Below are 144,179 nucleotides of genomic sequence, written 5' to 3'. Positions count from 1 at the left end.
TAATCAGTTCTTCCAACAGCTGCACTTGAGAGCCATCTGCCCTCCGAACCCCTCTTCTCTTCCACTGAGACAGACATGCATGCACTATTGTCATGACATATGCTGAGTCTGAGTAGATGGTGACACACTGCCCTTGAGAGGCTCTCAATGCCTCAATGAGAGCGACAAGTTCCACTGCCTAAGCAGAATAATACATAGGTAATTTTCTCATGATCAAAACTTCATGATCCCCCACTTTACCGCGCACCACTGCCACCCCCGTGTGTCTCCGTCCCGTCTCCTGGTCAATTGTTGATGACCCATCAACATATAGTTTCTCTCCTTCTGTCAATGCACTTTCATTAGCTTTAGATTTGCCCTCCTCTTCACCCTTGTATGTAGCACAGTCATGCATTTTAGGTCATCATCAGTGGATGCCTCTGTCAAAAATGTGGTGGGATTCACCATCCTACACCTGACTATATGAATATGAGGTTTGGATATTATAATCTCATATGCAGAGGATCTCTGAGTTGTCAAGGTCAATTTAGATCTTTCCGAAATGGTGAATAGTGAATGTTCCACAGACAAAGTAACAGAGCATCCCATGACAATTGTGGAACTTTTCTCTATTGCAAATACAGCCGCAACAAGTTATTGTTTGAACGCAAACTGTCCCTGCATGTCTGAGTCGAGGGTCCCACTATAATAAGCCAATGGCTTGTGGCCTATTGTGCTCTATTGGGTCAATACTGCTGTCACGAGCCGTCCATCAGAGTGGGAAAATAAATAAAACTCCAGTGTATAATCTGGAGTTGTTAAAACAGGGGCTCTGCAAGTAGCTTCTTTCAAGCCCTCAAATTGTCTAGTCATGTCTTCAATCCATTCCAATTTATAATTTTTTGTCTTCTGTCCTTCTCTGGGACTTTGTAACAACGGTGTTGTGTGGGCTGCGTAGTCTAGGATCCATGCCCTACAATAATTACATAAGCCCAAAAATTGCTGCATTTCCTTGACAGTACTTGGCCTAGGGGTGGCGCGTACTGCCGCCGCCCTATCTGGCAATACTTTTTTCCTGTTTGCAGAAATAAGTTGGCCCAAGTATAGTACCTCTTGTTGGCAGTATTGTAGCTTCTTTTTATCTGCCTTGTACCCTTTGTGAGCCAGCAATTTCAGTAATGCAACAGAATCCCTCCTGCACTGTTGCTCATTTTCACTATATACCAGCAGATCATCCACATACTGGATGATTGTGCTAGTTCCCTGAATATTTCCCAAGTCGGCATGCAGTACTCTATTGAACATACTTAGACTTTCACAGTACCCTTGAGGCAATCTTGTGTGCTCAAATTGCCGTTGACCATGCATAAACGCAGTGAGTTACCATGAATCAGGGTGAAGTGGGATAGAGAAGAATGCATTAGTCAGATCCACCACTGTGAAGTATGTCGCTGTCTTGGGAATGCTACATAGGATTGTTGCCGGATTTGGAATTACTGGAAACTCCTTCTGCACCACATCATTAAAAGGACGTAGATCCTGGATCATCCTCCAACTACACCCTGTTGCTTTCTTGACTAGTTATATGGCTGTATTACACAGGGATGTGGATGGCACAATGATCCCTTGCTCTAATAGAGCCTGAATAGTGCCTTTTATCCCTTCCTCTGCTTCCCTTGACAACGGGTACTGCCGCACCCTCAGGAGTACTGCTCCTGACTTCAACGTAATCTGTACTGGGGTCACATCCCTCAGTAACCCAACATCATGTGGATTAATAAAGATGGGGTCACCACTGCCATCAGGGGGGCACTGTACCTTCCTATACTGCACCATGATATCACAGGGGATGCAGATTTCCAAAATGATCTCCCCATTTTGCTCACTGCTCTCAAATAACTCATCAGTAATTTCCTTCAATTGTACTGTCGGGTTTACACATAGTACTGTGTGCCACATGCACCCATCCTGGTCTGTTCCAATCAGGACTACTCTTTTGTCTGGCACCACTAGTCCTTGCAAATCTAGTGACAATATTGTCCTTGCCACCATCTCGGGTGGCACCATGGGTCGAAAAATAAAATCTGTGGGCACTCGCCAACACTTGAGGCACTGCTTTTACCTTGATACCATGGACAAATATGTCCGGGACCACAGGAACCCCAGGGACTACTGACTCCCTTGCCATTGCTCGAGCTACACACATCCCTGGAGTAGAACACAATACCCCTTGATCTGTGAATGATATAGTTACATTTAGTTTACTACCTTCCCTCCCACTTTTATTTCCAGCTCCTCAGTGTATGGAACCGTAGAAACAGCCCCAGAGAATACCTGCATGTTAAGAGTTTTACCTAATAATGGAAAGTTCCCCTCCATAATGCATGATTTAGTTGCACCTGAATCTACCATAAAAATAAATTGCTTACTTCCTATTTCCGCCTCCACCAATGGCTCATCTTCAGGGTGTGCGGTTGTCAATAGGATTGGATACGCAAGTGCTATGTGTGAGCTGTCCTAATCAGAATATGTATTTGTCCCGGGGAATGAAAAAGCCTTCCCCGCCATTGTAACTCCTTGGAACGGGACACTTGTTCCCCCTGCCATCCTGTTGAACTGTGTTCCCTCACCCTGATGTGGTTGTTGCCCATGTTGCCCTTGCCTGTCAGCTCCATAAGGGAACTGATTTTGACCCCCTCGCCCAAACGGCTGTTGTCCCATTCCTGGAATCCCTGCCTTGGAGGTGATGCCCATAATTAAATCCCATCGCAGGCCTGTTCCTGCATGCCCTTGCGAAATGTCCCCATCTCCCGCAATACCAGCACTGTGATGTTCCCAATCCTCCTCTCTGGGGCCCTGTCCCCCCAAAGCCTCCTGCTCTTGCTCCTCAAAATTCTCCTCTTCCCCTTGGTGCTCCTTCATACTGCTACTGTGGGTTGGGGTACTGTCCCCCCACCCCATTGTCCCTACCTTCCTTCGCCCCATAGCGCCACAATTGTGGCATTCACAGTTTGTTGAGTGTCTCCTGTCCTTTCCCCCTGAACCGGTGCTGTCACTGGTGCTTGTACGACAACCCTATTTAGTTTCTTTTCCACTAGTTTTGCTTCATCCGTTTGCTGCTTCTGGGCTGTCTCCCTGTCCCGCTCCTTGATTCTCTTACAATCGTGGACTATTACACTTTGTAGCTCCACCCAGCCTTTGGCTTCAACTGCCACAATTGTATCTAGTGCCTTATGGACCTATTTTGGTAATCCCCTCTTTACGATAAAATAGAAAAATGGTACTGAATGACCCCATTGCCCTCCTGTCTCTACTCTCCACATTTCCTGTAACTTAAGAATAAACCTGACTGGGTCCTCATCATCAACCATTGTGCACTGCATTAAAGAATGTAAGTCAGGGGTATCTGGGTACATCCTTCGTAGGGCATCCAATACCCTTGCACTTACTTCCTTAAAGGCTGTTCCATCATGTTCATTATCTGCAAGACTTATCCCAGGGTACCCAGCCCTTGCACATATGTCCCCAGCTTGGTGCCCAACTATGGTGACCAGTAAACTCTTAAGTTCGCCTAGTGCTAAGGCTACCCCTGCTGTTTGTTTTTCTAATTCATAGATCCATTTACTGGCTCCGGCTGTAAGCTGGGGGAGAGCTTTCATCAAATTATATTTTGTCCATTTGAGGCCATGGCACATACTGCGTTATCCCTACTCTTTTATGTATAAGAGGCATCTGCATGTCTACTTTGTTTTCAACCCCTTATTTAGTATTCTGATCTTGCACTAACACCATTAAATCTGGTCTATTTCTTGGTCTATCCCTCCTCATTGCCTCCTTTGGCGGGGACGGGTTTCTCACCACCTCTTCTCCTTGATCTCCTTCTTGCCCTGCCTCTTCATTTTTTCTACCACCTTGATCTTCCCGTTCATTTGCCCTTGCTTGTTCTACTTCTTGTACCAGGACCGTCTATACCCTCTCCCCATCATCTTTTTCAACACAAACGTTTCTTATTGCCCCAGGATTGAATCTAACCAAAAAATATCCTGACTTCCAATCCCTTATTGTCTGCACTGGTACCTTTATTTCTGGTGATACTTCTTCAGGTTCTTGTAACCTTACTAACCTTTCCCGCAATGCTCTTAACTCATTGTTTATATCTGCTTGTGGATCCTCTGGGTACACTAAGGCTACGGGCATGTCAGCGCTTGTGGGTGGGTTATGTGGAGGTGGGGGTGCAAAAGCTCTTGAGTTCACTCCCTAGTTGCTAATCCTGACACTGTCTCTACCACTGGAGGCTTATAGACTGGATTGGTATACCCTCCTGCAGGTTTAGGTGTTTACGGGGTATATCCCCTTACATTGGATCTCTTTTTCATCTTCCTGATCTTCCATATCCTCAAATAATCGCCAGAGATCTAGAATCTCTTTTCTTTTTTGGAATTCTTTCCCTTTATATTTTGCTGCCAAAAAGATGGAAATGTTTTCTTGCATGTTTCTGTTATGGGAGTGATGCTCTGGCCAAGAGCAGGACATCACCCCTTCCTTTGTTTCCAATACTCATTGTTTGTGGTATTTATCCACCCTTTCACAATACAGTGGCATGACCTTATGCATGTATTTTATTGGGGTCTCTTCCTCCATAATGTTGCACACATTCCTAATGCTGCACTTAGACCTTCCCACTATGCTGCACAACCTGCTGCTTGTTACACAAAAATACAGATCAACCCATGTTTTCCCCCACCTTCTTTTATTCTTTTCCACTTTTATTTCACACACACAAACCACGACTCATCCACCTTCCTTCCTTTTTTACCACAAAAGACAGCCTGAGAAAATATACAAAAATAAGGGACTAAAATCTGGGCCCATTCCTTATACCAAGCCAATACTTTTTCTCCTTATATCCTTGTAATACCACCTTCCCAGCTTTTTTATTTATGCTGTGGATCCATTGCTTTTAACATCATAAAAGAATATTGCATGGTACTACCTTATCAACCTATTATGGCTGAGGATCCCTTACTTCCCAGTCCTTATACGCTGAGGCTCCCTTTTTCCATTGTAAAAAGTAGAAAAACAAAAATATGCGACAATTTCAATACATAACCCACCTCCTATCCAATCTACTCCTTAACATATCACCTGAAATCCTATTCAATGTATACCATAACACATCACCAACGGTACTATTCAATTTATTCCAATCACATCACCAAAAAGTCCTATTCAATCTATTCCTTGTACTTCATCCACATCACCATACTTTCATACATTCATACATACATATCCCCTTGTTGTTATCACTTGCAAGAGTATACTCACGTGTGTGCTCACTCGAGTTTCCTCCAGTACAAAGTCCCACTGCTGCCCTGTCTTTCTCTCTGGAGCCACATCCCGCTTTAGTGAGCATAGAGGATTTCTTTTAAAATGGCTCCTACTAAAACCGCTCAGGATACACATGTTTTTTGATTTAAGGGACTGGTCGCTATCGACGCGCGTGGCTCTTTCCTGGTGACTGGCCTGGGGCTTTGCAAAGTTTGGTGGCAAAGCAAAGTACGGGGGCAAAAAACTGAGATCACGTTGGGTCATCACCACTTTAAGGGTAGCCCTAATCACGCTCACACCAGAGTAGATGCACCCCTCTGGAGAAGTAAGGCCAAGAGTCTATCTTGCAAGGATAATGTTGGGAAGGAAATGGTCCTAGCCCACTCCACTCTCTGCAACCAAAGTAAATAAACTATGTGTATGCCAAGGGGGGAGGCACACCTACCCCCACGGTATGTTCACGCAAGGTATAACATAAAGAATTACAAAATATCATCGCCTATGTCCCTGTAGCAAGACACCATTTTGGACTAGGCCAGACGCCATGTTTTTACTAGGTCCGAAAAACCACCTCTCTATATATCATCTCTCTGTAAAATCACAGCTCTCCCATCCCCAGCCTCTCATACAGAGGGACCAAGCCACCCTCACCCCAGGCCAGCTCTGCACGAGCCTTGTTCCCACAGAAGTCCAGCCATTCAATGTTGCAAATCTTTAGTATCTTCTCCGAAAGAATGTGCTCTGCAGAGAGCATGAGACATAGACAGGCCTCAGCCCAAGTGCCCAATTCATCTCCACTAAACTGTCCGTGCATTCTCAACCCCAACCCTCCCAGGCTAGGGTCCACCAGCCCTGACCCCCAATCTCTTTCATGCTGATGCACATCTGACCCCCTAGCACTGACCATTCCAGAACACCCACCACAGATCTAATCCTGTGCAGCAGTATATTCTCTCAAAAGCAACACAAGTCTGTTCGTATCATGAGGCACCAGGGAGGGTAGACTGTAGATCAAACCCCCACGGGAAGACACCTGGGTGCGGGAACTGAGGTATCAAAGAAACCCTGAATGTGGAGGTCGGCATGCCAGTATATTATTCCCTCTTTTCTAAGTACCCCCATTCATGCAATGATCAGGTGTCCGCCATCATTTCTGAATTGACAGTTCCTGTTGTTTAGCTTAGATTAGTTAGGATTGTATCGCCTCTTCGCCCTGACCTTCACCCCGGAGATGAGCCCAGCTGACCCATGTGCACCATGATCGACTGAGAAGCAACAGCCAATGAAGTCCAGGCATCCCCTATGGAGCAGGGTTTAGTATATGTCTCCAGCCAATCAACCATGCTGAATGTGTTACCTATGTATTACATCACGAATGACGCTTGGTGCCTTTTTAATGTGCTGCCCGTGTAATTTTTAGAAGAGCGCTCTCGGGCAGCAGAGTTCTTTGCTGGCATTTTGAATTATTATATAAACTTTGTTTCCCCTGCAACCTATCGGTTGGTCTTATTCCCTGACAGGATTTAGAATTTTGTGGACACGGGTTGAAGACGTTGCCTTCATTTGGTGACCCCTTAGCGTGATTTTCTCGAGACCCCCGTAAAGGCCAGGCACTATAAGACCACTATGCTGGTGACGGGCACAGTATACATTTCAGATAACATTACATTTCGGCACAACTCAGGCTTTCCAATGGCTCCAGCCCCTTTTCACTGGGGATATATTTGTAGTGAAATAAAATTAGTTTCTTGATCCTATGACCCAAAACCTTGTTCTGATTATTACTCTCAGCATGGATTCACTGGTGTACTGAACTTTCCCCCACTAGATCAACTGAACAAGAAACCTACTGTTGTTAGATTACCTTTCACTGCAAAAGATCTTATCACTTACAGTAATCATGACACATTATGTATGGGTATAATCACCTGCAAATGTTCTCTGTCGTCTGAAAAGAAGTTAATAGTAATGGTGTACCTTTTTCTTTTAAAAACGGTTTCTCATTTTCTGAGTCAGGCAACCATGTTACCTATAATGGTACCGGTATTACTTAAGCAATATGACCAGAGCGGCAGGGGCATTATCGACTCAGGTAATGTCCCAGGCCCCATAGTTATAACGAGTCGGTAATGCCGCCGCCGCGAGGGTCATATTGCTATTAGTACCCTGGCCCGCATTATCTGCGTGACCGGGGCACTAAAAGCATTTTTTCTGTCCTGAAACGCTGCAGCGTTTTGGGACAGAAAAAAAAAATGACCAAGAAAATGGTCGCCGGGAAAGGGTAAACGGAGTCCGTTTTCCCTTTCCATGGCGGCCACCGAGAGCAGATGCGCTGGGAACACAAGTGTTCCCAGTGCATCCGCTCCCTTAAAAGGATCAAAACGGAGGTAAGTGGGGTTAGGAGGGCGGGAGTGGTAAGGTGAAAAAAGAAAAAAAAATGGAAAAAAAATATATATCCCTGCATCCCAGCGAGGGACGAGGTAAGCCTCCAGCTGTGTGGAGGCTCGGAACTGGGATGGCCCCGCTCCGAGTCTCCACACGGCAGGAGGCTGCCATCATCCCCCGCCGGGGACCAATGCATAGAAGGTAAGTGGGGTGGGTTGGGGAGGGCAGGGAGGTGGGAGGAGGGAGGAAAGGGGAGGGAAAAAAAAAGCCTCAGCTCTGTCCCCGGCAGGGGGCAAAGGTAGCCTCTCAGCCATGGGGAGGCTCGGAGCGGGTAGGGCCCTGCTTCGAGCATCCTCATTGGCTGAGGGGCTGCCATGCCCCCCCATCGAGGACAAAGGCCGTGGAATCCCGACAGAGGGATTCCTGGCCTGGTAATGACTCAGCCAGGGCCAATCAGAATGGCTCTTTCATTCTGATTGCGCCCTCGCCGAGGAATAATATAAAATATCGCAGACCATCACTGTGAAGCCGAAAATACCCATTTCACTCCATATATATGTGGGGGATGGGTTAAGTTAATGACAAATGTGGGGGGAATGAGGAAGGGAGACTGCAGGGGTCTCCCCTGTATATATATATATATATATATATATTTACAGAGAAATTAAATAAAAGAAAATAAATCGTCATTTTCGGCTTCGCAGTAAGGGATTCGATATTTTCACACAGATCTATGGCACTTGTTATATATGTAACTTCCGCTTACATACGGTTTCCAACAAAATAGATCGGAGGCTACTATATGGGATATGTGCTACCTGGTACTTCTCCCCCAGGACATAGACGAGAATTGGGTTGGGAGATGTTTGCTGAAGGCCTGGGTTATCAGATACATGGAGTAGGTATCAAACAGACTCTTGATAACATTCTTAAGTTGTGATTGTTGTTGGAGAAAGTAGCTAAGGACACATCAAATTAATTATCACTGACAACCCATTATCAAGTGGATTTCTGCAGTATGGTATTGAAAACCCATATGACCCAGGGCATAATGTTGGCTTCCAAGTAACCTAACTGATATTAGACCCAGGCCGAGGGATGCCACCAATGGGGTTGCTCAGATGGTGGCCTGAATCTACCAATCCAAGCCTGCATTCCAAGCAACCTTATGACTGCTTACCCAGCCCCGCCATCTTCCCTCACCCTCACTTACCTTCACATTTATCGTCCCTACAACCCTAATCCCACTTACCTGGTTACCTCAGCAGCAGCGACACAGCTGCCGCTCCGTGTTCCTGCTGGCCGCCATGGAAATGGAAAACGGGGCTCCAGCCCAGCCTTCCTGATCCATGGCAGCCATTTTAAGTAAGTATGTTGTTTCAATGAATGGGATGCCTTTCTGCGGCCCATTCATTGAAACAAAACACTTTGCTCTTAGCACCTAGTGTTCCAGATTGCAAACCTGCAGTGCTAATAGCAGTAATACCTGATCCGGTCTACCGGATTGGGTATTATTGCTAAATTATCCCAAATATTGGAATATATACTGCTACTTTGCAAGGAGAACTCATACACTAGATGGTCTCTTTGGTCCTGATTTACTGAGTATTTTGGATATTTAGAAGCTTTCATAAATCATGGAATTCTGCTCGTGTTTTATATATTGCTGGGAATGTATTTTTATATCTGATGGTCAAATCTGCTCTCAGTTGCCTCTGTATAAACACTGCAAACAAGTTCAGATTGATGATAAAGAGGATATCAGAGGACATTTTTGAGAATAGCAATGGTTACTTAGAATTGACTAGGCAGAAAACCTAAGGTGTTTATGGGAGGCTGATTGAAAATAGCCTCTAAAGGAGGAATTTTGTGGAGGAAAAATGCAAATTAAAACGTAGATGGGAATGTAATTTTAAGTCGACGTAATGTGATTATGCAAAATATTTTTCATTTGAATGACTAGGTTTGACTCAATTGAGAAGGGGAAACCATCTTGGCTGAAGTGTGCTTGAGAGAGAAAAAACGCAAGGAAATGAAAATAATGATGCATTTAATCACAAATTCGAATAAGCTGAGCTAGCATTATTATTTTAGAAGAACCCTTCTCATTGCCAAATGATATCATCAGTGTAGATAGGTTGCCTTCAGCTAATGTGGCTAAAATAGGTTTCAATGTTTCATTGTATTCATTGCTCACAGCTGCATGGTTACCTTTCCTAGACTAGGCTTCTGACTTGGTGGTGCCGAAGGCAGTCTGGCTTCAGTAGTAAAAGTTGCTCCATTAATTAACAAAGACCAGCCCTCCTCATTGCAATATAGTAACATTCTACTCTCCTGTATTTAGAATAATGGAGCACAAAAAGTATAAGGAAGGTTTGTTTCAAGAGAGGCTGGGGGCATGGTTCCAAATCATACAGGGATCTGGGTCTCGGTTTGGGGTTTTTACTTTTCTGTGTCTAGTGCAACTCTGTGAACTAAAGATTTCACAAACTAACCTCAACCCAAAACAATCCCTGCATTTGGTTTCACCAACACTATTAAGACATTGACATATCGAAAATGAAAAGGGGATTTGTGATCTCGATATGGAAACAGTTTTACTAGGTAGTTGTGTTGCTTATAGAGATCATTCCCGCTCCAGAATTGCACCACAGTGCTAGTTATAGCACAAAGGATTCAGACTAAAGATCTGTAGCCAATTAACCAGCAGACTTAACGTAGTTTAAAAGTAGATAAGTTTTGAGATGCATTCTGAAAGGCTGCCCACGTCATAACATTGCTCTCCTAACATTTAGAGTGGGGGTACAGTGGCTCAACCCAAATCTTGAGAGCAAAGCTATCTTAAAGGTTTGTAGAACAGAATCTTATTTGAGAAAACATTAGGCTCAGAAGATAGGGAAGGGCTACCTAAACTTACTATGCTTGAATACAGGAAACCAGTGGAACTGTCTCAATGCCTTGGAAAAGCTGGTTTTCCTGGAAGCTTTAGGTCTAATCTTGCTTTAAAAGCTGAATTCTGTTAAGCCACTGCATTGCACTTTTCTGGTAGACCATGATAAACATTTACAGTAATGTAACTTGACTGCTACAATCATCTAACATTCAGTACCAATAACTTTTGTTTTGTGTAAAAGGTCGTATAAAATCTCTCACACAACCGTTAGTTGGAAAAAACATGTATGAGAAATGTTGCTGAGTTAAGACGAAAAGTCAAGTTTATTGAGTTTTATTTATTTAGTATAAGATAGCTTATTAGGCTTTTAAAAAACAACATTTTAATTGAAAAGGAACAATAATTAACAACAACAAGAAAACAAGCACTATGTGTAATAAATAAAGCACAATTTAAAAGGTTAATAGTTCCAAAATGTGTTCAATGAGAATCCAAAATGTAGTCATATAAAATATTAACATTACATAATTTCCTCCATGGTAAGCCTTTCAAAACTCATCAGACGGTAGAGACACATTACCTAGCACCTTGCCACATGACAGTTAAAACTTTCTTCTTAAACTATCACATTCAATAAGCAAATGTTTTACAGATTCCAAAACCTCAATTTCACATTTCGTCAAACTATTTCTATCAAATGCAGCGCTGTAGTCAATGTAGGCTACATATGTAGTTTGATGGGGGCGTGGCTACGAGGCCATGTGAGGAGACATGTTCCATGAGGGGTTCCGCCAATCCTGCATTGATCCGTCCAGGAAAGTGCACACGTAGGTGCCTGGGATAGCTGAAAATGCATGTATAAGCATGTGAACGCATAGAGCGCACTCGCTGAGACTTTCATGCCCACAGAATGCGTGAGAGCAAAGTTCTGTACATAATGGGATCTCTATGGCCCGGGACACGTGACAAAACAAAATAGCGGCCTGAACATTAGGACAAAGGAACTCAACGAGACGAGCCGGCTCCACGACTACGGAGCAGCGAGGGCAGTGTTTGTGCCCAGCTGTCTTTCTCTCTGGAGCCACGTCCCACTTTAGTGAGCATAGAGGATTTCTTTTAAAATGGCTCCTACTAAAACCGCTCAGGATACACATGTTTTTTGATTTAAGGGACTGGTCGCTATCGACGCGCGTGGCTCTTTCCTGGTGACTGGCCTGGGGCTTTGCAAAGTTTGGTGGCAAAGCAAAGTACGGGGGCAAAAAACTGAGATCACGTTGGGTCATCACCACTTTAAGGGTAGCCCAATTTACAGGGGTATCCCCAAGTATAAGGGTACCCCTAATCACGCTCACACCAGAGTAGATGCACCCGTCTGGAGAAGTAAGGCCAAGAGTCTATCTTGCAAGGATAATGTTGGGAAGGAAATGGTCCTAGCCCACTCCACTCTCTGCAACCAAAGTAAATAAACTATGTGTATGCCAAGGGGGGAGGCACACCTACCCCCACGGTATGTTCACGCAAGGTATAACATAAAGAATTACAAAATATCATCGCCTATGTCCCTGTAGCAAGACACCATTTTGGACTAGGCCAGACGCCATGTTTTTACTAGGCCCGAAAAACCACGTCTCTATATATCATCTCTCTGTAAAATCACAGCTTTCCCATCCCCAGCCTCTCATACAGAGGGACCAAGCCACCCTCACCCCACGCCAGCTCTGCACGAGCCTTGTTCCCACAGAAGTCCAGCCATTCAATGTTGCAAATCTTTAGTATCTTCTCCGAAAGAATGTGCTCTGCAGAGAGCATGAGACATAGACAGGCCTCAGCCCAAGTGCCCAATTCATCTCCACTAAACTGTCCGTGCATTCTCAACCCCAACCCTCCCAGGCTAGGGTCCACCAGCCCTGACCCCCAATCTCTTTCATGCTGATGCACATCTGACCCCCTAGCACTGACCATTCCAGAACACCCACCACAGATCTAATCCTGTGCAGCAGTATATTCTCTCAAAAGCAACACAAGTCTGTTCGTATCATGAGGCACCAGGGAGGGTAGACTGTAGATCAAACCCCCACGGGAAGACACCTGGGTGCGGGAACTGAGGTATCAAAGAAACCCTGAATGTGGAGGTCGGCATGCCAGTATATTATTCCCTCTTTTCTAAGTACCCCCATTCATGCAATGATCAGGTGTCCGCCATCATTTCTGAATTGACAGTTCCTGTTGTTTAGCTTAGATTAGTTAGGATTGTATCGCCTCTTCGCCCTGACCTTCACCCCGGAGATGAGCCCAGCTGACCCATGTGCACCATGATCGACTGAGAAGCAACAGCCAATGAAGTCCAGGCATCCCCTATGGAGCAGGGTTTAGTATATGTCTCCAGCCAATCAACCATGCTGAATGTGTTACCTATGTATTACATCACGAATGACGCTTGGTGCCTTTTTAATGTGCTGCCCGTGTAATTTTTAGAAGAGCGCTCTCGGGCAGCAGAGTTCTTTGCTGGCATTTTGAATTATTATATAAACTTTGTTTCCCCTGCAACCTATCGGTTGGTCTTATTCCCTGACAGGATTTAGAATTTTGTGGACACGGGTTGAAGACGTTGCCTTCATTTGGTGACCCCTTAGCGTGATTTTCTCGAGACCCCCGTAAAGGCCAGGCACTATAAGACCACTATGCTGGTGACGGGCACAGTATACATTTCAGATAACATTACATTTCGGCACAACTCAGGCTTTCCAATGGCTCCAGCCCCTTTTCACTGGGGATATATTTGTAGTGAAATAAAATTAGTTTCTTGATCCTATGACCCAAAACCTTGTTCTGATTATTACTCTCAGCATGGATTCACTGGTGTACTGAACTTTCCCCCACTAGATCAACTGAACAAGAAACCTACTGTTGTTAGATTACCTTTCACTGCAAAAGATCTTATCACTTACAGTAATCATGACACATTATGTATGGGTATAATCACCTGCAAATGTTCTCTGTCGTCTGAAAAGAAGTTAATAGTAATGGTGTACCTTTTTCTTTTAAAAACGGTTTCTCATTTTCTGAGTCAGGCAACCATGTTACCTATAATGGTACCGGTATTACTTAAGCAATATGACCAGAGCGGCAGGGGCATTATCGACTCAGGTAATGTCCCAGGCCCCATAGTTATAACGAGTCGGTAATGCCGCCGCCGCGAGGGTCATATTGCTATTAGTACCCTGGCCCGCATTATCTGCGTGACCGGGGCACTAAAAGCATTTTTTCTGTCCTGAAACGCTGCAGCGTTTTGGGACAGAAAAAAAAAATGACCAAGAAAATGGTCGCCGGGAAAGGGTAAACGGAGTCCGTTTTCCCTTTCCATGGCGGCCACCGAGAGCAGATGCGCTGGGAACACAAGTGTTCCCAGTGCATCCGCTCCCTTAAAAGGATCAAAACGGAGGTAAGTGGGGTTAGGAGGGCGGGAGTGGTAAGGTGAAAAAAGAAAAAAAAATGGAAAAAAAATATATATCCCTGCATCCCAGCGAGGGACGAGGTAAGCCTCCAGCTGTGTGGAGGCTCGGAACTGGGATGGCCCCGCTCCGAGTCTCCACACGGCAGGAGGCTGCCATCATCCCCCGCCGGGGACCAATGCATAGAAGGTAAGTGGGGTGGGTTGGGGAGGGCAGGGAGGTGGGAGGAGGGAGGAAAGGGGAGGGAAAAAAAAAGCCTCAGCTCTGTCCCCGGCAGGGGGCAAAGGTAGCCTCTCAGCCATGGGGAGGCTCGGAGCGGGTAGGGCCCTGCTTCGAGCATCCTCATTGGCTGAGGGGCTGCCATGCCCCCCCCATCGAGGACAAAGGCCGTGGAATCCCGACAGAGGGATTCCTGGCCTGGTAATGACTCAGCCAGGGCCAATCAGAATGGCTCTTTCATTCTGATTGCGCCCTCGCCGAGGAATAATATAAAATATCGCAGACCATCACTGTGAAGCCGAAAATACCCATTTCACTCCATATATATGTGGGGGATGGGTTAAGTTAATGACAAATGTGGGGGGAATGAGGAAGGGAGACTGCAGGGGTCTCCCCTGTATATATATATATATATATATATATATATTTACAGAGAAATTAAATAAAAGAAAATAAATCGTCATTTTCGGCTTCGCAGTAAGGGATTCGATATTTTCACACAGATCTATGGCACTTGTTATATATGTAACTTCCGCTTACATACGGTTTCCAACAAAATAGATCGGAGGCTACTATATGGGATATGTGCTACCTGGTACTTCTCCCCCAGGACATAGACGAGAATTGGGTTGGGAGATGTTTGCTGAAGGCCTGGGTTATCAGATACATGGAGTAGGTATCAAACAGACTCTTGATAACATTCTTAAGTTGTGATTGTTGTTGGAGAAAGTAGCTAAGGACACATCAAATTAATTATCACTGACAACCCATTATCAAGTGGATTTCTGCAGTATGGTATTGAAAACCCATATGACCCAGGGCATAATGTTGGCTTCCAAGTAACCTAACTGATATTAGACCCAGGCCGAGGGATGCCACCAATGGGGTTGCTCAGATGGTGGCCTGAATCTACCAATCCAAGCCTGCATTCCAAGCAACCTTATGACTGCTTACCCAGCCCCGCCATCTTCCCTCACCCTCACTTACCTTCACATTTATCGTCCCTACAACCCTAATCCCACTTACCTGGTTACCTCAGCAGCAGCGACACAGCTGCCGCTCCGTGTTCCTGCTGGCCGCCATGGAAATGGAAAACGGGGCTCCAGCCCAGCCTTCCTGATCCATGGCAGCCATTTTAAGTAAGTATGTTGTTTCAATGAATGGGATGCCTTTCTGCGGCCCATTCATTGAAACAAAACACTTTGCTCTTAGCACCTAGTGTTCCAGATTGCAAACCTGCAGTGCTAATAGCAGTAATACCTGATCCGGTCTACCGGATTGGGTATTATTGCTAAATTATCCCAAATATTGGAATATATACTGCTACTTTGCAAGGAGAACTCATACACTAGATGGTCTCTTTGGTCCTGATTTACTGAGTATTTTGGATATTTAGAAGCTTTCATAAATCATGGAATTCTGCTCGTGTTTTATATATTGCTGGGAATGTATTTTTATATCTGATGGTCAAATCTGCTCTCAGTTGCCTCTGTATAAACACTGCAAACAAGTTCAGATTGATGATAAAGAGGATATCAGAGGACATTTTTGAGAATAGCAATGGTTACTTAGAATTGACTAGGCAGAAAACCTAAGGTGTTTATGGGAGGCTGATTGAAAATAGCCTCTAAAGGAGGAATTTTGTGGAGGAAAAATGCAAATTAAAACGTAGATGGGAATGTAATTTTAAGTCGACGTAATGTGATTATGCAAAATATTTTTCATTTGAATGACTAGGTTTGACTCAATTGAGAAGGGGAAACCATCTTGGCTGAAGTGTGCTTGAGAGAGAAAAAACGCAAGGAAATGAAAATAATGATGCATTTAATCACAAATTCGAATAAGCTGAGCTAGCATTATTATTTTAGAAGAACCCTTCTCATTGCCAAATGATATCATCAGTGTAGATAGGTTGCCTTCAGCTAATGTGGCTAAAATAGGTTTCAATGTTTCATTGTATTCATTGCTCACAGCTGCATGGTTACCTTTCCTAGACTAGGCTTCTGACTTGGTGGTGCCGAAGGCAGTCTGGCTTCAGTAGTAAAAGTTGCTCCATTAATTAACAAAGACCAGCCCTCCTCATTGCAATATAGTAACATTCTACTCTCCTGTATTTAGAATAATGGAGCACAAAAAGTATAAGGAAGGTTTGTTTCAAGAGAGGCTGGGGGCATGGTTCCAAATCATACAGGGATCTGGGTCTCGGTTTGGGGTTTTTACTTTTCTGTGTCTAGTGCAACTCTGTGAACTAAAGATTTCACAAACTAACCTCAACCCAAAACAATCCCTGCATTTGGTTTCACCAACACTATTAAGACATTGACATATCGAAAATGAAAAGGGGATTTGTGATCTCGATATGGAAACAGTTTTACTAGGTAGTTGTGTTGCTTATAGAGATCATTCCCGCTCCAGAATTGCACCACAGTGCTAGTTATAGCACAAAGGATTCAGACTAAAGATCTGTAGCCAATTAACCAGCAGACTTAACGTAGTTTAAAAGTAGATAAGTTTTGAGATGCATTCTGAAAGGCTGCCCACGTCATAACATTGCTCTCCTAACATTTAGAGTGGGGGTACAGTGGCTCAACCCAAATCTTGAGAGCAAAGCTATCTTAAAGGTTTGTAGAACAGAATCTTATTTGAGAAAACATTAGGCTCAGAAGATAGGGAAGGGCTACCTAAACTTACTATGCTTGAATACAGGAAACCAGTGGAACTGTCTCAATGCCTTGGAAAAGCTGGTTTTCCTGGAAGCTTTAGGTCTAATCTTGCTTTAAAAGCTGAATTCTGTTAAGCCACTGCATTGCACTTTTCTGGTAGACCATGATAAACATTTACAGTAATGTAACTTGACTGCTACAATCATCTAACATTCAGTACCAATAACTTTTGTTTTGTGTAAAAGGTCGTATAAAATCTCTCACACAACCGTTAGTTGGAAAAAACATGTATGAGAAATGTTGCTGAGTTAAGACGAAAAGTCAAGTTTATTGAGTTTTATTTATTTAGTATAAGATAGCTTATTAGGCTTTTAAAAAACAACATTTTAAATGAAAAGGAACAATAATTAACAACAACAAGAAAACAAGCACTATGTGTAATAAATAAAGCACAATTTAAAAGGTTAATAGTTCCAAAATGTGTTCAATGAGAATCCAAAATGTAGTCATATAAAATATTAACATTACATAATTTCCTCCATGGTAAGCCTTTCAAAACTCATCAGACGGTAGAGACACATTACCTAGCACCTTGCCACATGACAGTTAAAACTTTCTTCTTAAACTATCACATTCAATAAGCAAATGTTTTACAGATTCCAAAACCTCAATTTCACATTTCGTCAAACTATTTCTATCAAATGCAGCGCTGTAGTCAATGTAGGCTACATATGTAGTTTGATGGGGGCGTGGCTACGAGGCCATGTGAGGAGACATGTTCCATGAGGGGTTCCGCCAATCCTGCATTGATCCGTCCAGGAAAGTGCACACGTAGGTGCCTGGGATAGCTGAAAATGCATGTATAAGCATGTGAACGCATAGAGCGCACTCGCTGAGACTTTCATGCCCACAGAATGCGTGAGAGCAAAGTTCTGTACATAATGGGATCTCTATGGCCCGGGACACGTGACAAAACAAAATAGCGGCCTGAACATTAGGACAAAGGAACTCAACGAGACGAGCCGGCTCCACGACTACGGAGCAGCGAGGGCAGTGTTTGTGCCCAGCTGTCTTTCTCTCTGGAGCCACGTCCCACTTTAGTGAGCATAGAGGATTTCTTTTAAAATGGCTCCTACTAAAACCGCTCAGGATACACATGTTTTTTGATTTAAGGGACTGGTCGCTATCGACGCGCGTGGCTCTTTCCTGGTGACTGGCCTGGGGCTTTGCAAAGTTTGGTGGCAAAGCAAAGTACGGGGGCAAAAAACTGAGATCACGTTGGGTCATCACCACTTTAAGGGTAGCCCAATTTACAGGGGTATCCCCAATTATAAGGGTACCCCTAATCACGCTCACACCAGAGTAGATGCACCCGTCTGGAGAAGTAAGGCCAAGAGTCTATCTTGCAAGGATAATGTTGGGAAGGAAATGGTCCTAGCCCACTCCACTCTCTGCAACCAAAGTAAATAAACTATGTGTATGCCAAGGGGGGAGGCACACCTACCCCCACGGTATGTTCACGCAAGGTATAACATAAAGAATTACAAAATATCATCGCCTATGTCCCTGTAGCAAGACACCATTTTGGACTAGGCCAGACGCCATGTTTTTACTAGGCCCGAAAAACCACGTCTCTATATATCATCTCTCTGTAAAATCACAGCTTTCCCATCCCCAGCCTCTCATACAGAGGGACCAAGCCACCCTCACCCCACGCCAGCTCTGCACGAGCCTTGTTCCCACAGAAGTCCAGCCATTCAATGTTGCAAATCTTTAGTATCTTCTCCGAAAGAATGTGCTCTGCAGAGAGCATGAGACATAGACAGGCCTCAGCCCAAGTGCCCAATTCATCTCCACTAAACTGTCCGTGCATTCTCAACCCCAACCCTCCCAGGCTAGGGTCCACCAGCCCTGACCCCCAATCTCTTTCATGCTGATGCACATCTGACCCCCTAGCACTGACCATTCCAGAACACCCACCACAGATCTAATCCTGTGCAGCAGTATATTCTCTCAAAAGCAACACAAGTCTGTTCGTATCATGAGGCACCAGGGAGGGTAGACTGTAGATCAAACCCCCACGGGAAGACACCTGGGTGCGGGAACTGAGGTATCAAAGAAACCCTGAATGTGGAGGTCGGCATGCCAGTATATTATTCCCTCTTTTCTAAGTACCCCCATTCATGCAATGATCAGGTGTCCGCCATCATTTCTGAATTGACAGTTCCTGTTGTTTAGCTTAGATTAGTTAGGATTGTATCGCCTCTTCGCCCTGACCTTCACCGCGGAGATGAGCCCAGCTGACCCATGTGCACCATGATTGACTGAGAAGCAACAGCCAATGAAGTCCAAGCATCCCCTATGGAGCAGGGTTTAGTATATGTCTCCAGCCAATCAACCATGCTGAATGTGTTACCTATGTATTACATCACAAATGACGCTTGGTGCCTTTTTAATGTGCTGCCCGTGTAATTTTTAGAAGAGCGCTCTCGGGCAGCAGAGTTCTTTGCTGGCATTTTGAATTATTATATAAACTTTGTTTCCCCTGCAACCTATCGGTTGGTCTTATTCCCGGACGGGATTTAGAATTTTATGGACACTGGTTGAAGACGTTGCCTTCATTTGGTGACCCCTTAGCGTGATTTTCTCGAGACTCCCGTAAAGGCCAGGCACTATAAAACCACTATGCTGGTGACGGGCACAGTATACATTTCAGATAACATAACATTTCGGCACAACTCAGGCTTTCCAAAGGCTCCAGCCCCTTTTCACTGGGGATATATTTGTAGTGAAATAAAATTAGTTTCTTGATCCTATGACCCAAAACCTTGTTCTGGTTATTACTCTCAGCATGGATTCACTGGTGTACTGAACTTTCCCCCACTAGATCAACTGAACAAGAAACCTACTGTTGTTAGATTACCTTCCACTGCAAAAGATCTTATCAGTTACAGTAATCATGACACATTATGTATAGGTATAATCACCTGCAAATGTTCTCTGTCGTCTGAAAAGAAGTTAATAGTAATGGTGTACCTTTTTCTTTTAAAAACGGTTTCTCATTTTCTGAGTCAGGCAACCATGTTACCTATAATGGTATCGGTATTACTTAAGCAATATGACCCGAGCGGCAGGGGCATTATCGACTCAGGTAATGTCCCGAGCCCCATAGTTATAACGAGTCGGTAATGCCCCCGCCGCGAGGGTCATATTGCTATTAGTACCCTGGCCCGCATTATCTGCGTGACCGGGGCACTAAAAGCATTTTTTCTGTCCTGAAACGCTGCAGCGTTTTGGGACAGAAAAAAAAAATGACCAAGAAAATGGTCGCCGGGAAAGGGTAAACGGAGTCCGTTTTCCCTTTCCATGGCGGCCACCGGGAGCAGATGCGCTGGGAACACAAGTGTTCCCAGGGCATCCGCTCCCTTAAAAGGATCAAAACGGAGGTAAGTGGGGTTAGGAGGGCGGGAGTGGTAAGGTGAAAAAAGAAAAAAAAATGGAAAAAAAAATATATATCCCTGCATCCCGGCGGGGGACGAGGTAAGCCTCCAGCTGTGTGGAGGCTCGGAACTGGGATGGCCCCGCTCCGAGTCTCCACACGGCAGGAGGCTGCCATCGTCCCCCGCCGGGAACCAATGCATAGAAGGTAAGTGGGGTGGGGTGGGGAGGGCAGGGAGGTGGGAGGAGGGAGGAAAGGGGAGGGAAAAAAAAGCCTTAGCTCTGTCCCCGGCAGGGGGCAAAGGTAGCCTCTCAGCCACGGGGAGGCTCGGAGCGGGGAGGGCCCTGCTTCGAGCATCCTCATTGGCTGAGGGGCTGCCATGCCCCCCCATCGAGGACAAAAGCCGTGGAATCCCGACAGAGGGATTCCTGGCCTGGTAATGACTCAGCCAGGGCCAATCAGAATGGCTCTTTCATTCTGATTGCGCCCTCGCCTGGTATAATATAAAATATCGCAGACCATCACTGTGAAGCCGAAAATACCCATTTCACTCCATATATATGTGGGGGATGGCTTAATGTAATGACAAATGTGGGGGGAATGAGGAAGGGAGACTGCAGGGGTCTCCCCTGTATATATATATATATATATATATATATATATATATATATATATATATATTTGCAGAGAAATTAAATAAAAGAAAATAAATCGTCATTTTCGGCTTCGCAGTAAGGGATTCGATATTTTCACACAGATCTATGGCACTTGTTATATATGTAACTTCCGCTTACATACGGTTTCCAACAAAATAGATCAGAGACTACTGTATGGGATATGTGCTACCTGGTACTTCTCCCCCAGGACATAGACGAGAATTGGGTTGGGAGATGTTTGCTGAAGGCCTGGGTTATCAGATACATGGAGTAGGTATCAAACAGACTCTTGATAACATTCTTAAGTTGTGATTGTTGTTGGAGAAAGTAGCTAAGGACACATCAAATTAATTATCACTGACAACCCATTATCAAGTGGATTTCTGCAGTATGGTATTGAAAACCCATATGACCCTGGGCATAATGTTGGCTTCCAAGTAACCTAACTGATATTAGACCCAGGCCGAGGGATGCAACCAATGGGGTTGCTCAGATGGTGGCCTGAATCTACCAATCCAAGCCTGCATTCCAAGCAACCTTATGACTGCTTCCCCAGCCCCGCCATCTTCCCTCACCCTCACTTACCTTCACATTTACCGTCCCTACAACCCTAATCCCACTTACCTGGTTACCTCAGCAGCAGCGGCACAGCTGCCGCTCCGTGTTCCTGCTGGCCGCCATGGAAATGGAAAACGGGGCTCCAGCCCGGCCTTCCTGATCCATGGCAGCCATCTTAAGTAAGTATGTTGTTTCAATGAATGGGATGCCTTTCTGCGGCCCATTCATTGAAACAAAACACTTTGCTCTTAGCACCCAGTGTTTCCAGATTGCAAACCTGCAGTGCTAATAGCAGTAATACCTGATCCGGTCTACCGGATTGGGTATTATTGCTAAATTATCCCAAATATTGGAATATATACTGCTACTTTGCAAGGAGAACTCATTCACTAGATGGTCTCTTTGGTCCTGATTTACTGAGTATTTTGGATATTTAGAAGCTTTCATAAATCATGGAATTCTGCTAGTGTTTTATATATTGCTGGGAATGTATTTTTTATATCTGATGGTCAAATATGCTCTCAGTTGCCTCTGTATAAACACTGCAAACAAGTTCAGATTGATGATAAAGAGGATATCAGAGGACATTTTTGAGAATAGCAATGGTTACTTAGAATTGACTAGTCAGGAAACCTAAGGAGTTTATGGGAGGCTGATTGAAAATAGCCTCTAAAGGAGGAATTTTGTGGAGGAAAAATGCAAATTAAAACGTAGTTGGGAATGTAATTTTAAGTCAACGTAATGTGATTATGCAAAATATTTTTCATTTGAATGACTAGGTTTGACTCAATTGAGAAGGGGAAACCATCTTGGCTGAAGTGTGCTTGAGAGAGAAAAAACGCAAGGAAATGAAAATAATGATGCATTTAATCACAAATTCGAATAAGCTGAGCTAGCATTATTATTTTAGAAGAACCCTTCTCATTGCCAAATGATATCATCAGTGTAGATAGGTTGCCTTCAGCTAATGTGGCTAAAATAGGTTTCAATGTTTCATTGTATTCATTGCTCACAGCTGCATGGTTACCTTTCCTAGACTAGGCTTCTGACTTGGTGGTGCCGAAGGCAGTCTGGCTTCAGTAGTAAAAGTTGCTCCATTAATTAACAAAGACCAGCCCCCCTTATTGCAATATAGTAACATTCTACTCTCCTGTATTTAGAATAATGGAGAACAAAAAGTATAAGGAAGGTTTGTTTCAAGAGAGGCTGGGGGCATGGTTCCAAATCATACAGGGATCTGGGTCTCGGTTTGGGGTTTTTACTTTTCTGTGTCTAGTGCAACTCTGTGAACTAAGGATTTCACAAACTAGCCTCAACCCAAAACAATCCCTGCATTTGGTTTCACCAACACTATTAAGACATTGACATATCGAAAATGAAAAGGGGATTTGTGATCTCGATATGGAAACAGTTTTACTAGGTAGTTGTGTTGCTTATAGAGATCATTCCCGCTCCATAATGGCACCACAGTGCTAGTTATAGCACAAAGGATTCAGACTAAAGATCTGTAGCCAATTAACCAGCAGACTTAACGTAGTTTAAAAGTAAATGAGTTTTGAGATGCATTCTGAAAGGCAGCCCACGTCATAACATTGCTCTCCTAACATTTAGAGTGGGGGTACAGTGGCTCAACCCAAATCTTGAGAGCAAAGCTATCTTAAAGGTTTGTAGAACAGAATCTTATTTGAGAAAACATTAGGCTCAGAAGATAGGGAAGGGCTACCTAAACTTACTATGCTTGAATACAGAAAACCAGTGGAACTGTCTCAATGCCTTGGAAAAGCTGGTTTTCCTGGAAGCTTTAGGTCTAATCTTGCTTTAAAAGCTGAATTCTGTTAAGCCACTGCATTGCACTTTTCTGGTAGACCACGATAAACATTTACAGTAACGTAACTTGACTGCTACAATCATCTAACATTCAGTACCAATAACTTTTGTTTTGTGTAAAAGGTCGTATAAAATCTCTCACACAACCGTTAGTTGGAAAAAACATGTATGAGAAATGTTGCTGAGTTAAGACGAAAAGTCAAGTTTATTGAGTTTTATTTATTTAGTATAAGATAGCTTATTAGGCTTTTAAAAAACAACATTTTAAATGAAAAGGAACAATAATTAACAACAACAAGAAAACAAGCACTATGTGTAATAAATAAAGCACAATTTAAAAGGTTAATAGTTCCAAAATGTGTTCAATGAGAATCCAAAATGTAGTCATATAAAATATTAAGATTACATAATTTCCTCCATGGTAAGCCTTTCAAAACTCATCAGACGGTAGAGACACATTACCTAGCACCTTGCCACATGACAGTTAAAACTTTCTTCTTAAACTATCACATTCAATAAGCAAATGTTTTACAGATTCCAAAACCTCAATTTCACATTTCGTCAAACTATTTCTATCAAATGCAGCGCTGTAGTCAATGTAGGCTACATATGTAGTTTGATGGGGGCGTGGCTACGAGGCATTTGAGGAGACATGTTCCATGAGGGGTTCCGCCAATCCTGCATTGATCCGTCCAGGAAAGTGCACACGTAGGTGCCTGGGATAGCTGAAAATGCATGTATAAGCATGTGAACGCATAGAGCGCACTCGCTGAGACTTTCATGCCCACAGAATGCATGAGAGCAAAGTTATGTACATAATGGGATCTCTATGGCCCGGGACACGTGACGAAACAAAATAGCGGCCTGAACATTAGGACAAAGGAACCCAACGAGACGAGCCGGCTCCACGACTACAGAGCAACGAGGGCGGTGTTTGTGCCCAGCAATAAAGGGAAGCATATTGCCGTACCCCTATATGGTGATGGAAGCCGTCGGAACCCACAACGGAGTGGTGTGTGCGTGGTTCGCAGCACACGGAGGTGAGGCTCTGCAGAAGGACTGTCCCGAAGCCGTTCAAGGACGAATGTTTGTCATGGCAGCAGGAGACGTGCACGCGGGCGCTGTTGCCCTGTGAGAGGACTGAGCGTATGGCAACGACCCCGGCGTCTGTATAGCACCGGGGTCGATACATTGTGGCAAGCAGCCGCCCAATTCGGAGCAGGCCGGCGAGAACAGCTGCCTATTACGGCATTAGGAGGCAGGAGTGGCCTGAACACATGGCCACAGCCCTCGCGTCTGAAGAGCACTGGCGCTGACACTTTGTAGCGAGCGGCCGCTCGAATAATCAGGGCGGGGGCAGCAAGACTTCACAAGAGACTCAGTGTACTGCAGGATCAAGCTTGAGGAGACACGTTTGTAGCCCGAAACTGAAGAAGGGCTAAGCGCTTACACTACAAAAGCAGTCTCATCTTAGAAAGAGGGTGATACCACAGATGCACTTGGATGCAGGGGATGATTGACCACTGACAGTGGGCCTGGGTGGTACAGGCACGATCAGAGGGGCAGCTTGCAACAACATTTGAGTTGAGAAACACAGAGCCACGCCGTTGCGCAGGGCAAGATATTGCTGCATCACAGGGGGCCCCCATTCGCCACACACCTTGGCAATCAGGAGCAGGTAAGACACCTGTACACCCGCTGCTGGGACCTAGTGGAGTGTGCATGCTCAGGTGGAGTGTGGCCAAGCTCGGACTTCTTGTAACTGGCCAGCGCATACAGCAGTGAAGCTGCAAGGAGTGTCATCATACTTTAGGGTGGCCGGATCCCCATGCTGTCACAGGAGTCCCCAGCAACAGTCCCCGTGAGGTGACGGAGGAGTCGGACAGACTCAGCGGAGCGAACCGCGTCCAAGGGTGTTTGCGGGTGCCCACAGGAGCGACAGACAACCCACAGGGCACGCGGAAAGGAGCACTTGAGGAGCCTGTGGAGGCGTTGGCAGGACAAACCTCTCTCCAAGCATAGACTCAGCAGCAAACGCAAACCCCCATTCTAGCCCGCCAAGGCTCCATCTCAGACCGTGGAACGACCCGGAGGAGCCAAAGACCAAATGCCGGGGCGCCCGCATAAATACACACAGTAACACCAGGATGGCCAACAAACTGGCCAAAACTAAGGGCAAACAACCCACGCTTGAGGAATATGCCAGAACAACGCCTGTGGCAGAAGGGGCCAGGAGCAAGGAGAGGACCCCCATGGGAGGCACAGATGCCACGGACAAAGATCAGCAGATCCTGGAAGCAATTGCGGACCTGAAAGTAGCATGGGAAACCAAGCTGGAATCAGCGATGGTCGAACTGAAGGCGGCACTGGAGCTAAAAGTAGGGGCAGTACAGGAGGAGGTGAATCTCCTCCGGCAAGACGTCAGGGCACTAGCAGAACGTACAGACAACCTGGAGAGGGAAGTTGCCCCGAACACGGCTGCATGCGCATCCCACGAATCCGAGATCCATATCTTAGAACAACGCATGGGCAACGTGGAAAACAGGGCAGAGGAGGCGTAGAGACGCGCCCGGAGGAACAATATACGCATTGTAGGATTGCCGGAAGGGGCAGAAGGACCTAACCCCACAGAGTACATTGAAATAATGCTGCTGCAAGAGATAACCGGAGGGGCTCTGACTCAAGGATTTGCGGTGGAACGGGCGCACAGGGCCTTGACGAGGAGGCCACCACCAGGAGCCTCCCGAGGCCGATAATTGGCAAGACCCTGAACAAGGGCATCGGCAAACATTACGGCATACCCGGATTACACCCTGCAGGTAAAACGACGATGCATGAACTTCGGTGCAGTGAAAAGAAGATTGCGAGAAGCAGGCTGCAAGTACATGTTGATCTATCCTGCTAAATTGAAAGTGTTCCACAAAAACAGAGCACTGTTTTTCGATACACCGGAGGATGCCTTAGAATGGCTTGACACACAGAGCTGCTCCTCGGAATCGGTTATCCAGAAGGAAGATGGCGCAGATAAGTAATATGGAGACTGCGGTACCCAGGCTGTTGCAGTCTCAGACACTGGGACTAGAATATAAAACAGGGCAAAGACTGTCTGAGTAGGGCATCCAGAGTTGTATATATGTGATCCTTTGAGCACGGAACTTTATGGCCAGGTGTAGGAGCCTTATGGAACCAGCCCTCATGCCCCCACGTAAAGACCAGTTAGGTCACCGGCAGATCGGTGACACCCTGCTGGGTTCCTGATCTCTGCATTCCGAGGCAGGACCAAATGCGGGGGAGCCTGAGATCCAGGGATGGAGCTGGGCACCAGTTGGGGACGGTTAGGAAGGAGGGAGGAAAAGGGAGGTGTGCAGTGAACATAGTTGGGGAAGGAGGAGAGCGGGGTTAGTTGGGGAGTTTATGTTGAAGTTGGGAGGGGAACAAGCCCATATTCATGCCAAATTAGACTGGAGAGAAGAACCGGGGGGGGAGGAGAAGGGACAAACCATGCATGGCAATGGGAAGTGTGTTAGAATAGTAACCTGGAACGTGAGAGGCCTCAACAGCTACCTGAAGAGAAATAAGGTAATGATGTACTTGAGAAGACAGAAAGTGGGCGTAGCATTATTGCAGGAAACCCACCTCACTAAGGAGAAACTAGAAGTGGTTAGGAAAAAGTGGAGAGGGACCACCACGGGAGCGACATATTCTGCTTATGCAAGGGGGGTGGTCACGTGAGTGGTACCTCATGTACCGTTTCAGCTGCTTCAGACCACAGCAGACCCAGATAGAAGAATGATAGTGGTGCGGGGGATGCTGGAAAACAGAGAATTGAGCATCATAAACTCATATGCCCCTAACTATGACACAGCGACCTATTTCAGGGCCCTATACTGTCAAATTAGCCCCCTATTGGGCGGCACAATTTTATGGGGAGGGGATTTTAACTGTACGTTACACCCCAAACTGGACAAGTCAGACAGTAAATTAGATAGACCCACCCCGGCTGCGAAAGCATTACAGGCCCTGCTAAGAGATTTTGAACTAGAAGATATCTGGCGACAGCAACACCCGGATGACGGGCATTATTCACACTACACAGCCCCACACAATCTGTACACTTGATTGGATTATATGTTTGTTGCCTCGGAACTTTTAGGGGAAATAATAGGCTCGGAATACAAGGAAAGAACACTATCGGATCACTCCCCCCTGCTCTTGGAGTGGAGACACCAGCCCCGTAGAGAGAGAATCCCGACATTGAGGCTCAGTGCCGAGGCCCTGCAGGACTCGGTATTCCCGAGGATCTAAGCAGGCTAATGTAGAGTATTTCGATACCAACACAGGGAGCGTGCAGTCAGAAAGAACCTTATGGGAGGTGTTCAAAGTGGTGGTACGGGGTGCAGCCATATCCAAATCCCAGGGGCTAAAAGGGGGCATAGTGCGGGAGATACAGGAGACTGAGAAGGAACTGGAAGGAATAATGCAGAGGGGGAGCACCTCACAGGAGGACGCTGAATGGGTGAACTAGCAGGGAGCACTGGGATAGACTATGTAAACTGAACTATAAAAAATATATTGAAAGGCAACATGCAGGGGGAGACAAACCGGGAAGCCTGCTAGCATGGTTATACAAGAATCAGACACCAAGACCAGTGGTTAGAGAGTTAAAGGGGGAAGAAGGCCAGATCTGGGACACCCAAGAGGGAGTTAACGGGGGGTTCCTTAGATTCTACAAACGCCTCTACAAGGACTCAGTGGATGAGATGGGTTTGGAGATTCTGGAAACACTGGAAGACATATGATTACCCAAATTAAACGAGGAGAAACGGGTGGACCTAGACGCCCCAATCACAATAGAAGAATTAGAGATAGTGTCGGACGGGCTCCCCAGCAAATTTTATAAGACATATAAGCAGGAGGTGCTCCCCCCGCTGCTCGCCATGCTAAAAGAAGCGCTTGAACGAGGGCGGTTGGCAGAGTCTCTGAGGAAGGCAGTGATCATTCCACTCCTAAAACCTGGCAAGCCAAGCACGGATTGTGGGTCATATAGACCCCTATCCATACTCAACCAAGACAGTAAAATCCTCACGGCAACGCTGGCAAATAGGCTTAAACGAGTTATTGGCAAACTTATACACCCCGATCAAACAGGTTACGTTGCAGGCAGGAATATAACCGACAATCACAGGAGACTCCACCACATCACAGAGCAGATGGAGAAGGACCCCGGCGAAATGGTAATAGTCTCGTTAGATGCTGCTATAAAGGGCTTTAACTCTGTGAGGTGGCCGTGGTTGATGGCGGCCTTGAAAGAATACGGGATGGGGCTGGGGTACTTGAGGTGGGTCAGCATGGTATACAGCTCCCCAATTGCCAGGGTCAAAACGGGCACAATAATCTCGGACAAATGGCAACTTAGTAGAGGCACTAGAGAGGGCTGCCCCTGGTTGTCCATGTTGTACATCCTTGCCTTAGAACCATTGGCAATCTGCTTTAGGCAACAGTACAGGGAGATAGGGATCCTTACGAAAGGGGGACCGCACCTGATATTATTGTATGTCGATGACATCCTGCTATACTTGCGCTTCCCAGAAGAAAACCTACAATATGTCATGGAGGTGATGGAACGGTACGCCACCCTCTCGGGCATTGCGCTAAACCCCAAGAATTAAGCTTGTTCCCCCTGGGAAGATATAGGGGGGCCCCGCATGGAAACCTACCGGTTTTGGTGATACCCTGGCAGACCAGGACATTCCGATACTTGGGAATTGACATATACCACACGGCTGCAGAGGAAAACAAACACAACACAGAAAGGGCAGTGGAAGGCATCAAGAACAGTATGGGGTTCTGGTCCAAGCTCCCCCTGGCTATGGTGGGAAGGGCGTCTTTGATTAAGATGGTGGTCCTGCCGAGGTTGCTACACTTTTTCACGAACATCCCATACATGCTTCCCAAGCGCTTCTTCGTGAAACTCCACAGTTTATGCAGGGGCTTCATATGGCATAACTCCAGGAACAGGGTAGTCCTTTAGAAGTTGCAAAACTCATGTGACGGAGGGGCATAAACCTACCGAACTTTGAGATATACTCCCTGGCGGAACAGCTCCAGTATGTGGCTAGATGGTTGTCCGAAGAATAGACGGCTGAGGCCAGGCTATTGTGCAAGGATTCCGCCCCCTTTTTTCTTAGAGAAGTGGTGTGGTTGCCCAAATCAAAGATGCAAGGAAAAGCGAGATTGCTGGAACTGGGCTGGAAAATATGGAGCAAAGCATGCCAAATAGTGGGAAACCCGACCCCGTGCTCCCTGCAGGTGCCGCTAGTGGTGCTACGCAGGGAGGACTCGCAAATGCTAACAGGGATCCGTAGATACTGGGAACCGATGGGCCTCACCACCCTCAGAGACAAATGGCAAGAGGGGGAGATACTAGACTTACAGAGATTAACGGAGGACACCGGGGTACATAAAGGCCAATATATTACATATATAAGAATTGTCAAACGTGTGCGAGAAAGGTGGCCTGAGGCAGTGCTTGTGGAGCAACCGAATACGGTTATCGAGACGATGTACGATATTTCGGAGGGTGGGCACGAAATATCCCGTATTTATGAACTATTGATGACCAGGGTGGGCAAGGAGTTGCTTCAACTGAGGCGGGACTGGGAGGAGGAGGTGGGAGAACCTATGCAGGATTGACAATGGGATAGGGCTCAAAGATATCATAAGAAGTTGTCCCAAAATGTGAAGCTACAGCAGATCCAGTTATATGTCACTCACAGGGCATACATAACCCCTAGCAAGATTGCCAGGTTTTGAGGTTCTGTGGCACAGAAATACCCTAGATGCGGGGCGGTGGAAGCTGGAATGACACACATGTTTTGGGCATGTCCGGAGGTGGGTAGATTCTAGACAGAGGCTAAACTACGCCTGGCCCAAAAAGGGATCAGGCTGGAGGTGGAGTCAGTCTGATGCCGGGGGGTTTTGCCAGACCACGCAACCAGAAGCATATTAGTAAAATAAAAGACCTGGCCTACATCCTGACCAAACAGAGAATTGCAATGAGCTGGAAAGCAGCTCAGAGACCCAGAATAGTGACGTGGTTGGCTGACCTCCTGAAGCGTGGAGACCTCTCCTAGCGTTGAGACAACTGGTGGCCACGATGGTGGGACGCTCCCAGGCCGAACTCAGGGAAGACGATACGAGTGGTAACGATGAGGGAGACAAACCCGGAGGTACACAAGCAGTTGCATTGAAGTAGGGGCTCGAGTTAAGGGGGTGGGAGGGGGAAGGACTGTGACGCATTACATGTCAATACAATGATGTGAAACTGATATGTGAATGTCCTAAAAGTTTGTAAAGTATGGTGTGTTGTTAATAAAAATAATAAAAATTATTTTAAAAAAAAACATGTAGTTTGATTTCCTATGCACCAGGCATTTCAACTGTGGTGACTAATGTCAAGATATTAGACAGAGTGCCCGATCCCTTTTAGAATCCAGTCTATTTTTGGGAAATTATTTTATTCTCAGAGGCCCAGCTATTCTGTTCTAATAATAGGATTGTTGTATAAATCTATGCTGGAGCATCTTGCATAGCTAGAATTCTATCATTTTTAGAATCATTGTGTGTTCCTTTTTTTATGAATTGGAATGATGATGCGTTCCTGCCAAGAGGCAGGTACAACATTAGTGCAACAAATATCCTTGAATAAGATAAAGAGTTTTTGAGCCCACCATTTAGGATTCATCTTCATTAGGGTATTTCACACCACATCAGGGCCAGGAGTCCAGGAACCTTTTACGGAAACTATTGTGGAAACGAAATCGCTGATTTGTAATGTGAATTATGACTTTGTGTTGGATGAATCCAAAGAAGAATCAAGTAGGGGAAGCCATTTAATAGTGGCTGAGATTTTTAACTGCCATTCTTCTTTTGAGGCACCCCTATGGTGGGCCAAGGAGCATGGCCAGATCTAGAAAATTTCTAAACAAGCTCAGAATTGTTAGTTCTTTCAGCCATTATTAAAGATTGCGATTGGAAAGTTTTCAGCTCCTTTCAATAATTTTTAAGCCATCTGTGATATTCCTTTTTTATGACTCTAGTGGCATGAATGAACTCATTACTACTGATAGTTCCATCTCACCTTCCTTTTGGCTAAGTGGATCTTGTAATCAAACTGATGTTAGTGAGGAAGGTTTTTATATGCCTGATTTATGATGTTCATAGGCAATCTCTTAGGTGTAGTCTCCCTCACTATAGATTCAATGGCTTCAGCATATAGCATCAAGTTATGTGAGGCCAAGATGGTCTACTTGTATCCGGGGTCACTGGGCTCCACAATGCCCACTATTTACAGGGGAGGTTAAATTCCCTGTGTATTAGTGCATTTTCAATGATAATGAAGTTTCTGCAGCTAAACCTGTTTAAGACTTCAATCTCATTGTCAGCTAGTTTCTCGTTGACCTTCCTTAGATTCACACGGCTCCAGCTAATTCTATTTTTACCCATAATCAGTCCAAGGGTCCCTATCTTTTCATGTTTTGCGGGAGGTTCAGAAATTCCTAAAGTGGCCAGGAGAGGGAAATTATCACTTTCTTTACGTGATCTAATGCTCAAAGCGACCTCATGATAAAGTAAAGATTCTTATCCAAATATGTAGGCAATCGTTGAGGCACTAGTTGAGGTACCTCTAGCAGAATTCCCTGGAGAGTCACTGGGACAGTGACCATTTAGCATACAAAGGCTATAGGCCCTGAATAAGCTAGCCCAAGTAGTGCCTCATGAATCATGGGAGGACTGGTGACCAAGGGAGTAAGTAACACTGTGATACGTGCAGAGATGAGGAGGAATTTTGCCATTAAAATCACCCATTATCCATAATTGGTAGAGGTCATATAGTATAATTCACTTATGTTTCTAACAACTTTGACCAGGGAGTGATTGGCCTTTTACCAAGGGATCATATATGTTTATTAGTAATAAAGAATGTTGATGATTGATGGCAGAACTCCAAGTGGCAATACCTGCCAGTATGGAATCAGAAGGTTTGTTCAGATTAGTCAGGGGACATTTATTTTTAGCACTAAAATAAAGCCCCCCTTTAGGAAATCCCAGATTACCTTTCACAGCACCTCTCTGGATTGTGCATCTGTCATCTAAAAAATTGTCCTTTGTTAACCACATTTCTTAAAGCGGCAAATCTGATTGGATTATTCTGGGAAGAAAGCCATCTTTTTCAAAGAGATGGAAGAAGCCACAGGTATTCCAGGAGATGAGGCTTACACAATGTCAGGGTCTGCTTAAATTATTGCTAGGATGGAAAGCAGAGAGCCACTGCCAATTATTTGCCTGTGGTCCTCAATGGGAGAATCTTCATTTGCTAAGTACACCATTCTTATCCCTTGCCTATTCGTGGCTAAAAAGATGTTTTCTAGAGATTGAGCTGTACAATGCTCATCTCATGTGGCCCCCTTGAAGGTAACATGATTTTGTGTCATCCTATGAGTACCATACAAGGAAGGATACATGTGTTTAATATTGTCCCTGTGTCTGCTGTGAATGACGCTTGTACAAATATCACCAGGGAACAGTCGTACCCCAGACGACAAAAGGCGGATTCAAATGAAATGAGAAAGTCCACATTTGTTGCAGAATAAAAATGGAAAATAATAATTGCATGAAGGGTTTTTATCAAGAATTTCAACAAAGTTGTTGCTACTATGGAGATTGACCATACTGGGAATATTTGGTAACAAAAATGAAGAAAAGTAGATCAGTTTAAAACAGTCATTTTTAGAGCAAAAGAGGCTCTGTATTATAACGGCCTTCTTACTGTGCCTGTCTCTATGAGAGCATTTAACATTATAACCATAGCTATTTTTCATTCATAAGAGAGAGATTAAGCCTCCCTCAATAGACTTAGGGTTAAGCGCTGAATAATTGCAATTGGTCCCAGGGGGTCTCTGGTGAACATACACAGTAGGGATCGTAAGTGTTGAAGGAGGCAGTGTATATGAATCATTTAGGGAAGTACCAGGCCCACAAAAGGGCTGTGCAATATTGAGTGGAGGATCGTCTGAAGTAAGTAAACTCTCAATGCCATCCAGGATAAGAGACTCATTATGAAGTTCCGTATTAGCAGCAGACTGTCTGTCTTTTTCAGCCGCAAATGACTCCTTGAAATAGGCTACTAAATGGTGTGTCAGTAAATATGTACGAATATATCTGGTACGAGGATGGCTATTGCAATTTGTTCTTTGTGTTTTTTTTCTCTAATATATTCTGTCGATTATTAGCAGTGTTAGATGACTGTTGTATGTTTTCCTTTTTTTTCCTTTGTATTTTTGTCCTTCATCAACAATGTCATAGTTTCCATCCTCAATATTTTTTTTTAAATAAAAGAAAATGTTTTATTGTTATTTTTTTAAGCATGTGTATTGTGATTTAACAAGACTAGAGATTTCTTTTTCATCTTGGAATTATTTCGGCAATAGAGCCATCTGAATGTATAGAACTATCGTCATCAGTGGAGGAGCAAACTTTTACATAAGATTTAGAGCTGGCTATGGGGACTCTAGTGTTATATTCATCCACAATCGTGGGTGATGTATTTTCCCTAGTTACATTAGTAGCTTTTTCCGGCCACGATTATCGTTAGCAGATTCAATAGAATCGGAAATAACACAGGGTATGTTATTGAGGGACCTCATGGGTGCAGTCAATGATGGTAGTCAAGAGTTGACAATGTTAATTTGTGGTTTTATAAAGGTTTTCACAAAGTCTTACTAAAGATGCGAGAAGATAATCAAGAGCCTAGAATTGCACTTGAGTGATAGTAACAATGTTATCTGAAGAAGCAGCCAAATTGCTGTTTGTTGCAGACATAGCGGAGCAATTCTCTTTCAACAAGGAAGAGTTTAGAACCAATATCTGAGGTGTTGCAAGTGAACTGTTATTCAGATGAGGTCCTGTGTTCAGCTGATGGATAACAAGAGCATTAGTAAATAAAGTTTTAGTTTTGTGCTGAACGTCATCACTGCCTTTAGGACCAGAAAGGGTAATGGAAATTAGCCAAAATGACAGAAGCAATAAGTGAAATTACAGAACCAATGAGGGGTAAACAGGTTGTATTCACGACTGCCTCCATAACAATCAAGGGAGGCACGTCATCTTTACGACTAAGTACTAGGTCTGTTTGATTTCTGGGACTTAGGGGTGAGCATGGATAGAATTTCCTGAGTCAGTTTACTACCCAAAGAAGCTAAAGAAGAGGCCACGCTGTCGTTCAAGCTCACATTGGGGATAATTGTGGCTTCAGCAATTGGAGGTAAAAAAACGTATGATTTTAGAATATGACTGCCCAACATTAGATGAAATATTGTTAAGCCTAAAAGATCTAATTTGGCACAGCTCCAGGGCCGGAATGTTCAGCACCTTAGGCTTGGCGAGGCACTTACCAAATCCAAGGTGTTTATCAACAGCAGATGAGCTAGAAGTGAAGTCCACCTTAGTTTCCATGTTAGCAAAGAGGGCAGCCCAAGCCGAGTCATCCTCCGTTCTTCCGCCTGACAGCGAACAGCTTTGCGCGTGTCATTGCCATGACACTTGCCCGCCGCTTCAGCGCTGCGGCTTCCATTATGTAGATTGCAGAGATGGGCGGTTCAAAGGGCTTTCCAATGCCCAGCAGTCAGTCACTGCTTTAATTGTTTCCAGCCAGGTCCAGCAACTCGGGAACAGCAGGTAATGAAAAAAGATTAAAAGTCAAGTTTAGCACCCATACAAACCTCACGATTTTTCATATTTCCAGATGGAACACGTGGTGATGCCAGGGTGCTTTTGTGCTCATAGAAAATGGCTGCATAGGCGAGGGCTCCGCACTGGGAGGCACTCCCCTTTTTGAATCCTGCCGTAGTGCGTCGCTGAATCTGGCACAAACTTCGAGCGCCGACTCCTGGGAACCCGGCGAGGGTCCTGTCCGAGCCTCGTGTAATAACTTGGCCTCGTTCCGGAGTTACAGCCCACGGAAAACGTGCCCGGGAAGCTGCGCTGCTCCGACCCGCTTCCTCCTTCCACTGAGGTCTCCCTGCGAGCCCGAGGATCTGGGGCCTGCAGTGGGGGAGGGGCACTGTTCCCGTGCTGTGTCGGCCTCCTCTCCTCATCATCTGCTTTGTCCTGCGGGTGGCCGCTGGCCTCCGATCATACACCTACACCGGCATATGCTTTGGGGCTCGGTGACCCAGCCCGAATAGCGAGCAGACTGCTCCGCTGCCCGTCCTGGGTGGCGTTCTGTAGTCCGGACCTCGCTCTGGAACCAGACCCGTTGCGGCCTGAGCTCGCGGCTCATCCACGAGGCACACCCGCCTCCCGGCGGGTACGGTTAGTCCGCGAGACCTCTGGGGGCCCCATTTGATCTCCTGCAGCGACATACTCCTCTGCTTTGGCTGCCCCCCGACTCCGGGAGAACGGCCAGCTTCTACCGCCCTCTCCCCCCCGCAGACTGCCAGCTACTACTACTAATATCCTGGGATCCTCGAGATGTGTCTGTGGGGGCACGGGGCCCGGGGATGTGGGCCTAAATATTGAATGCGCTGTGTGAGGAGGCGCGGACACTTCAGCACAGCCCCACAATGAACATTGGGCGCCTCTACACTCTGGCGCCACCCTGGCCGGGCCCTGCACTCCAGATTCCCTGCAGATCCTTCCCAGGAGCACACCATTGCGGGAGGCAACCGCGTGGAGATCACTGCCGCTGGCCCAACGTGGCTGCAGAGTTGGCGCCCCATATGCATAGCCCAAACACCTGATTTACCTGACCCTGGTGCGGCTGCCTGCCTGTTGATAATCTTAGGACACTCTGCCTCGCCCTCAGCGCTCTACAACACCTGTACCGAGACACTCAAGCGCCACAGAACCCTGGGATATTACCTGCTCCTTCCCTGCTGCGGTCCATGGACCTACTAATCACAATCTCCACCCAGGTCTGCTGAGGCTGGGCTGCGGTCGGTGCTCGGGGCCCAGCGCCCTCTGGCTGGGCCTTCTGGGTCCCCCCATCTCGGGCGCACTTCTTGACCACGGGCGGCCCCCGAAGCACAACATCTAAACCCCTTGGGGTGCCCAGCTTGCCTCTGACCCATAGGGAGACTACAGGTGCATCCTACTGGCGCCCCAAGTACTCACCTCCCAACTGATGCACGGGGCACTGTCTGCTTACTCTCTGCCTCCTACTGGGACACCACTCTACTCTGCTCCTGGACATTATAAGCCTCTCTCCAGCCCCAATGAGGAGCCCCTGTTTCAACATCACATCGACTCACACGCTCTTCTGGCTACTCAAAACCTGGTCTTTTCAATCGTCAAGCAGGAACTTTAACAGCAGCCCTTCCCAGAGCATGAACTCGCCAAATACCTACTACATCTACTCAGCCACAGGCTTCGGATCACCCACCCAACTCCTGTTGGGGGACGCTCTTTTGAAGGCCCGTGGCCGCTCCGCCCTCCGGCGGACCGAACTTCTACGACAGTCAATTGCTGCGACACACCCTGGGTGCCGGCCCGACTCCTCGGCTCTCTACCTGTGGTCCTACTCTCTCCTGTACTGCCTCGGGCCCCCCTCTGTGATCCCAAGTCAGTGGGGTTTTCCCCTTCCGACACCATGACCAAGGGAGCGGGGAAAAAGCAGTGCTCAATCAACATGTTTGCAAAAACTCTGTCAAGGTCACCCGAGGGGGCACCAGAACAGAGGCCGACTAACCTGACGACCTCTGACCCGACCGACTCCCAGAGAATGATGGAATATATCCGCAAGGGCTTCACCACACTTCACTCCAAGCTCGATGATATGAACTGTACCATATCCTCCATCAAGGCCTACATCGAGAGGACCGATGGCCGGGTAGCGGAGATCGAGACGAGGGTGAGCGCCACCGAAGACAATCTGGGCTCTCTTCGCGCAGAGGTCTCTGCCCTCTCCAACCGTGTCCTCGAGGTCGAGAAGAAGAAGAATGAGGACCTTGAATCCCGTTCGAGACGGAATAATCTTCACATTATTGGAGAACCTGAAGACAGCATTAATGAGCCGATGGAGGATTACGTTGAGCGCACACTGCTGACACTCCTAGATTCTCCGAAACTTTCCCCTCAGTTCGCTATAGAGAAGGCCCACCGTGCCCTAACAGCTAAACCTAAACCGGACGCACCTCCACGACCTATCATAGCCAGGGTTCTGAATTTCCGTGATTGTGATGCCCTCCTCAGGGTGGCAAGAGCCAAGGGCGAACAGCTGTTAGGAGGCGCCAGGATTCATCTATACCCCGATTTCTCAGTGACTGTTCAGCTGGAGTGCAAGACCTTCTTGGCGGTAAAGAAGAGACTGAGAGACCTTGGAGTTAAATACTCCATGCTATACCCCACCAAGCTAAGAATTGAACACTCCAACCAGGTGTTTTTCTTCACAATCCCAGAGGAGGCCTCCAGGTTCATTGACGAGTGCTTCCCTGGTTAAACCCCTCTTTGCAGCACCTATTCACTATTGTTAAATCGCTCTGCTAAGGGGCTGCTAAATCCAGTTACCTTCCTGTTCCAGCCGCCTTGGAGACTACTCCTCCCAACCACGAACAAATTGTTTCACTATTGAGCGAACGTGCCGCGCCCATCCATACAAAGTCCTATCCAAGTTACGCACAACGTCATCGTTGGGCACCATGCTTATCCTTAAATTGCCCCCCGGTTCGGAGCATCGCCACCAGGCCAGTTCACAGGCCCCCCGGCGTTGATGCCATTGGTTTGGATTTGGTTATTCGGGTATGGGGTTATCATCCCTCTGTTTGGGGGAGGGATTTGGAAGGGGGTGGGTGGTGTTGGGTGTTATGTTATAAAAAGCTTGGCGGCCACGGAGGGGGTAGAGCATGAGGCAGTATTTGACCGATGGTATTGCAGTGCTGGCCGCTTGGTGCATTGGCCACAGGGGTCACCATTCCAACAAGTTCTGATTTCCAACGAAAACCTCTGCATTGTTGACTGAGGATAACCTAACTTTTATGAGTTGGAATGTGCGGGGACTGGGCAATTACAAGAAAATGAGACAATTGCAGCTTCAGGCTGAACGTCATGGGGTCAAAATCCTCTTTTTGCAAGAAACGCACGCCTGTACTGAACACTGTGAAAAGTTTGCTAGAATGTGGGGCCCTCAAAGATACTTTACTAATTACTCTACTTAAAGCCGTGGGGTTATGACCTTAATCCACAGGAGCCTTAAGTTGGATCCCATGTCTTCACAGATTGACCCCCAGGGCAGATATGTGTTAGTCCATGGTACCTTGCAGAATAAGGAGGTGGTTCTACTAAATATCTATGGCCCCAACATCGATGATCCAGAGTTTTACCTGCACCTCATGTCCCTCCTAGACAGCTTCCCTCTAATAACAATCCTCTGGGGAGGGGATTTTAATATGATATTCAATGTGGACCTGGATAGATCTGGCTCCAGACCTCGCCAACTCTCCTAAGCAGCATACACTACATTGTCATCGCTTCCCCGACTTGCACTAGTAGATGCATGGAGGCCTCTCTATCCCTACTCCCGCTCTTACTCCTTCTATTGTTCGGTACATGATTCCTATTCACGAATCGATAGATGGCTAGTGTCTGACATACTGATAAGGAATGTGGCTTGTCTAACGATCCTTCCCAGAACCCTTTCTGACCATTCACCAGTGACTATTACCCTATGCTGGGGCCCAGCCCGCGTCAGATTAGGCACTGGAGAATGAAACCTCACTCTCTCCTTGACCCTGTCTTCAGCTCCGAAATGGAGACTGCCATTGAGGAGTTCATTGAAATAAACACTGACTCAGTGTCTTTGCAGGCCATCCTCTGGGAATCTTTTAAAGCGTATATCAGGGGCATTGCCCTATCCAAGGAAAATGGTCTCCTGAGAACAATTCGAAGGGATATCGCTGAGAGTGAGGCCGCGCTGTCCATCCTGGAAGCCCAACTTCTCGTTACATCAAACCCCTGAAACCCTAGCATCCATAGGCACGGAACTCGACACATTCTGCTCTCTTGCGGACCGTGAGTTGAAGTTCTTGGATAACCCTGGCCTCGCTAGGAGATACAGTGAGGGTGAACATCCAGGCTGCTTTCTGGCTAGGCTTCTCCGTCGCGAACTCGGCGCCCTACACATTCCTGGAGTGGAGAGACCCGACGGCTCCCTAGCCACTTCACTGCAAGATATCAACGCTGAATTCCTGTCCTTTTACAAATCCCTATATGCTAACGCGGACAGTGTCCTGACACCGGAGATTGACTCCTACCTAGATAACCTTCCCCTCTCGATCCTCTCCCCCGAAACCAACGGCTCTCTCGAGAGTCCATTCACCCCCGAGGAATTTTCAGACGCCATAGACTCACTCACATTAGGGAAATCCCCAGGCTCAGATGGCATTCCCATTGAATTCTGCAAACGGTACAAATCGCTCCTACTTCCCCGCCTAATGGTCCTCTGGGAAGAATCAGTGGAGGCAGGCAGATTTCCCCCTTCTCTCTGTGAAGCCACAATAACTGTCTTACTTAAACCTGGCAAACCCCCTACCCAATGCAGCTCGTATCATCCACTCTCGCTTATTAATTCCGACATCAAAATCTACGCCAAACTATTAGCTCTATGCCTGGTCCCCTCCATGCAGCACATTATTCACCCTGACAGAGCAGGTTTTATCCCGGGACACTCTACCTCCCTGAACCTAAGGCGACTCTTCAACGTTATGAGTAGTATCAACCCAAATGTTCACGCAGTAGCCGCCACACTCGATATGCAAAAAGCATTCAACTCTGTATCGTGGAAGTACCTCTGGCAGGTTCTTGAAAAATGCAAATTCGCCCCCTGTTTTCTCTCTTGGGTTAGACTGTTATACTCCGACCCAGTTGCCAGAGTCCGCACTGAGGACCGTTACTCTCCTCTCTTCCGAATTGCTAGAGGGACGAGGCAGGGCTGCCCCTTCTCTCCCCTGGACTTTGCCATAGCAGATGGAACCGTTTGCGGACATGATGCGCCAATCCCATGCACACAGGGGCTTGCGAACTGCTGGCCAGTCGGATATAGTGTCCCTTTATGCTGATGATGTTCTTCTCTTCATCCGCTCCCCAGCTACTAATTTAGCTCCGATTCTGGAAGATGTTGTCCAATTTGGGCGCATCTCCGGACTCAAAGTGAACTGCTCTAAATCCACTTTATTCCCGCTCACCAACTGGACACGCCTGCCCCCTGATACTCTAGGTTTCGCTTGGGCTCAGTCAAAGTTCACCTATCGCGGCATAGAAGTAGATCACCAGTTTGAATTGGTCTTTGAATAAAATTATCAAAAATACCTTACGAACCTTGCAGCTAAGACACTAGGCTGGAGTAAATTCCTGATTTCCCTTGCAGGCAGGATAGGGATACTAAAGATGATAGTATTACCTCAGCTTCTGTATAGGTTCACCAACATCCCCCAGTGGCCAGGTGAAGGGTTCTTTCAAACGCTGACTCACACGATTAACACTTTCTTGTGGCATTCAGGCGCAGTTTGCCTTAAACTCAGGACCTTGGCCACCCCAATGGAGTGTGGTGGCTTCGGTGCTCCTGATTTCTTCAGATACTGGCTGGTAGCGTGAATCCAATTCACCTCGTATTGGTTCAACACATCGGATCCCCCTCCCCATATCAGGCTTGAAAGATTGACGGTCAGCGACCGTGATATCCGCTCCCCAGTTATCTAGCCCATGCTGACAGTCCTGGACTCACTTGACCCGGTAGCTTGCACGTCCTTTACCCTATCTAAGACATGGAAATTACTAAACATTGCCCACCCCGTCATTGGAAACCTCCCACTTTGGAACTTCCTCCCAGAGGTCCCGCCTGTACCACCGCTCATAGTGCGCCGATGGGCTGAGGCAGGATATGAGTTGCTTCGGGACATCTTCGAACAGGGCAACTTCATAGAATGGCCTGAACTCCCATTGTCCCTGAGACGGAATCCATCCGTATGGCTCCAGTACTCCTCCCCCCGGAAAACCCTTAAACGCAAATACCCCACTTTTCCAGCGATGCCTCCGGATGACCCAGTAGTCGCGGAGCTAGCTTCCCCCACGCCCACGAGGGGTAAAGTATCCAGACTCTATACCCTGGTTCAAGCTACCCCTGCATTCACTAAACTGAGACACACATGGGAGGACGACCTTGGGACGGAGATGACCGACGAACGATGGGCCCATATATGTGCACGCATTCACGGGGTATCCTTCAATTCCCGTTTCAAGCTGATTAAGTTTAAAGTGCTCCACAGATATCACTACACCCCGAACAGACTTCATCATATGTCTAATGACCTCTCCCCAAGATGTCCCAGGTGTGGCTTTGATAACGCTGACTATATTCACATGATCTGGTACTGCCCCCGTCTCGCACAGTTTTGGAGTTCAATATGCTCCACCATGTCAACTATTCTTGAACATCCTATCACTCCATCCCCAATGAGATGTCTCTTGCACGACTTTCCCGAACTTCGCCGGGACTCCAAAAAACTGTCCGGCCTATGCATGCTACTCGCAGTATGCTCCATTTTACTTTGCTGGCTTCCGCCCACACCACCTACTCATGCGCAGTGGCTCAGGGTGGTCACATGGGCCTCAAATACTGAAGAATCCTGGGCTGTGCTACAGCCAATTCACTCTAAACCCAGAGACATTTGGTCTAAGTTTCGGTCCTATATGTCCTCCATGGATACTGCTTCAGACACTGCATCTCCAGTTCCTTCCCCCCATCCTCCCCGTCCTCCCCCCTGAATTGCTGTCTCTCTAGCCTTGCACCAACTCTGTATGTATTCCCCTTGTGTACAATTGAGTTGCAAATTCGCTAAGTGTGCCTGTACTGCCTGCACTGCATCTGATTTGTACCTGCCTTGTATGTTGCTCGCCTGTTTTTGTGCTGCCAAGCTAAATAAAAAGTTCATCCACTGGCTAACAGCCAGCTTGCATTCAATACAATTAATGTGAATTGTTAAGAAGGTGGCATGACGGGCAACCAAGATCATCTTCATAATAACGCATACCATATCTACATAGAAACTTGGTCAACAGGTTAAGGGAAATATTGATTAAAATTAAGACATGGCCTTGTGGCACACAACAAGAGACAGGGGTGTTGCCAGAACAAAAAGTACCCAAAGAGACTCTACCCTTTAAGCAGCAGCCAGTGCAACTATAGGCAGTATGTGAAATGCCAAAAGCCTAAAGACAGCTTTGCAAAATGCTCAACTATGTCCAAGGCTTCCGACAAGTCAAGAAGGACCCAGGCCCCAGGCCCCTGATACACTAGAATCGCTCATTCAAAATACAAGTTGGAAATTGTCCAGCGAGCGAAAATCCTTAACATGGAATTGCCCAGTGACATTTGACTCTAGCATCTTCCCCAGGAAGGGAAGAAATGATGTGGGCCTAACATTTGTTGGATTGAAGAAGTAGGTCCAGGTTTCTTAAAAAGCGGAGGGACCAAAGCATGCTTAAAATCCAAATTTACCATGCCAGTGAGAAATTATTGCTTGATTGAGTCCCTGATGGGGTCTTTAAAAAAGGGACAAATAGTTGTTGCCTGTTTAGCTGGGAATGGATCTTTTGGAGAGCCAGAAGACTTGGTTTTTGTTGAAGCACTGCTCATCTCTTCATCTATGATAGGTTGAATGTTAATGACCTGCATCAGACAGTTGTTGGAATCCTAGCAAGAGTATAGAACATCAGGAGCTGAGATTTGTTTTTTCTATTTGTTGAGCACACTAACTCCACAGGTGGCTTCCTGGAGCTGACCCAATGTGCTGAGGAAACAAAAGGTAAAAGTCAAAGGCAGAAGCGCACAGCCAGGTTTTGAGGTTGCGATAGAACAGGGAAAGAGCTTAGGGATGGTTTGGAGTTCAGAGGGGGAAGAGTTCCAAAGACAATGACTGAGAAAGAAGACACCAGTGAGAGGAACAAAGAGTCCAAAGGTGTATAGTGTTTGATCCTGAAAGAAATAAGTGAGTGATCAACGTCATATATACTTCTTAGAACCAAGCAGGGGAATTTCAAAAGAATGCACTATTTGACCTGTAGCCAATAAAGCTTAATCAGAAATTGAGAAATATGAGTAGAGGAATGAAGACTGAAAGTAAGACAATCAGCAGTGTTTTCAAATATCTCAAGGCACTTGATCGCATACAAAGGAAGGACTACGTAGAGTGAACGAATGTAATCAAAGCGGGATTGGGTAAAGCAGGTGAGCAAGAGAAGAAAGGGAAGATCTGGCAGAAGAGGCAAAGATAGAAATGTCAAAAAGAAGACTTTAAAAAGAGATTCAGAAGCTGCAAACGATTCAGAATTAGATAGGTAGACTAGACCGAGACATATAAAAGTCTATTCATATTATTGTAATGGTGAACTCCACTGGGTCCGAGCGGAGACAAGGTTACAGTGACAACATCTGAGCACAATAACCAAGGGCTTACTGTTGGTACTTTTGTCTGGAATGCCCAAGTGGGTGGGACCAGACTGATATGCAAACGAATATTTCTCCTCTGTGGAAGACACAGTGAGCTAAAATGTGGTTGTAGACCCTCCCAGGTGGAAACCAGCCCAGAGAACAGGTTATTTGTCTGTGTTTGTTCTCAGTGGAGGGGCTCCTAGACCTGTTTTACACAGTAACCAAGGGCACTCAGGGAAAAGGCAGCCACAATACCTTTAAACAATAGCTGTGCTTTACACACCCACGCAAAACCTCAGACCTGCCACCTACAGATTCATAAAACCTAATATATTGAAGTGGAGAAAACATGAGTGCAAAACTGTAAACAAGCAGGGTACATTTCTATTGAATGCTGTTGCTGTAACCCCAGGTCCATGCCTTTCACTTATTCCAAGATCACTAGAGATTGATGTTCATGGAGGCCTTTATCTTCCTACACAGATCAATGTTGGGATCACAACCAATCCAGTGCCTTGGGGGCGTGGCTTAATAGCCATGTTGTAAGGAAGCCTTTCTGAAAAGCTCCTGATGATCTGGACTGATCATGGCCTGAAATAGTGGCCATAGCGTGTGCTCATCCTCCACAAAGCACCAATAGTTGTATGAATACAGTGGGCACGTAAAGGAGAAAAAACAGACGTCAGAGGTTTGCTGCTCGAGGAGTTATATGCAAAAGAAGAAAGTGTCCAGAACGATGAGGTGATGAAAAGATGGCAGTCGAGGGGACCTAGCCGAGACTTTGCAGAACAAAGCACGACGAGGTTGATGCGGACAGAGGCCGGTGCCCAGTGGGAGGCTGTGCGTGATCAGGACTGCAGAGTGACTCGATAGCCACAAGAAGTGCATAATGGGCGGATAGCAACTGGCTGTGAAGACGCTCAGCGAGGACTGCGTTCATAGACCTGAGAGCCGACTCGTGACAGTGGTGAGGAAGCAGCTGGCGAAGTGGCTGGAGCAGCTGCTTGCAGTATGGCCGTGGGACAGCAAAGTGTAATCCAGGAGGTGAGCGGCGGGGAAAGGGTGACGGGGCCAGATATACAGCGGTGTTGTTAAAGCCTGCATGGGCACCGCCAGTGCAGTGTGCTTGGGAAGTGGCCCGCCCCCCACCCACCCTCCAGCATTCAGAAGGTAGATAACAGCCAGATTACAGTACGGGGCATCCATCTAACTGTGCCCGAACGGAGTTGCCGAAACGAGGCAGTGAATAGCCCTAAGGCGCACACCCCTGGACACAATAAAGGGAGGCAGTGTGGATGAACGTACAATCCACATTCACAACAAATAGAGCCCAGAAGTGTGGATGAAACACTTGAGCACCGAAGCTCTGGAAACAATGTATCACTGCAGATGAACCCACGACACATACTGGATAATAGCAGGCGAAACTACTAGCCATGAAGAGCTCAGCAAGCAGTAACGTTGTAATTGATTTCCCACAGTAGGCCTGATACTGTAGAGTATAGGAGAGAGCGCACACCATCTGGACATAACGAAAGTAGGCACTGCAGATTGTGGAGCAGCCTACAGTCATACAGTGAGGGCACAGACGTGGGGAGGAAGTGCTGTAAACTCCAGAGCAATGGAACACTTTATTAATGTTTAACTGTCTTAGTCATATGTTTGACATTACGAGACAAGACTGCATCCCCCGAGGTGCACAGTGAGCAGCAAATTCGGGTTGGCTACCTCCCCGGAAGTGGTAATAAGTAGCTCTGGTGTGAGGGTATATAAGAGAGGGCGCACACCCGCTAAACGCAACGATTGACGGAGCTACTGACTGAGGTGCAATCTACATCCATACAAAGACAGCCCAGAAGAGGGGCGGAAGTGCCTGACACGCCTGAGCTTACAGAACACTGGCACAAGTAAGAACCCACGACCAACAAGTCACTGGGATATAATACTGTATGCCTCGAGGCACTAGGAAAGACACAGATCTGTATTGGCTGCCTCAACAATAACAGAGGGTAAATCAATACAGAAAAAGGAGGCCCAGGGAGGTGCAACATCCTCGGGAGGGTGTGAATATACACGTACAGGCGGCGGACACTGGCAATCCCAGGACAGCGACCAGAGGGGAACCAAAGGGGTTGCGGAAATAACAGACGGTCGACTATAATAGGATTGTTGGAAGTGAGCCTGACCACAAAAAGGGGTCCCGATGTTGCTACACACCTCACAAGGCACACGCATAGAGGACAGCACGCAAACATTGGTGATGCTGGAGGTGGCAAAATAAGACAGGCATCACTGCTGAGCACATATGCAGGGTGACTGACTACCCCCTGGAAGGCATAAGGTTGCAGGCATTGTGGAAATACAAGGACGCTACCTAGTAGCGGAGTCAGTTCGAAGCTAACCCGTAATTTTACAGTCAGTCCTCAGGTACCAACAACTGGCGCTGTGCAACAGGTTACAAGCAACCAAGTCGGTGGACAGGAGCGTATTTGCCGGTACAGTACAATTCATCTATGCCGTCCATGTCACATAAGAATAAGTCTAAGCACCTCCACGTTAGACACTTTCACCAAAGCCACAAACTTGGCAGACAACGCTGCATTGGAGGCCCTACCAACGCAAGTAGACTAAAATCCCACCAAGGGAGATAAACATGTCCTAGATGCCATAGCGGACCTGAAGATTGCTTTGCAATCTAAAAGGGACACTATTAGCCTGGACGTCAACCTGCTGAGGCAAGATGTTCGGATGCTCTCGGAATGCACTGGGACAGTGGAAAAGGAGGTAGCGGCGAATGCAGCTGGCCAGAAAGACACCTCCAGAGACGTATCTATATTGCAACAGCAATTGAGGAATCTTGGGTGAAGAGTTGAAGATGCAGAAGGCCGGGCCAGATGCAACAATGTGAGAATTATTTGACTTCCTGAAGGGGAAAAAGGCGCAAACCCCACCAACTATATTGGGGATATGCTACTACAAGAAATTGGTCCAGGCGCCCTCACCCAGGGCTTTACAGTGGAAAGAGCTCCCAGGTCCCTGACGAGGAGGCTGCCTCAAAGTGCCCCACCATGGCCTATAATAGCCAGGATACTCAATTATAAGGATAGAGAACAGATCCTTGAACATTTCCAGAAGGGCGGCACAATTCAACAAGCATCAGCAAACATAACCGCATACCCGGATTGTACCCTGCAGGTGCAGAAAAAAAGAATGCACTTTACCTCTGTCAAGAAAAGGATGCGAGGAGTGAGCCTTAAGTATATGTTACTGTACCCAGCAAGACTGAAGTTGTTCAATAAGGGCAGAGCCATCTTTTTTGGCAACCCGGAGGATGCTCACACATTGATGGACACCGAAAATTTGCCATCTGAAGAGGTCCAACGGATGACGGGCGAGGGAGACACATGCTGAAAAACCTGCGGAATGCCGCAGAGATGAAGCCGGCATGACCATCATATTGCAATAGACAAAGACCTTGTACACAGAACGCAGGCATCAATACCTAAGCGCAACAGGAGCCAGCAGTGCGTCCACCATCGGAAGCATGCTGCAGAGAAGCGTCATTCCCCTAAGTTGGATTTGTTTTTTGGATACTAGTTGCAGAGTATCCACCTGTCACTCCCCAGCCCCCAGGACAAGCGACAGGGGTAGGCAGAGACGCAGGGATGCGTGAGCAGAAGGTATTGAGCTGAGCAATTGTTGGGGAGGGGCTGCGTAAGGGAGTTGAGGTAGTTAGAAGGGGGTTGGTCTGTAGATCCATGCACAGGACATATGATAGCTGCATCGGACTGTTGAGAGATACGAAATTAGTTATACAGGATGGGGGACCTTAAAATAGCCACATGGAATGTTAGAAGGCTCAATAGCAATATTAAACGTAACAGAATATTGTCATGTTTGAGACGCCAGAAGATAGACATTTCACTCCTTCAAGAGACACACCTGCACAAACAACACCTTTCTGTAATATCTACTGAGAGTCTACCTTGCAGCACTAAATGAGAATGTATTCTCGCTAAGTTCCATCTCAGCCCTTCCATCACCCACAGTTTCCTTCTCCTTTACAGGCCTCCCGGCTATGACAGACATTTTGCTGACTCTCTCAGCGACTCTCTCTCAACCACGCTGATCCAGCACCCTCTGCTCACTTTTCTAGGAGATTTCAACATCAGGTTTGATGTTCCTAGCAACTCCATGACCCGCTCCCTCACCGGCAATCTGCAAGTTTCCGGCCTAACACAACAGATTTCCGACCAACATTGCAGGATACACCCATGAAGCACTATTCTGCACATCAGGCCTAGTGTTCCCACTCCCGCCTCGCCCCCTCATTTGGACTGATCACCCCGCTGAACCCTTCTCACTTCAACACCACTCCCCCTCCCCACCAATTCCAGAAAATATCTCCTGAACCACCCGGGCCCCCCTCCCTCTCTGGAACAAAATCATCATCACCCAGACCAGGCCAACTCACCTACTTCATACACTTCGCGATCACACTCGCAAGGATGAACACTCCTCCATTAATCTCTTCGACTAATGGCTCTCCAAAGATATGACCCCCCCACACCAACCCGTCCCACCTCCCAAAGATCAAGCCCACACCAAAAGTGGTACACCCCTTCCCTCAAACCTCCATCACCACAAAACTAGCTCTGATCCCCCCTCCACATCCTGGCCTCTCTCAAACTCAATCTTTTCCTTGAACACCCTACCAACTTTCTCTTGATTCACACCTATTTCCCAGGCCAATTTCTGCAACCTACTAGCACCTAGCCGACCCTCTGGCTCACCTGGAGATCCTTGCCCATCCCCCTTCTAAAAAATATTCTTACCTCCACCTGTGCAGGCAGCGTAGCCCACTTCATCATCCATAAATCCCTCTCATCTGGCACCTTCCAAGAGGCTTTCAAAACATCCCAGCATAGAACCATTCTCAACATTCATGCTACTGCCGAATCTCCAATACTTGCTTCATTGCTAAACAAATTGACTGTGTAGCATACAAGCAATATGGCCTCTTCACAGAAGCCAATAAACTCCTCAACCGAACCAAATCGAGAGTTCGACCCCTCTGTGGAACAGAACCCTCACAGGTCTCTTTCTGTGATGACCTAGGGTGTGCGGCACTCATCCTCCTGGAGCTATACACAACCTTTGATACCATCAACCACACAATACTCAGGAACAGGCTCCTCGCCCTAGGCATCAAAGATTCCACCCTTAATTTGTACCACCTCTTTTATTTATAATCCTTCGCAAATCATTCTCCTCCCACCTTCCTCCTCCGCCCCGACCCTGTCACAAAGTGGGTGCCAGACGGAGCCTCCCTTTCACCCCTCCTCTTCAACATCTACATGAGCCCACTGCCAGCTCTCATCCACTCCCACTTAGCCTGCTACAATTAGGCAGACGAAACCCAGATCATTTTCCAAAATTTCCAAGACTCCTCACTTTCTAACCTCACCTATTGCCTTTCGGGTATCGATCTTTGGATGACGACCAACCACCTAATCCTCAACCAGGGCAAATCAGAAATCCTAATATGAGACAAAACTGCTCTGATTCTTCAACTTTTACCACAGCCAAAAGCCCTGGGAGCCCCATCTGCCGTCTGCACCATGGACGCAGACCTATCTCTCTCCAAACACATAAACTCCCTATCCAGAACCTGCCACATCCACTTACGCATCCTAAAACAAATCTTTCCCTATATCTCCTATCCTCAAAGAGTCTCTGCAAAGCTGCCCATCATCATCTTCCACCCAGACTACCCCAACTCCCTTTATTTCAGCGTCCAGATTGCTCCTTGCCCTTTCATCTAGATAACATATCAACCCCACCCTGAGAGTACTACACTGGCTCCCTATTAGCCTAAGAGCGACCTTTAAAGTCATGTGCATCAAACACCGGGCCCTCCATAATACAGGACCAGAGTTCCTACAGAATAAAATCCTCCACTTTCAACACCCCTGAAACTTCTGATCGGACTCAGCTCTTCTCCACGCTATTCCCCCTTACCACTCCACAGCGGCTCTGCCTTCTCTATCCTAGCTCCCACCATCTGGAACACTCTTCCCCTGGACATCTGCTGCACCGAGAACTACCTTTCCTCGAATCGTGGCTATTTGCTGCATTATCCTGAAACCCGTCCCTACCCTTCTAATTCCTAATCCAGACATAGGAACACTCAGCACCAGGCTGCGCCAGCCGTTTTCGCGGTGGCCCGACCTCGCAGCACCTGGAGGCACCGGCCGTTATTGCAGTGCCCGGACCACACACACTATCAAACACCAATCATGACCCTTGTTTGCCACAAGCACCACCAGCTGAAAGGGAGCCCTTCATATTGTCTGTCACACTATGAAATGTCACAGAAGTGATTAGTCACTGCACCTTGCATGTACAGGGAAAACAGGCAAATCACACTTAAAGTAGTTGTGATAGAACCACCACAATCCCGCGCCTTGAAACACTTGTGTGTAGGCGTGTTATAAATGCCATGTCATATCATATCACCATCACACTCTGACAGATAGGGATGCACTGCAGCAAATTGTCATGGGAGGAATTGGGCCATGGCCATGTCTCGCGCCAGAGGGCCAGGTGGGGTTTTCTCGAGCATTACTCTGGGAAGGCAATCAAGAACTTGGCCCAGAATCGCACTGGAAAGACTTGGGGGATGGGCAGATATCGTACATGCATAAACTATAGGATCGGGCACCCATGGTAAAGGTAACAATTGAGAATGTTCAGTAAGCGTGCAATATCTGGGTATATTCACCACGATATCCACCTAGAAGAACCTGTAAGTATAGCCCGTGCTCCTCCAGTTGCAATTAGTTAAAGCACAGACGGCAGTCGCTGTCGCTAACGGTTTTATGGCAGCCGCAAGAATCGACAGAAGAAACCAATACCTGATTGGGTGCACATACAGCAAATCACCACCGAATCTGCTAGGTACGTATAACGTACCACTCCGGTGGACACTAGCCACAGGCATGACTACCCGCACATATCAGAATACAGCAAAGACTATGACAAATTTGGTTGTGCTGGCCACATAATTCTCTGGCTACTTACACCAGACTACTCCTCAACACCTCTGACATCAGTATGCAGCGAAGACCTATGTCAAATTCGGGCACGCTGATCACATAGCGAGTCTCTAGCACCCATGCTCTCCCCTGACTCCTCTCAGCACCCATCCCATGCCTGACCTCATGGGTTGCTGTCTACCAGAGCCTGGCCAACCCTGCTAAGTCTTATTTGGCCAAATGCACACATACATTCTAATCTTATTCCATGACCTCCAACACTCTGGACTTCATCCCCGAGGGCGTTCCCATCACTAGTGCATTGAGACTATAATAATGGTAAAAGGCGCTATATAAATGACAACTACAATGCAATACTCCTTGTGGGAACCGCTCACCTGTTTATGCAATCACACCCGCAACTAGCAATACAAAGCTGGTAAAGGGCAACACGCAAGCAACTCTAGAATATAAATCCATTTTCCTACGGTCAACGTAATGATTTGCCTTTCCCAGCCTATAAAGCGCATTGATGCACATGTTGGTCAGGAGATAAAACTGCATAAGCAGCAAAACGTCAAAACATGTTTGCTAATAATTTACAAAAAAAAGAAAACGAGTGACACATGATGTTTGTTAGGGAACTTGTGGATGACGCAAAGGAAGGAGGTATGCTTTCACATATATATTAACAGATATGCATAGCATGAGCTGAGATCTTTTTTCCCGGTTGTTGGCCGCGCGAATGGTTGTGTCTACAGCACGTCGTTTTAAATCTGATAGCCCCTCGGGTACACTTTTCACACAGCCATTACCAACCGTTTATGCTTCTGTGACAGATTGTCAACAAAGAGGTGCCCCGGGAAAGTATCGACCTCAGCCGTATCAGTGTCAGCAAGTGCCCATCAATACGTCTCTCCAGGATAACCATGTCTGCCCGCAGCATTGTCCTTGTGCGCATGTTCTCCCGAAATATCCAGAGAGACGTTCTTTCTCAACCAGCTGCACTTCCCCGAAAAAGCCATTTATCCATGTGCTTGCCATGGTTAATCTTTGAAGAGACATTTAGCTTTCCACTTGACACATTAACTATTAAAGGCAATATATTTTGCTCACATATATCGTATTATATGCTCAGTCTAGCCGCAATAAAGCAGGTCATTCTATAGCAAACTGTGTTGAAGGCATATCCCCCCAGGCTTAAGGACTCTTCAATTCGATCAATCCTTGTCAAAAACGGACGTAGTGAAGTGAGATAGTGTTACTGTGCCCCAGAGAGAGCACAACTTCTAATGAAACCAAAACGTCACCACAAACAGTGTTAAGTATACTTTTTAAAGCAGCAATTCTTTTAAGCTGATTTTATATAAAAAAAATACATATTTGATTTATTGTGTATATTAGGGCAATTGTTTAAATTGGAACACGTGATTTTAGAATATATTGTATTGATATATATATTGGTGTGTTATTGGTGTAGGTGTCAAAGCTATGCATATGTGCTGATCTTACTTTTTGACTTACTATTTGTGAGAGTGAATTAAGAGCACAATAATGTGGATTCTATTTTATGCGTAGTGATTAATGATAGGTTAACCCTTAAAGGTGGCATTCCAATCCCAACGTTTGTAGATTTACACTTTTTACCTTAACTTAAAAAAAAAAATCTTACTGATGTCTGTGTTTGTTAGGGGAGTATTGTTTGATTGTATTTCAGTTATGTTCACAGATTTGTTTGGCGTGCTAAGTTCTTAAGTACATCCATATTTTTTTCAATGATTTTCCGCAGGTTGTTTTGTTGGGGCATGCATAACATTTTTTAAATGATCCGCCTGCATGTGGTCTATAGAACATAGAGTGGAATAGGTTTAACTTCTGATGATGCATTGATGCGTGTGTGGGTTTGTGTATGTGTGTGTGTGTGTATGCGTGTGCGCAGGGGCGTAGGAGACCCATAAAATCTGGGGGAGGGACAGGAGACACCTTGGGACGTTGCTTTTCTATTTATTTATTATGTTTTATTCAAAGAACTCGACTTTTCACAAAATTAAATAGCAGTACGTATATTGGGGATCATACCGAAATACCTCAGCCCATCACTGGGAAGCCCAATATAGCGAATTCTGATAGCCCCATTTCACCATATGTATGTTGGGGGAGGGGGGGGTAGGTTAAGATAATAAAAAAGGTGGCGGGGTATGTTGCGGGAGTTGCGGGGCTCCCCCGACCCACCGCATATATATGTGATGAAATGGGGTAAAATCATTAAAACAAATACAGTATTTTGGGCTTCAAATTTGTTTTTCAACATGTTCCCATAGATCCCTCTAATGGTATGAATTTAAAAGGCATGGAACGGTGCTTAGTTGGTTTAAATGTGCTAATAACTGGCAATCAAAAGTCAGCAGCACATAATTTCATTGGACAAAATCTCATCCTTGTTGACATTTAAAATTATACGTTGTCAAGTAAAGTAATGTACACCATTGACGTAGTGCAGGACATCTGGCCCATTTTTAAACCTCCAACAAAATAAGTGAAATACTGTCACCCCATGCATCTGCAAATCTCAGATGGTTACACTACTTCCCCTCTGTTCCCCGTGACTCAAGGAAGTAATCTCCTTCTCCAAAAGGGATGGCATAGAGCCAGGTCACATGGCACATATGCAACCATTTTTTGCTGTGCTGGAAAAAGGAATCCTATTAGATGGGACTCTGTGTGATCTTGCGCAAACAGCTGTAGATGGCAACTACTTGTCAGGGGTAGGTGTTTCTGTAAGGGCCCCTCTCTGTGATATGTGCTCCCAGGAACCACGCTGAAGTGGGAGAATGGAAAACCAGGCTCCCGTCCTTCGCCTCTCGCGCTTGGCCTAGAGGGTCACGACCCAACACCCGCCACGAGAAGAGTTTGTCCATTTACCAGACGACCAGATACCTTGGTACAGGAACATAAGGATGTGTCCATCTGCTTGCCCAGCAGCCTGCACTGGCCATGCCGACACCTGCGGCACGGATCAACTAGACTAAAATCTACACGTCGTTAGAGATGCCATGACGACCTAGACAACGGGAAGCACATCTGTACGAATATACACACTGGACATTCCCACACCAACCTACACGAAGAATATACTCAGTGCTATGACGTAGGCGACAGGCATATTCACGGACGTGCATCTTTATTATTTTTATATAGGCTTTCAGAATGCAGAAACGCAAGACGCGTCATGAACTTTTTACTAGCTTGCTCACGCTTCTCTTTGAAACCAGTTACCGCCATGAAAAGTATAATGAAGACAATACTGGTTATGGAATTATATGCTCCTATAACCTAAAGCACCTGTGCACCAAACAGACAACTTATGCACCAGGCCCAAGTAGGCCTCAAACAAGAGCTCCCGTGGACATCAACAAGGCAAGAGTCAGTTGCTGATCCTGCAGAATGAGCTTGGCGAAGCAACCAGCCAAGGTCGCAATGTTGCAAACCCACGTTCCAAGAGCAAATCATCAAAGGCACGATGTTGCAACCTCGCACTCCGCGCACCAACGTTAAAGTCACACCGACAAATTAAACCAGACGCGCAGTAGAAAAACAATATTAATTGTGCAGAATTATGCCTCTTTCACGGTCCCTCCCCACGTGACCAAGCCGAACCTGACGAGATGCCAAACCCGGGAGAACAGAGGCGTCTGGATCCCTCGCCACGAGACACTGGCAGATACACTTGAAAGGCTCAATGGACATCTGCAACAGTGGGAACGGTACCCCGTCTAGCTATGAATAAGTCCTCACATTGTCTGCATGTACCCATAGTGAAACATTGTTGCAACTTACAGGTACACCGAGAGCTGGGAACGACGGTGGTCCCAGGCTGGGAAGCTCACGGGTGCACCAATCAGAACATGGGGCTCTTATCACTGACGCCAGCACATTTAGCCAATCCTCAGGAGTCTTCATGTAACAATTCTCATGTATCTAATTGTAGGGACAACCCAGATATACCACCTGACTACACCTTGTCCACTAATATCCTTCTCTATATGTGTGCTATACTAACCCTACCACTCGAACGCCCAATTAAGAGTGGCGATAGGTTTTTTGTTAACTTTCTGAAGTGACGCAAGTAGCGCGTCATAATACAGTAAAAAGGGCCTGCGAGCCCCACGATTGAGTGTGTGTCAGGACGAACGCGTGCGCTCCTTGACCCATCCCTGCCGTTTGTCTAATAAACAGCAGAGTCACCTTGCTCCTTGTGTGCGCCTCATACTCTATCTCATCTTATCTGGGATATACACGGGAGGAGTTGGGGCCTCCCTGCCTGGAGGTCCGCGGACGGTCCGGCCGACCCCGGCAGAATTTCCCCCCCGACAAGTTGGAGGCACTGCTGAGATCTGTTTAAGATCGACTTTTATTTTTACTTTTTCCAGGCACTCCCGTTGCGAGGAGGCCCGGCGGCGCGGCCCCCTCTGCCGTTGCCCCCTTCTGAGGACTACAGGACCATCGCGGAGCTGCGAGAAGACCGGACAGCGCAATCCGGATATTGGCCCTCGGGAGCCGGTTGAGAAGTATCCCGCCCGCGGTTGGCGAGTGTCCAGACGTGGTCCAAACGAGGGGAGGTGGCGAGCCGCTTGGAGGGGTGCACGCAGTCGAGCGGCCCTGCATCGAGAGAACTTGGTGAGCATGACACACACAACGAGCAATGCGAAATTGTGAGGGAGGGGGGAGGATTTAAATAAGGGAGGAGGGAGGTGTTGCACAGGTGCGCGGCGAAGGTTTGACAATATAGTGTTGATTATGGAATGAAAGGGAGTGAAAGGAGTGAGAGAGCAGACGGTTACGTCACGCGAAAGAGGGGGGCGGAGCACGAAACATCACGTGTGGCCGCTCGTAGACACTGATTGGCCTAAATCGCGACTAACGTGTAGGGGTGGGCGTGTGTGGTTTCCTACGATTTGGCATTTATTGATCAATGAGTAGATGAGGTTCCCTATTGTTCGAGCAAGAAACTCGATAGGTAGATGAGGTTTCCTATTGTTCGAGCAAGAAACTCGATAGGTAGATGAGGTTCCCTATTGTTCGAGCAAGAAACTCGATAGGTAGATGAGGTTCCCTATTGTTCGAGCAAGAAACTCGATAGGTAGATGACGTTTCCCTGTAGGGGGTAGCTAGTTACATAGTTGCCAAATACGGAAGATAATTGGCTGGTTAAGCCCTCCTGTTGAGGGGCGTATCACACGCGAGGCGACGCAGCGTGTGCAGTCCGATTATATTATTGATGAGATTACCTTGTTCCAGGAGAGACAGGAAGACAGCTGTAGGGTTAGCGGGGGTAAATTGCAAGTGTATTTTGAAATTAATAATGAGAATGTACTAGTAGCGTAAAGACATCGGTGACGTCACCAGTAGGGATTTTATAGGATATCACGAGCACAAGGAACATTGAGTTTTGAAGGTGGTGGGGAAGAGAAAAATAATGAGGGAGCGGATAGGAAGATAAACGATAAACGAGTGGATCGGAAGAGGAGAAGGGGAGAGGGGCGTGGCTGAGCACGGAGAACGCCGGCCACGGCAATAAAGACGACTGTATAAGATCGTCGTAGAGGGTACGCAGCCAGAGGGGGCTGCGTGCGCATCGGCCGCAGGGGGCCGTAGAGGAAGGAATGTAAAATACAAAATTATACATATATATATATATTTGTGTATTGTTATTTTTATTTTTTTTTATTATTTGTTTTTGTTTATTAATTATTATTATTGCATAATTTGTTAAGGATTGTCGTAAGTCCCCACACTTACGGGGCCAGATAAACAATATAAGGTTGTAAATTGCAAACTGATAGTGAAGGGAGGAGTAACAAGTGGGGCACAACTATGTCATATGGGACAGGGTTGGGAGGGTGGGGGAACACTCTCACTACCCCACTACAACACATATGCACCACACTGCCACCCCATAGAGAGAAATTAATTAAGTACAGCATAGAATGGACCCAGGGGACGGATAACAAAATGTTAACACCATGGCCGCCTAATGGCAGTTTCGATCCATATGCCCAACATTCATTGCTAAACCATCTGCACAATACATACAAGGGGAAGAAGTTGGCGAGCCATATGGAGGTGTTTAACTTATGGAGGATGTTCCAGGGATCCCGACCAGGACAAAATGGAATGTTCTCTATGGGAGAAACACCGGAAGTAAAGGAGATTAAGAAAGAGGGAACGGATGGGGAAAAGGGGTGTGAAAGGACAAAGAATGAGAAGAATGAAGGAGAGGGAGGAGAAAAGATTGATAAATTAGAAAACATAAAAAAGGAACCGAGCAACGAGATACCCATAACACCGGGAGTGAAAACAGAGGGAGAAGGGTTGTACCCTTTAAGAGAATTAGGAGAAATAGAAGGACAGTTAAGGGCGGCTGAAGGATACTCGAACCCGGCATACAGCCCTCCACCATATGTGGCTCACAGGAAGATAGTGGGGGAGGGGAGGATTGGAGAAGAGCAGATTGTAGAGATAGGACATGATGAGTGGGTAGCTGCACAGATATTATTAAAATTACGGGGTTCACTAACGGGAGAAGAAAGGGAAGCAGTAAAGAGAACTGGCGAGGATAGTAAAAGGGAGAGTGAGATGAAGGGGGAGGAGCTATTAGGAAAAAGAGAAGAGATTTTGGAGGAAAAATTGGCAAAACTAAGGGATGAGCAGAATGAATTACTAACACAGCTTGAGAAGGGGGAAAAAGAGAGAGTGAGGAAAAGGAAAGAGGGTAAAGACGAATTGGAGAAATTAAGGGAACGAAATGAGGAGCAAAGGATAGAAGATGGAAGGGTAAGAGCAGCAGCAGAAAGGGTGTCAAGAGTAGTGTTGAGAGAAGAAAAGAAGGAAGAAGAGGAGAAGGAAAGGGAATTGGAAATATGGAGGAGGAGGGTAGTATCAGAGGCAGCTAAGAAATATGAAGAAGAGAAAGCAATAGAAAGAGAAAGGGTGAAATGGGAAAGAAAGAAAGAAGATGAAAGAATATTGGAACAGATGAGCAACGAAGTGATGGAGGAACTAAAAAGAAAAAGGGAGGAAAATAGTAGGGAAATGGAAGAGAGGAGTGAAGGGGAAAGAGGAGGGAGAAATACGGAGAGTGAAAAATGGGGGGATGTATATAGAAGTAGAGAAGTAGCAACAACATCAACACCAGGGGGAACAGTTGGTAACAAAGGAAGAGGAGAAATGGAGCTAATAGACTTAGAAACAGTAACAGTAAAAGGGAAAAAAACAGAGTGGGGGATACCATTTATGACTGATTTTTGCAGTGAGGAGGAAGAAGGAGTAGAGAGGGTAGGAAGAAAGAATGAAAGGGAAAGCTTAGATAAGCTGTACCTCACTAGAACAAACATAGACTCGCCATGGATCCGTAAGAGAAGGGAGGAGCTGGAACAAAGTGAGGAGAGGGTGCAACAACTAGTGGAAAAACAAACCCATGAAGCCACACCATCGCCATCTCCATCACGCCCTCCCCCATCGCACCCTACATGCTCAACCACCACACGCACGCTGCGCACAATAAAGCTTGCGCCCTTCATGGACGAAGTGACTCCCTATGCATGCCGGCTTAGAGACCTCCCTAGCCGCAGGCAAGACAGACAAATAAACATACCCATATTAAACACAGGAGATGACGAAACAAGGGGACGGGATGGAGAGGTAGGTAGGAGGAGGGGTAGTAAGGAAGAATTTGAAGTGGTAAAGGAAATGGGGGAAGAGGAGGGGTGTGAGGACTCAATATTATGGAACATAAAGGGTGACACAAGACACAACTTAATGCCACTATTGGAGAGAGGAGGGGTTAGACCACAGTATGTACCATGGAAGCATACGGATAAAGAAAATATAAAATGTAGGCTCCCATCACTAAGTGGAGGTGCGGGGAAGTGGATATATGAAATGGAAAAACACACCGCAGGGCAGAAACTAGCAGTGGGAGATGTGAAAGGCCTGTTAATATCAATATTAGGGGATAGAGCGGACGACATCTGGAAGAGAGCGGGATTCCATGGGATAACAATAACGAACACATCGCATGATGGGGCGCCATTTGCAAACTGCAGACATGCACTATGGCAGGCACTGAGAGTACAGTACCCAGACACATCAGACATAGGAGCAATTACTTCCCGTAAGATGCGTGAGAATGAGGATCCTGTTGATTATATCCAGGATATTCAAGAGAAGTGGCGCATGGAAACTAGAGAACAATGGGATAAAACACCAGCCATATTTTATCATATACTAGTACAAGGGCTCCCAGAAGGAGTTCAGAAACAACTAAAGAAAGTAGTAGGAATGGAAGCAAAACCATGGCCTGAAATACAGCTGACAATAGTACATCACTGCAGGATATGGCAAGGAAAAATGAAACAAAAGGAAGAGGACAGGAAAACAGAAGAGGCCAAACTAGTACAGAAAAAACTTACTAAATACACAATGGAAGGGGCACTAATAACTGCGCCCACACCAATGGCCCAAAGCCCCACACAAGTAGTGGCTGCACAAGATCCAGCTCCAATAGCACCTCCACAAAGTATAATACAGCAAGTGCCGCAACTACAATTACACGCACCAAACGTGGGAGGAGGGTACCCAATGCAAGGAGCTGGGTATTATGGTTATAACAGGGGGAGAGGAGGATTTATGAGAGGGAGAGGATACGGATACAATACCCAACAACAAGTGGGGGGAGTTGGAAGTTCATACCCCACAGGGCAACCGGTATACCAGGACAACACAGGGAGCTTCCCATGGCAAAACAGAGAACCACCCGTGTGTTGGAGTTGTGGACTACTAGGACACATGTCACGCACGTGTAGGGTCAGGCCAGGAACACCAGCATGGAATGAGCAGACACAATTTAGGCCACCACAAGATCAGCAGGGCATACAACAACAGCAATTAACACAACAACAGCCACTGCAACAACAGCAATTAACACAACAACAGCCACTGCCACAACAACAAGTAGTGATTACACAACAACCCCAAACTGAACAAACGCAATTGGGTAGGGTGACGGTATTGGGACACAACCCTTACACAGGAAATGGCCAATCATTGTACCCCCAATAGGACAGCCCACAGACGGCCTTGGTGTGTCCCATCCTGTCAGTAACACCTAATAGTGCGGAGGAGCCACGCATAGAGGTAACGATAGGTGACAAAAAATTATCATTTCTTGTTGACACCGGGGCAACCCGGTCTTGCATAAGGGAAGGTAAATTTAAGATGTCAGGCGAAGCCATGAACACCCAAGGATTTTCTGGGGCTAAAGGATTGGTTCCTTTTACTGATAACGTTCCCTTATCTATCGGAGATTACGATCTGTCAGTTCCACTTTTGTATTATAGTGCCTCACCAGTAAATATACTGGGGAGGGACATAATGAATAGGTTAAACATGACAATCTCCTTTACAGAGGATGGTATAATTTGCTCTACTCCAGGGATTAACATGCTAGCAGCACGACAGATTATGCAAGCATACTGTGGGCAGACAGCAATTAGGGCGGAACCAGTAGATGGCGAAATATTCCAGTATGGAACAGACATGGCATTTGCATGGATGCCAGGGATAGAAGGGAAAATATGGAGGAGGCCAGCAGCTTATCTGTTCCGACCAGAAACACCTGTTAATGAACAAGAAGGAAAGGTGTTTGCAATAGACATTGAAAGCATTATTACAACAGCTGAGTATATTGCTGTGCACGCCCAAGACAAAGAAGGAAGAGCATGGAGGGCAGTGATAGCACTAGCAGAAGGATGTAGGTTGACCCAGGTGTCAGATGAGGAACTGTTTTCAGAAGAAAAGGAGGAGGGGGAAATGGTGTTTATGATGAGTGTAGAAATATGGTTACGAGTGGCTCACAAACAAATAGCGCAGAAAATTGCTATGGCACTTGAGGCACCTGCATGCACCCCAGTCCCCTTTTTTAAGGAGGATATGTCAAAGGTGCCCAAATCATTATGGACCATTAGCCCTTATGACGTAGGATGCATTAAAAGCATAGGGGGTGTACGGATAAAATTGAAAAAAGGTGCAATACTACCAAGAGTAAAACAGTACCCATTGTCAAAAGAGGCAGATGAGGGCATATATGAAACTATAACGGCCCTTATAAACAATGGTATATTGGTCCCCTCAGAATCACCATGTAACACGGCTGTGTACCCAGTGCGCAAGGCTAAAGGGGGGTCTTGGCGCTTCATACAGGACCTAAGGCCCTTGAACAACATAGTGGAAGCAGAATATCCAGTAACAGCAAACCCGGCCACAATATTGTGTGGCATTCCAGCAGAAGCATCACGATTTACAGTAATAGACCTTAAAAATGCATTTTTCTCAATACCATTACACCCTGACTCACAAGATTTAACAAGTTTCACTTACCGAAATACAAAATGGAAACATACCAGGCTACCACAGGGGTATTGTGAATCACCCTCAATTTTCAATAGAGTAATACAGATGGATTTGGGTAACGTTGAGGTGGAAAGCACAGTGTTACAATATGTGGATGACATAATAATTTGCAGTATAAACGAAAGTAAATGCAGAGAGGACTCGTTAAAAATGTTGACTATATTGGCTGAAAAGGGGTATAAGGTAGACATGGAAAAAATACAATACTGTCAGGAACAGGTACTCTATATTGGCCAACTGATATCCCAACATGGAAGAAAGATTGCACCACAAAGAGCACAGGCCATCTCAAGCACTCCCATGCCACAGACTGTGAGAGAACTACAGCAATTTCTGGGGTTATGCAACTACTGTAGAGCATGGGTATTTGATTACAGCTCATACATAGGACCCCTGCTTGAGGGTTTGAAGGAAGCAAATAAAGGGGAGAAAAAGTTGGGGTGGACTATGGAAATGAGGGAGGCATTTGACGAATTGAAGGACGCGATATCAACAGCTCCAGTACTGGCATCCCCAGACTATGAGCGACGCTTTTTTATATTTTCACATTGCGACTCAGCAGTAATGAAAGCAGTATTGGCCCAAAAAACAAGCATGGGCTATAAACCAGTAGCATTTTATAGCGGTCACTTAGACCCCGTGATGTTAGGCCACTTCCCTTGCGAACAAGGCCTCGCTGCAGCTGCTTTTGCAGTAGAAAAGGCATCAGCAATAACCATGGGGTGTCCAACTACACTGTTTGTGGAACATGCACTATTTGCAATATTGAATAAACCCAAGTCCACACTAACGACACAAAGGGCATCAGGTTATGAGATCATTTTGTCTAGGGCTGAACTAGCGATTGTTAGATGTAGCACTGTTAACCCTGCAAGATTTTTAGCAGAAATAATTGAGGAGGGAGATTACGCCCATGACTGCACCCAACTAAATGAAATATATTCATGTACTAGAAAAGTTGAAGAGAATGCACTAGAGGGAGGTGAGCTTTTGTTTATTGATGGGTCATCAACTATTGATCAAGGAGATGGGATACGGAGAACTGGGGCAGCAGTGGTAAAAATGATGGAGGCTCCGGTGTGTGTGGCTATGAAATGTGTACAGCTACCACAGCATTACTCTGCTCAAGCCGCTGAACTAGTTGCACTGATATTGGCATTGAAAGAAAGTTTTAACAAACGTGTAACAATATATTCCGACAGTGCATATGTTACATCAACTGTCCACTCAGGGCTAACAAAATGGAGGAGAAGAGGGTTTAGGAGAGCTGATGGCACTCCAGTGCAACATGCCCTCCTGTTGGCTGAATTAATTGAAGTAATAAACGACCCCCAAGAGCTAGCCCTAGTAAAATGCACCGCACACACCAATGGTGAAGACCACGTCTCAAAAGGGAATGCAGCAGCAGACGCACATGCGAAATATGCTGCATACTTTGGTGAGATATGGGACCCCACAGACTCACAGAGAGGGAGAGGGAGGGGAATAGCTAGGGAGATGTTAATAAGAGAAGGGTATACCCATCTCCCAGCCACACAGATTATGGAATTACAAGCAGCAGCACCAATGGCCGAAAAGGAAATATGGGTAAAAAGAGGATGTACAATGTCGCCAACCGACGCACTATGGCGCCAGAGTGGTACTGGGAAAGTTGTAATACCGTTGGCACTTTTAAATACCGCCCTGAGCCAATTACATCACCCAGCCCATACAGGCAAGGAAATAATTGCAGCACGAATTAGAGATGATTGGTTCTGTCCCGAGTTAAATTCTCATGTGTCAAATTTTATCAGCAATTGTCTCACATGCCAACAGTTTACGGCCGGTCATACCTTAAAAGTGATAAGAGGTACCATACCCCGGCCAGAAGGACCTTTTCGGCACCTCCACATTGACTATGTTGATATGATCAACATATGTCAAGGTAATAGATACATGATTGTAGTAGTATGCCCATTTTCTAGGTGGATTGAAGCAGGGCCCTGTTCACACCCAGATGCATTTAGAGCAGCCAAATTCATAGTAAGGGAGGTCTTCCCCAGGTGGGGAGTGTGCGAGGTATTAAGATCAGATAACGGCCCACATTTCGCAAACGAAATGTTCCAACATATCACAGCCCTGCTGAGCATAAAGCACAAATTTGCATGTGCATATCACCCACAGGCTAACGGTGTATGTGAACGCCTAAATGGCTTATTGAAGGAGGCAATTGCAAAGATACAACAAACAACAAAGAAAAGTTGGTTGTATTGCCTTCCGTTAGCCTTGTTTGAACTGAGGAACAGGCCAGGGTCCGACCACCACCTCACCCCACACGAGGTGGTTACTGGACGTCAAATGCGCCTTCCCCTAACGCCAACGTCAAGGGCATTCACTGACCACGAAAGTTCAGCGAGTGTACTAGGTGATGAAATGTATCAATATGTGTCGTCTTTGATTACTAGTGTTGTGTTTGTGTCTCAACAGCTCGAGCGCACGCGGGGCGGGTCCACCAGAGATAAAGAAGAAGGCGCCAGTACAGAATTAGAAAAAGAGAACTTGTGCAAACTAGCCAAAGGCGACCACGTGCTACTTCGCAATTTCAATAGAAGGTGGAACGACAAAAGGTTCACCGGCCCACATCTGGTAGAAGACGTATCAACAAGAGCAGTAAAACTAAAGGACAAGCGTGCCTGGAACCATCTACATGATGTAAAGATATACAAACTGCAGACCCGCCCCAGCGCCAACGACAGGTCCATCGGAACAACAGCAACAACACCCCCGACAGCGGAAGGAAGTTCTATCACAGACAACGACCCAATTGTTGCCTTACCTTCTCACTACCCAGCCACCCCAGAGACAACAACTGACGAAGAAAGGGGTGATCACTACACTGCCCACCCCATGGTCACACGTTCAAAGAGTAAAAATAATTACGCCAACCCCCCCCGCCCATTGACTGCAAAGGACAGTTGTAACTTAAACTGAAAGACACTGGCCGCACAAAAACACATGTAAACACGTGAATGTTCTTTTTTCTCTCGCACATACAGGAACTGCGTATTATTATATAAAGGCAACTTAAATTGAATGTTCTCTCACACAAATACACATGTAAACACGTGAATGTTCTCTTTTTTCTTTCGCACATACAGGAACTGCGTATTATTGTATTGTTAAGTAGAAGGCTAACTAACAAAGTCCACTGTCCAGGCGTAGATGGTACTCCCAGACGATAACTACCCAGAAGAATTGTCACACCAATTTGTATACGAAATAAAAAGGCCAACATACCTGAAAAGAAGAAGGGTACGTGTTTACTACACAGCCTTCCTCCTGGCCATAGAATATTACATGCCCCACCTCCGTCCATACTTGCCGGTCTTAAGAGACCAATCACTTAGAGTAGCGTGGGAGCAGCTCTTCGCCTGGGCACTGAATGACTATTTGATAGGGAGAGCTTAAACAAAACAAAACTAACATTTAAAAACGAGCATTTCTGAGAATTTTTAGGCGGGCAACTTTAACGTCGCAAGAATAAGCTGCCAGGACTGCAGCAAGGTAAGAGCAAAATGCCGGTGAGATTAGCAATTGTAATAAAATTAATAGGGATTTTGATGATCACCGGATTTTTGGCTGCTTCTGTATGGCAGTATAGCTGTGCTATCAATTTTGTTGCTGCACCCAAACCTAATATACCCCCATTCCTTGCTGCAACAGGTGTTACGTCAGGTGGTAGTAGTAACATTGCACCCAAGAAAAATAGAGTTAAACGCAGCACATACTCAGACAATAAAGGTATTGATAATTATGTACAAGATTCAGCACACGTCACAAACAACATATGGTACCAACACATGACCCGCATTGGTAAGCAGACAACTGAGGATAGCTGCTACGTCTGCTCATTAATACCATACGCCATGAGTGCTTCACGAACATTTGTTGCCACAGAAATAAATGAGAAGATAGCGCAGTGCATAATATACTTGGCACTGTTCCAGACGAAAGGAAGATTCCAAGGAACTGTAGTGCACATGACATGGAAAACACGAGACTCATACCCATATGAAAACAACTTCCTCAAGACCTACTTGAGTTATCACAAGACCAGTTTACATGCTGAAGCATTCAAATATATAACAAGTGGCCCTGCAAAAGGAGAAACACAGAAAGTAACACTGCAGTATCTACCATGTGATTGGTACGCCACTGAAGTTCCGGGTAAACAAGGATGCTGGGAGAGGCCGCTACTGACGATAACAGGAAAGGTGTATCTGGATAACAGCTGGGAGATAGGAGTGATTGGCAGCAACATGGTAACAAAAGAAACTATCTCAACCATCGAGACACACAATCACCGATGTTGGACGACGTGGATCAAGTATGTACCAATGCTCACGTGGGTAGAAGAAGATGAAGACCCAATAACGATACTACCGTTGACTGCGCCCAAGGTATGTTACCAGCATAAAGGAGAGGTGGACGTAGGATATAACACCAATTGCGCGAGTGTGACGGAGTTACCTGAGGGGGGAGCGGGAACAGCAGTAATAATGGACCATTATTGGGCCTGTGGAGAAAAGGCATACCATACACTGCCTCCCCTGTGGAATGGTGTGTGCACAATGGTACACGTCAATGTACCATCACTAGTGGTACCTAAGAAGCACGTCGATGTGGCGAAATTTCCTAGAATGAATGAAGGGGATAAGAGAAGAAAGAGATCTGCACCACTTCAGGAGGAGCAAGGGAACAGGACCAACAGCAATGACACTGTCCTAAATAGAAGAAAAAGACAAGGAGAGCCGCTGACAGGAAATTACCTGTGGGGAAGGTCGGAAACGGCACTAACATCAATACCGCCAGAACACAGACTATTCAGCAGAGCAGCAATGTTCTTCTCCTCAATAATACACCCGGGATTACAGGCTTACGCAAACGCAAAATGGCTCCAAATAACTAGCTGGGAACTAATGATGACCATCAATTCTACAGTAAATGGGTTCAACGCAATAAAAGAGGAGCTGCGAGCTGTAAGGATGGTAGCACTCCAGAACAGATATGTATTGGACCTTCTCACAGCAATGGAAGGAGGAGTTTGTGCAAAGATAGGACAATCATGCTGCACGTTCATACCTGCCAATGATGCTGACAATGGTACACTGACAGAAGCAGTTTCGCAATTGGCCCAGATGCACTCCAAAATGATGGATGAAAGCAACGGTGTGAATAAGGATAAGAGCTGGTTTTCACTACTATGGTCGTGGATGCCATCCTGGCTGTCAGATGGACTGAAAATAATAGTGGGCTGTACTATATTGGCTGGAGCTACCCTGATCATAATTAGATTTTGGAAGGCACGAAAGGCACGCACTACTGACGAGTTGCTGGAAATGGTGGGAATGCACCCCTTGATGCCAGCAGATGACGGCCAGCATACAGGTGTAATAATACAGGAAAGGGAGAAGCTGCGCACCCAAATAATTACCAACCATCTAGACCCACCATCAGTAAAGACCGAGAACCCAAGAAACCCCAGGAGTTACATAGGAAGATGGGTATACTGTACTCCTGGGGGTACCTGTGAATATATGTATTGGTCCTTTGAAGATCATGTAAACCACTATGGACATCTCGGAGGAATAACTAAGATATGGCGAGTAAGAGGAGATAACGAGAAGGATATGTTTGTGGTCGACAAGTCGACCAGAGGGGGGACTGAAGTGGGAGAATGGAAAACCAGGCTCCCGTCCTTCGCCTCTCGCGCTTGGCCTAGAGGGTCACGACCCAAACACCCGCCACGAGAAGAGTTTGTCCATTTACCAGACGACCAGATACCTTGGTACAGGAACATAAGGATGTGTCCATCTGCTTGCCCAGCAGCCCGCACTGGCCATGCCGACACCTGCGGCACAGATCAACTAGACTAAAATCTACACGTCGTTAGAGATGCCATGACGACCTAGACAACGGGAAGCACATCTGTACGAATATACACACTGGACATTCCCACACCAACCTACACGAAGAATATACTCAGTGCTATGACGTAGGCGACAGGCATATTCACGGACGTGCATCTTTATTATTTTTATATAGGCTTTCAGAATGCAGAAACGCAAGACGCGTCATGAACTTTTTACTAGCTTGCTCACGCTTCTCTTTGAAACCAGTTACCGCCATGAAAAGTATAATGAAGACAATACTGGTTATGGAATTATATGCTCCTATAACCTAAAGCACCTGTGCACCAAACAGACAACTTATGCACCAGGCCCAAGTAGGCCTCAAACAAGAGCTCCCGTGGACATCAACAAGGCAAGAGTCAGTTGCTGATCCTGCAGAATGAGCTTGGCGAAGCAACCAGCCAAGGTCGCAATGTTGCAAACCCACGTTCCAAGAGCAAATCATCAAAGGCACGATGTTGCAACCTCGCACTCCGCGCACCAACGTTAAAGTCACACCGACAAATTAAACCAGACGCGCAGTAGAAAAACAATATTAATTGTGCAGAATTATGCCTCTTTCACGGTCCCTCCCCACGTGACCAAGCCGAACCTGACGAGATGCCAAACCCGGGAGAACAGAGGCGTCTGGATCCCTCGCCACGAGACACTGGCAGATACACTTGAAAGGCTCAATGGACATCTGCAACAGTGGGAACGGTACCCCGTCTAGCTATGAATAAGTCCTCACATTGTCTGCATGTACCCATAGTGAAACATTGTTGCAACTTACAGGTACACCGAGAGCTGGGAACGACGGTGGTCCCAGGCTGGGAAGCTCACGGGTGCACCAATCAGAACATGGGGCTCTTATCACTGACGCCAGCACATTTAGCCAATCCTCAGGAGTCTTCATGTAACAATTCTCATGTATCTAATTGTAGGGACAACCCAGATATACCACCTGACTACACCTTGTCCACTAATATCCTTCTCTATATGTGTGCTATACTAACCCTACCACTCGAACGCCCAATTAAGAGTGGCGATAGGTTTTTTGTTAACTTTCTGAAGTGACGCAAGTAGCGCGTCATAATACAGTAAAAAGGGCCTGCGAGCCCCACGATTGAGTGTGTGTCAGGACGAACGCGTGCGCTCCTTGACCCATCCCTGCCGTTTGTCTAATAAACAGCAGAGTCACCTTGCTCCTTGTGTGCGCCTCATACTCTATCTCATCTTATCTGGGATATACACGGGAGGAGTTGGGGCCTCCCTGCCTGGAGGTCCGCGGACGGTCCGGCCGACCCCGGCAGAATTTCCCCCCCGACAACGCGGTTGCTGGGAGCCTGTAATCCACATGTTTGTGCCGCTGTCAAGCCCCTCCTGAAACGCGCAGGTCACCTTTGAGAATGAAGTGACCTGCTCATTTCAGCAATGAGCACAAATTAAAAGAATGCATCCACTGCCTTTTTTTTAATTTGGGCTCATTTTTGGGAATCTGGCCCTTTCGGCAGATCAGGCCTCTAAGATGCATTCATTCAGATGCCTTTTGTGAATTGGGCATCTCTTTACTTGCGCCAAAAACGCTTTGAGAATTTGGCCCAGTGTGTCCACACACTTAAGGACAGTGGGCCTCATTACGACCCAGGCGGTAAGGGGTTTACGGCAGCGTAAACAGCGCCGACCCTTACCGCCTGAGTACGAGGTCCCTTAGCGCCATAGAGCTTTTAACACCTGCTTTTAGCAGGTGTTAAAATCCATGGCGCTAAGGGACCATGGAGTTAATTACGCCACCGTAATTTACGGTGGCGTAATTAACGCCTTCCCCACTCCCATTATGCCCTATGGGGCGAAAATGGGAATGGGGAAGGGTAAATGGGGATTGGGGACTTACCGCCCCGCCGACCTCGGAATGGGGCGGTAAGTCCGCCTACCACCATGGCGTAAACGTAGTTTACGCCATGGTGGTAAAGTCACGGCCCAGGCGGTAACTTACCGCCTGGGTCGTAATGAGGCCCAGTATATTAATGAGGTGCCAGAAATGGCCCCTTTTGAACAACTTCACCTTTTATGAAATGTGTCATTCATTTTTAAATATGAGGGTTTATCTCCCTCATTCGCCTCTTCCAACGCAGATCTCGTCTGGCATAGGCGACCCCCGTGAGGGCGCAGGATACCTTGGCATGATTGAGACATTGAAATGCCCATGCCAGACAGCCAATATGCAACACGGCTTGTGTAGAGTATAGGGGTGCGGATAACTTGACACATAGGTGTCTGAACCAAAGATCTGAATCCCAGTCCTACATGCTTTCCCACAAAGAATGAAACATTTACAAGCAAAACAATTAAAATGGCCTTCAACATTTCTCTTGTCGCTGTCGCATTGCTCTCTCCAGTACTTCGGGCTTTCCCATGGTGCCCATGCCATAATGATGTGTGGAGAATAGCAACTCTCTGGCATTCTTTTTATGGGGGAATGGTCTATTCACCTCTGTACTGCAAAATGACCTGACTCCTACCCTTTTTGAAGACACCTGTGATGATTCCTCTTCCACCCATGGTCTTGCCTCTCTGTGAGGCTAAGGGTTCACCGAGCAGTGCGCCAATAATGGGGTACAGAGTAAAGACAAATCTCGGGGCAATCTCTAGGGTTATACACCCCCAGAGAGACACTCTTGCAATTTGGGCTTTACTGTAACCCACCCACTTGCAAGGACTTAACCCTCTTGGGCCCCGCAAACACATGACGTGTGGAAGGTGCTCTTCTTGGATGTCCTGCACAGTTCCTTCGGCTGTTCAGTGTTAATGTAGCTCACTATGGAGACCAGTGGCCTCAACACCCTTGGTCTGAGTCCCTCTACATTGGAAACACAAAACCCACTGATGGTTAATTGGGTCAGCAGCTTTCCACATGCCTAGCCCTTGCGTTGCCTGGCCATCATGGCAGGTTACCTGGGCTATCTCCTTTGAAACCCACCATCACATAATAGCGCCCAGGGCTGGACTCCCCGCAATAGTAAAATCCCCCTTCGTCTCCTAGGAGCTGGCCATTTAGGATAAAGTGACACAGACTTCAACATTTGGCAGCAGAAACCAAATATTGTGGTATTTATATTTAATTACAACAGAGATAGGTAGTTCTAAACTTACAGAATGCCATTGCCAATGTCACTATTGAGCGTTCCAGATGAAAAACAAGCTCTACTGAGACTGTGCATTTATTTAAATCGTGTCTACTTTTTAAGGGCACTGGCACTTTGGGAATCAAATATCTGAATCTACTACATGGTGATTAGGCGACCTCTGCTGTTAAATGGTGTGATTAACTAGGCATACGATGGCAGAGTCGGATAAATGCCTACCTAATTCCTATACAAAAGGCAAAGTGTTGACTCGCCAATGCTTGGGTTGAAGAAGAATTCAGTACAAGAAACAGATGGGAAGGCACATATATTACAACACCCTAAAAGTAGCGTGGTAAAGCACAAATAAGGCTACCTACACACATTGTTTTCCCCAGAGATTGGGGTTGTGTGTGATTAACTGTTATTCAAACCAAAAAAGTGCATTCTATCCACCACTCGCATGCACAAGACCACAAGGTGCAGAAGATCTTTGGGCACACACAGATCTCCACTTTGCATGCATTAACTCACTGTAGGTGCATACAACTGCTAACAAGGACAACAACACTGCAACTCCCGGAACGGGATGCGCTTTTGGCTCAAAGGTAGCAGCCACACGTATTATTTACACGAGATGCCCGCCCGTGACTCCCTTCCATGTAATCCACCATCAGGTGTGCAGCCACAATTGCAAGACCCCCGGAATGCCAAAGGGACTGGCCTGCACAAAGGAGAGCGTCGCTGCCACGTGGTAACAGCACGTGGCGTGCTGCTGTCAGGCAAAAACAAAACGCATGCTTTCCACCAGAGATTACACGAGCAGTAATGAGGGCATTTATGGGGCGCCCCTCGCGACTGCGTGATCGATGATGAAAGGAAAAATAGCAGAATGAGTGGCGTTCGTGCTAACTTCATGGGCCTGGGCGAACCGGACATTTAAACAACAGGAATATGACTAGACGTCGCAACTTAAAAACAAATATGCATCAGTGATATTAAACAAAGTCTGGCTCAATCTAGTTTAGTTTATAAATGAAGTCCTTAATAAAGGAGTTAACAGGAGCATTACCTTACCTACAGTGCTAACGGGAGATTCACACCGTAAAACAATGCTATTGGAAGGGACTCTGTCTCCCTCGATAAGTTAACACACAGTGTCAGACAATGACTCACTCACTGGAGCGCGCGTCGCTGCCTGGCTTGGCTTCTCCTTCATACTGAAAGAAGGCTGAGGCTGCGCAGCAGTGCACTGCGCAGGCAGGGCACATGCAGTTGCTTGTTTCCGGGCCTGGGCTGGGCACGTTTATTATGCGCAGGCACGGGGCAGTGGCGTAACACAAAATGTGGGGGCTGCCCTACGAGCCATGCTGAGGGCCCCCCCAACTCAGCAATAAATCACGGGTCGTGCCACACTCTAGGCCGGCCTAGAGGATCACACGTGCGTAATATGCACAAATGTGCTGTTGAAGGGGTATGCCACACACTGCACTAGGAGAAAGATATAAATATGTGTTTTAATGCAATATACAGCACATATTCTGAGAATAATTGGCTAAAAAGCCAGTGTTTGCAATGGTTTTGTAGGGTAACACCAATCCAATACATGCAAGTCACCAACAGTGCACAGGAACATTAATGCTTTGCTATTAACAATGCCATGCCACAATGAAAACATGTCCAACTGGCTGCACAATGTAGACCAGTGTAATAAGATTACAGTAAAGCATGCCAGGACACTTTTAGACATACCTAGACTGGTTGCACCAAAATGCCAGTCGAAGCAATAACACCCATCAAGAAGAGAACACACATTCAAGCCTGCATCTCTGTGGTCTCTAACAACATGGCCAAACTCTTTAAGATCTGTAAGTAACTGGTCAATCCTGTTGTGGTCATTACCTCTCCTATTCCCTCCCTGGCCCCCTTTATGGCTCTGTTCTCTCATTTCTCTGCTAAAACTCAGGACATCCAGCCCACCATCTCCTCTTCCTCTCCCGCTTCCTCTCTCGGTCCCCATTGGCCAGCTCTACCTCTCTTCCTCCTTTCTCCTCTTTCTCTCTGACAATACCTGATGAGGTTTCTAGACAAGTCCGATATATGAAAGTTTTGTCCAAACAGGTGCTACCCTGCTCCTCTAGAACCATGAAGGACCATTTTGACACCCTCGCTCCAGCCTTGGCCGATTTCTGTAATCACTCTTTCACCACTGGAATGTTCCCCTCTCCCTTTCAGCACTCCCTTGTGCAGCCAATCCTCAAGAAGGCGTCTGCCTTTCCTGCCTGCCTGGCAAACTATCGGCCAATATCCATCAGCCCTTTCCTGGACAAACTGTTGGAAAAAACTGGCCATCTTCCAGCTTACTCTCCACACTGAATCTGTTAGTTGTCTCCATGGCCATCAGTCTGGCATGGAAACTGTTCTCCTGAACACCTGTGATGATCTGTTCTCTAACCTCGATTAAAGCATTCCTTCTGTCCTCATCCTCCTTGATATACCTTTACCTCATACCAGTACTTGTGTATTCGGTAGAGTGCCTCATACACAAGTAGTGTGACAAGGAAGAATAGGGCTAGGATTACCAATAAGTAATCAAGGCATTAAAACAGTAGTGGTGCAACACCATTGAGTTGACTGGGATTCAGTACTCCTCCCCCCCCGAAATGTTGTGCTATGTTGACTCGACCTGGCTGACCTTCAGAGCAGTTGCCGGACAGAACAGGACAACCCAGCATCTGGGTTTTGCTGTTAACAAGAGCCCAGCAATTACTAACATAAAGCATTTCACTGTTAATACCTGCATTCAAATGCCAATCGTGATGTGGGTTTAGTACTTGCATGCCATGGGAGTGATTGGAAGGGTAGAGAGGGAACAGGAGACCACTCAATTCTCGCAGCAGTCCATACGTGGGAATTTTAAAAACCTTAAAGGATAGAGTTAACTGCTTGTAACATTGAAGCTGCACTAGAATAGTCTCATTAAAATGCATAAAGAAATTGGATACCCCTACACAAATAAGTTTGCCCCTCCCCCACCACCCGTGAAGTTAGCGCCTCTCCCAACATTTAAAGGGTTAGCCCCCCGGAAATGTAGGTTTTGTTTCACCCCTGAACACAAGCACACACGCCAATCACCATATACACACATGCACACCCAGCCATCCATACATATAAGTGTGCACTCTTTCACCATACAGGCACACTGAGGCAGCCACCCATACATTTAAGTGTGCACCCTTTCACCATACAGGCACACACACCCAGGCACCCACCCATACATGTATGTGTGCACCCTTTCACCATACACTCACACAGACAGCAACCTATATATTTAAGTATGTACCCTTTCACCATGCAGGCACACCCGGGCAGTCACCTGTACATTTAAGTGTGCACCCTTTCACCATACACTCACACAAGCACCCGTCATGGGGATTACGGGATCCCTATTACTTCAAAAAGAAATTGTTTATTTTTGAAGTCACGTTGACTTCATAAAGAAATGATTTCCTTTAAGGACTGAACCATAACGGAAGTCATTTCTTTATGAATGCAGAGTGACTTCAAAAAGATACTGGGGGTCATTATGACCCTGGCGGTAGCCGTGCGATGAATGGGCAATTACCGGTGCATTATAGCCCCGGCAAACCCGGTAATTGGCCATTCCCGGGCGGCAGAAAATATCACTCCCCATTCTCATTTGAGTCCCATTGGACTCAATGGGAATGGGGAGGCCGGATACACCGGCCCCATTCCTGAATGGTGCCGGTGCATCCGTCGAGTTCTGCGCGCCAGTGCTGTTCGGCCCACCAGGTCAGACCTGGTGGGCTGAAAGGCACTTGCGTGCAGAACTCGTAGTTTGCCGTTCCGGAAACAACGATACCGGCAAGCTTACTGGTACCGTTGTTTCTGGACCGGCAAACTCATAATGAGGCCCATTGTTTCTTTTTGAAGCCATAGGTCTTCCCCACCCCAAGATATGGAGGCCAACAGCCTAGGGTCTACCATTGCATGGGGAGGGGGGATCCCTCAGTTTTCAAAAAGAAAGTTTCTTTTTGTTGTCACTCTGCCTTCATAAAGACATTATTTCTGTTACAGAAATTATTTCTTTATGAATGCAAAGGGAAAGCAAAAAGAAAAAAAAATGAAAATAAAATATTAACTTTTGCAAGCAAGCTTACAGTTACATGACAACTGTATTTAACACTCTGCGAGCAGCCTAATCTGGGGGGGATTAACGCTATTATATCCCCCCACTTAAAATTGTGGGGGGATTTGTCCTCCCATGTCCTCCATGTCCTACGCCCTTGCGTGTGCGCGTCAGTGTTGAAGCAGCAGATTATTGTGTGTTTTTTGGTGTTTGTGTGTGTGTGCGTATGTGCCTAGGGTGCGTTTTGTGAGTTTTTCTGCATTACCTGGTGTATTATTTATTTTGTTAAGTCTACGTAGCCCTACTGTGCAAGAGCAAATATGTGTATGTTCGTGTTTGTGGGGAGGGTGGTGGAGGGGGCTAAAGATGTTTCTTGTGCATTTCACAGTATAGTTTTCATGTAGCAGAATATTTTTCATTTTGCTTTGTGCCTCTGACCTTCCTGCATTTGTACAGCGAGCGGCCTGACTGACTGACTGTGTGTGTTGGGTGTAGCAGATCATATGTGAATTTTACATTATCATTTTCATTTTCAGTTTTTTTACAATTAGTTTTGTGTTTCAGAACCTACTGCACATACAACAGCCTAATCCGTGTTTGGTGGTGTGGATCATCCTGTGTGTTTTGTAGAATACTTTTCTTTTTACTTTATATTTTTCATTTTGTTTTGTCCATCTGGTCCTACTGTGCATGTGAGACGGCCCCCCCGCACCCCCAGTTGTTGGCTGCGTTGGACCATCTCGTGCTTTGTCTTGTCAAAACTTTATTTGACAGTGTATTTTTCAATATTTTGGGTCCCTCAGCCTTTTTGCGCATGTTGGGTGGCTCTATTGTATATGGGGTGCAGCGGATCATCATACGCATTTCGCAGAATATTTTTAATTCTGCAATATATTTTACTAGCAGGTGTACCCGTGCTTCACTCTGTAATTCCTACTTCAGTCCTAGTTTGAAGTTTATTTAATGAATTAAAACAGTGTTTCTCTGTAGACAATATTGCTAGTCTTTCCTATAGGAGCTAGTGTGAACAAATTGTCTTTGTTTCCAACTCTGGAGCAAGCCACATAAAGCTGACCATGAGAAAAGCATGAATTCTGTAAATCGATTCCAGCTACTTTGAGTTGGAGCGTTGAGATTGCACAGCAATATTATTGGTGTCCCGATCTTCAGCCGAGGCAGCAGCGACCTCAACATAAATGCCGTACATGTAGGGCTGAAGCGTGTAAGCTTGAAGTGCTGAAGCATGTAAACTTCGTACTGTTGAGATGGCATACATTCGTCAGCTTCCATGGGAAATGAAGTTTCTGTAATTATCATTAGAAATGTGCCACTATGTGACAGACAAACGTAATTGCGGACACTATTGAGGAGACATTTGCCGTTTCCTGCCACCCGCATTACTACAAAAGCACTGTTTTGTGTCACCTGCATGACTTCAAAAGTGAGTGCCGCTAATGTCAGCTAGAATGCTGATAGTGTGGAAAGTTTATGACCTATGAACTGCTTAAGTTTTCAAAAAGAAAATTCTAGAAAAGTTTTATACTTGTTACATTGTCGACACCATGGAACCTACCCACATGTCAAAGTTCTGGTTTGTAGCATGTGGGAAGTATGCTGAACATTTCGAACAGACACACACACATATCCAAGCATTGCAGGGCGATTAAAGAAATGTATTGAAAAACGTGTATTATACACTTTTTACATTGTCTACACCATGGAACCTACCCACATGGTAAGTGTCAGGTTTGTATCATGTTGGGAAGTATGCTGAACATTTCCAACGGGGACACACACATATCCAAGCATTGCAGACCGCTTCAACGAAAAACGTTTACAACGAAGAAAAAATTGGAAAAATGTATATTTTATACTTTTTACATTGTCTACTCCATGGAAGCTACCCACATGCCACATTTCAGGTTTGTGGCATGTTGGGAAGTATGCTAAACATTTCCACAAACATACATATTCAAGCATTGCCGACTGCTTACACAACACTTAAAAAAGAATAAGAAACATTTATATTTTATACTTTTTACATTGTCTACACCATGGAACCTACCCACATGCCACATTTTTATTTTATTTGTTTAGTTCGAAAAGAAATTTACAAAAATGCACAATGCAGATAAAAACATTATAAAACACTGAATAAAAACATATTTAAGAACATATTATAAAACACAACATATTATTACTGCATTGAAAACACACAATAAAAAGAGAATCTAAATCTGGATACTCTATTTCAGTCTACAGCTTACGTGTCCCTACAAGTTTTCCAATACCATTAGACGGCGTCTACAGTATATACTTTACCAAATTAGAAGGGCTACAACTTCCTATCACATAGTACTTACCTCTACTGAAACTCGGGATCTCTGGTCCTATCCTGATGGGCCTTGAGTCACTACCGGGCCATGTAGGATTATGCTTCTGTATGCTTAGATCACAGTACACCTGGGGCACCATTATTTCCCATTTAATAAGTGCAAATTTCAAATCTGTATATTAAAACCTGTTGTATATAAATATGCTAAAAACTCCCGATAAGTAACTACCATGTCATGCTTTATAGGCATGGTAGGACCTTATCTGCTCTCAATTGTGTCCCTCTCACCCACCTTACTTCAGGCAAATACTTCTTGACAACACCCCATAAATTATACAGAGCAATGTGTACACTTAGGTAGTCTGTATTCAATCAATAGGTCCAGATGGCATCACTCACTCATAAGTATGGACCATCCCCTAAGATTGTCATGTATTCTACTCCTAAGGCTGCACATTCCGTCATTAGATGTTTAGTAGTCTCCAATTTATCCGGATTATTACAGATATGACAGCTTCTTCCCTTTAAAGGAATCCCTAATTGGGCTCCAATATATGCCAGTACCGGCAATTGATTAATACACAGCCTTAACCGGAAATACAGCATTGCCAGGTTCTGGGGCTGGAAATAACTATGCGTCACTCCTGAGACATAAACGTAGCTACGTAATGTCTCCAGGTGATTATCGTTCTTAACCCAATCCCATTCCTTAGCTTTACATTTTAAGATACGTTTTAGGGTTCCATATTTAGTGCCCCTTGTAAAATCGGGGCTCCATCTCTTATTCCTGTATAATTTGGCTGCTAAGATCTCAAACCCATCCTCACTGATGCCCCCACTCAAATTTTACTGTTACCTAATAAGGCCAGCAACTTACATTTCAGGCAAGAGTGAATTTTCAAATGTAGCAAGCCTCACCTAATTAGCAACTCGCCTTTCAGCGAGGCCAAGCCTAAGTCTCAATATCTGTTTCCAAAACAAACCTTCTATAGAGTATAGCCATGTCAGATGTCTCATGGCCAGCTCCTCCAGTCCATACAGTACCATCGGACAATAACATTGTTTGTACAATATTATAATCCCCTCCAGTGAAAACCCTGCTGTTTTTCTCGCAAAGTTGGTAATCAATTGTTCCATACGTCTGGCCTTTATTCTCTTAGCTTCGACTATGTGTTTGTAGGTTTTACCACAAGCCATGTCTAGATAGTGGTATGTCTCAATGTAGTCTACCTTGCCCAGGGTAGTTATAAAACTAGGGCTCTTCACTCTTTTATATTATGTTATGTTATGTTACTTTGCATTTATATAGCGCCTTATGTATCATTGGTATGATCTCAAAGCGCTGGTAGGTTGAACGCCCTCAGAAACCGCAGTACAAGTCAGTAGAGAGAGGGAGAGAGAGTCATAAGGTGCGTGGGTGCACCGGCTATGTGTGCAGCTGGTGTGGCACTTGTATGATAGCTGCTTCTTAGCGGTAGGTGTGGTGGTTGGGAGGTCAGGAATATGTGTTCATTCTAGTGGGTTGATACTCAGACTGATTTCTGGCTGCGTTAGGCCTGAGGAGACGCTTAGGCTAGCGGTGTGTGGTCAGCTAGCTGTGCTTAATTAGGATGATGAGGAGTATCTGGCGGGTGTTAGTATGAGAACAGCTATACCGAATGTGTCATAGTATTGCTGTGTTCTAGTTGAGTGGTGGTGTATAGGAGAGAGTAAGCGTGGTGGTGTGATATGGTGATATCCATCCGTTCCATGCACTCCATCCGTTCGGTCCACTCTATCCGTTCATGCGCTCCCTCCGTTCCATGCGCTCCCTCAGTTCCATGCGCTTCCTCCGTTCCATGCACTCCCTCCGTTCTATCTGTTCCATGCACTCCAACTGTTCCATGCACTCCAACCATTCCATCCAATGCTAGAACTAGAAGGAAAAAAAGGAATTGAAACCCACATTCCCAACTCAGGAGAAAATCATATTATATGAGCACTATCTGACAGTCAGCTAGAGGACCACCATTCTGATACCAATTCCATAGATACTAATTCATGCCCCACTTCATGTTCTACAAACCATACCCCTGGCCTAGGTCACAAACGTCACAAAAACACTGGCCTGCTTATGATCCCATTACACAAACTAAAACCATTCTGAATCAGCATATCCACGGCCTATCGCACAACTCCCATTACTAGAAGATTCTCAAAATACATTTCAACTGCTCCTAATCCCCTCCACCCCAAACTTCCCACCAGAACAGTCCATCACACTGAATGACACCCACCTATGATCCATTAGCCCAATGTCACTTAATTTCCCCTCAACTAACTCTGCAACACCTAGAATTGCATTCTTCTTTGAAAAGTAGTCCAAGGTGCAAGTGGAGGGTCCTCAGCAATCCCTGCCATCTATATTTCCAGAGCTACCTATGCCAAAGCAGTGAATTTTCAACTGTTTAGTCACATCCGAAATTACTTCTAGATGAAGGTAGCAAATATCCACTCTTGAAATTAGAAGCAGACCGTATTGGGCTTCTCAGGGATACCTCTAGCTTCAACTGACGTTAATAACGGTATTTTGTGTAATGCCCTCGTTTTGGATCAGTCCCACCCATTTCCAGTGGAAATTCTGCTGTTCTCTTGCTGAGCAAGTAAGAGCTAACCTCGTGGAGGTTCCATAAAAAGATTCAGGTCGATTGGGGAGCCTCAGCTGTTCTACAGTGCATCCCTTTAAGCCAGACAAATGCACCACACACCGGATCATTGCAAAAAAAATAATGAAAACAAGCCAAATAAGAGTAAATGCCTTACCACCCACAACGTGATGCCATCATTGTGCTTTACTGCAGTCAACCTGGGCCCAACATTGGAACACATACAATGGGGCTACAGGACAAAGAATTGCCCTGTTACACCACCCTCCCCCACGGTCGTCCAACGAGAGGAGTTCAGTATTTGTCCAATGCCCGTACACCAAATCTGTATTCTTGGCAATGGATTCTGGGTGAAGTGATGGAGCTTGTGGGGCAGAGGGGAAAGTCCAATCAGAGCAGGCAGATGCAGAGAGTATAGTTTCAAGTTTAGGACTGAAAACGGCAGAGAGAAGAAAGACCTGATTGACAAAGGTAGTGAGTTCAACACAGAAGGTGCAAGAACAGAGAATGGCGGATCACCACAACAAAAAACGGCAATGTCTGGGAATGGAAAGACTAGCGTTAGCAGAAAAGAGGCCAGGAATCTGGGCTGCAGATGGAGCCTTATGTAATTAGAGAGTCAGGTTTACACCATGGACAGGGATGGGCGGGTGGTCATAGTTCGCCCATACAGACAGGATTTCGAAGCTTTAAGACCACCAAGGTGGTGATCTGCACAGTATCAAGCCAGTTAACAAGAACAGTGGGCCTCATTATAACTTGCCCGGTATGGAAACAACGGTGGCGGTAAACCCGCCGCCACCGTTGTTTCCATGCTGGGCGATCACAACTCCTGCAGGCGGAGGCATCAAACCTGCCAGGTCTGACCTGGCGGGTTTAACACTGCCCGCCTGCAGGCGGACGAGGAAACACCTGCACCATCACGAGATGGTGCCGGTGTTTCCATGATCCCCATCCCCATTGAGACCCATGGGACTCAATGGGAATGGGGATTAACACCATTCCGCCTCCGGAATTCCCGGGACACCAGGGTTGTAATGCCCCGGTAATTCCGGGAGTCATGGAGGCGGAATGGTAATACGAGTCTGGCGGTAACCAGGCAGTTTTACTGCCTCGGTTACCGCCGGACTCGTAATGAGGCCCTTTATCTTTTGTTTTATGGAAGCCAGTAGAGCTTGAATATGTAGGGAGAGGAAGGAGTAACAGCACAGGCCACAAATGACTTGAATGGCCAAAAAGGTGCAGGTTACTAAAGAGCAAGTCACGAAAGCCTGATTGACTGACAGTTCTTGGCAGTTCTTGAGGGTAGGAAAAAAAAACAGAGCTGAACAATAACCTGAGAAAAGAGGTTAAAGCATTCCAGTGATGCTCCTGAACCACCTTGCATTAGAAAATGTACTTTGGGAGAGGATGATCGCTTTGTCAAACATAGCTTTGTGCATTAGGCCATGTGCCTGAAATTCAATTAGTTTAGTTTAGTTTAGTTAGTTTATTTATAGAGCGCAACCGAACCCTCGGGTAGCTGGGCTCATAATCATATGGACAACATAGTTACATATCGTTGCGCACAGCAGGAAAAGTACATACGTTCAATTGTGTAGACAAATGGTGAAGTAAAAAATAAGCAAAGAATACAATAGAAAATAGCGGATCGGTTTACATGGTGATCCGTTTCACGGTGTAGTTAAGACCTAGGGTGCGTGAGTAAGTAGCACCGTGTTTAGGCAGAGAGCCATGATTTCACAAGAGCTCTGAATGGCCAAGAGGATGCTTCCGATCTGATTGCAAGAGGGAGGGTGTTCCAACATTGAGCTGCAAGAACCGGGAAGCTGGAACCTCCTGCTGTTTTTAGGTTGAATTTAGGGACCTTGAGTTGGTGCAAGAAGGGAGTTCTGGTGGGTCTAGAAGTGCTGTGTCTAGCGAATTTGTCGGATAGGTATTGCGGGGTAGTCAGTGAGAGGCACTTGTGTGTAATGACAAGAGTTCTTAGCTTGATTCTGTCTCGTATTGGGAGCCAGTGGACATCTTTGCTAGCCATGGTGATGTGTGCCTTGCGCGGGAGGTTAAGAGCACATCTTAAGGCATTGTTTTGGAGGATCTGGAGTCTGTCTAGATTTTTGGAGGTAGTACCTAGGAAGAGTGTGTTACAATAGTGTAATTTAGACAAAATCGATGCTCTGGATAAGGTGAGGCGGCTGGAAGATGATAGAAAAGACCTACAGACATTGATACGTTTGTTGGTATATGTGGTAGATGAGATGGTGGCATTTATTTGTTTTTTCAACGATAGGGTGGAGTCGAGGTACACGCCTAATGTTTTCACCTCTTTGGAGACTTTTATGATGTTGACATACCTAGAATCTAATTTACTGAGGCGGGCCTGGGAGCCTACAATGAGCATTTCCGTCTTATCGTCATTAAGGCAGAGACTGTGTGTGGCCATCCAGGCTTGGATTTCTAGGTACATTTCGTTAAGCTTTGCAACATCTTCTTCGTAGCAGCCAGTGAGTGTGATGAGGACCTGGGTTTCGTCTGCATAATTAGTGTAGCTGACACCCAGTTCGTCAAGACGGTCGAAGAGAAGCTTCGTGAAGATGTTGTAAAGTGTGGGGGAGATGCAGGAGCCTTGGGGAACTCCGCATTGGATTGGGATAGCGTCAGCAGCCGCTGAAGGGGCGAAGACCCTAGTCGATCTGTCAGACAGAAATGACTGAATCCAATTGGTGGCATTCTGTGAGAATGCGGCAGCCGAGGAAAGGTGTTGTGTAAGGATCTGGTGGTCAACCAGGTCGAAGGCCACAGAGAGATCCAACAGGAGCAGGATGGCCAAGTTGCCCTTGTATTTGGCTTCATCCATTTGGATTTTTAGATCCAGGAGGGCAGTTTCGGTCGCGTGCCTGGGTCTAAAGCCGGATTGTTGCAGGCCTAAGAGGTTATTGACTTCCAAATGTTGTTGTATTTGGAGGTAGGCAACTCTGTCTAGTATTTTGAGGAGGAAAGGGACCGTGGTGATGGGTCTGTAATTCGTAGGGGTGTTAGGGTCTAGGTTGGGCTTTTTGAGGAGGGGGAGGACCCACGCTTCTTTGAGGTTATTAGGGACTACTGAGTTCTTGAAGGAAGAATTGATCAGTGAGGTGATGTCCCCTTTTGCAAGGAGAAAGATAAATCTAAGACATTGGTTATGCTGAACTTTGTAGCACCTATTTGGAGTTCAGGAAGTATTGATTTGTTTACAATAAAAGCTTGCACCAACGTGAAAACCAGCAATTTTCCACACCCAATCTCTAGATGGAAGGAGTATAAATAGCGTGTGAATAGCAGATTCATATCACAAAAAAACATCAGTTTTGCAAAAAAACATGTTCTAAAAGATCTCTGCACTTGTCTTCTTTCACTTAATCCTGGTTTAATGTTCTTTGTGTAGCACTTTTTTCCATCCACATTCTTCCATACTATTCAGAATCTCTGCCATGGAAAGATATCGTCTGGACTGAACAGCTGTTCTCCTTATGGTATTAAGGACTATTTTAAAGCGACAGCTTGTGTTACAGTTCTCTAAAGTGAACTTGTTTCCAGTGCCCGAGCACTGAACACTTATGGAATAACCCGTGCCTTATGAAATTCTTTCCTTTTAGCAGAAACTACCAATATTTTCGTTTTCCCCATGTTGATTTTGAGCTAATTTTCGGATGCATAATCATTTAAAGCTCTAAACATGGCTCTAGCACCGTATGTATAATTCAACATAACAAGATCATCCGCATAGAGCATACATGGGATAGGTCACCCGCCTGTTTTCGTACAGCATCAAACAACTGGTAACAATCTGGCCGGGAGGACAGCCATATATAGGTTATACAGTACTGGGGTTAGTGTACAGCCCTGCTTAAGCCCCTTAGAGATATTAACTGGGGTTGTAAGTACCCCGTCCTCCGTTAATCACACCCTGCCCTGTGTGTTTAGGTGGAGTCCTTTCAATATGTTAACAATCCACAATGGACAACCCCAAGTCAACAACTTCCACCATCATTTTAATCGATTGACACTGTTGAACGCGGAGCTAAAGTCAACAAAGGTCACGTACAAGGTCTGCCCTCCGGCCTCTTGTATCCCTCTTATCAAGGAGTCCAGCACCCTGAGGTTGTGCATCGTACTACTAACTGGGCGAAAGCCTGTCTGCATAAATTGCAGTATCTGGGATTCTTCCACTCAGACTTGAAGGGCACTCAACACAAAATTTGAGAACAGCTTTCCTGTCACATCTAAGAGTGACAACAATCTATAGTATCGGGTAGCGTTCGCTCACCTTTCTTATATACTGAAAGTAGGATTGACTGCTGCCATGATGCTGGAATAGTCTGTGTCCTACAGACCTTATTAAATAGCAATTCCAAATCCTGGCCCACTGCTCTGGGTTCTGTTTCAATACAGCATTGGCCAGGGCATTAGGGCCATGGGCCCTGGAGTTTTTCAATTTACGAACAGTGTTACTAATCGCAATTTCATCAAATGTCAGCGGCCACCCCCGACCATGTATTCAGGTGGGGACGTCAACACGTTAACTTCCCCACTTTCTTCCAGGAACATGATCCAGACAGACTCCTGTATAGGGTTTAATGTGAGTTTCCTTACTTCCCCTTTCACCTTGTTCAAATTCTCCCAAACCGTCCTGGGGCATCCACAGAAAGTATGCTGAACATTTCGAACTGACACACACACATATCCACACATTTGCCTTTTATTACACAGCCACAGTAGTGGCTGTGTAGTTATGGTTAAGTTGCTAATCCCATAGGAAGAGCACTTTTTGGGCGGCTTATAACTTCGCTCCCCCTGGACGAATCCTCACCAAACTTTGCAGGTATATGGGCCACTCTGAATGTTTTTGCAAAGTTTGGTCAGGTTTGGTCCAGGTGGGGCAAAGTTATAGGGGGGATTACCAAAACTTCTTTTTTTCCCATATACTGAATGGGGAAAAAACTTTGCTCACGTCTACAGTCCAAACCGTTGGATGGATTTTCACCAAATTTGCGGCAGGAGCAGCGGCTTGGTCCCGAAAGCGTGCTTTTGTAAATTTGGTGAAAATCCGTACAGTAGTTGTCTTTTAAAATGACCAAAAAGTAGGTCACAAAAAATTAGTGATATCTATGTCCGCTCTGCAGACACATTTCCCTGTTCGCTCGGCGGACAGGACACCGATTGGCTGATCGGCTCGCGTCATGTCCGCGGACATGTGACGTGTTCGCTGATTGGATGGTGAAGAGCGTGAAGTACGTCAGATTACCCACCATCTTGGATCCGCGGACATCTGCGGACAGCGCGGTGACGAATGGGGGAGAAATACAAAGTTGGCAAATGCTGTATTTATTTAGGTGGCAGGCACCCCCATTGCGTTTGTTGCATCTGCGGACAGCCGCGCTCTCCGGGATGTCCTATACCTGTCCGTGCTGTACGCAAGCAAAATGAAACTGTTCTTAGAACACATTCGGTGTCCGGGATGTGGGTAATTATCCAAAATGGGTGTGTCCCAAGGACACTATACCTTTCCGTACTGTCCGTAGGCAAGATGAAACTGTTCTTAGAACACATTCGGTGTCCGGCATGCCCGTAACTATCCAAAATGGAGGTGTCCTAAGGTCACTATACCTGTCTGTACTGTCCGCAGGCAAGATCAAACTGTTCTTAGAACACACGCAGTGTTGGGATGTCCGTAATTATCCAAAATGGGGGTGTCCTAAGGACACTTTACCTGTCCGTACTGTCCACAGGCAAGATGAAACTGTTCTTAGAACACATTCGGTGTCCGAAATGTTTGTAATTAACTAAAATGGAGGTGCCCTAAGGACACTATACCTGTCCGTGCGGTATGCTGTCCGCGGATATAAAAAAGAATGCAATATCTCTTATAGCCAGTTAAAATGTTTGATTCTATGGGTGGGATATGCTGCAGTGGTTGTGGCCAGGGCCTAGCGTCTTGGGTGCATGGCTGTTTGATTCTATCGGCCTCATTACGACCCAGGCGGTAAGTTACCGCCTGGGCCGTGACTTTACCACCATGGCGTAAACTACGTTTACGCCATGGTGGTAGGCGGACTTACCGCCCCATTCCGAGGTCGGCGGGGCGGTAAGTCCCCAATCCCCATTTACCCTTCCCCATTCCCATTTTTGCCCCATAGGGCATAATGGGAGTGGGGAAGGCGTTAATTACGCCACCGTAAATTACGGTGGCGTAATTAACTCCATGGACCCTTAGCGCCATGGATTTTAACACCTGCTAAAAGCAGGTGTTAAAACCTCCATGGCGCTAAGGGACCTCGTAATCAGGCGGTAAGGGTCGGCGCTGTTTACGCTGCCGTAAACCCCTTACCGCCTGGGTCGTAATGAGGCCCTATGTGTATGATCTATGGGTGTGATATACTGCGGTGGTTGTGGCCAGGACTCTAAGCCCTGGCCACTACCACCGCAGCATATCACACCCATAGATCACATTCATAGATTTGAATATCTATGAAATATTTGCAAATCTACAGTTTATGTACTGTTCGATTTGTATAGTTTGTATGTGAAGTTTTGGCTACGTCATGTCATTAAGATTCTCGAGTTTGGTAACAAGCACTGCAGTATAACATATCCATGGAAGTAAACATTGTCAGGGTAATTCATAGATTTCAGCGCAGAGGCAGCGCACGCGAGCAGCACAGAGAGGTAGCCAGCCGTGTGCGCTAAACAGCATTCTGGTGCTCTGCGTATTCATGGAATATCAAAGCCATTTTGAGCGCTGGCACAGAGAACATCTCGCAGCACCAGTTACGCCCCCAAGATCGCCTCTTGAGCAAAGGATAAGGCATTGAAATCCTCAATGCAGCGCAAAGGGCCGCGCTAACCCTGCACCAGTTCACAGGGCCGGGACAGTGCATTTAGGGGGTGCGCGGGAAGTTTCACATGCGATAGGCCTTGGGCAAGCAGGTTACGTGTATTCTGAGGGGTGTGCGGGGAGTATCACACGTGATAGGCCTTGTACGAGCGGGGTACGTGTATTCTGAGGGGTGCGCGGGGAGTATCACACGCGATAGGCCTTGTGCAAATGGGGTACGTTTATTTTGGGGGTGCACGGAGAGTATTACACGTGATTTCGCTGGGCGAGCGGGGTACGTGTATTCTGAGGGGTGCGCATGCAGTTTCACACGCGATAGGCCTTGGGTGAGCGGGGTATGTGTATCTTGGGGGAGCGCGGGGAGTATCACACGCGATAGGTCTTGTGCAAGCGGGGTACGTGTATTCTGAGGGGTGCACGGGGAGTATCACACGCGATAGGCCTTGTGCGAGCGGGGTACGTGTATTTTGGGGGTGCGCGGGGAGTATCACACGCGATAGGCCTTGTGCGAGCGGGGTACGTGTATCTTGGGGGTGCGTGGGGAGTATCACTTACGATAGGCCTTGTGCAAGCGGGGTACGTGTATCTTGGGGGTGCGCGGGGAGTATCACACGCGATAGGCCTTGTGCAAGGAGGGTACGTGTATCTTGGGGTGCGCGGGGAGTATCACACGTGATAGGCCTTGTACGAGCGGGGTACATGTATCTTGGGGGTGCGTGGGGAGTATCACACGCGATAGGCCTTGTGCGAGTGGGGTACGTGTATTCTGAGGGGTGCGCGGGGAGTATTGCTCACGATAGGCCTTGGGCGAGTGGGGTGTGTGTATCTTGGGGTGCGCGGGAGGTTTCACACGCGATAGCCTTGGGCGATCGGGGTACATGTATCTTGGGAGTGCGCAGGAAGTATCACACACAAATTGGCAGTGTGGGTCCTCCCAGGTGTGTCCTCTCCCCCCTCCCCAGGCCCTGAAGGCAGCCCACACCACAGGGAACTACCCTGCACCCCTGGCCATGCCCCGCAGGCAGCCCATCCACCTTGGACATGCCCCGCAGGCAGCGCATCCACCTTGGACATGCCCCGCAGGTAGCCCATCCACCCTGGGCATGCCCCCCAGCCAGCCCACATGTCACCATGCACCAGTGAGCATTGACTCATGTCCCCCTACACCCCCACCCACCCAGCAGTGACAGGAACCTACCAGCAGGCCCCGACTCATGTCCCCCTGCACCCCCACCCACCCAGCAGTGAGGGGCACCTGCCAACAGGCCCCGACTCATGTCCCCCTGTACCCCCACCCACCCAGCAGTGACAAGCACCTGCCAGCACGCCTTGACTCATTTCCCCCTGCACCCCCACCCACCCAGCAGTGACAGGCACCTGCCAGCAGGCCCCGACTCATGTCCCCCTGCACCCCCACCCACCCAGCAGTAAGGGGCACCTGCCAGCAGGCTCTGACTCACGTCCCCCCGAACACGTCATCATGATCCACAATCATGGCCCTCATGGCCACCCAAATCCCACTGCACGCCACCCCTGCCCAAAAAAACAACCAATTATTACAACCACCACACATTGAAATGCCCATTACATGAAACAACCCAAATGGCATGTATGTACATCAACACATCAACACACACAATGGGTGCCAGTGAATGTGAAAACCCACATCGTGACATGCATGAAACCAATGAGAGAATACCACACATTGAAGTATGAAACAAACATGTATTCAACACAATATGAAGTGAATCAAATGAAAATACACAATAATGGAAATAAGAAATAAAATGCAGCATGTTCCAAAATGAAATAAAATATGAAATCAGAATCCAAATAAATCCAAATGAAAATGTGTCCAAAGCCTCCGTCCAACAAAGCAAATCCAAAGGGAAAGAAATAAGTAAAATCCATTGCTCCATGTTGAAAAAAAAATAAAATGACGATAAATCCACTGTTCAACTATATACAAATAACAAATCCAGGGTCCATGAGCCCAACCATTGAAATGAAACCTACAAAAAAAAACGACCTAACAAAGAACTATCTACAAAAAGGTGGGGCCTAGTCCAAGCGCCCCAAATGAAAGAAAACATAAATGAAACCTAAGACTAACTAACTATATACAATGGTGGCAGGCAAGTCCTACGGCTCACTTGCCGATTTCCCGGGCCAGGGCATCATCGAACTCCTGTTCTATGTCCTGGAGGCGGGCCTGCTCCATAACCCCAAGGTTTTGCCGGGATAACGCCATGTCCAACTACAACTCCCTGCGAATTGCCTCAAGGCACTCGGACCGCCTCAGCGTCTTGCGCATGGGGTTCTCTACCCTTACCATAGTGAGCTGTGCCTCTTCCGCCCGCCGCTGCTCCGTATCTATGTACTATCCCAACTGCTACCACACGGAAGACACCCCCAATCCAGGGTCCTCCTACCCTCCGGCCGATGCCTGCCCCCCTGATGTTGATGGCCCCGAGCCATCATCGCTCCCACCTTGAGCCTGCTGCTGCTGTGCCTGTGCCCTGGCTCTTGATGCCTGCACGTCCTCCTCCTACTGGGGTGCAGTTGTTGGCGTGGCCACCACTGCTGGACCTCCGACGCCCGACTGTGGCAGGGATGTGTCCTCCACCAGCCTGGCCGCTGGGTCAGAGGCAGCTCTACAGGGTACCCAGGTGATACATGGGCCGGAAGATGGCACGGAGTACAACTGGCGCATAGGGGGTTCAGGTGAGAAGGGGGTCGGAAGAAGGTCCAGCAGACGGAGGAATCCAGTCCTGGTGACCCGTCGCAGTAAGTCGACGCGGTCAAAGAGGCATCCGAGATGACATGCAGTGTCTCCACAAAAACACTGCAGGTCATCTTGCATGCCCCGTTGACGCAACGCCATCCCAGCCAGGACAGGCTCAACCTGGTCCCGGATTGCCACGTCTGCAGGGAGAGGAAGGCCAGTTGTTGTGCGCTCATCCCCTCCCTGAAAACAAGTCTGGACGTAGGCATCCCTGCCTGTGCGGGATGATGCAGTCACAGGATCGGGGACAGGATTACACACAGGCACCTCCGCGGCGGCCTGTGCTGCCTCCTGTCCCTGCCCCTCAACTGCACCACTAGCACCAGTGGAATCCCCCCCTCCAGGCCCCGTGTATATCGCTTCCACGGCCTCCTCCTCAACCAAACCTCCCACCAACCTGGATGAATCCGTGCCATCTTCCTCCATCGGACCCTGTGGGTTCTCAGCTGCCCCTTCTACTGCCGAGGAGTCCACCTCCGACCTCCGCCTCTTGGACCTACCCTCGGCAGCTGCGGCCACGGACGCAGCACCAGACTCCTCACTCCCCGACGAGATGACAACATGGGAGGGGAGCTGGGCCTTGCGTCTCCGGCTGGCGGTGCAATCCCTGCTGCTTTTCTCCACAGCACCTTCTCCGCCCTTTTCATCAGTTGACGCTTGAGACAGGGAGAGATAGAACACAAGCATCAGGGCACATTACAATGGTCTGATACACACATGACAGTTGTACATGAGTGGCAGTGTCAAACTTCAAACATGGCATCACACTCCCCAACACACATGTCATTTCAACTCACACACATGAGCACATCAACAGGAATGTTGCACCAGGCAGCACCATCCATACACAAACAGCATTAGCAGCCGAAGGTGAGCCTGACATCACATGCAGCACGGGGAGTGCAGAACACATGCACACACGCCACCAAACATACATGCATCTGTACATCTCCACCACCTGTCGCTGTGATAACATCCACATCATGTCACATCTGGCAATCAGCCTCCTACATGTCAGTGTCACATGCATCCATGGTGTATCACAGTTGCACACTTGTCAAATACACACACATGCAAATGTACATAGTGCAGATACATGCAGGTGGAAGCAGCATCCATGTGTGACACCACAACCATGCCACAGTACATACACAGAAATTCAAAAATGTGTGCACCCACACCTGCATTTGTCAAGTATGCTTACCAACACATACACCATAGATGTGTCTCACACATGAGAGGACTCACATGCGGCAGGCTCATTTCCCTGTACATACACATGCATACATGGCCATACACAGACATATGTACAACCTGCACACTCCTGCCACACCTCAACATGCACAGCGTCCAATCAGTACACATGTACACTTACCGCTCAACTCCAGACGGGTCTGCCTCTCAAGGACCTGGAGGTGGAGCGCTGGGCGTATACGTTCCAGGACCCTCATTTGGTTGTTGGTTAGGCCAACCCGGCACCCCATGGCATCCGCTGCCTTCAAGATGCGCCAGGCCTTGTTGAGGGTCCTAGACCTGAAGTCCTCCCAGCGCTTCCGGACGTGTTGAATGTCGTGGACTGCCACCCCCTCCTCGTTGATGGCAGTCACGATGTCCATCCAGATCCTCTCCGTCCTTCATTGTCGGCACGCGAACTTCCAAAGAGGGCATCATACTGCCCCAGGACTTGCTCCACCAGGATACCAACTTCACTGGCACTGAAGCTGGTAGCCCTCTGCCTCTCTGGCTGGGGGTTGCCAGTGGTGCCAGATGGTGTTGTGTCTGACATGGCAACCCCAGAGGCAGGTGTGGGTGGGCAACTGGATCCTGGGGCTGGGCTGTTGAGCGATGGTATCCCAGTCGGGAGTCTTCTGTTCCAGCAGGGGTCGTCACAGCAACTGCACCCCTGCAGATGGCTGACGTGCAGGCACCCAATAGCAGGGCACGTGGGCAGCAGGCAGGCAGGTAGCAGCAGATGGCAGGTGGGAGCGTGCTCGGGGCTCTGGGGGGCAGGAAAATGGCTTTCTGGCCAGGAGCGTGGTCTTCCTTGTGTTGTTGCGTGGCCAGCTTGATACGGAGTGATTTGGCACGTGGAAAAACTGCACGTCAGCGTGTAATTCGAGGAAAGGCCCTTAGCGCGTAAGCGCGTCTGTGAGGTGACGCGCAAGGGCGTTTCCCTCAGCACGGGTGCATGTTGATTGTACACGTGCAAAAACTGCACGTCTGGGTGTGACTGCGTGCAACTGAAGGAAAGGGCCTTAGCGCGTACGCGCGTAAGTGACGTTGCATGTGTGGGCTGGCTTAAAAGGTATGCATAGGACGCCATTTTCTTGTATGTGCTTTTTGTGGAGAGCGAGCGGGTGATTCTTGTACTTCTTGTCAGTTCACACGCGATAACTTCACAACGGTTCCAGTTCATACTCCCTGTTTACTCAGATAGCGTTCAGTTCTTCTTTTGCTGGGGGTGTTGCGTCTTTTTCACGTTCTTTTTCCAGGCAGACGGTGAGTCGGGCACGTATTTTCCAACTGTGGTTGCCCCCGTGTGTCTCGTACCCATTCAGAGGTCATTGTAGGCTGCGTGTACCACGCGTATGCTTATTTTTGTGTTTCTGGGTGCCACAGCATAGTGCGGGTTCATTTTTCCACGCACGTGCTCTACCAGGGGTTGCGTGCACGTTAAATATTGTTTTCGGGTGCCTGTGCATTGCGTGACCCGTCATCTTCCCACAGGGGTTACAGACAGCCTTGCTAGAGCACTAGGGTACGAATTCCATCTAGTACCCTATCCCTTTCACACCAATTGCCCAGGATAATTGTTTACTGCAACTCCCATACGCACAACAACATTAGTACCATGGTTGGGAGGCGACCAAGCAGTAAGGGAGGCAAAGGTGGCCGACCTCAAAGAGGTGGGCGCGGTAGGGGACATGGCCAGAATGTGCAGGGTCGCCCAAGAGGCCAGTGTGTGGAGGACCAATCGGGGACACCTATGCCCAATGGTTCGGGGAGATGTAGCTGACACCATCCAAGGTCAGCCCTTGTTAAACCGGCCCATATTGTCAACTGAACCGGCACAGGATGACTCCCAGGCTGACGTCCGTGTCACCAAGTCTAAGCCAGCTGTGTCGGTGAAAGTTGCCATCTGGGTGTCCTTGTCAATTCTGCCATGGCTATGGTACATAAGAACAGCAGATAACACTAAGGCACACCTATATTAAAGGTTCTTTTGATTAAATACCTGCAAGGGTATTGTGGAAGACATTCTATAATGTTTATATGGAGTTTTGAGGTGCGGGGGGCAAAGGCTCAACCTTGGCATCTAGGTTGGATATGTAAGCACAAAAAAGTGGTTGTTCCCGTCCCCTGCACACTTTCTAATGTCTGAAGATCAGACCAAACATTCAAGTAGGTAATCAATAGTTCATATTAACCATTTGGTATAATTGACAATTTGATATATGAAACTCTCTTTTTCAATATTTCCGTAAAACACAATATTTTATTATACAAATAAAGAAGCCCAACGCGTTTCGAGTCACAAACTCTTCTTCAGGGGCAATATCACAATTCATCAGATTTCTAGAAAGTAGAAAAGAAACATCTTAGTGTAATATTTCACACTGTAATTTCAACAATAACAAAGTAACTATTTTTTAACAATTTTTAACAATTTTTAACAAATCACATATTAATACATACTTAGATCAATCAGGGTCCTCTATAACATAGAGGTGAATCAGCTAGTGTAGCTATTATTAGAAATTTGGAGAAAAAGAGCTTCGCTCGGCTCAAAATAACCAGAATTCTATCGTATCAATCCGCACATGCAGTCAAGAGAGATTGCTGTCAAAAAATCTTTATTCAGTATGGTCGGAAGAAAAGCGGACAACACTTACCCCAACAAGTGGGTGTCTAGATAAGGAAACGATCCTAGAGGTGTATATATTCATGAAGTAAATGATTGATAGGACCCCGCGTCCAACAGTGATCCATATTAAGTCTGCAATACAAATAATATCTCTAATTAGGAAAAGAAGTAGAGTCTCGGTGGAATGTAGTAAAAGAAAATAGATAAACACTTACAGTGGGAGGAGAAGAAAAACCAGACGAGGGAAAAAGAAAACCCCGTCAGAAGAACAAACATTGAAGGAACCAATAATAGTCAATATCTCTTCCAATACCTCTTTCTCAGTCACAAATAGATACTCTCAATTTAGGTATCTCATTTATACCAACTACCAATACAAGTCTGTTTGAAGAGGAGGTCAATCTGTTCAAATTGATTCGAAAAATGGAACTGAAAGTCTTTTTTGATAATCTCACTACAGATACAAGCACAAAAGATAAATGTCCTTATCTGGAAATAAAAGACAAAAGTCATTTTCATCCACAAATTAATCATCCCCTGATAAATTTGTTTAAATTAAAAACCACGAGAGCACTTAGAAGCTTGAAATACACGACCTCTAGCAAACAAAATATCAAAAAACATCAGTTGAGAATAATTAAAGATCTAGCTGGGGATAATAGCATAACCATTAAGAAAGCAGACAAAGGAGGGGCTCTCGTCAATATGGACACCTCATTTTATAATGAAGGTTGTTTGAAATTGTTATCTGATCAAAATACCTACCTTAAATTGGATAGTGACCCTGTTAGCAAGATTAAGGCTACTATCAAAACAACTATAGAAAAAGCAGAAAATGCAGAATGGATATCAGAGAACACAAGTAAATTTCTGATTAACAACAATCCAGTAACACCGGTGTTCTATGGACTCCCGAAAATTCATAAGAACAGAACGGACCCACCTTTTAGGCCAATTGTAGCGGGTACAGAGAGCATTTTTCATCCCTTAGCAGTATACCTGGATACGGCACTGCAACCTCTAATTCAAAAAACAGAAACCTATCTAAAGGACACAACTCATTTTCTTCAGAATATCAGAGATTTGAACTTGGAGGAACCTAACCTTATACTATTTACAATGGATGTCACTAGTCTCTACACCTCTATTCCACATAAGCAGGGCATTAATGCCCTCGAATGGTTCTTACTAAAACATGAAGAAGTTACTATTCACAAAGTATTTGCAATTGAACTCATTAACATCATTCTCTTCAACAATTACTTCAGGTTTAATGGACAATTCTTTCTACAAACATCAGGTACATCGATGGGATCATCGGTGGCACCCTCATATGCCAATATTTTTATGTATTTTTTTTAACATACACATGTTCTAGATCATGTTGCTTGGAAAGACAAAATTAAGAGCTAGTTTAGATACATTGACGATATCTTCGGCATATGGAAAGGAACCGAAGAGGAACTTTTGAAATTTTGGGAATACCTCAACAAATGTAACGACAGGATTAGGTTGACAATGGACATAGGTAAACCATCTGTACATTTTCTGGATGTCACCATTGAAATTACGAATGACGATCTTAAAACACAGATCTACAGGAAACCGACAGATGTGAATAGTAGTCTACATTTCCAAAGTTTTCATCCAAAACATCTTAAAGAAAATTTACCTTACAGTCAACTTCTCAGAGTGAAAGTAATTACTTCGGAAGCAGATAAACTAGAGGAAGAATACATCAACATGAAAACAAGATTCAGAGACAGATGTTTCCCTGGAGACCTGATCGATAAAGCCATACTCAGAACTGAACTGCATAGCCGAGAGGACCTCCTGGACCCAAAAGCAAAAATGAAGAAAACTAACTTAATTCACTCTTTGAAATATTCTAGTCAGAGTTTTCAAATCAAGAGAATCATCCACAAAAACTGGGAGATCATAAAAACAGTTCCACAACTGAACAACCTTTTTCCGGAACCACCAATGCTGGCATACAAGAGGGGCAGAAACTTTTGCGACAAATTGATTAAGGCTGAAAAACAGAAACCTGGTAATCAAACTGTGTTGTGTAAAATCAAAAATGGGACTTTTCCATGCCTTAATTGCCAACACTGTTCAAATGTGATTAAAGGCGATCACATCCGCCATGGCAATACTGGCAAAAAGATACCTCTGAAACAATATGCTACATGTGACTCTAAAAATGTTATTTATGCCTTACGCTGTCCATGCGGGAAATACTATGTTGGCAAATCCACCAGGAAAGCAAAGGAGAGATGGACAGAACATAAGTCTAATATTCGCACAAAAAAACATTAAATCACCAGTATACAGACACTTCAGAGACCATCAACATACAGTAGCACAAATGCGCTTTGTAATACTAGAAACTATACATCCACTTCCTCGAGGACGTAACTTACAGAAGTTACTAGCCCAGAGAGAACTTTTTTGGATTCATTGCCTCGACTCCCTCTCCCCTTTGGGGATGAATGAAGACTATTATCTGGGCCCTTTTTTATAAATTTGTTTATACACTTTATATATCATGTATCCAAATTTACTGCCTTTCATCATAAAAAATGCAACTTTATTTCCATTCTTTTGTAATAGGTCTATTTTTCATATGACTGTGTAAGATTGTACGCCCCTAGGTGGTCAGGCAGTACATGTATTTTCTAAAGACTCTTCAGTTTTGGACATTTATGACTGACAATTTCACTGATCTTCAATTATTTTATCATCTCCATTGCTTATTCTTTTACGTAACGAGTATTTCACTGTCTTACGCTACTTCCTTTTCCGTAGTTTTTTACAGCCACCATCACGTTCTGACGCAGATCATGTCACTATGGTGACGGCGCTATGAGTATTCCACACTTTGCTTACTTCCTTACGCTACTCTCCTTCCTTACGTGAATACTTTTACTTTTTAAGCGTTCGCGCATGATAAATGACATCATTCTCATGACGCCCTACATCTTTCCATCAAACGCACACGCATACGCCATCTTGATACGTCACGACGCTGTGTTTACTTTCCTTCCTTAGGGTATTCCGCATGTTCGCATATGACGCAAGCCTTATGACGCTCTTGACCTTTTCCTTAGGCGCACGCGCAATCTACTGCGCATGCACTTCTTTACACTTCTTTGAGTATAAATAAATAGCACCCATTGGAACAACGCATCCTACTCTGGTGAGATGTATCACTCCTCGGCTCCCACGTTCGTTGATCTTTGGCGAATTCTGTAAGTAGCTTAGGTACCTTTCCCTGTACCATTGACTGCCTCGTTATTCGAACTAGCACTTATCCTTTTCTTCTTACTTTCAGCTTTTTGCGGTTAGGATTTTTTCTGGGTACCGTTGAGTAGGACATCATTATCGATGTAACTGTTTATCTATTTTCTTTTACTACATTCCACCGAGACTCTACTTCTTTTCCTAATTAGAGGTATTATTTGTATTGCAGACTTAATATTGATCACTGTTGGACGCGGGGTCAAATCAATCATTTACTTCATGAATATATACACCTCTAGGATTGTTTCCTTATCTAGACACCCACTTGTTGGGGTAAGTGTTGTCCACTTTTCTTCCGACCATACTGAGTAAAGATTTTTTGACAGCAATCTCTCTTGACTGCATGTGCGGATTGATACGATAGAATTCTGGTTATTTTGAGCCGAGCGAAGCACTTTTTCTCCACATTTTTAATAATAGCTACAATAGCTGATTCACCTCTATGTTATAGAGGACCCTGATTGATCTAAGTATGTATTAATACGTGATTTGTTAAAAATTGTTAAAAATTGTTAAAAAATAGTTACTTTGTTATTGTTGAAATTACAGTGTGAAATATTACACTAAGATGTTTCTTTTCTACTTTCTAGAAATCTGATGAATTGTGATATTGCCCCTGAAGAAGAGTTTGTGACTCGAAACGCGTTGGGCTTCTTTATTTGTATAATAAAATATTGTGTTTTACGGAAATATTGAAAAAGAGAGTTTCATATATCAAATTGTCAATTATACCAAATGGTTAATATGAACTATTGATTACCTACTTGAATGTTTGGTCTGATCTTCAGACATTAGAAAGTGTGCAGGGGACGGGAGTTCCTAAAGGATTCTTTAGGAACAACCACTTTTTTGTTATGGCTATGGTACATGCCATCTGTGTGCTGGCATGTGTCATGTATGTAGATTGTCCATGCCACTCACAGGCTAATGTTTGATGCGACTGCTATCAAGCATGCTGCACATGTGTTGGTTTTCCATCTTGCAGTCATCAGTGTGTGCTTTTTGCCTCCCCTTCCAACTCATTGACAGTGCATGCATGCCAGAGTTATTGTCATGTGGGTCATGTGTCATTTATGTACTGGATCTCTGCCTCGTCATGCCTATGTGCGTGTGCGCTATGGTGCTCATGCCTGTTTCCATTTGTTATCTTTCATGTGTTTGCAGATGATTAGGCGCTTGATGCTGTTGAGGAGGAGGAGATGGGGCAGACCCAGGAGGACTCACAGCCACAACCGGGCACCAGTGGAGGACGTGGGGTGGTGGTGGTGGGTGAAAACCAATTACTCTTACAGGCCATACTGTCCACGGGTGTCTCTGGGTACACCTCCGGAGACCTCTATGAATCAGGTGCTGAATCGGACATTGAGACATATGTGCCGTCGCAGGTGAGTGTTTCTGGCAGGGATGCTGTTCTGTCAAACCCACCTGCACCGGGGGTAGAGCCCTATGTGGGGATTTCAGTGTTGGAAAGTCCACTTGTTAGGAAAGATTTCGTAATTGTAGGTAATTTTCCTTCCATGTGGCAACCCCTAAACTTTTTTCTGTTGGTTTTCACCTTGTTCTTGACTTTGCCAGAGAAGTGCAGCCTTCTGCTGCACTCCTCTGGGCTTTCGCTCCTTTCTTACGGGGAAACTGACATGCCCTTAAGACAGTCAGTACCGGGGAACGCTGTTTCCCGTAGTTTCTTTTATCATGTTGCGGCTTTAGTGCAACATGACACAAGAGGGCACTGTAAGCTAAGTTACAGCTCTCTTGGGTCTCTAGCCTTCTACGGGCCCTAGATACTCGTTTAGGATGGTATTTGATCGGTGCAAGTCATTCAGTGATTGGAATGGTGGCAGCGATCGTTTTGTGTATTTTGAGCTCCTTTTGGCGTTCTGAGCGCGTTTTTCGCGCTGAACCCAAAATGGTGGCCTGGCTCCCAAAATGGCCAGACCACGAGGCTCCTTTGTCCTGTCCACTGACCGTCTTGCTCCCTTCACCTTCCCCAGGTCGAGCGACCCGGGGCCTTCCTTATTTGGGCATGTACTTTCCCGCGAAACGTGGTTGCTTTCGCGGGCTTCTACATGTCGTTTGTGTGCCTCCAGGGTGTGGGCTGGGATGTCTGGTCCCAATACACATCCTGGGTGCCAGAGAGTCTAGGGTGGTGTGAATGCCTGGGACCACCGTGGTCCGTGATTGGTCCGCGTATGGTATGTGTGTTGATGAGCGGATCTCCCATTGGCTCCCCTCCGTTTTGGCGCGAAGGGAACCGTGGATAAGAGGGGGCTGGAAACACCACTACCATGTCGATCTCCTGAGTTCTCACGAACGAAGGAATACAGGAGCCAAGTATCCTGCAACCACGAGGCTGGACCGAGGAATCGCTGGTGACCCGCTGAAGGAATCCTCCTTTGCACTGCTGTCGTCCTGTGAAACCCTTTCCTCCTTTGATCAAACCAGAAGGCCTGTACTGGTGCTTCGACCTTTGGAATAGCAGGAACAGCTATTCCCGGCGACTTCATCATCTCCTGCCAAGTAAGCCTTCGGAAGTGTCTCTAGGCCATCCAGTTGACTGACCAGCTTACAAGGGAGTCCTGCTCTGTAACCGCCGCCAGGTTGTGTTGTATTTCGAGTCCTTGTCACTCTCCCACGCTTCGTACACTTGGCGTTCCCAAGTCTGAAGGGAGGAGTGTACATTTGGCTCGAATACACACGGCCGCTCCGTTGTCCTGCTGCGGCAACAAACTGTGCTGGTTTCGTCGATTGGGACGTCTTTTTGCTCTACACGACTACGAGGCGTTCCCTGCTCTTCTGAACTTGCCAGCTGCTGAAACTAACGTGGAGAAGCCTGGGTCTGCTTGCTTCGGGGACCGGTGAGTAGTTTAGCTAGGATCTGGTCGCCCTCCTGCAGTAGCCCATTGCTTTTCCCCGCTGTGTAAAAACAGCACCCTTTTGTCCGTACTCGCGCTCTGCTTCTGCTCGCTGTGGAGGCTGCGCTTGAGTCGCGGAACCTGTTCTCCTTCTGTTGTGCACTAACTCGAACTGCCTGACTTCCTCCGAAGAGCTTCTCCTTTTGCCCGTTGGCACCGGCGTGGCAGGTACTTTGAGCACAAGGCTCCACTCTTCGCAGGGCTCAGACTTCCATCTAGTTAGGTGCCTCTGAAGGCGAACTGAGTCTAAAGCGTTATCGCACTGCCTGTTTTCCTTCCCTTTCAGGTGGACTACACATTTCGTGCTTATAACGCTAGCGACTGTTGTATTTGTATATATATTGTGTTGATATGGTATGTGTTGGTTTAGTATTGTGATATTGTGATTTTCTCGCTACGGTCATTGTTTTAAAGGCCTTAAAATAAATGTGTATCTATTTTTGATATAACAACTGTTTGGAGTAGTTTGTAAGCGCTCTTGCTTTGTGTGCTCATTGCGGGCTTTCAGTCACCCTCACCCCTCTTGAGACCTAGTCTTGACCGCCGCGATCGCTACCTTGATTGGTCTGGCTTGTCCAGAGGTTACCCTGTTCCAAGTAATTAGGTTGGCCTTCTGAACTTCTGCGCCACCAGGACAGAGTTCAGAAATCCGTCTTAACAAATTGGTGTACAGCGGTGGGATACGACTGAAGGTATCCAGTGTTGCGCACGAACTAAGGCATTTCAGGTTATTCCAACCAGTACACGTAGTGAATTGTTGTAGTATAACTTTAAAAAGGCCATAGTCCTATCAAACAGTATGGAAACAAATACCTTGTTAACTTTAAATGCTTCCAAATCAGAAACATTGAAGAAGATGTGTGCGGAGAGAGGTGTTTCCTCTCAAGGCACTAAATTGGAAATGATCCAAAGAATCGTGGCGTGGCAAGAAGCGCAGCTTGACGCTATAACTTCTGAGGACAGTGCGGAAGGTGGTGGGGCTGCTCTCACTGGTAGAACTGACGGTTCTGCCGCCGCACTGATCCATCGCGACCACGAGGACAGGGAGGACGAGATGTCTAATGTTTCCTCTGCCAGTGCTGATGGGGAGGCTATGCTTGAATTCAAGAAGCAAGAGCTGCGGTTTAGGCAGCAGGAGCTTGAATTCAGCATAGCCAAACTAAAAATCGAACAGGCAGAAAAACAAAAAGACAGGGATCACCAGTTGGAACTGGCCAAGCTTCAGTTTGCAAATGGGTCCAAGGGTCCTGGACATGGGTCTGGGGCTTCCTCTCATCCACGGTTTCCGAAAGATCTGCTCAGTGTGTATGAAGAAAGGAATGACATTATGGACTGGCTGAATGCGTTTGAGTATGCATGCGAGGTTCAAGAAGTTGACAATGCTGATAAGATTGCGTGGTTGCTCAGTAGACTGCCCCATTCTGGCTGTAGTGCCATTATGGAAATGTCAAAGGCTGAGCGAGCTGATTTCGCAATGTTAAAGCAAACTCTCATTTTAAAGTTTGGGAAGACTCCGGCCCAATATTTAAAGCGTTTTCGAGAGTATAAGAAAAAGGAAGGTGGTACTTGGGTATCTTATGTCGCTGAATCTTTGAAAAACTTAACTGGCTGGGTCGAAGGTTATAAGGTTTCTACCTTCGAAGGCATGATAAATCTTGTCATGCTGGAACACATTTTTGCTTCTTCTTCCCCGGAGCTTAAGCAGCATTTGGCCGATTCGAAGGAGATAGATCCTAAGAAGCTGGCCATTGCAGCAGACTTATGGGTGTCACATCGAGTGTCCCATAAGGACAAAACTCATCCTGGTAAGCAGGAGGAAGGGAAAAAGTCCAAAGATATGGAGGGTGGGGAAACTGCTAAATCTTCTTCCCCTAAGGGCCACAAAAAGAAAAACAAGGGTAAGACACAAGAGAACTCACAGGGTAGTGGAGGTCAGCCTCCGAAACAGAACTCTGGTTACAATAAGCCTCCCTACGTAAACAGACCCACTGGGGCTTGTTTTTCTTGTGGAGCAACTGACCATGTGAAGGGGGAGCCCCGTTGTAAGGTTAGACCTTTGGGGGTCCACTCCGCTAATCTGGCCTTCTCCTCCTACGAGGAAGAAGAGATTACAGGAGCATCCTTCTCCTCAGACTCATTTCCCAGCGGGATAGAGGCTGAGGTAGTTTTAGTGTCCCTGGGTTCCTGGGAGCCTAAAGTCGCAGAGGCTTATGCTAGGATTCCGGATAATACCAAGCACTACTTTAAAGACAGTGTGCTGATCAATGGAGTGGATACTCCAGCTCTTAGGGATATTGGGTGCAGTCGCACTGTAGTGGATTCTACCTTGGTAGACTCAGAGGAAGTTGCCAGAGCTACTCTGATGCCCACTAAGTTGGCTGACGGCCCCCTCCGTATGTTTCCCGTAATACCTGTAAATCTTACTTTAAATGGTACAGCAGTCAGGATTCCAGTGAGCATTCAGAGAAACGTCCCGGGAAAGGTCTTGTTAGGTAATGATCTCAGAGCTTTAGGGCTCGTAGGAGACACTGCCGAAAGACCCTACACACGGTCTCAAGCACGGGCAGCATTGGCCAAGTCCAATACGCCGCCCCAGCCAAAGGGGAAACCCAAGGCGAAAGGAGTCAACAAGTCACGACGAGGGAAAGAGAATATTCCCCCGAGCTCGCCTACCACTGCGGTGGAGGAAGTTGGTCAATCGCCCGGGCCTGACGAGGAGGTGGCGATTCCTGAAGTATTTGACCCCAACGATCATCCTGAACTAAAAGACTTGTTAGTTGAAGGAGGTCCTGATAGGGACGAATTCAGTAAAGGCCAACGTGAGTGCCCATCTCTGGAAGGCCTAAGGAGACAGGCCTGCTCCCAGCTTGAGGGTGAACCTCCTGGGAAGCATAGGATTTATTGGGAAGGTGGACTCCTGTATAGTGAGCCCACAGAGTCTACAGAAGGAGACCATAGGAGGTTGGTGGTTCCCCTTGCTGTTAGGCCCTTCCTCCTGCAGTTGGCGCATGAAGTTCCCCTTGCTGGTCACCTTGGTATGAAGAGGACCAAGCAAAGGTTATCCATGCACTTCTACTGGCCCAAGATGGGGGTGCAAGTAGAAAGTCACTGCAGGAGTTGTGCCTCCTGCCAGTTGTCTGGTAAGGTTGGCGCGACAATCCAAGCTCCGTTGGTACCGCTCCCAGTTGTGGGGGTACCATTTGAAAGGGTAGGGATCGACATCGTTGGTCCCCTTGACCCGCAAACATCCTCGGGCAATAGGTTTATCCTGGTGCTGGTCGACCATGCAACCCGGTATCCTGAGGCCGTCCCATTTACAACTGTAACTGCCAAGCCAGTTGCAGAAGCTTTACTCGGCATGTTTACTAGGGTTGGCTTCCCTAAAGAAGTTGTGCCGGATGATGGCAGCAACTTTATGTCGAAGTATAGCCAGGCTATGTGGATAGAATGTAGGGTCACCTACAGGTTCTCTTCTGCATACCACCCCAGACCAATGGTCTGGGGGGGCGTTTTAACAGGACGTTAAAGAGCATGATTGGGGCTCTGGAGGAGCCTCAGAGAAGAAAATGGGATCTTCTTGTTTCATGCTTACTGTTTGCCTACCGAGAGGTACCACAGGAGGGTGTTGGCTTCAGCCCCTTCGAACTTCTGTTCGGTCATCCCGTACGGGGACCCTTAGCCATCGTCAAAGAGGGATGGGAGATGCCCCCTCCCCCTGTTACTACCAATGTAGTTGATTATGTGCTAGGGCTCAGAAAACGGATGGTACTTCTGATGGGCTTGGCTAGTGATAAATTGAAGGCAGGGCAAGCGCTGGTGAAACATTGGTACGACCAGAAAGCTTCCCTCATCAACTTTACACTTGGTCAGCAAGTCCTGATCATGAATCCCATAAGGCCTCGAGCTTTACCGGACAAATGGTCAGGCCCTTACCCAGTGGTGGAGCCCCTGGGTGAGGTTAACTATTCAGTGGACCTTGGAAGGCCTGGACAGGCTCCAAAAGTGTTTCACATGAATAGGCTGAAGGCTTTCGTCCCAAGCGTCGAAATCGCAGCACTGCTATTGGCTTCAGACATTGAGGAAGAGGAGTCTGAACCTCTCCCCGACCTGTTCCAAAGCAGTCCTTCAGAAAGCTCTTTTGAGGGTGTCCGAGTGGCCCCTCACCAAAATGGACAAGGCTCAGTGGTTTACCTTGGACATGAAGTAGGTTGAGGGAGGATACAGCCTCTACCCAGTAAAGTACAAGCAGTACAAGACTGGCCTACCCCCACTACGCAAACCCAAGTGAGAGCCTTCTTAGGACTCACGGGGTATTATCGCAATTTTGTGGCAGACTATGGCACCATAGCTGCCCCTCTGACTGCCCTCACAACTCCGAAGAAACCCAAGAAGGTAACTTGGACCGACGAGTGTGAGAAGGCCGTCAATGGCTTAAAAGACTCCTTGTGCCAGGCCCCTGTCCTCAGGGCCCCGGATTATCAAAGACCTTTTATCGTGCAGACGGACGCCTCTGACACTGGGATAGGAGCTGTACTATCACAAGTAGATGAGAAGGGTAAGGAACACCCTATTGGTTTTATTAGTCGCCAGTTTAAGGACAGAGAGCTCAGATGGTCCACGGTAGAGAAAGAATGTTTCTCTGTTGTGTGGGCCCTAAGGAAGCTGAGGCCCTACCTCTATGGGACCCACTTCACTGTGCAAACTGACCATAAGCCGTTAAAGTGGCTAATGAACATGAAGGGGGAGAATCCAAAGTTGCTTAGGTGGTCCATAAGTCTACAAGGCTTCGACTTCACTATTGAGCATAGGCCAGGTGTCCAACATAGCAATGCTGATGGGTTGTCCAGAATGTTTAACCGACCTGAACAAGAGACTCATCCAGGGGTGGATTAGTTCCCCCTGTCCATAGTCTGGGAGGGGAGAGTGTTAGGAAAGATTTCGTAATTGTAGGTAATTTTCCTTCCATGTGGCAACCCCTAAACTTTTTGCTGTTGGTTTTCACCTTGTTCTTGACTTTGCCAGAGAAGTGCAGCCTTCTGCTGCACTCCTCTGGGCTTTCGCTCCTTTCTTACGGGGAAACTGACATGCCCTTAAGACAGTCAGTACCGGGGAACGCTGTTTCCCGTAGTTTCTTTTATCATGTTGCGGCTTTAGTGCAACATGACACAAGAGGGCACTGTAAGCTAAGTTACAGCTCTCTTGGGTCTCTAGCCTTCTACGGGCCCTAGATACTCGTTTAGGATGGTATTTGATCGGTGCAAGTCATTCAGGGATTGGAATGGTGGCAGCGATCGTTTTGTGTATTTTGAGCTCCTTTTGGCGTTCTGAGCGCGTTTTTCGCGCTGAACCCAAAATGGTGGCCTGGCTCCCAAAATGGCCAGACCACGAGGCTCCTTTGTCCTGTCCACTGACCGTCTTGCTCCCTTCACCTTCCCCAGGTCGAGCGACCCGGGGCCTTCCTTATTTGGGCATGTACTTTCCCGCGAAACGTGGTTGCTTTCGCGGGCTTCTACATGTCGTTTGTGTGCCTCCAGGGTGTGGGCTGGGATGTCTGGTCCCAATACACATCCTGGGTGCCAGAGAGTCTAGGGTGGTGTGAATGCCTGGGACCACCGTGGTCCGTGATTGGTCCGCGTATGGTATGTGTGTTGATGAGCAGATCTCCCATTGGCTCCCCTCCGTTTTGGCGCGAAGGGAACCGTGGATAAGAGGGGGCTGGAAACACCACTACCATGTCGATCTCCTGAGTTCTCATGAACGAAGGAATACAGGAGCCAAGTATCCTGCAACCACGAGGCTGGACCGAGGAATCGCTGGTGACCCGCTGAAGGAATCCTCCTTTGCACTGCTGTCGTCCTGTGAAACCCTTTCCTCCTTTGATCGAACCAGAAGGCCTGTACTGGTGCTTCGACCTTTGGAATAGCAGGAACAGCTATTCCCGGCGACTTCATCATCTCCTGCCAAGTAAGCCTTCGGAAGTGTCTCTGGGCCATCCAGTTGACTGACCAGCTTACAAGGGAGTCCTGCTCTGTAACCGCCGCCAGGTTGTGTTGTATTTCGAGTCCTTGTCACTCTCCCACGCTTCGTACACTTGGCGTTCCCAAGTCTGAAGGGAGGAGTGTACATTTGGCTCGAATACACACGCCCGCTCCGTTGTCCTGCTGTGGCAACAAACTGTGCTGGTTTCGTCGATTGGGACGTCTTTTTGCTCTCCACGACTACGAGGCGTTCCCTGCTCTTCTGAACCTGCCAGCTGCTGAAACTAACGTGGAGAAGCCTGGGTCTGCTTGCTTCGGGGACCGGTGAGTAGTTTAGCTAGGATCTGGTCGCCCTCCTGCAGTAGCCCATTGCTTTTCCCCGCTGTGTAAAAACAGCACCCTTTTGTCCGTACTCGCGCTCTGCTTCTGCTCGCTGTGGAGGCTGCGCTTGAGTCGCGGAACCTGTTCTCCTTCTGTTGTGCAGAACTGCCTGACTTCCTCCGAAGAGCTTCTCCTTTTGCCCGTTGGCACCGGCGTGGCAGGTACTTTGAGCACAAGGCTCCACTCTTCGCAGGGCTCGGACTTCCATCTAGTTAGGTGCCTCTGAAGGCGAACTGAGTCTAAAGCGTTATCGCACTGCCTGTTTTCCTTCCCTTTCAGGTGGACTACACATTTCGTGCTTATAACGCTAGCGACTGTTGTATTTGTATATATATTGTGTTGATATGGTATGTGTTGGTTTAGTATTGTGATATTGTGATTTTCTCACTACGGTCATTGTTTTAAAGGCCTTAAAATAAATGTGTATCTATTTTTGATATAACAACTGTTTGGAGTAGTTTGTAAGCGCTCTTGCTTTGTGTGCTCATTGCGGGCTTTCAGTCACCCTCACCCCTCTTGAGACCTAGTCTTGACCGGCGATCGCTACCTTGATTGGTCTGGCTTGTCCAGAGGTTACCCTGTTCCAAGTAATTAGGTTGGCCTTCTGAACTTCTGCGCCACCAGGACAGAGTTCAGAAATCCGTCTTAACACCACTTGTGGCGGTTACGGAAGCAGGGTCACACTCCACAATATTTGCTCTTGTTCCTGGGCCAGCAGATCAAAGGAGGAATGCAGTCCTGCAGCCTCAGGCAGTGCCAGCACAGCAAGGTGCACATCACCTTGCCCCAAATAGGTGTGGTGCCCGCCAATGCGATGGCCGTGCGCCACCAGGCAATACTGTGTGGGAGAACTCCATGTACAGTATAGCAGAAAAACAGGGGGCATCGTGTGAAATGTGGCTCAGGCAATGGATAGGGTGGCCACTTCCATTCTCCCCCCTGAAAGGCAGAAGGAGCTCCAGCAGCAGGCAACAGACTCCATTTGCCACTCACACAGGGAGGACATGTTGGCGTCCGACAGGGACCGACGGGCTGGACTGGAGACTCTGCGCAAACAAAATAGGTATGTGTCTAGAACGCAGTCCTGATACAGAACATACTCTTTATGGTCTTCTTCATCACTTGATAACACACCCACCTTCCTATGTGTCACCTGTCTCCATAGGCGTTTCCCAGTCCCAAACAATGTCCTGATGACAGTTCAGACCCTTCAACTGTGAACATCCTCTACCCAGTGAAGGCTGATTCTTCCCCGAACCAGAAAAACCTGCATAAAAATGTGTCGGCTGTAATATAATACTACTAAATCCAATAGTAGTATTTGGAACAAATGCGATACACTTATGCTGCTAACCCTCACTTAACTCAACTGTGATGTTAACAATAGTTTTTTACTTGTTTCACCATCCATTATAAGCCGAATGAAGCTCGTATGCGACAAAAGTTCCAAAGTGGTTTTTTCTTGTGCTTTCTTTTGTGAACTATTTTACATGTGTCCAATTCTAAAAATAAATTGAATCTGTTTTCTAAAACTATATGTGACCCTCAATAACTAGTTCTTGAACACTAGTTTCCTGCCTATGTAGACCTACCTACTATACACGGTTGACCTGGGGTAGCTTTTGACTCTTTTTCTCTTCCTTAGACTCTGCGCACAGCCATATCTGTAGAGTCACAGACCCACAGGGAAGCCCTCAGGTTAGAACACAGGTCCCTCAGAGATACTCAGGGTGAACTTGAGGTGTCCCTGAGTACAAGGGCAGAACAGCAAGTGGATCAGCTGACACGTACACTCTCAACTGAGCTCCAGGCAACCCGTCAGGAGATCCGGGCATCACACGAGGCCATGCAGGCAGAAATGCATGCTACCTGTGAGGTGCTGCATGGGGATCTCTGTACCATTATGCTGCAGAACCAAACCTTTCACACCCTCATGCTTGCTGCCATGGAGGAGCATGCCAGGGCTTTGCGTGCTCTGCCTCCCATATCAGGGCCACCTTCTGATGTACCATTAGAGGGTGATGACAGCGACGACAGTTCTCCCACTGTAGCATAGCCGTGCAAGCCATGAGCCCATGGAGGTATTTTTGTTTATTCCCAACATTCACGCATGTGGGTGTTGGGGTGCACCCTGTACCTCGTCCCTCCTGGGTGGCTTCCCCCCCGGTCCACACATGGGCATTTTTGATTATTTTTTTTAACAGTGTGGTGCTTTGTGTGGCTCCCGTATGCATCCTCTGTGTATTCCAGCTGGGCACATGCAGGCTTGTCCTGTCTTTGGGTTAGATGCTTGGGTTCATGACACACACTCCCCCCTCCTGCTTCCCCTTTCCATGGGCTTGCAAAGGGTGTGACCAAGTGACAGTAACTTACACAGTGACATTGGGCTCCCATAAGTTGTGTGGACAGTCTGTAGTCAAAACTGTGTATACATCCCTAGTGGGTATTGTTGTAGAAATCTCCACTGCATTGATTTATGTATGGTTCTACATCCATGACTTTTTCCTTATATACATGTATCTTCTTCATGTCTTAACAAGCCCATCTACTTTGCAGATGCAGTTTATGTTGTATGCAGTTCACTGATACATTTGTCTTCCAGCAACAATCTGCAGTTGGAAGGGGTCGATGTGCTGCCTTAGTCAGGTTGTGACACTTGCACTACTTTTATTTTTTATTGTGACATATTGCCACTGTTTGACCATGTACTGATGTTTTATCTTGCTGGTAAGTATTTACTCATGTGTGTTGTTTTTGTATTCATTATTGAGAGCAAATTGTCTGTGGCCTGTTTCCATTTAGGACAGTGCACTTTGTGACACTTGTGTCATGTGTTGTGCATTCATTTGGTTGCTTTCACATTGCATGCCATGGTGTGTTAGGGAGGTGTTGGGTGACATGCCACTATTTTGATGTGGTATTTTGCAAGGGGGTAGTCCTTCATGCTGCATGAATTTGTGCCTTTTTGTGACACAGCATTGGGTGTCTTTGAGTAGCTAGGGATGCACACAATGTAGCACTTCCAGGTGAACAATCTCAGGCTGGTATGGTTGTGACAGTTGACTGTCCCTTTTGTCATCATCATTGATTGCGAGCTGGTATGTGCCAGGCCTGTGTGCACTCCGCAGGGGTGGGATTTTAGGTGAAGTCATTTGCCACAAGATGGGTCTTGGCTTCCTCACCACGTCCCCTTTCACCTCCCATGGGCAGCGCCCCTGCATGTGGTTGGGGATGTGGGGGCACCAGCAGGTCCACTGGCACGCCCCGCCGGGTTGCAACGTTTTGCAGGACACATACTGCCACTATGATCCTGCACACTACTGGGGGTGCATATAGCAGCTGCACACCAGAGCGGTCAAGGGACCAAAAGCGTGACTTGAGCACTCCGAATGTGCGCTCCACTATGCCCCGGGTTGCAATATGGGCTGTGTTGTATCTTACCTCGGGTGGTCAGAGGGTAGGCACTGTCCCCTATCATGTAGGTGCTCAGAGGGTAGGCACTGTCCCCTCGGGAGGTGATAATGGTTGTCATTAGTGGACTTTTCCCATTTCTCAGTTTGTTACATGCATGCATGTGCAGAGGCATTTATACTCACCAATCAGCCATGTGTCGCCATGCCGGCCAGCTTCCAGGTCCCGGTTTTGGGGTGACATTCTGAATATGAAACTATCATGGCTGGACCCTGGATAGTTGGCATATACTGAGGTGATGATTCCCTTGGCATCACATACAACCTGCACGTTGATGGAATGCCAGTGCTTGCGGTTCCGATAGATATGCTCAGTGGCCCTGGGTGGATGTACAGCCACATGGGTGCAATCAATGGCACCTAGGACTTTGGGGAAGTGTGCCACCCCGTAAAATTGCTGGACAAAAGCCTGCCTTTCTGCAGGTGTTCAGGGCATGTATATGTGCCTACGGACTGAGGGGCGTGCAGTCATGATGGCCAACACCTGGTGTAGGCAGCGTGACTGCATGGCCTGTGACACACCCCCCACTATGGCACTTGTTCGCTGAAATTAACCAGTAGCCAAGAAGTGCAGTACATTGAGCACCTTTTCCAAGGGGCTCAGTGCTTGCGAGCACAGGGTGGGTGATGTGAGGTCATCCTCCCACTCCCTCACCAGGTCTAGGATTATGTGTGGTGGAAACCTGTACCTCCCATACACCTGGTCATCAGGCATCCCAAAAAGGCTGGTCCTTGGTCCTAGGTAAAAAAATGCAGGGCCTGGCTATCCTCCTCCTCCTGCGGTGTCCCACGACCACTGCTGCGAGGAATAGTATATTCATCGTAGCGTCTGAGCTTGTTTGTTGTTTGCGCACACTTTAATGCTGCGTGGGACCGCTTACGCCTGCTTCCTGCTGGCGTACGTGTTTCTGGATTAGCGCGTCTTTCTTGGCGCACGCCTTTCCCCTGTTCGATTCCATGAATACTTGTTGTTAGCGCGCGTGTGGGCGTTGCGAGCATTTACCTCCTGTGCTTCCCCCGTAACGCCCACATTTTCACGCGTTGTTCCCCATTCCGCGTGTTACGCCCCGTGTTACGCCCACATTTCTTGTGTGCGCTACGCAAGGTGCCCTTTCCCTGTGCGCATAGCGTATGCCGTTTAGTGACGTGTGCGCCCGCGTGCGCCACCCACGGATTTGGCGCACGTCCCAGCTTTTACTAGCACAGAGCATTCCATGAATCGATCAACGGCTGCATGCGCGGCTTTGGCAGGTGTGCGCTGCGATTTTCACACTTGCACTCCTCTTTTCGGCGCACATTTATTCCATGAATTACCCCATACGTATTGTGGTGCACGGTTACATGTTTGCTTCAATGGTTGTGTTATGGAGCAGTATTTATGAGTTGTATTTATTATAATATACTTACTGTTTGGTTTGGTAACTGGAGCACATATATTCTTTGTCAATTTCTGTGATAAAAGAAAAGATCATGTTAGTGTCGATAGTTTATAAAGACTTATACCATTGAATAATAGACATTTCTGATTCATTTCGACCCTCATATTTAGTAGATTACAAACCAGTGTACTGTACAATTTTCTCAGTTTCTGTGTTTCTTGCTTAAATCATTGGGTCTGTGGGGAAAAAAATCCATGTTGGATTAAAAAAAAATCTTTGTTTTGTTTTAGTACAGTACATTTATTTCTGTGTTTACTTGTTGGTTCTGGCTAATGTTCTATCTGTTGGCTTGTTGCAGATTGTTAGATACTTGTTGAATTGTAACTGATTATAGTTTTTCATTTATATTATCAAATTGCTAATCGATCTGTTGGGTTGTTGCAGATTCTTGGGGCAGTTAGATACATGTTGACTTATTTGAACTGTATATTTCTTGTTATTTTTCAGTGGTATTGATTTATCTGTTTGGTTGTTGCAAAATCTTGGAGCAGTTAGATACCTGTTGGCGTATTCTAACTGTTATTTCTTGTTATTTTTCAGTGGTATTGATTTATCTGTTTGGTTGTTGCAAAATCTTTTTTTTTTTAAACTCTTTTTATTGTTCAACAGTGGTCTCAACAGTTACAGCATCGTACCCCATCAAGAAAACACAAATTGATAGGCAAAGAAAACATTTACATACAACATTATATGGACATTTCGTCATCTGAGAGCAACTCGCACAGATAAGTTCGGAAGGGGCCTCATATGTCTTTTGGTCGGCTTGCCCCCGGCAGAGTCAAAACAAATTGTTCCTCACATTCATTAATGTAAGTAAGTTCGCAGAGGAAAGTGGTCACATTTGGTGGCACAGGCTTCTTCCAGGCCTGCAGGATGCATTTCTTAGCCACAGCAAATGCGATATTAAATAGCCTCCTGGTTTTCTCCGAGCACTTGCCAATGTCTCCAAATAAATATTTCTGGGGGGTCAGCTGTGGGGGTATCTGTGTAATTTCAGCCAATATTTCGGCCACCTCTCCCCAGAACTTCAGGAAAGCCGGGCACTTCCAGTACATGTGAAAGGAGTCCGCATGTAGGGCCCCACACTTGGGACATTCCCCCACCCATGTTCCGCAGCAAATTTTGCCATTTTAGCTGGCGTATAGTGTAACCTATTTAGAAGTTTAAATTGTATCAGACGTAAGCCTGCATTCAATTAAACCTTTTTTGTTAGTGAACAGTATCTGCTCCATTTGCCCTCTGGGATAGGCATTTGCAAGTCTATCTCCCATTTGTCCTTGACCCGGTTCACCGAGGGGGTGTGGGCCTGTACTGCCCCATATAGGTTAGAAATGCCCAGCCCAGCCTTCATTGTGATGAGTTGTGTACAAGGGTGTTGAGGGATCTCATCTGGGAACATTGGCCATCTTTTCTGAAATGCGGCCATTACTCTGTAGTATTGTAGTATTTTGAGTGGCCCAACCCCCATCGCTCTAGTAAATTCCTCTCTGGTAGCAAATTTACCATCTATAAACATATCGCCTACCTTCATTTCCATGTGTGGGTCCCAGCTCTCCTGAATACTCAGGTCTGACATAGGGGGGATTCCCGGAAAATTCCACAAGGGGACTTCTGGGTTGTATGGTGTTTCCAACTTCAGTCGTTTAAATAATGCCCCCCCAGGCCCTGACCGTGCAGCTAACTGGATCGCAATCACAGTTGTCTTTATGGTGTGAATTAAATAGGACTGACTTAATGTCTGCTGGGGATATAGTTTGTGCTTCCACCCACGTGTGCGGTGTAACCCCAGGTTCCTCGTACCTGTATTTTGCAAACTGTGCCTGTGTGACCAGTTAATAGAGCTCAAAGTCTGGAGCCGCTATTCCTCCGGTGTCGTAGGGCTCTGTCATTTTCTCCCACCCTATTCTGGCTGCCTTCCCGTTCCATATGAAGGTTACTACCAGCGACCGTAGTCTTGAAAAAAAGTCTCTACCTGGCCATATGGGTATATTTACAAAAAAATATAGCAACTTGGGAAGAGCTATCATTTTAAGTAGGGCTATCCTGCCGTACAGGGATATAGAGAGGTGTCGCCAAATCTGTAGCTTGGTGCCCAATGTTTGCAGCGCCTTCTTGTGGTTGTCCGCGTACAGGGTTTGCCTGGTCCTAGACACTAACACCCCGAGATATCTAATACATTGGTCCGACCATTTAAGGCCGCAGGTGTTCACAGGGCATTTAGTGTGGGGTGTGAGCGGGAATATCTCTGATTTGGTTATATTGATAACGTATCCTGAATAATTTGCGAAATCATGTATGTCAGTCATAATGGGTGCTATGTTTACTTCTGGTTCGCAGACGTAGAGTAATGTATCATCTGCATAAAGTGATATTAGCTGGATAGAGCCTTTCATGTTAATACCCTTGTCCCTGTGTCTCAGCCGAACCGCAGCTGCCATAGGCTCAATAGTTAGGGCAAACAAGATGGGCGAGAAGGGAGAGCCCTGCCGCGTTCCCCTACCCAGTTGGAACATCTCAGAGATGGTTCTATTCGTGCAGACTTTGGCGCCTGGAGCACTGTAGAGCAGTCTTACAAATCTGATAAACGCCGACCCCACCCCAAATGCTTCCAAAACCGTGAAAAGGTAGACCCATGATACAGAATCGAACGCCTTTTCGGCGTCAAGGGCTACAGCTGCTGCGCTTCTGCTCGGGTCAATCTGTGCTATTATACTAATTAGTCTGCGTTTCAGTGCGGTGGACCTCTGGGGGATGAAACCGTTCTGATCGGCATGGACTAGAGTGGAGACCATGGGCAAATTTCGATTAGCCAGTACTTTAGCAAAAATATTGGCATCTACATTGATGAGCGAAAGGGGCCTGTATGATGACATATCGCTGGGAGGGCGTCGGGGCTTGGGGAGCACAGTGATAATGGCTTCCCTCATCGTCAGGGGTAATATGCCTCCCTCTAGAGCTTCCTCCCAGGTTTCCAACATTATGGGGACCAGTTCCGTGCGAAACTCCTGATAGAATTCAGCCCCCAACCCGTCAGAGCCCAGAGCTTTGCCCGACGCTAGCCCCATGATTGCCTCACTCATTTCTTCTGCAGTGACCGGCTGATCTAGTGCCATTTTACTCTCAAGTGAAAGTTTAGGGAGCCCTAGCGACGCCAGGTATGTTCTAATCTCAGTAGTTGTCCTCCTATCCTTGTTTGAATACAGCGTCTGATAAAATTTGGCAAATTCTCCATTTATCCCCTCTTCACTCATCAGCACCTCGCCAGCAGCGTTTTGTATGCTAGTAATAGGGTATGGCTGCCTCTCATTTTTAGTCAAAGTTAGCCATTGTTCTTCCCGCCTTATTACTTTCACCGTATCTGCGTGCTCTGGCAGGGGCCGCTATATATTGTATTTCTCTAGCAACCAGCCCATTAAAGGTTTGGATATGTTTATTAATCTCGGCCAGAACGGCCTTGTCGTGTGTACGGCTATACCTCCCTTCAGGGCAGTTCAAGGTATTTTCTACCCCCTCTAGCTCCCTCCTCACTCCCTTCAGGAGTCCAGTGGATTTGGAGATAATTGCCCCCCTAGCCCAGACCTTAAATGTTTCCCATACCGTGGAGACCCGTGCAACCACCCACCGTTATTTTTGAAAAACTCTGTTATTTCTTCCCGTAGTGTCTCCGCCACCCCCGGGTCACAAAGTATCCTACCTGGCATGCGCCATCTTCTGGCAGGTCTAGGAGCATCTCTTATCCTAAGCTCCAGTGTAACAAGGGAATGGTCGGACAGTGTGCGGCACAGGATTTCGCAGCTGTGCAGTGTCTCGGAGAGGTTCTGGGATAAAAAGAAATAGTCTATTCGTGATTCACTGTTGTGCATGGATGAGTAGTGGGTTTAATGTCTAACGTCTGGGTGTAATGTGCGCCATGCATCTATTAATGCCATTTGTGGAAGGAGTTGTCCCAGTGTTAGTGCCATTTTGGTCGGTGTCCTCGCTTTCGTGCTGGATCTATCCAATCCCGGGCTCAGGGCCATATTGAAGTCCCCCCCCATATTATGGAGGAAGCATCTAGTTTATTGAGGGTCTCATATATACTTAAATAAAAATCTGGATCATCTATGTTGGGACCATATGTATTAACCAGAGTAGTTTGCTTACCCGCTAACTTCCCCCAGACAAGAACGAACCTCCCTATCGCATCCAACTTGTGCCCTCCGCCCGGAACCCCATTGAGGGATGAATAAGAGTGATGACCCCTCGGGACTGGGACGAATAGTTCGTATAATATCGTGTCTTACCCCATTTGGGAATTATATTCATATTTACTGCGCCCATGGCATGGGTCTCCTGTAACATCACGATCTGAGGGCAATGTCTAGAAACATAGTTATTGACCTTCCTGGCCTTCATCGGGTTATTTAAGCCTCTAACATTCCAGGACAGCAGAGTTATTCGCAGTACCCCCGTGGTATCATTCCCATGTGTAATAATACTTGCCATACCATCATCCAATTCCAGTATTCAAACGGCGGGGGCAGCAACCGCAACTGCGAGACCACTTAACCTTTAAACCAAGCTTAACAACAAAACAACTTATCCCCCCCTTTCATCCACAGCTTAACGCAGCCAACCGATGTCCCGTACCCTGCCCCCCCACCCGCATCATCTCCCCAAACTCGACGATGCAACCCATGAGCACTCATAACTTGCCCGAAGGGCTTTCTTGTTGAGTTGGTGGACATTTCCAAAGGGGCAACCACTGTCGACACTTGGCCGCCCACGTCAGAGGCCCCAGGCCCGGTAATTACGGCGATCCCTCCAGTCCAGTCGTGTCGACTTATAGAAAGGACGGTGAACAATATATCATGGCAGGGATGGTGTGGTTTCATCCATTTGACAGATCTCTTCAGTCTTCCCCAGGATTGGGTCTCGCATTTTAATCCACATTGCGGTCTCCAGGGGGCAACGGATTGGAGGCCTCCACGTATGCCATAGATTCAGCAGGGTTCTCGAAGAAATGGGCCCTCCCTCCATGTTGGATTCTCATTTTTGCGGGGAACATTAATGCGTATGGGACACCATGGAGCCGTAGCTGTCTTTTGACCGTCTCATATGACCTACGTTGTGATTGTATGTTCGCAGAGAAATCCGGATAAATGTGGATTCTATTCTCCTCGTATTGTAGCGTACCTTTTTCTCTGAACAGTCGAAGTATTGTATCCCTGTCCTGATAGTTGAGGAGCCGTGCTATGATGGTGCGGGGTGAGGCACCCAGCTTCGGAGGTGGTGCAAGGGTACGGTGTGCTCTTTCCACAAGGAAGTGGTCCGAAAGGGATCCTGTCCCCAGCACAGACTTTAGCAATTCCTCCACTTGTCTTTCCATGGAGCCCCTGCCGAACGTCTCCGAAACCCCAACTATCCGAATGTTGTTTCTGCGGGACCTCGATTCGAGATCCCCGCACTTATTCAGAGTTTTGCGTAGCTCGGTTTGAAGTAAAGCTATGTCGTGGCCATGTTCTATGAGTACATCCTCGTTGAAGCTTATTCTGTTCTCTGCCTCCGTGATGCGTGAGCTTTCCTTTTCCACTCTCGCCTTTAGGGAACCAATTGTAGCCACTATGTCGTCCAACTTGACGTTAATGGCCAGGAACCCATTCTGCACGATTGTTGCCAGGCGGTCCAATGGGTCCGTGTCTCGGTTTTCGGAAGCTTGTGCCGCCGCTATCACCTGCGGTTGGGAGCTGGCAAAGGTATCCATAGGGCAGGTTTTTCTCCCCCCTGCCGCCTTCTTCTCAGTGCGGCCCATCAGTTAGTGCCACTGGTGTATGGTGGGTTGCGTTTTCCAACGTGTATATGATGGGGCCCCCCGGAGATTAGAGTTTTAATGCCAGCAGTCGTGCGAGCGGGTGGTGTAGCAGTCTTAGCCCTGTCTGCCAGCAAGGATCTTGTCGCAGCCCGAATGAGGGATTGAGGCTTGGCGTGACCAAGGTGTATACTCCCGTCTTCAGGTCGTTATTATTAAGCTCTTGCGACCCTTCCCCCGGATCACTCACCGCGACAGCGGCGCACGAGCCGGGCCTCCGCTTCAATGGGGGAGTGTGTCGCTGCAAAGCCTTCGACCGGGTCTTGCCTTGCTGGTCCAATGCGGTGGCAACGATGTAAAGCGTTACAGTCCCTCAGCCGCGCCCGGGTGTGGATGCGTCGCCCCTCCCCCACTCGGCCGGCTAGCGGTTACAAGCACCGGGCTCAAGTAGATGTCGTGTGGAGCCCTTGGGCAGCCGCGTTGCAGCCTGGCAGTCGCTGCAGTTTCACATCCGGATATCTCTGCTGTTCCGGGGCCGCCTTAGTCAGCGTTTTCAGGATTCCTTCCTTAGACCTTCCGCCGTAGTATTTTATGGTCAACCGTCGACCAACTTGGAGCTGGAAGGATGAATTTGTTGCGAGGATTTTGAACGAGCCGGAGCTCTCTACCTAGGCGGCCATCTTGAACGTGAGCAACAGCGCCCCCTCAGTTGTTGCAAAATCTTAGGGCAGTTAGATACCTGTTGGCGTATTATAACTGTTTATTTCTTGTTATTTTTCAGTGGCATTAATTTATCTGTTTGGTTGTTGCAAAATCTTGGGGCAGTTAGATGCCTGTTGGCGTATTCTAACTGTTTATAGTTTTCTAATTGAAGTTTTATTAATGTTTATGCAAAGATTAGTTATTAAATTTTGGTTCTAAGAATATTAAATAAGCGTTTATAAGATTTGCTGTTAATCTATGCTTTAAAGTAATGGTATTATCATTACATTTGAACCATCCACAATTCTTTTTTATATGTGCAGTGTAGTGACCTGTATTTTTTGTGGTCCCTGCATGGTAGATTATACCTATGGTTGTGAAGGTTTTCTTACCAACTGATACTTGACCATGTGTGATTCCAGTCAGCTTGCAGTTGTTTTTAGGACCATTTGCATTGTAACATTGAAGCATTAGTATTACATATTTACTATGTGTTTGTATTAGTAAGGTAGAGCGATTATCTGAATTGCATGTAGTACATAATCTGCCATGGTTTTCATTTTGTACAAGTTGCTGAAATGGAACAGATTCACAGTTAGGTATGGATACATACACAAAACGTTCATTAGGGATTTCTTCGTGTTGCATATTGTTGCACAGAGTGCATGTATGTTTCCTGATGTATGAAATCTGGAAGATTTCATTTATAGGTATGTTTTTGTTTTCCAGTACTTGTAGGAAGTATATTAGAAATTCTTGTGGATCTTCATGTGAGTTTATAGTGAATTTCACCATTCCAGCACAGTTGTCCAATTCTTGTCTTATTCCATGAACACTATGGGCCTCATTACATGTGCGGAATGCGTTTAACGGTGCCGGTACTGGTGCCATAGCCGTTAAACGCATTCCGCACTATTACGAGGTTCCCTCGCGGGACCCGATGTGGACGTCTGGTTTTACCAGACGTCCAGAGCGGGTCCCGCAAGGAGTCCAGGGAGCGAACAAAAGGCCGGTCGTAATCGTCCCGTTGTTAGCTCCCGCACCCATTCCCATTGAGCCCTATGGGGGCTCAAATGGGAATGGGGAAGGTCCGGGTCCGGGTTCCCTGAAGAAGGAATTACCGGGCCCTCCAAACTCAGAATGGCCTGGGAAATTCCCCATTCAGGGAACCCAGACACGGTTTTGGGGACAGCCATGCCCTTATTAAGGGCATGGCAACTTCCAAAGTCGTAATGAGGCCCTATATGTGTTGTCAGGATTGTTGGTTGCATTTCTATGAAGGACTAACATTTGCAAACACAATTGATCTGTACTGTGTAAGTAACTGTTGTCAACAATTGGTGGCAATTGAAATAGAATATTTATTGCTACATTCGCGTAGCAATTTACACCAGTTATATTTGAATATTTGAATAGACCAGGTAGTTCTGTGTCCAAGTCATTTTTTCGGTGTGTGTGTGTTGCTTCTTTGAAAAAGTACCTGAGTTACTTTGAGTAATAGATTCTTCTTTGGTTGTAGTAATTGATGAAGTTTTAGCTTCTTTTACTCTCTTTGGAGAATTTGCAGTGAGATCCTGTTGCATTTGTATTTGAAGTCGTTTTCTTTTACAACATTTTGCTTTTTGTGGAACAGGATATGTTTTTAGATGGGGATGTATAGTGAACGTAGTCTATTGTATTCTAAAATGCAAGGAATATCAGTGTTTACTTTACTTGCATCGAAGTTGATTAGAAATAGACTGTCAAATGTACGTAAGTTTGATAGTGCTATGTAGCTCATTCCTTCTTTAAAGACTGTGTTCCCAATATCTATCAATGCTTTATCTAGGGTAAGACCCTGTGATTTGTGAATGGCGACTGCATATGCTAGAGTTAGAGAACATTGTTCTCTGTGTACATACATTTCTTTGAAAAGAAGGAATCGAGCTGTTGAGCGCCCTATCCTTTTTACTTCTGAAAGTTTGTCAAAGAGAATATTGACAAACTGAATGTTGTCACGTGGGTATGTTTGAAAGCCAACAACGTTACCCAGTGCTCCATTAACTAGTCCTTGCTCCACGTCAAGGTTACATTTAAGCATTACTATACAGTTTAAAGATAATTTTAATATTTTCTCCAAACCAGCTGTGTTGGGGATAACATTTTCTAAGGTATTTAGTCTTGCTGTGGCGTGTTGACACATGGGTAGTGTCATACCATGTACGTCCAGTTTGTCTGTGGAGCAAATTTCAATTATTGGTTGCATTTCTTTTTTCAACATTGTTTCATTGAATTTGGAACAGCTTGCAAGAGTTGGCATCAAGGACATACAATTGACATTTGTGTGTGCTAATTGTTCCGTGACATCAGTAGCACATGAGTTATTGCCATACAGTGCATGGATGTGCCGGGTTTTTAATATTGCTTGTGCTTCTTGAGATAGTACACCAACTCTAATACTTTTTAAAATGTTGGTGTAGGTGAGGTCTGCAGATTGGCACATGTTTTGTGTTAATTCTCTGTATTGGAAATGTTGCCAAAGGTTGACATTTCCTATGCTGCCAACAGTTTTACGGCAGAGTATGTGTCCTAAGGTTTTAAAAATAGGTTCCCCTTTCACTGGTTTCAATTGAAGAAGATCTCCGAAAACAATAATGTGTTTTCCTCCAAAGAGCTCTTCGTAGTTTGTTTTAAGTACTTCTTGTAATCTGAGGTGAATCAAAGCCAACATTAGGTTGAAGACCCTGCTCACTTCATCTATTAGTAGCATTTTCATGTGTTTTAACACTCTGCGTAGTTCCATTGCAGCTTCTTTAGAAAGTTTGTAATATTCTAATTTGTTTTGGTGTTCTACTGGAAGGAGTAGTAATCGATGTAAAGTGACACCGCCTATGTTTTAGGCAGCTAAACCTGTGGGGGCAGTTACAACAGCTGACATTTTGTTGTTTGTCAATTGTTGAAGGAACTTGCTGATGATTTTGATTAAGAATGTTTTGCCTGAACCAGCTTCCCCACTGACATATAGTAGTATAGGTTTGTAACTTTGGCAGGTACAGTCTTTTTTTTCATGTTGTACACCATGTGCAATTTATTTTGTTACTTCTTGAAAAATGGTATGTTGCTCTTTGTTCAGTTTTGATTGTAGTACAGTTAAGTCTTCTGTATCTTCTGCATAGTGACAGATGGTGTTTTCTACTTCTGTCATAGCTAATTCTGCCTCATTTGCTATAAGTGTCTGTCCCAGTGGTTCTTGGCTTCCTGTTTGAGAAGGTTGACTACTGTCAGGAGTGTCCTTATCTAGTTGGACCTGAAGTTCTTCTTCGTGTTGCTGTTCATTGTGCATCATTGTTTTGCACTGTGTAAAGTTTACATCAGTTATAGTGCTTTCATTTACTTTGAAAGCGTCTTCATAGGAGTCCTAGTTATCTAGTATCTCTTCTTCTTTTCTCCATGGTTTAAAAAGTTGTAGCAGAGACATGTAACACAGTTCTTTATGTTGAGGAGTTTTTAATGACAATTTGATATAGTTAATTAAGCTTGGTTTGGTAAGTTTCACTAAGATGCCTTAACGATTTGTCACTCTCTATCTACCTTTTTTTCATCGGGTTTTATATTATTTTTGTACGTGAAGTTTTGGGTTATATGGTATATACACATGGTTTCCAAAGTGGTACTCCTGTTTGGGTAGTATGAGTCTAGTACATTGTTTTTCAAAATGTCTTAGCTGTTGGGATCATTTTTGGCTATTTTTTCTATGTCGTCGTATGATTTTAGAACTCTTTTTCTAGATTTAGCAGGACCAAGACTTAGCCATACTATATTTTCAGATTTTCCATACAAAGCAGTACCAGTTAAACGATCTGCAGCTTCATAGCAGCCACATTCTCTATGAGGGAGCATTTTTATGCGTAAGCTGTACAATTTCTGAGACAGTGTTTTGTCTGATGATAGGTCATTCCAGAGGTCTTGAAGCTCTGTTTTTTCTGCTTTGGTTAAGTAGGCTGTAACATATCGTGCAACTGCAGTGGAATTGTCTGCAATGTACTGCACATCTATGTTTTCATTCCATAAGAGGGCAACAATTGCATTGTAATCATTGATATATTTTGCTTCTTCTGTTCTTTTCATGTAATATGTGTTCTTAGGTGATTTACCTTTAACAATATGTCTAACTGAAGACATGAAGTTGTTCACTTCACCTGTTTCTGTAACTGGTCTAGGGAAACCAAAGCGGCATTTGGTGTAGTATTTCCCTTTGTTTTTATATTTGCAATGACAATATTTACCACATTTGTGTCTTTGAAATTGTTCAATTAGTGCATGAAGATCACTATTTGTTGCTTCTGATGGCATTTCACAAGTGACATATTTTTCGATAAACTGTAAAACAGTGGCATCACTGTCTTGACCACATTTAGGAGCATCTTTAATCCATAAATGCATGTGGATATGTGGTGCTCCTCTGGCTTGGTATTCTTTTCTCCAAAAGAAGTGTTGCACTTCTCCGAGGGGATGAACAGTTTTATTACAAATAAAGTGTAGCATAGCAATGAAACGATAATGGAAATATCTTGAAACATTAACCGGATCTAAAGAGCAAAGTTCTCCAGGTGTTAGTATATCTATGTTTGTTTTGTTTTTGTGTGATATGCGTAGGAAATCATGTAAATCTTCCCATGCATATTCTGCACAACTTAATTTAACAAACCAAGTGGGTGGGCCAAGGTTTCTCATCATACAACGTATATCTCCGTGACGTCGGAACCAGTACTCTTTAATACTTCGCATGTTTGCTAACATATTTGTAATGCTTGAGTGTAAAACCTCATCTTTTTCTTGCACTTTTTGTAGTAATTGTGAAGTAATTGTGTAGCTGACACATTTTGAAAGTGGCTTCCTGACTTCAATGTGTGTGCAACTCCATAACATAGAGTTGCTAGTTCACTTTCAAAGAGTAGGTGGCATTACACATTATGTCTAAATCTGGGATCTTCAGAATACATTCGTAATGAGCGGTATTCTGATGCTGTTATCTGAATAGGCCTATCATCGTACCTTCCTCCTTTCCCAGTAGGAAAGAGTAGAGGAAAAGCACGTGCTTCTATACTTGTTTCCCATATGCTGATTGGTGATCCTTTGGTTTGTCGCATTTGGTAAGTTTCTAGTGCATCATCTATGGTGTCATTAGAGTTTAATGGATGAATTGTATAATGGTCTAAAATATTAGATACTGTAGCAGGTTCTAGAAGTGGAAATTGACCAGCTTCTGGTGACTCTTGAATTATTTCAGTTGTTTCCCTTAAGTTTTCTTCAATATTCATTTCTTTGTAGTATTCATTATTGTATTTTAGGTATTGCAAGGCTTGTCTAACTTTATGTAAGTCTACGAGTTGTTGGCAATTGTTTTGTCTTTTGTAGGTACACCATTTACTAAGATTAAAGATCTTGCTCTATTGCTCTATTGGATGTTGCACTCCCAGAGTGTGCACATTTTCTTTTAGATCTAATGGTAAATAAACTACTTTGCCACAAATGCCTTTCACCAATTCAGAGGGAGGTAATTTTGCTGTTTTTGGTTGAAGGCGTATTATTTCTTGAAATGGGTGCACTGTTTGAATTATGATGCTCTCATATAAATTGAGTTGTTACAGGGGTTTTGGTAGTGGGAATAATTCCAAATGATTTGTGATAGCACGTGAAGGAGTTTGATTGTTATCAAGTTTTGTAGTGCAGTAACTGCAAAGTATTAAGGGGTCAGTTATTTCGTATTTGTTTTCTGCTATAAGGTAGCGAGCTAATTCAAACCATTTGGAATCTTCATTGTTTTCTATTTTGTATGTTACGTCTATAGTTTTTGTGTTACTTTTATAAAAAGTTCTGCGGCAACATACACACACATGGTTTGGTACTTCAGCGGATGTACTTTTAAATTTTAGTATTTCTTTTTTGTATGTGTGTAGTAGAAGGTTGCCATCTGTACAATTGTTGCTAGTCTGTTGTAAAGCTACTGCATTTTGTAAGTGGCTTTCACTTCCAAAATATTTTTTCTGGATATGCTCTATTTCTTCGAGTAGGTCTTTGGCTGTACCATATAGAAGATTGTTATTTAAATTGGCTAGTGCTAAATCAGGACTTTTAGGATCGTACAGTTTATAGAGTAGATTTCTTATAGTTGAATGATGTGTTGATATCATTTTGATATGATGGAAGGTGCTTTTGCAAATAGGTCCTGGAATGCAGGCTAATGAATGTCCTTGTAGTTCTGTGTATTTGCGCACTGGACAGGTATCCATATTTTGCAGCAGTTTCATTTTGATTTTGTCTTTGCCTTTCACATACTTATTGAGGAACTGGCGTAAAGATTTGAAAGATTTTTTGGCAATGTTACACATTGATGTGAATGGCCATTTGTATACTGGACGTTCTGGTTCAGTCAAATGGAGAGGTGATACTGAGTTTTCTGGGGATATTTTTGTAAGCAGTATTTCTTGTTGCATTATGGTATTTTTAAGTTTTTCATAACCTCATCCACTGCTATGTATCGCAATTGTGTTTGTTTGCTTTTGTTTCTATGTTTCTTCATTAAAATATGCTTCTGTGCTCGTGGTGTGACTCCATTCACCTCCACAGATATTTAAGAAGTTATTTTTGTTGACATTCCGTTTATTGAGAAGTCTTTTTTGTAATTTAGTAGTTAGTTTTGTTAGTGGTTTCATTCTGTTTAACACTAAAATAAATAACTTTCTTTTGAGAAGGATTGCACTGTCTATCAAAGCTTCTAAGATCAATTTTCTGCGGTAGGTTTTAAGGGTTGTGCATGATTTGTCTCCTGTTTTTATAAGATTCTGAAGGACTCTGTGGCGGAACATTTTTGCTAAAAATACTTTTTTTGGTATGGTTATTTGCCACTTTATCAAGATTTATAGGAGCAGTGTTAGCATTAGTGGTAGCTGAATTCTTGTTAATCACTTTCTGTTTTGTTTTACATTTTGATAGAGGAGGCAAAGTTTCTGTACTGGAAGCTTGTTTTGTTTCGCTAAATGACTGTATTAGCTGTTTTGTTTGAACTTTTTGTACGAACTCTGCTAGAGATGGATGCTTATTTTGGACACTTTTATTTTCATTTGCTCTATTTCTGCGGTGCTTTTTACGGACTTGCTTTTTGGTAGGCATTCATTGGGGTCTGTTGAAAAAAAAGAAGGTATGGGTTGGGCTGTTCTGCAATGTATATGTGCTGTGTGCATGAGTGTCTGAGTATGATGGTAAAGATGTATGTGGTGGTGTGTGATTGTGCATTGGTCAGCTACAATAAGTTGGGAAGGCTATTCTTCTATTTGTGTGTTACTATACTGCGGTTCAGATGACAGTAGAAAGTGAGCTAGTGGTGAAGAGAAACACTAATAGTAAATCTAATGGAATAAAAATTAAAACTTTTCTTTGTTTTGTAATACTAACATTCTAGGGACTGAGCTATGTTATTTGTGTTCCAAAAAACAGGGATTTGTGTGACATTCTGCCTGCTAATCCCTGTTTAATAAATGGGGAATTGTGTGCAGAATGGTGCACAAATCTCTGTTTTTTTGATGCACAAATTACATGAATCAACCGCACAGTGTGTTTGTGTAACAGTGAGAATATTAAGGTAGTATTGTACTTACTCTTTTTTTGTGGAATGAGCAGGTTTCTTCAGAGATGTTGTTTGTAGTTCAGATGCTGCTGCTTTTCAGGAGAGTGGTCTTCACTGCAATTGTAAAAGAAAGACGTTAGTAATTTTGTGTGTTTATAGCACTGATGTTAATTTATTTGTTGATGTTTATGTTTTTGTAGTAGTATTCTTGTTTGATATCTGAACATAGTGTATGCATGCAGTTCATTTGACTATGTGCAGCCTTTATATTTTATTTACAATATGTTAGTTCAACATGCTTTTCAAATGAGTAGAATATTAAGTGTATGAAACTCACTTGGTTTTTTAAAGCTGTGTTATAGAATGTTAGGAGAAAGAAGACATAATAATATATTTATTTTTCAAATTTTATAAGGTAAATGGTAAAAACTGTGTAGAAAAGCATGGAATGTATGCATTTGTGGAGGTGTGGGTAATAAAGCAGAAGGATGTGATTTACAGGCAGTGGTGTTATTGCAGCTGGGAGCTTTTCAATGATAGTGTCTATGTGTGTGAGTGTATGAAGATGCATGACCTTTTCCCGCCTGTGTGTAATTCTATAATACACTACTATGTGTTTTTCCACAATTATACTGTAATTTCTCTCATCTTGTAACATTATAATTTTTTAGATAGGTGTGTGTGTAAAAAAACATTTAGATAGCAGACAGGTTTGGATGTGACAGTTGATTATAGCAGATGGGAAAAATTACAGTAAGTTCATTTTACAGGTTATACAGGTTGGGTGGCATTACTCTGTTTATATGCATTCATAAGATTTGCACATGTACTCTGAATAAAATATGCATACCTGCAGTTTGTATTCATGCATGTGGATATACATGCATCTGTAAGTAGAAATCTTGGAGACTTGTACAGTAGTTTTGTAGTAGGTGCTTTCCAATGATATGAGACTTGTACTCAGAGTGATCAACAGTACATTTGAAGTGCTGAACACTGATGATGGAGTTAGATGTAGAGGACTTGGATGTGATTGGTGGATGGGTGTGTGACTGCTTAGCTGTATCCAATGAGGGAATGGCAGAAAGAGTGAAGTGGAAAGGGTAGAAGGGCTGTCGAAGAGTTACGCTGTCCGCCGTCACCGCGGCTGTCCGCGAACAGGGCATGCCACATCCGGGGTTTTCCAGCAAATCCAGCATGGAAAGGGGACTGTAGGGATCAGCCAATCAGAGGTTGAAGTTGTGGATTTGTGTTGAAAGAGACCTGAGTGTAGTGAAGATGGCAGAGGTGGAGAAAGTCAAGATGTTGGTGCCTGGAGATATGTTTGTGCATGGTTTACAGCAGTATGCTCAATGCAGGCATGTGCCAAACAATTTTGATGTTAAAGGAGTGGAGGTGGTGTGGAGCACTGGGCCTGATTGCAATGCACAGGGAATTGTAGAAGTTTGTAAAGGTATGGGCAGGATGAACAGTCCCCATGTGGTAGTTGTGCATTATGGGGCTTTCCATTTGGGCTATGTCAGTGCCCCTACTTTGTTGGCAGATTTGGAACACTTGGTTCAAGCAGTAATGAACATCCTTCCAAATGCCAAAGTAATCTTTTCTGGATTAGTACCTAGGGCAATATGGGACAATTGTTCTGTTTTTTGTCCTCAGCAAAACATTGCGAGGTGTGCAATTGTTAAGACGGATTTCTGAACTCTGTCCTGGCGGCGCAGAAGTTCAGAAGGCCAACCTAATTACTTGGAACAGGGTAACCTCTGGACAAGCCAGGCCAATCAGGGTAGCGATTGCGGCGGTCAAGACTAGGTCTCAAGAGGGGTGAGGGTGACTGAAAGCCCGCAATGAGCACACAAAGGAAGGGCACTTAAAAACTACTCCAAACAGGTGTTATATTAAAAATATATACACATTTATTCCAAGGCCTTTGCAACAATGACCGTAGCGAGAAATCACGATAAAACTCTAGTAAACCAACACATACCAAACCAATACAATATATATACAAATACAAACGAGTCTAAAGCGTTAGATGCACGAAATGTTTAGTCCACCTAGAAGGGGAGGAAAACAGGCAGTGCAAAATAATGATTAGACCCAGTCCGCCTTCAGAGGCACCTAACTAAAAGGAAGTCCAAGCCCTACGAAGAGTGGAGCCGTGTGCTCAAAAGTACCTGCACACGCTGGTGCCAACGGGCAAAAAGGGGGTTCTCTTCGAGGGAATCAGGCATTTCAGTTTGGTGCACAAATGAAGAAGAACAGAGTTCCGCGACTCAAGCACAGCCTCCACTGTGGGCAGAAGCAGAGCGCGAGTACGGAAAGGCATGCTGTTTGACACAGCAGGGAAAAGCTATGGGCTCCTGCAGGAGGGCGACCAGTTCCTAGCTATGCTACTCAGCAGTCCCCGATGCAAGCAGACCCAGGCTTCTCCGCGTCAGTTTCAGTGCTGGCAGGTTCAGGGGAGCAGGGGATGTCTCACCGTCGTGTAGATTCTGCAGCAGCAGAGTTGAGTTAAAGATGTCCCAAACGAAGTGAACCCGCACAATTTGTTACCACAGCAGGGCATCGGAGCGGTCGTGTGTATCTCAGCCAAATGTACACTTCTCACTTCAGACCTGGGAATGCCAAGTGTACGAATCGTGTGAGGGTGACAAGGACTCGAAATAGAACACAACCTGGCGGCGGTTACAGAGCAAGACTCCTGGGTAGGCTGGTCAATCTGCTGGATGGCCCAGAGACACTTCCGAAGGCTTACGTGCAGGAGATGGTGAAGATGCCGAGAATAGCTGTCCCCGCTATTCCAAGGGTCGAAGTACCAGTACAGGCCTTCTGGTTCGATCAGAGGTAGAAAGGGTTTCACAAGGCGACAGCAGTGCAGAGGAGCAGTCCTTCAGCGGGTCACCAGCGATTCCTTGGTTCAGCCTCGTGGTTGCAGGATACTTGGCTCCTGTATTCCCTTGTTTGTGAGAACTCAGGAGATCGACATGGAAGTGGCGTTTCCAGCCCCCTCTTATCCACGGTTCCCTTCGCGCCAAAACGGAGGGGACCCAATGGGAGATCCGCTCATCAAGCACTCACACCATACGTGGACCTATCACAGACCACGGTGGTCCCAGGCATTCACACCACTCTAGACTCTCTGGCACCCAGGATGTGTATTGGGACCAGACATCCCAGCCCACATCCTGGAGGCACACACAAGGCCTGTAGAAGCCCGCCAAAGCATCTGTGTTTCGCGGGAAAGTACATTCCCAAATAAGGAAGGCCCCGGGTCGGCTCGACCTGGGGAAGGTGAAGGGGGCAAGACGGTCAGCGGACAGGACAAAGGAGCCTCGTGGTCTGGCCATTTTGGGAGCCAGGCCACCATTTTGGGCTAAGCGCGAGAAACGTGCTTAAAACGCCAAAAGGAGCTCAAAACACAAGAAACGATCGCTGCCACCATTCCCGTCCGTGATTCTCTTGCACCGATCAGTTACAATCCAAAAAGAGTATCTAGGGCCTGTAGAAGGCTAGAGACCCAAGAGAGCAGTAACTTAGCTTACAGTGCCCTCTTGTGTCATGTTGCACGAAAGCCGCAACATGATAAAGAAACTACGGAAAACAGCGTTTCCCGGTACTGACTGTCTTAAGGGCATGTCAGTTTCCCCGTAAGAATGGAGCGAAAGCCCAGAGGAGTGCGGCAGAAGGCTGCACTTCTCTGGCAAAGTCTAGATCATGGTGAAAACAACAGCAAAAAGTTTAGGGGTTGCCACATGGAAGGAAAATTACCCACAATTAAGAAATCTTTCCTAACAGCAATCAACCATGGCATGTGTGCTTTCATGCTTAGAGCTGGTATGTTTTTCTGTAATAATGAGAATATTGATTCCAGTAATGCTGTTTATTTTAAAGAAGATGGCATTTTCTTATCTTTTTTGGGAAATGCCATGCTGTTTTGGAATGTAAGGATTGCTTTGGAGAAGGTTATGTGAAGATTTTAGTTGTATAGTAAGAAAAAAAAAGAAAAAAATACAAAATAACAGGTGTTTGTCAAGCATCTGCAAAAAAAACTAAACAAAACTGCTCTTTTCAGAGCCAACCTCAAAGGGGAAATGGGGCATACTATTTAAATTTACATTCACCACGCTCAGATGTTCAATATGTCCGTGGACATGGTGGTTGTCTGCGGACATCGCGTATTACATACAGGGATTTTGGGGTGCAGAGGCATGCAAGTGAGAATGAGCAGAGCAAGGGATTGGTCAGTAAAGTTTACTGGGTGTGTTGTGTAAGGAGAGAGTTTGTCAGAAAGTCTTTTTCCTGAAAGAAGAACAGTTAGCTATGGCTGTGTGTTTCAGGAAACAGATTATCTGGATTTTGGAAGACTCATGGATACATTAGTTGGAGGTGTTTTTCCACAATTATACTGTTATTTCTCCCATCTTGTAATATTATAATTTTTTAGATAGGTGTGTGTGTAAAAGAAACATTTAGATAGCAGACAGGTTTGGAAGTGACAGTTGATTATAGCAGATGGGAAAAATTACAGTAAATTCATTTTACAGGTTATACAGGTTAGGTGGCATTACTCTTTTTATATGCATTCATAAGAGTTGTACATGTACTCTGAATAAAATATGCATACCTGTAGTTTGTATTCATGCACGTGGATATGCATGCATCTGTAAATAGAAATCTTGGAGACTTGTACAGTAGTTTCCCACTGTAGCGTAGCCATGTAGGCCATGAGCCCATGGAGGTATTTTTGTTTATTCTCAACATCCACGCATGTCGGTGTTGGGGTGCAGCCTGTACCTCGTCCCTCCTGGGTGGCCTCCCCCCGGTCCACACATGGCCATTTTTGATTTATTTTTTAACAGTGTGGTAATTTGTGTGGCTCCCGTATGCATCCACTGTGTATTCCAGCTGCGCACATGCAGGCTTGTCCTGTTTTTGGGTTAGATGTTTGGGTTCCTGACACCCACACACCCCTCCTGCTTCCCCTTTCTATGGGCTTGCAAAGGGTGTGACCAAGTGACAGTAACTTAAACAGTGACATTCTGCTCCCATAAGTTGTATGGAAAGTCTGTAGTCAAAACTGTGTATACATCCCTAGTGGGCATTGTTGTAGAAATCTCCACTGCATGGTGGATTTATGTATGGTTCTACATCCATGCCTTTTTCCTTATATACATGTACCTTCTTCATGTCTTAACAAGCCCATCTACTTTGCAGATTCAGTTTATGTTGTATGCAGTTCACTGATACATTTGCCTTCCAGCAACAATCTGCAGTTGGAAGGGGTCGATGTGCTGCCTTAGTCAGGTTGTGACACTTGCACTACTTTTATTTTTTATTGTGACATATTGCCACTGTTTGACCATGTACTGATGTTTTATCTTGCTGGTAAGTATTTACTCATGTGTGTTGTTTTTGTATTCATTATTGAGAGCAAATTGTCTGTGGCCTGTTTCCATTTAGGACAATGCACTTTGTGACACTTGTGTCATGTGTTGTGCATTCATTTGGTTGCTTTCACATTGCATGCCATGGTGTGTTAGGGAGGTGTTGGGTGACATGCCACTATTTTGATGTGGTATTTTGCAAGGGGGTAGTCCTTCATGCTGCATGAATTTGTGCCTTTTTGTGACACAGCATTGGGTGTCTTTGAGTAGCTAGGGATGCACACAATGTAGCACTTCCAGGTGAACAATCTCAGGCTGGTATGGTTGTGACAGTTGACTGTCCCTTTTGTCATCATCACTGATTGCGAGCTGGTATGTGCCAGGCCTGTGTGCACTCCGCAGGGTTGGGATTTTAGGTGAAGTAATATGCCACAAGCTGGGTCCGGGCTGCCTCACCACGTGCCCTTTCACCTCGCATGTGCAGCGGCGTGCATGTGGGGGCACCACCATGTCCACTGGCACGCCCCGCTGGGTTGCAACGTTTTGCAGGACACATACTGCCACTATGATCCTGCACACTACTGGGGGTGCATATAGCAGCTGCACACCAGAGCGGTCAAGGGAGCGAAAGCGTGACTTGAGCACTCCGAATATGCGCTCCACTATGCCCCGGGTTGCAATATGGGCTGTGTTGTATCTTACCTCGGGTGGTGTGGTGGGGTTCCGAATTGGCGTCATCATGTAGGTGCTCAGAGGGTAGGCACTGTCCCCTCGGGAGGTGATAATGGTTGTCATTAGTGGACTTTTCCCATTTCTCAGTTTGTGACATGCATGCATTTGCAGAGGCATTTATGCTCACCAATCAGCCATGTGTCGCCATGCCGGCCAGCTTCCAGGTCCCGGTTTTGGGGTGACATTCTGAATATGAAACTATCATGGCTGGACCCTGGATAGTTGGCATATACTGAGGTGATGATTCCCTTGGCATCACATACAACCTGCACGTTGATGGAATGCCAGTGCTTGCGGTTCCGATAGATATGCTCAGTGGCCCTGGGTGGATGTACAGCCACATGGGTGCAATCAATGGCACCTAGGACTTTGGGGAAGTGTGCCACCCCGTAAAATTGCTGGACAAAAGCCTGCCTTTCTGCAGGTGTTCGGGGCATTTATATGTGCCTACGGACTGAGGGGCGTGCAGTCATGATGGCCAACACCTGGTGTAGGCAGCGTGACTGCATGGCCTGTGACACACCCCCCACTATGGCACTTGTCCGCTGAAATTAACCAGTAGCCAAGAAGTGCAGTACATTGAGCACCTTTTCCAAGGGGCTCAGTGCTTGCGAGCACAGGGTGGGTGATGTGAGGTCATCCTCCCACTCCCTCACCAGGTCTAGGATTATGTGTGGTGGAAACCTGTACCTCCCATACACCTGGTCATCAGGCATCCCAAAAAGGCTGGTCCTTGGTCCTAGGTAAAAAAATGCGGGGCCTGGCTATCCTCCTCCTGCGGTGTCCCACGACCACTGCTGCGAGGAATAGTATATTCATCGTAGCGTCTGAGCTTGTTTGTTGTTTGCGTGCACTTTAATGCTGCGTGGGACCGCTTACGCCTGCTTCCTGCAGGCGTATGTGTTTCTGGATTAGCACGTCTTTCTTGGCGCACGCCTTTCCCCTGTTCGATTCCATGAATACTTGTTGTTAGCGCGCGTGTGGGCGTTGCGAGCATTTACCTCCTGTACTTCCCCCGTAACGCCCACATTTTCACGCGTTGTTCCCCATTCCGCGTGTTACGCCCCGTGTTACGCCCACATTTCTTGTGTGCGCTACGCAAGGTGCCCTTTCCCTGTGCGCATAGCGTATGCCGTTTAGTGACGTGTGCGCCCGTGTGCGCCACCCACGGATTTGGCGCACGTCCCAGCTTTTACTAGCACAGAGCATTCCATGAATCGATCAACGGCTGCATGCGCGGCTTTGGCAGGTGTGGGCTGCGATTTTCACACTTGCACTCCTCTTTTCGGCGCACATTTATTCCATGAATTACCCCATACGTATTGTGGTGCACGGTTACATGTTTGCTTCAATGGTTGTGTTATGGAGCAGTATTTATGAGTTGTATTTATTATAATATACTTACTGTTTGGTTTGGTAACTGGAGCACATATATTCTTTGTCAATTTCTGTGATAAAAGAAAAGATCATGTTAGTGTCGATAGTTTATAAAGACTTATAACATTGAATAATAGACATTTCTGATTCATTTCGACCCACATATTTAGTAGATTACAAACCAGTGTACTGTACAATTTTCTCAGTTTCTGTGTTTCTTGCTTAAATCATTGGGTCTGTGGGGAAAAAAATCCATGTTGGATTAAAAAAAAATCTTTGTTTTGTTTTAGTACAGTACATTTATTTTTGTGTTTACTTGTTGGTTCTGGCTAATGTTCTATCTGTTGGCTTGTTGCAGATTGTTAGATACTTGTTGTTGAATTGTAACTGATTATAGTTTTTCATTTATATTATCAAATTGCTAATCGATCTGTTGGGTTGTTGCAGATTCTTGGGGCAGTTAGATACATGTTGACGTATTTTAACTGTATATTTCTTGTAATTTTTCAGTGGTATTGATTTATCTGTTTGGTTGTTGCAAAATCTTGGAGCAGTTAGATACCTGTTGGCGTATTCTAACTGTTATTTCTTGTTATTTTTCAGTGGTATTGATTTATCTGTTTGGTTGTTGCAAAATCTTTTTTTTTTTAAACTCTTTTTATTGTTCAACAGTGGTCTCAACAGTTACAGCATCGTACCCCATCAAGAAAACACAAATTGATAGGCAAAAAAAACATTTACATACAACATTATATGGACATTTCGTCATCTGAGAGCAACTTGCACAGATAAGTTCGGAAGGGGCCTCATATGTCTTTTGGTCGGCTTGCCCCCGGCAGAGTCAAAACAAATTGTTCCTCACATTCATTAATGTAAGTAAGTTCGCGGAGGAAAGTGGTCACATTTGGTGGCACAGGCTTCTTCCAGGCCTGCAGGATGCATTTCTTAGCCACAGCAAATGCGATATTAAATAGCCTCCTGGTTTTCTCCGAGCACTTGCCAATGTCTCCAAATAAATATTTCTGGGGGGTCAGCTGTGGGGGTATCTGTGTAATTTCAGCCAATATTTCAGCCACCTCTCCCCAGAACTTTAGGAAAGCCGGGCACTTCCAGTACATGTGAAAGGAGTCCGCATGTAGGGCCCCACACTTGGGACATTCCCCCCCCATGTTCCGCAGCAAATTTTGCCATTTTAGCTGGCGTATAGTGTAACCTATTTAGAAGTTTAAATTGTATCAGACGTAAGCCTGCATTCAATTAAACCTTTTTTGTTAGTGAACAGTATCTGCTCCATTTGCCCTCTGGGATAGGCATTTTCAAGTCTATCTCCCATTTGTCCTTGACCCGGTTCACCGAGGGGGTGTGGGCCTGTACTGCCCCATATAGGTTAGAAATGCCCAGCCCAGCCTTCATTGTGATGAGTTGTGTACAGGGGTGTTGAGGGGTCTCATCTGGGAACATTGGCCATCTTTTCTGAAATGCGGCCATTACTCTGTAGTATTGTAGTATTTTGAGGGCCCAACCCCCATCGCTCTAGTAAATTCCTCTCTGGTAGCAAATTTACCATCTATAAACATATCGCCTACCTTCATTTCCATGTGTGGGTCCCAGCTCTCCTGAATACTCAGGTCTGACATAGGGGGGATTCCCGGAAAATTCCACAAGGGGACTTCTGGGTTGTATGGTGTTTCCAACTTCAGTCGTTTAAATAATGCCCCCCCAGGCCCTGACCGTGCAGCTAACTGGATCGTAATCACAGTTGTCTTTATGGCGTGAATTAAATAGGACTGACTTAATGTCCGCTGGGGATATAGTTTGTGCTTCCACCCACGTGTGCGGTTTAACCCCAGGTTCCTCGTACCTGTATTTTGCAAACTGTGCCTGTGTGACCAGTTAATAGAGCTCAAAGTCTGGAGCCGCTATTCCTCCGGTGTCGTAGGGCTCTGTCATTTTCTCCCACCCTATTCTGGCTGCGTTCCCGTTCCATATGAAGGTTACTACCAGCGACCGTAGTCTTGAAAAAAAGTCTCTACCTGGCCATATGGGTATATTTACAAAAAAATATAGCAACTTGGGGAGAGCTATCATTTTAAGTAGGGCTATCCTGCCGTACAGGGATATAGAGAGGTGTCGCCAAATCTGTAGCTTGGTGCCCAATGTTTGCAGCGCCTTCTTGTGGTTGTCCGCGTGCAGGGTTTGCCTGGTCCTAGACACTAACACTCCGAGATATCTAATACATTGGTCCGACCATTTAAGGCCGCAGGTGTTCACAGGGCATTTAGTGTGGGGTGTGAGCGGGAATATCTCTGATTTGGTTATATTGATAACGTATCCTGAATAATCTGCGAAATCATGTATGTCAGTCATAATGGGTGCTATGTTTACTTCTGGTTCGCAGACGTAGAGTAATGTATCGTCTGCATAAAGTGATATTAGCTGGATAGAGCCTTTCATGTTAATACCCTTGTCCCTGTGTCTCAGCCGAACCGCAGCTGCCATAGGCTCAATAGTTAGGGCAAACAAGATGGGCGAGAAGGGACAGCCCTGCCGCGTTCCCCTACCCAGTTGGAACATCTCAGAGATGGTTCTATTCGTGCAGACTTTGGCGCCTGGAGCACTATAGAGCAGTCTTACAAATCTGATAAACGCCGACCCCACCCCAAATGCTTCCAAAACCGTGAAAAGGTAGACCCATGATACAGAATCGAACGCCTTTTCGGCGTCAAGGGCTACAGCTGCTGCGCTTCTGCTCGGGTCAATCTGTGCTATTATACTAATTAGTCTGCGTTTCAGTGCGGTGGACCTCTGGGGGATGAAACCGTTCTGATCGGGATGGACTAGAGTGGAGACCATGGGCAACATTCGATTAGCCAGTACTTTAGCAAAAATATTGGCATCTACATTGATGAGCGAAAGGGGCCTGTATGATGACATATCGCTGGGAGGGCGTCGGGGCTTGGGGAGCACAGTGATAATGGCTTCCCTCATCGTCAGGGGTAATATGCCTCCCTCTAGAGCTTCCTCCCAGGTTTCCAACATTATGGGGACCAGTTCCGTGCGAAACTCCTTATAGAATTCAGCCCCCAACCCGTCAGAGCCCAGAGCTTTGCCCGACGCTAGCCCCATGATTGCCTCACTCATTTCTTCTGCAGTGACCGGCTGATCTAGTGCCATTTTACTCTCAAGTGAAAGTTTAGGGAGCCCTAGCGACGCCAGGTATGTTCTAATCTCAGTAGTTGTCCTCCTATCCTTGTTTGAATACAGCGTCTGATAAAATTTGGCAAATTCTCCATTTATCCCCTCTTCACTCGTCAGCACCTCGCCAGCAGCGTTTTGTATGCTAGTAATAGGGTATGGCTGCCTCTCATTTTTAGTCAAAGTTAGCCATTGTTCTGCCCGCCTTATCACTTTCACCGTATCTGCGTGCTCTGGCAGGGGCCGCTATATATTGTATTTCTCTAGCAGCCAGCTCATTAAAGGTTTGGATATGTTTATTAATCTCGGCCAGAACGGCCTTGTCGTGTGTACGGCTATACCTCCCTTCAGGGCAGTTCAAGGTATTTTCTACCCCCTCTAGCTCCCTCCTCACTCCCTTCAGGAGTCCAGTGGATTTGGAGATAATTGCCCCCCTAGCCCAGACCTTAAATGTTTCCCATACCGTGGAGACCCGTGCAACCACCCACCGTTATTTTTGAAAAACTCTGTTATTTCTTCCCGTAGTGTCTCCGCCACCCCCGGGTCACAAAGTATCCCACCCGGCATGCGCCATCTTCTGGCAGGTCTAGGAGCATCTCTTATCCTAAGCTCCAGTGTAACAAGGGAATGGTCGGACAGTGTGCGGCACAGGATTTCGCAGCTGTGCAGTGTCTCGGAGAGGTTCTGGGATAAAAAGAAATAGTCTATTTGTGATTCACTGTTGTGCATGGATGAGTAGTGGGTTTAATGTCTAACGTCTGGGTGTAATGTGCGCCATGCATCTATTAATGCCATTTGTGGAAGGAGTTGTCCAAGTGTTAGTGCCATTTTGGTCGGTGTCCTCGCTTTCGTGCTGGATCTATCCAATCCCGGGTTCAGGGCCATATTGAAGTCCCCCCCCCCCATATTATGGAGGAAGCATCTAGTTTATTGAGGGTCTCATATATACTTAAATAAAAATCTGGATCATCTATGTTGGGACCATATGTATTAACCAGAGTAGTTTGCTTAACCGCTAACTTCCCCCAGACAAGAACGAACCTCCCTATCGCATCCACCTTGTGCCCTCCGCCCGGAACCCCATTGAGGGATGAATAAGAGTGATGACCCCTCGGGACTGGGACGAATAGTTCGTATAATATCGTGTCTTACCCCATTTGGGAATTATATTCATATTTACTGCGCCCATGGTATGGGTCTCCTGTAACATCACGATCTGAGGGCAATGTCTAGAAACATAGTTATTGACCTTCCTGGCCTTCATCGGGTTATTTAAACCTCTAACATTCCAGGACAGCAGAGTTATTCGCAGTACCCCCGTGGTATCATTCCCATGTGTAATAATACTTGCCATACCATCATCTAATTCCAGTATTCAAACGGCGGGGGCAGCAACCGCAACTGCGAGACCACTTAACCTTTAAACCAAGCTTAACAACAAAACAACTTATCCCCCACTTTCATCCACAGCTTAACGCAGCCAACCGATGTCCCGTACCCTGCCCCCCCACCCGCATCATCTCCCCAAACTCGACGATGCAACCCATGAGCACTCATAACTTGCCCGAAGGGCTTTCTTGTTGAGTTGGTGGACATTTCCAAAGGGGCAACCACTGTCGACACTTGGCCGCCCACATCAGAGGCCCCAGGCCCGGTAATTACGGCGATCCCTCCAGTCCAGTCGTGTCGACTTATAGAAAGGACGGTGAACAAAATATCATGGCATGGATGGTGTGCTTTCATCCATTTGACAGATCTCTTCAGTCTTCCCCAGGATTGGGTCTCGCATTTTAATCCACATTGCGGTCTCTAGGGGGCAACGGATTGGAGGCCTCCACGTATGCCATAGATTCAGCAGGGTTCTCGAAGAAATGGGCCCTCCCTCCATGTTGGATTCTCATTTTTGCGGGGAACATTAATGCGTATGGGACACCAAAGAGCCGTAGCTGTCTTTTGACCGTCTCATATGACCTGCGTTGTGATTGTATGTTCGCAGAGAAATCCGGATAAATGTGGATTCTATTCTCCTCGTATTGTAGCGTACCTTTTTCTCTGGACAGTCGAAGTATTGTATCCCTGTCCCGATAGTTGAGGAGCCGTGCTATGATGGTGCGGGGTGAGGCGCCCAGCTTCGGAGGTGGTGCAAGGGTAGGGTGTGCTCTTTCCACAAGGAAGTGGTCCGAAAGGGATCCTGTCCCCAGCACAGACTTTAGCAATTCCTCCACTTGTCTTTCCATGGAGCCCCTGCCGAACGTCTCCGAAACCCCAACTATCCGAATGTTGTTTCTGCGGGACCTCGATTCGAGATCCTCGCACTTATTCAGAGTTTTGCGTAGCTCAGTTTGAAGTAAAGCTATGTCGCGGCCATGTTGTATGAGTACATCCTCGTTGGAGCTTATTCTGTTCTCTGCCTCCGTGATGCGTGAGCTTTCCTTTTCCACTCTCGCCTTTAGGGAACCAATTGTAGCCACTATGTCGTCCAACTTGACGTTAATGGCCAGGAACCCATTCTGCACGATTGTTGCCAGGCGGTCCAATGGGTCCGTGTCTCGGTTTTCGGAAGCTTGTGCCGCCGCTATCACCTGCGGTTGGGAGCTGGCAAAGGTATCCATAGGGCAGGTTTTTCTCCCCCCTGCCGCCTTCTTCTCAGTGCGGCCCATCAGTTAGTGCCACTGGTGTATGGTGGGTTGCGTTTTCCAACGTGTATATGATGGGGCCCCCCGGAGATTAGAGTTTTAATGCCAGCAGTCGTGCGAGCGGGTGGTGTAGCAGTCTTAGCCCTGTCTGCCAGCAAGGATCTTGTCGCAGCCCAAATGAGGGATTGAGGCTTGGCTTGACCAAGGTGTATACTCCCCTCTTCAGGTCGTTATTATTAAGCTCTTGCGACCCTTCCCCCGGATCACTCACCGCGACAGCGGCGCTCGAGCCGGGCCTCCTCTTCAATGGGGGAGTGTGTCGCTGCAAAGCCTTCGACCGGGTCTTGCCTTGCTGGTCCAATGCGGTGGCAACGATGTAAAGCGTTACAGTCCCTCAGCCGCGCCCGGGTGTGGATGCGTCGCCCCTCCCCCACTCGGCCGGCTAGCGGTTACAAGCACCGGGCTCACGTAGATGTCGTGTGGAGCCCTTGGGCAGCCTCGTTGAGGCTGGCAGTCGCCGCAGTTTCACATCTGGATATCTCTGCTGTTCCGGGGCCGCCTTAGTCTGCGTTTTCAGGATTCCTTCCTTAGACCTTCCGCCGTAGTATTTTATGGTCAACCGTCGACCAACTTGGAGCTGGAAGGATGAATTTGTTGCGAGGATTTTGAACGAGCCGGAGCTCTCTACCTAGGCGGCCATCTTGAACGTGAGCAACAGCGCCCCCTCGGTTGTTGCAAAATCTTAGGGCAGTTAGATACCTGTTGGCGTATTCTAACTGTTTATTTCTTGTTATTTTTCAGTGGCATTAATTTATCTGTTTGGTTGTTGCAAAATCTTGGGGCAATTAGATGCCTGTTGGCGTATTCTAACTGTTTATAGTTTTCTAATTGAAGTTTTATTAATGTTTATGCAAAGATTAGTTATTAAATTTTGGTTTTAAGAATATTAAATAAGCGTTTATAAGATTTGCTGTTAATCTATGCTTTAAAGTAATGGTATTATCATTACATTTGAACCATCCACAATTCTTTTTTATATGTGCAGTGTAGTGACCTGTATTGGTTGTGGTCCCTGCATGGTAGATTATACCTATGGTTGTGAAGGTTTTCTTACCAACTGATACTTGACCATGTGTGATTCCAGTCAGCTTGCAGTTGTTTTTAGTACCATTTGCATTGTAACATAGAAGCATTAGTATTACATATTTACTATGTGTTTGTATTAGTAAGGTAGAGCGATTATCTGAATTTCATGTAGTACATAATCTGCCATGGTTTTCATTTTGTACAAGTTGCTGAAATGGAACAGATTCACACTTAGGTATGGATACATACACAAAACGTTCATTAGGGATTTCTTCGTGTTGCATATTGTTGCACAGAGTGCATGTATGTTTCCTGATGTATGAAATCTGGAAGATTTCATTTATAGGTATGTTTTTGTTTTCCAGTACTTGTAGTAAGTATATCAGAAATTCTTGTGGATCTTCATGTGAGTTTATAGTGAATTTCACCATTCCAGCACAGTTGTCCAATTCTTGTCTTATTCCATGAACACTATGGGCCTCATTACATGTGCGGAATGCGTTTAACGGTGCCGGTACTGGTGCCATAGCCGTTAAACGCATTCTGCACTATTATGAGGTTCCCTCGCGGGACCCGATGTGGACGTCTGGTTTTACCAGACGTCCAGAGCGGGTCCCGCAAGGAGTCCAGGGAGCTAACAAAAGGCCGGTCGTAATCGTCCCGTTGTTAGCTCCCGCACCCATTCCCATTGAGCCCTATGGGGGCTCAAATGGGAATGGGGAAGGTCCGGGTCTGGGTTCCCTGAAGAAGGAATTACCGCGCCCTCCAAACTCAGAATGGCCTGGGAAATTCCCCATTCAGGGAACCCAGACACGGTTTTGGGGTCAGCCATGCCCTTATTAAGGGCATGGCAACTTCCAAAGTCGTAATGAGGCCCTATATGTGTTGTCAGGATTGTTGGTTGCATTTCTATGAAGGACTAACATTTGCAAACACAATTGATCTGTACTGTGTAAGTAACTGTTGTCAACAATTGGTGGCAATTGAAATAGAATATTTATTGCTACATTCGCGTAGCAATTTACACCAGTTATATTTGAATATTTGAATAGACCAGGTAGTTCTGTGTCCAAGTCATTTTTTCGGTGTGTGTGTGTGTTTTGCTTCTTTGAAGAAGTACCTGAGTTACTTTGAGTAATAGATTCTTCTTTGGTTGTAATTGATGAAGTTTTAGCTTCTTTTACTCTCTTTGGAGAATTTGCAGTGAGATCCTGTTGCATTTGTATTTGAAGTTGTTTTCTTTTACAACATTTTGCTTTTTGTGGAACAGGATATGTTTTTAGATGCGGATGTATAGTGAACGTAGTCTATTGTATTCTAAAATGCAAGGAATATCAGTGTTTACTTTACTTGCATCAAAGTTGATTAGAAATAGAGTGTCAAATGTACGTAAGTGTGATAGTGCTATGTAGCTCATTCCTTCTTTAAAGACTGTGTTCCCAATATCTATCAATGCTTTATCTAGGGTAAGACCCTGTGATTTGTGAATGGCGACTGCATATGCTAGAGTTAGAGAACATTGTTCTCTGTGTACATACATTTCTTTGAAAAGAAGGAATCGAGCTGTTGAGCGCCCTATCCTTTTTACTTCTGAAAGTTTGTCAAAGAGAATATTGACAAACTGAATGTTGTCACGTGGGTAAGTTTGAAAGCCAACAACGTTACCCAGTGCTCCATTAACTAGTCCTTGCTCCACGTCAAGGTTACATTTAAGCATTACTATACAGTTTAAAGATAATTTTAATATTTTCTCCAAACCAGCTGTGTTGGGGATAGAATTTTCTAAGGTATTTAGTCTTGCTGTGGCGTGTTGACACATGGGTAGTGTCATACCATGTACGTCCAGTTTGTCTGTGGAGCAAATTTCAATTATTGGTTGCATTTCTTTTTTCAACATTGTTTCATTGAATTTGGAACAGCTTGCAAGAGTTGGCATCAAGGACATACAATTGACATTTGTGTGTGCTAATTGTTCCATGACATCAGTAGCACATGAGTTATTGCCATACAGTGCATGGATGTGCCGGGTTTTTAATATTGCTTGTGCTTCTTGAGATAGTACACCAACTCTAATACTTTTTAAAATGTTGGTGTAGGTGAGGTCTGCAGATTGGCACATGTTTTGTGTTAATTCTCTGTATTGGAAATGTTGCCAAAGGTTGACATTTCCTATGCTGCCAACAGTTTTACGGCAGAGTTTGTGTCCTAAGGTTTTAAAAATAGGTTCCCCTTTCACTGGTTTCAATTGAAGACGATCTCCGAAAACAATAATGTGTTTTCCTCCAAAGAGCTCTTCGTAGTTTGTTTTAAGAACTTCTTGTAATCTGAGGTGAATCAAAGCCAACATTAGGTTGAAGACCATGCTCACTTCATCTATTAGTAGCATTTTCATTGCAGCTTCTTTAGAAAGTTTGTAATATTCTAATTTGTTTTGGTGTTCTACTGGAAGGAGTAGTAATCGATGTAAAGTGACACCGCCTATGTTGTAGGCAGCTTAACCTGTGGGGGCAGTTACAACAGCTGACATTTTGTTGTTTGTCAATTGTTGAAGGAACTTGCTGATGATTTTGATTAAGAATGTTTTGCCTGAACCAGCTTCCCCACTGACATATAGTAGTATAGGTTTGTAACTTTGGCAGGTACAGTCTTTATTTTCATGTTGTACACCATGTGCAATTTATTTTGTTACTTCTTGAAAAATGGTATGTTGCTCTTTGTTCAGTTTTGATTGTAGTACAGTTAAGTCTTCTGTATCTTCTGCATAGTGACAGATGGTGTTTTCTACTTCTGTCATAGCTAATTCTGCCTCATTTGCTATTAGTGTCTGTCCCAGTGGTTCTTGGCTTCCTGTTAGAGAAGGTTGACTACTGTCAGGAGTGTCCTTATCTAGTTGGACCTGAAGTTCTTCTTCGTGTTGCTGTTCATTGTGCATCATTGTTTTGCACTGTGTAAAGTTTACATTGGTTATAGTGCTTTCATTTACTTTGAAAGCGTCTTCATAGGAGTCCTAGTTATCTAGTATCTCTTCTTCTTTTCTCCATGGTTTAAAAAGTTGTAGCAGAGACATGTAATACAGTTCTTTATGTTGAGGAGTTTTTAATGACAAATTGATATGATTAATTAAGCTTGGTTTGGTAAGTTTCACTAAGCTGCCTTAACAATTTGTCACTCTGTATCTACCTTTTTTTCATCGGGCTTTATATTATTTTTGTATGTGAAGTTTTGGGCTATATGGTATAGACACATGGTTTCCAAAGTGGTACTCCTGTTTGGGTAGTATGTGTCTAGTAAATTGTTTTTCAAAATGTCTTGGCTGTTGGGATCATTTTTGGCTATTGTTTCTATGTCGTCGTATGATTTTAGAACTCTTTTTCTAGATTTAGCAGGACCAAGACTTAGCCATACTATATTTTCAGATTTTCCATACAAAGCAGTACCGGTTAAACGATCTGCAGCTTCATAGCATCCACATTCTCTATGAGAGAGCATTTTTATGCCTAAACTGTACAATTTCTGAGACAGTGTTTTGTCTGACGATAGGTCATTCCAGAGGTCTTGAAGCTCTGTTTTTTCTGCTTTGGTTAAGTAGGCTTTAACATATCGTGCAACTGCAGTGGAATTGTTTACAATGTACTGCACATCTATGTTTTCATTCCATAAGAGGGCAACGATTGCATTGTAATCATTGATATATTTTGCTTCTTCTGTTCTTTTCATGTAATATGTGTTCTTAGATGATTTACTTTTAACTCTATGTCTAACTGAAGACATGAAGTTGTTCACTTCACCTGTTTCTGTAACTGGTCGAGGGAAACCAAAGCATCATTTGGTGTAGTATGTCCCTTTGTTTTGTATTTGCGACAACAATATTTACCACATTTGTGTCTTTGAAATTGTTCAATTTGTGCATGAAGATCACTATTTGTTGCTTCTGATGGAATTTCACAAGTGACATATTTTTTGATAAACTGTAAAACAGTGGCATCACTGTCTTGACCACATTTAGGAGCATCTTTAATCCATAAATGCATGTGGATATGTGGTGCTCCTCTGGCTTGGTATTCTTTTCTCCAAAAGAAGTGTTGCACTTCTCCGAGGGGATGAACAGTTTTATTACAAATAAAGTGTAGCATAGCAATGAAACGATAATGGAAATATCTTGAAACATTAACAGGATCTAAAGAGCAAAGTTCTCCAGGTGTTAGTATATCTATGTTTGTTTTGTTTTTGTTTGATATGCGTAGGAAATCATGTAAATCTTCCCATGCATATTCTGCACAACTTAATTTAACAAACCAAGTGGGTGGGCCAAGGTTTCTTATCATACAACGTATATCTCCGTGACGTCGGAACCAGTACTCTTTAATACCACGCATGTTTGCTAACATATTTGTAATGCTTGAGTGTAAAACCTCATCTTTTTCTTGCACTTTTTGTAGTAATTGTGAAGTAATTGTGTAGCTGACATATTTTGAAAGTGGCTTCCTGACTTCAATGTGTGTGCAACTCCATAACATAGAGTTGCTAGTTCACTTTCAAAGAGTAGGTGGCATTACACATTTTGTCTAAATCTGGGATCTTCAGAATACATTCGTAATGAGCGGTATTCTGATGCTGTTATCTGAATAGGCCTATCATCGTACCTTCCTCCTTTCCCAGTAGGAAAGAGTAGAGGAAAAGCACGTGCTTCTATACTTGTTTCCCATATGCTGATTGGTGATCCTTTGGTTTGTCGCATTTGGTAAGTTTCTAGTGCATCATCTATGGTGTCATTAGAGTTTAATGGATGAATTGTATAATGGTCTAAAATATTAGATACTGTAGCAGGTTCTAGAAGTGGAAATTGACCAGCTTCTGGTGACTCTTGAATTATTTCAGTTGTTTCCCTTAAGTTTTCTTCAATATTCATTTCTTTGTAGTATTCATTATTGTACTTTAGGTATTGCAAGGCTTGTCTAACTTTATGTAAGTCTACGAGTTGTTGGCAATTGTTTTGTCTTTTGTAGGTACACCATTTTCTAAGATTAAAGATCTTGCTCTATTGCTCTATTGGATGTTGCACTCCCAGAGTGTGCACATTTTCTTTTAGATCT

Source organism: Ambystoma mexicanum, chromosome 5p (assembly GCF_040938575.1).
Source record: "Ambystoma mexicanum isolate Mex_15411 chromosome 5p, UKY_AmexF1_1, whole genome shotgun sequence".
Classification (NCBI taxonomy): domain Eukaryota; kingdom Metazoa; phylum Chordata; class Amphibia; order Caudata; family Ambystomatidae; genus Ambystoma; species Ambystoma mexicanum.
The sequence above is the reverse complement of the archived record's forward strand: the minus strand, read 5'-3'. Positions refer to the sequence as shown.